Source organism: Dreissena polymorpha, chromosome 6 (assembly GCF_020536995.1).
Source record: "Dreissena polymorpha isolate Duluth1 chromosome 6, UMN_Dpol_1.0, whole genome shotgun sequence".
NCBI classification, from domain to species: domain Eukaryota; kingdom Metazoa; phylum Mollusca; class Bivalvia; order Myida; family Dreissenidae; genus Dreissena; species Dreissena polymorpha.
Genome location: NC_068360.1, coordinates 7,589,645 through 7,733,823, shown reverse-complemented (window position 1 = coordinate 7,733,823; position 144,179 = coordinate 7,589,645). Strand labels below are relative to the sequence as shown.

General features: G+C 36.0%; 4 protein-coding genes and 2 pseudogenes across 12 annotated transcripts in view; 4 read left to right on the top strand and 2 right to left on the bottom strand.

Moving 5' to 3' along the window:
• Positions 1 to 24,510, bottom strand: part of LOC127834819 (myosin-VIIa-like) — a 46,124-nt gene extending 21,614 nt beyond the window's left edge. For 2 of the 5 annotated variants that reach the window (XM_052360877.1, XM_052360880.1), the window contains exons 1-8: positions 24,138 to 24,510; positions 16,257 to 16,629; positions 10,067 to 10,276; positions 9,466 to 9,714; positions 8,605 to 8,691; positions 7,994 to 8,038; positions 1,117 to 1,212; positions 313 to 431 (exon numbers count right to left, since the gene is read on the bottom strand). In XM_052360877.1, the coding sequence (XP_052216837.1) occupies positions 313 to 431; positions 1,117 to 1,212; positions 7,994 to 8,038; positions 8,605 to 8,691; positions 9,466 to 9,714; positions 10,067 to 10,276; positions 16,257 to 16,280 (830 nt within the window). In that variant the 5' untranslated portion in view covers positions 16,281 to 16,629; positions 24,138 to 24,510. Of the gene's footprint in view, positions 1 to 312; positions 432 to 1,116; positions 1,213 to 7,993; positions 8,039 to 8,604; positions 8,692 to 9,465; positions 9,715 to 10,066; positions 10,277 to 16,256; positions 16,630 to 21,451; positions 21,580 to 24,137 lie in introns of those variants that run through there. The other 3 variants (XM_052360879.1, XM_052360878.1, XM_052360881.1) reach the window with 3 other exon arrangements.
• A 4,689-nt stretch (positions 24,511 to 29,199) lies between these two features.
• Positions 29,200 to 53,541, bottom strand: LOC127835087 (spidroin-1-like). The gene is made up of 9 exons (XM_052361334.1): positions 53,391 to 53,541; positions 40,725 to 40,808; positions 40,247 to 40,473; positions 37,245 to 37,601; positions 36,532 to 36,767; positions 35,358 to 35,429; positions 34,613 to 34,685; positions 32,996 to 33,055; positions 29,200 to 32,251 (listed from the first exon to the last, which is right to left on the bottom strand). The coding sequence occupies exons 1-9, from the start codon at positions 53,419 to 53,421 to the stop codon at positions 32,159 to 32,161; spliced, it is 1,233 nt and encodes a 410-aa protein (XP_052217294.1). The 5' UTR covers positions 53,422 to 53,541; the 3' UTR covers positions 29,200 to 32,158.
• Positions 53,542 to 65,011: 11,470 nt separating this feature from the next.
• LOC127833274 (mitochondrial fission 1 protein-like) lies at positions 65,012 to 140,750 on the top strand. 5 transcript variants are annotated; one of them, XR_008027294.1, is made up of 6 exons: positions 65,012 to 65,122; positions 71,627 to 71,759; positions 72,977 to 73,056; positions 74,391 to 74,496; positions 107,602 to 107,777; positions 140,586 to 140,750. XR_008027294.1 is itself a non-coding variant. In XM_052358439.1 (5 exons), the coding sequence occupies exons 1-5, from the start codon at positions 65,078 to 65,080 to the stop codon at positions 140,459 to 140,461; spliced, it is 423 nt and encodes a 140-aa protein (XP_052214399.1). In that variant the 5' UTR covers positions 65,012 to 65,077; the 3' UTR covers positions 140,462 to 140,505. The 5 variants fall into 5 exon arrangements, 2 of the variants coding, with proteins under 2 accessions (XP_052214399.1, XP_052214398.1); XR_008027293.1 differs by lacking the exon at positions 107,602 to 107,777 and adding an exon at positions 74,884 to 75,059 and having other exon boundaries at positions 140,586 to 140,745; XR_008027292.1 differs by lacking the exons at positions 107,602 to 107,777; positions 140,586 to 140,750 and adding exons at positions 74,884 to 75,373; positions 75,664 to 77,179.
• LOC127833273 (uncharacterized) lies at positions 88,338 to 125,621 on the top strand. The gene is made up of 3 exons (XM_052358437.1): positions 88,338 to 89,319; positions 91,239 to 91,880; positions 123,874 to 125,621. The coding sequence occupies exons 1-3, from the start codon at positions 88,425 to 88,427 to the stop codon at positions 124,101 to 124,103; spliced, it is 1,767 nt and encodes a 588-aa protein (XP_052214397.1). The 5' UTR covers positions 88,338 to 88,424; the 3' UTR covers positions 124,104 to 125,621.
• On the top strand, positions 95,602 to 104,738 carry LOC127833276 (tubulin beta chain-like; annotated as a pseudogene).
• Positions 128,386 to 137,395, top strand: LOC127833275 (tubulin beta chain-like; annotated as a pseudogene).
• Positions 140,751 to 144,179: the final 3,429 nt, after the last annotated feature.

The following is a 144,179-nucleotide window of genomic DNA, read 5'->3' as shown; positions in this document are numbered from 1 at the left end:
ATGTATGTATTGTAGGATGGAATGTATGATTATGTTATATATTTGAGTCGCGTTGTGAAAAAAACTGGGCATAATGCATGTACGTGAAATGTCGTCCCAGATTAGCCTCTGCAGTCCGCACAGGCTAATCAGGGACGTCACTTTCCGCCTTAACAAGATTTTCGGTAAGAAGGGACTTCCTTTCAACGAAAAATACCATAAAAGCGGAAAGTGTCGTCCCTGATTAGCCTGTGCGAACTGCACCGGCTAATCTTGAACGACACTTTACGCACATGCATAAAGCCCAATTTTCTCAGAACACATTTCCCTTACCTGAGGTCGGCCTTGTAGATACCCATAGATGTGATATATTGGACCTTCTCCAGCATGGACTCCCTGTTGTCCTGCAGGAAAGGTGCGCTGGTCACCTCGCTCGCCACAGGGTCCCGGAACTGTGCAACCATACACGGGTGGATTGTAAGAGACACGAGATATACCCGAGTAAATGTTTTAACGTAGCTTGTTAATAAATTGTGTGGAATTGCATTTCAAGTAGATGTATGTTGCTGATATAGCTAATATGTAGATTTACGTTCAAAATTACATTAGTTTTTATTGCGGCAGGCAATTACCGGGATATAAGGATCATATCAGTAAACAACCTCCGCGCAGAGATTTGACAGAAACCAGCATAGCTGGATAAAATCCCTGCCTTCATAACCAACCACCTGATGATAGCTTAGCCACGTGGTGCAATAATATTACCGTTGTTATTTTTACTTTTTTAATTAAGGTAACTATTTTGTATGAACCCTTAACTTATACACTTTTTTAATGTAAAAGAAAATAATACTTTTGTTAAAATAACACTTAAACCAATAAAATAAAGTCCTACCATATCTGGTTGGATTTTCTTGGATGACAGAGATTGTATGTGAGAGCAAAGAACGACAAATCGGCGTGAATATTGATCATTAAATTGTAGGCGGAACCTAGAATACCATCTTTCATTTTCATAAATACAGCGAGCAGAATTATTCAATTAAGTTGTTACGTGTACCCATGTTACCGATGCACTGGCTCAAATTTTGAATGTATCCTGACTGATACAAAAGCATCTAAACTGATGCACATTACCAGATCGGAGTATTTTTTGTATGCATCGTCTATGTCTTTCTTCGTGTACTTCCGGAGGAAGTTGTCTCGCACGCGCTGAACAACGTTGATAGTTTGCTGAAGACGAAAGTAAAAGCACATGTCATTGTAAATTGAACAGCAATAAAACAATGCGTGGATTCGATTTTTAAAATTCGCATTAAAGAGGTGTTGAAATCCTATTAAATATTTTTTTAATTATAATAAACTATTGGGGAAAAATGGAAAATTAAACTCAACAGACATCACGACGAGAGACACACAATTTTAAGGCAATGACCAAATGCCTAACCAGGGTGCAGGATCACGTGACTTTGAGGTGTTTAAACGTTAATTGATGTAAACACGCCGGTGAGTGGTGCTTTTTTCAAAATACGTTTTAACCCAATTTCTCATAAGAATTTCAACTAGGGCAGAAAAGACAGATTTTATGCTCCTTATGGCATTGTGAGATACATCAAAATTACTTTAATTTAGGGATGGGAACGAATACTGGAAACGATTTTCGAATATTCGATTGTCATTATTCGAATATATTCGAATATTCGATTTTTAAACCGTATATTAAAATGTCGGAATATATTACCGTCCGAAGCAAATTACTATTCCTGATTGCCACAAATTCCACTATAATGCGTATCTTATGTGCAGTTTTGAAAAACAGGATAGAGTTGGGGTTTTTTAAAGATCATTGATTATTATGCTCTTTTTTAAATAAATACTGTTTAGTTTCATTAGATGTAAGATATTTCAGGAAAACACATAGAGGATATTTGTTGGATTCGGTGGATTATCGATTTTAATTCACAAGTGATCATAGAAAATAATATTTTCACGAGTGGCGCAGCCACGAGTGAAAATATACATTTTATATGATCACGAGTGAATTAAAATCGATAATCCACCGAACCCAACAAATTTTCTTTTTATTTTATGCTTTATTTCACAGTTTATATACATTGTTAAAGAGTTTAACTAAAGAATTACGTTGGGAAAATGACGTCATTTCGTCCAAAAAATGACGTCATTTAACATAAACAGTGAAAATTATCGATAATTTTCACTGATAATTTTCATTGTTTGAAACAGTGAAATTATCAGTTTTAATTCACTGATATTTCTCTATAAACCACCGGAAAGTATAAAATAAATTACAGTAATTCTAATTTATTTCAATACTTATAATTGATCTGGATTACTTTCTATACTTTCTATCGATACTATTTATGCTTTTGGTTTCGCTATTTCTTCTGGACCATTTTAGAACGATTTAATTGGTTTAGATTTGAGAAACTAAATTCTGATTAGATAATCATTGATTTGATATATGGATAACGGAATTAAATCATACATGCCAGATCTCGACGGGACAGTCCCGCCAGTTTGGTGATTGTTCCGGCGTCCCGATATGAGACGATTTGTCCAGTTATTCGTTAAAACGTTCTATAAATTCACAATAAAATTCGCTATTCAAGCCCTGTCTGGCTAAAAGTTACCATCACTAATCCCTGTATTGCCCCCTATTGACAACCAACTTCTTCTTCTCGAGTGCAACATTACCGGAATGTTAGGGGTAGACAGCTCTTTTAAACTGCATTTAAGATTTAAGGCTAACCAATCGCGAGAAAAATCAGCCTTTTCATAGCTTAATCAATGTTCTGTTTTCTGTACTCTTCAATATGCATAAGGCACAGTAAGCTAAGTGAACAAAGCAATAAGTAGACTTATCAACTATGTAAGAATTAAATTAAATAAAGCTTAATTGAAACATAATTTTAGTGATGTTACGTTTATTAATTCGGTAACTTGAAACGAATAATTTTAAGTCCCCAATATGTAATGCTTAATGGCATGAACATTGAATACATATGAGCTATTTAAACGTTCCAAAGAATTATTTTATGTCTATTTTACTCATTTCATATTTCAAATATAGATTTTATCTTGCAAATGCAGTGTTGCAAAACGCACACTTTAATTGCTTCAAAACTTATTCAGCCGGGATTAGATCATAAAGTACGTGAAATTATGTACAAAAGCATGAAACTGTATTCACCCGGGATTCGAAAATAAATCTTGTGACAACATATTTTAAAAATTATGTGTTCGTTTCGTTGTATTGCTTCGTTGCAATCTACTTCGGTCCATGTGAATTACCGTGTCGCTAATGTAGACTAACCACAATCGTTATATCATCCCGATAAATTAATGTGTTTTGCGATTCAATGCGTAAACATCATAATCAGACAGATCCTTCTAAAGCCCCATTAACACTCAAAATCAACGAATATTTCGTTAATTATTTCTTAAAATAAAGTTAACCAATACAAAATAGGTGTTCCGTATATAAAAGCCATAATTTCAACGCTAGATGTGGTCTGGTAACAATGTATCTTGTTAAATCTATGTTACCAGACCACATCTAGCGTTCACATTTTGGACATTGCTTTAAGGAACAATGATTTTGTATGAGTCAACTTTATTTTACGAAATATTTTACGAAATATTCTTTGATTTTGAGTGTTAATGGGGTTTTAAATAATGTTTTGTACCAAGTTTCTGACTACAACGAGTATGGTGTCCATTCCTTATTATGTAACGAGTGGTCGCTTTGATTGCTTTGAGTTTATGAAGGATTTCTCTCATTAAGTTCTTAAAAACGTTCACCTCTCGGTCACTAAAGGGTTTAGTCCGTTTTTCTCTTATTTCTTTTGTGACAGAGGCAGAGGCCATATTGGACAATGTTCGTCTGACAAATTGCGCGAAAACGACGTCATTTTCAGGGTTGCATTATTGGTAATTTTACTGTGGTAAGTTAACAAATTTCAATGGTTAGGTGACAACGAAGTAACCATCGTTTATATAAATACACTTATCTTGCGGTAGCATACCCATGTAAATAACTGCGTTAATTAAGTTACTATTAACCACTGTGTATACAATTGACCGCTGAGGTTAAAAAACCTGTCAAAACACAATATTTTTAATGTTTGTCATATACGTAAATGTTTTACATAAATTTACTGTCATTTTCGACTGATTGTCAGAAAATAGTTTGTACATTTTATAACTATGAATTGATAGTAAATCGACGATTGGTCCCACTCCTTATACCATCCCGTCTGCCAATTATCATCTCGTTCATTGGTGGACGCTGTAATCAAAGCATTGACTTATAATGGAAACCCACACTGCGACTTTGTACATGTACTTATAACTTTTTTGGAAGTATCTTTGCATAAAAATAGAATATTCGAATATTAATTTTGGATTCGAATATTCGGCCGATTTTCGAATATTCGAATATTCGGATATTCGGTCCCATCCCTACTTTATTTAATAAGACTGTGTTCTTGTACAAAAGTTCGGTATCTACTGCATTCATTATACACGGTTATGCTTCACGCAACGTGAAATTTTGATATCGATTTCAGACGTATTCAATGATTTATTCATATACCTTAAGATATCGGTACAAACTGCAAGAAAAACTGTCTTTTATGCACTAAGTTTTTTTGCAAATGTATTTCAATAACTTAAGATATTTGCAAAATTAAAGTTCTAAACGGTGTGTTTATATTATGTCCAGCATGTGTGTAAAACCCGGGAAACCCCGTTGATTATGCACCCTGTAACATGACACTACAGACAGCAAAATAATTCAATATACCGTTGGTAATAATGAGACGCCGGTAACATAATCAGGAAAGTAATTTCTCTAACCGTCACTTTAAATGAAATGCATTGAGCAAAACAAACACAGTAGTTTCATATCATTTAAGTGGTGCGTAGCTGAGAACTTAAAAACCGGCTTTAAGCTTTCAAATGTAATTATTGTTTTTAATTCATTATATATCACCAAACTTCTTGATAAAAAAATCCGTTTTTATGTAACTGAGGGTAAATGAATTTATAAATGTAGAAGAAAACTTTATTTCTAAGGTTTAAAAATTGTATAATAATACAACAATTATACAATTGAACAATTACACACAAAACACAATGTGATCATCAATGAGATCAAATATTACGAATGCCTTTTTCTGCGCAGTTTAGGTTGCTTCACATCAATTACGGGATATTGCGCCAGATTTCGTGGCTTATTTCGTATGATTTGATATTGTTTATCATATATTAAAATATGCAAAACAAAAATACCGAAGAAGAATGTAAATTAAATAAAAACAGGTAAGTCGCCAGGCCACACGCGAATCAAACCTACATATTTAACCCTTTGAGCGCTGGAACCGAATTTTGAAGGCCTTTGCAAACAGTTTGGATCCAGATGAGACGCCACAAAACGTGGCGTCTCATCTGGATCCAAACTGTTTGCTATTCTGATAGTGGTCTTTGACAAAAATGGAAGAAAATGATGATTTTAGAAATTCAGCAGACGACATTTTAGCAGACGACAAATATCCCAGCATGCAAAGGGTTAAAATATGTTTAGGCGCGTTCGTAGAACAGACCTGTTTTGTGGTTTGCCGGACATTGTTATTTGATTCAATTATTAATATTATCGGGATTCATTGCGATCATGCTTAACAAATTGGTCAATATGGTGGAATAATTCTCATTAAATTAACAAAAATAGTATTTATCATAGAATTGTCGAACAGACGTTAATAATCTATTATTGCCATTCCATATTAATATGGACGAATATCTTCAGTTAAAATATTTACCGTAAAAATAAAATCACAGTTCACGTAGTTAACGCGATAGCGATATATAACAATATTTTTACTGACCGCGAACTGACCTTGATATCTTGCGGGATGGAATGCAGCGCAGTAAAAGTGGGGTAACTATTTCACGGCTGGAACTACGGCTTGTTTAAAACATGTTTAAAGGCCAATTTAGAAAACAAAATATGTTCGTCAAAACGAATATCAGGATACGGAACACCAATTCTTACATGGTTTTAATATACTAGTGCTCACAATTCAATATGGTACGTATTAATATGTATGAGATCATAACCTTTAAGTTCAAAGGCCCGGCGCTAACAATCCGCTAAATATAAACTGTGTTATCCATTGAGCCTTTTTATTAGTGATAAAATCGTTTGACGCTGAACACGCATTAAACATCGTTGTAAAACGCACTGCTGTAACACTTTTCATAAAAGCCCAAGCTGAATTGGAATTGTGCTAACCCAATCATTCACAAAATAGAAAGTTAATTGAATTACCTGCTTATGTACATGTAAATGGGGTAACTTTGTTTATATTGCACGTGTTCTATTTAGAGAAGTTTTGAATTTTTAACAAATGCGATAAGCGCACGCATTTACTCGGAACTACTGGCGGTAACGTTTATGGTTACAATATACTAAATACTCGTTTCATGTAGGCGCTGTACTCTCTAAAAAAATATCATAGTTGACCCGAAGGCATGTTTTACATCTTAAACTATTGTTCGGGTTTTATCTTTCGGAGATAATGGTAGGGCATAAATAGGTGTTCACGACCGAATCCCTGGAATATGAATAACTTGGAGACTTAAGTAAAGCATTGCACTGAAAAAGGTTACATTCTACTAAGAAACGGCCGAAAAAAAGTTGCAAAAACAGTCGATTTTGATTAGCGTCAAGTTCTTTTTTTGGTTTGAACATGACATATCTTTTTTATTGCATAAATCGATTCCGCTTAGAATGACCTTTAAGAAAAGGTATGGTTATGGGGGTCTCTATGTGCAAAATGTTGCATTTATTTTCGCTCACAGTTGTCGCTTTTACATTGAATTATATAGGGAAACTATTTAGTATATTGTGATCTTATTCAAATTTTATTGGACGCTTACCAAGGTCATCTAAGGTGAAAAGCTGGGTTAAACAGCTAAAACTTATGTATAAAAAAGTCTTTCGTGGTAGCAAACAAGTTAAATAGACATTTTGAGACATAATGTGTACATCATTTTTGACAATTAGATACATGTATATACGGAAAGTTCACATACAATGAAATTAAAATATCAGTAGAGTGTAACACACTGTTATGATAATAAATAGTTGAATTAAACGAAATCAGAGATGTTTAATTTCTATAATTGGTAGAATTTTCAGGAAAAAAAAGGTAAAGTTTCATATTTAAGATATAAAAAATTGAGATCATGCAGTGTTAGAATACAGTTGCACCAAAAGGAAAGTTCAACGTTTATGAATACAAAACAAGATATGCTGTGGAATATGGGGCACTTTACCACGTTGCAAAGCCTTTTTATATTTTTTATTAAATAACTGTAATACCAATCGGTAAATTGTGACCATGCACGTTACGACGGGTTCCAAATAAGATTTTCGTAACCCGAACATATTTCAGGAGGACATCAATACAATTGAATCAACGCTTTGTGGAAGTGTTAAAGGAACTCTTTTTGCTAGATATGCAGACATGCTCTGCAAGCATATGTAAGCTCTTATAAGCGGTTGTCTACCGAGTTTAGAACAAATAACAAATTGAAGAATGGAAAAGAAGAAGTAAGGAATTTGCTATTCAAATTCTGTAATTGTCGTGTTGCATTTATTTCACTATCCCGATAAAATAATTAATGGTGTTTCGATATAAGCCATAAGCCTACACGCCTTAAGAAAATAAAAAGAAAGAAAATACCCATTTTGATAACAAAATGTTAATCCGCAAATTGTGGTAACAATATGGATTAACCTATCAAAAATGCGAAAGTTACACAAACATGCCTTTGAATTAGTTGGTTTTATTAATAACTGAAGTACATAAATATGAACTATAAGTAGTTCGTTGTGAGCAATAGGTCTTTACAAGCAAATTTGACCTCCTTTATATGCTCTGTTTTATTAATAGTGAGAAATCGCACAAATTGTAAGCACGAATAATACCTGAGTGAATTCTATTGGAATTTCCTGTAACACTACTGGATCGTCCTAAAACGTTTCAATAATGGACATGAGTGGAACAAGTACAAAAATTAGGTATGGATATGCTCGATAATATGGTCCAATTAAGCGACTTATGATACTTAAAAATATAAACATCTCTACAGATGTATATAAGGTATTACCACAAAAGTTATACAATGTACTAGTATATTGTATTCAAAGAGGCAGAACGGTACAAGTTGTGATTGTATAGGTGATGGCATTGACAGTAATCAAGGACAAGAGATCACCCGGACATTCGCACACTCATCACATTAAATGGGAGAGGACTGAAGCTTGCCCATAACTTTAATATCCCGGACAAACGCTCTCCGGTGATCTTACAACCCCAGGTATACGTTTGTACGTATGACCGTGTTTTACTCAAAAATTTGTATATTGAAAAGTTATAAAAAAAATTGACTGATTATATGTAGAACGCCTACCGATCAACTCTAAATCCGAGGCCAAAAAAGCAGTGCAACACAATGCCTAATTTTAAGATTTGTCAATTATAAAACCAACGCAACGTTTAATAAACACAGACGACCAATCGTCGCTCATGTACTCACCCCAGCTATAGTGAACGACTCCCCATATTCGGTTTCTGGCAGGTCGCCCATGATTCGCAGCAGGGTCACCCATGACGCTAGGGCGGCCTGTGGTAGGGAAAAACATGGTCTTGTCATAAACTAGCGCGTATAGTTTGTTTGATGCAGTTTAACGCCTAATGTACACTTTGTCGCAAATATCTGAGCAAACGTTTGTATGTTATGAGGCGGTTTTCAAAAATGAGTATGTCCTTATTTATGCAGCAGGCACAAGCCATATCGCCACAAAATCCATGAAACTTGAACGTGTATAGGTACTTAAAATGCTTCTCATTTGATGAATCCTTTTCGATGTTCCTAGTCTGTAAAAGATATTATAAATCAAAGAAATGTATAGCGGATACTCAAGGTTATATTTCATCTATGTGATATTGTATTGGTCTCTTTTGAATTCCTTTTTTCATACCAGACGAAACTAAATATGAGCCTCACTCTAGGCAAACGTGACTTAATTCATATGCGTAAAGTATCGCCGCTGATAAGCCTGTGCAGTCCGCAAATGCTAATCATGGACGACACATTCCGTCTGAATTGGATTTACGCTAAATAGCGTCTTTCTTTAAACTAAAATACCATAGCAGCGGATTGCACATGCTAATCTGGGACGACATTATACGCACATGCATGAGGTCCCGTTTTCACAGAACACGGTTCACATAGTGATCACAGCAAAAGCTTTTGTAAATGTGTTCAGGTATTGTTTACAGATTTGAGAAATCATGGGAACAATGATTATACAGAGTTTTCATGGAACTGACACATACTGTTGATGCCAGTATTTTCCTTTCAGTAAAGTGCAATTTGTTACGACTTGAATTTTACCAAATGATCAGCCCGGTCGCGTTTTGGCAGCAACGGGTGTTGAAGAGGTGCGCAGCAATAGCTGTGTGAAGTCTTGCCATGGAATTTCGTTTGCGCAAATGTTTTCCAACTTCCGTTCGACGAGTACGCAGACTCATCAGAGTCGCCCGTTGATTGGTCAGCGGAGTTCTCCGAAGAACCATCGCCGCCATTTTGTTCATCGTCGGGATTGAGAATAGAGCTTTTGCGCTCCATTTCCAGAACGGCTTGCTACCAACATACAGAGTGTCAGTGTATTTCATTTGGTCACAAACGTTCATTTTATATCTAAATGACTGAAAAAAGTGTGAATTCGTTAACGTTATTCGCTGATAGATGTACTGGTATTAAAGTTTTCATAAGTTACTTTTTTTTCATTTAAAGTTTCGGAAACTGGATGAAGACAAATTCAGTCAGGAATCTTTGTTCTGGGCTGAATCATTATTTATAGTTATAGAAAAATTCATGTTTAAAGCCCAATCGCGATAAAGTCTTCAATATTTTAATGTCTTACACTGATTTCTGTCTAGGTATTTATACAAACAAACCCGTTTATTCAATAACTAGAGAATATTTTAAATACCATTTCTTCAAATCCCTTTGATGCCTTTGAGAGAGTGGCAGTGCCAAACTTTGTCCCCGACTCGCGTTTTCCCGGCTTTTCTCGCGCCACTTCGGCGTCATGTTGTTGCTTGGTAACGCGTCTATAGTCCTCGTCGTCATCGCCAAACGCCGACGCCGGCGGGGCGGGAATCAACGTTGATTGTCGGGATCCGCCGACCTCTATTGAGCTCTGTAATAGAACATTAAACCGCCATTTAAAACTGATATAATATATGTGCACACTGTCGAGTTTTTCACATCAAATTTAATGATACCGTTTTATTAGTGTTTTCTTGTACGAGTTATGTCACAATCAGATGTCCCCGAAGACGCTGTCAGGTGGGACTATGGTGGCTGTTTTTTTTTCCGTATCGTTCTGGCCTGTTGGCGGGTTTGAAGAAGGTCGCCAACACGAAAAAACATTAAAACGATAAATATATCCGCCGCGGGAAAAAAAGGCGCCAATGTGACTATCCTTACATTGTTTCCCTTTTTATCATTCTGACGGTTATATGACATGGGTCGCCTTTTTATCGTTATGACGTATTCTCGTGTTAGCGACCTTCAAAGCAGCCATGATAATGTGTATGCCAATAATGAAGACTTAATCACACTAGTTAGTTTAAGAGAGGAAAGCAGAAAAACGTCTTCAAAATATTTACTTCAGCTAAATCAAATTTCTTAATACAGATATAACAGAAGAATAGCTCTACACTTACACAAACTTATCATAAATTCATTTAACTTTTATGTTTAAGATACGTCTTCTCTATAGAATCTAGTCGTGTATCTTTATTCCGCCATTCTACTGCCTGCTGTTCCTCTTTATTCCGCCATTCTACTGTCTGCTGTTCATCTTTATTCCGCCATTCTACTGCCTGCTGTTCATCTTTATCCCGCCATTCTACTGCCTGCTGTTCATCATTATTTCGACATTCTACTGCCTGCTGTTCATCTTTATTCCGCCATTATACTGCCTGCTGTTCATCTTTATTCCGCCATTTTACTGCCTGCTGTTCATCTTTATTCCGCCATTCTACTGCCTGCTGTTCATCTTTATTCCGCCATTCTACTGCCTGCTGTTCATCTTTATTCCGCCATTCTACTGCCTGCTGTTCATCTTTATTCCGCCATTCTACTGCCTGCTGTTCATCTTTATTCCGCCATTCTACTGCCTGCTGTTCATCTTTATTCCGCCATTCTACTGCCTGCTGTTTATCTTTATTCCGCCATTCTACTGCCTGCTGTTCATCTTTATTCTGCCATTCTACTGCCTGCTGTTCATCTTTATTCCGCCATTCTACTGCCTGCTGTTCATCTTTATTCTGCCATTCTACTGCCTGCTGTTCATCTTTATTCCGCCATTCTACTGCCTGCTGTTCATCTTTATTCCACCATTCTACTGCCTGCTGTTCATCTTTATTCCGTCATTCTACTGCCTGCTGTTCTAAACAGCTTACTCTTGGGATTTGTATACTTTCGTTTTTTCTGCCGAATTTATTCTTTTTAAAGAATTGAATTAACACGGAGTTTTGGGTATATTAAAATTTTACTTCCCCTTCCTTTTAGTGAGGTCTAAGGCGAACTGTGTATGTAGCGGTAATCTCGTGTTTCATTCCAATACTTAATATATTTACATAAAAATGTAAAAATGCACGGACTATAAATTATGTGTATCGCTCAATAATCGTCCGCCTTGTACATTGCATACACTTTCAGGCGCTTTATCTGACATAACTCTATCAATAGTAAAAAATGTTGAGCATACTATGTTGACAAGCAAATTCGTTGAATTGATATCCCCCGCCAAAATGCTTCTGAACACAAAAGTTTTCTGGACGGATGAACAACGCCCTCTAACCTCAAAATGTGACCTTGACCTTAGCCCCTAGGATTATGGGTGTTGAATGTGAAGCATCCCTAGATTATTGAGAAGAACTGTGCCAAGTTTCATGGCTCATGCTCATGTGTTAATGGAGATAAAGCTCTAAGCTTATATTAAAAAGCTTTTTTCTTTCAAGATACAAAGGGTCATAAATCCGTTAATAACAGATGGTGTACAGTGCCATTTGGCGTGCATTATCCTCTTATCCATATATATACTCCTTCTTAGTTTCAATGAAATCCGCCAAAGCACTTCCAAGATATTGTTCCGGACGGACGGACGGAAAGACGGACGGACGGACAACGCAAAAACAATATCACTCGGCTTATGGCGGGGATAATAACTAACCACCTTGCCTTCACTGAAAAAGTAATGAACAGCAATATGCAAGTGGGTCTTATGAAATATGCGGCCAACGCGCAGCTTCTCAACAAGCCTGTTCATACGCAAATGACCAGGATGATTTGGAGTTACAATGGCCGCATATGTCATAAGACCCATTTTCGCATGATGCTGTACAAACTCGACAATAATGACATTTGTCGCCTTACTTGTCGTCTTACTGTTCTATACTAAACGATAAATCATGGTAATCGATCAATAATCTTCCGCCTTGTAAATGAGTTGCAGGAACTTTCAGGCGCCTTTGCTGGCATAACTCTCAATCAATCTTAAAAACTGTGAACCATATACTATGTAAATAACTAACCACCATACCTTCACTGAAGAAAAAAAATGAGCCGAATTATGCGAAGTGGTCTTAAGCCTATATGCGGCAAGCGCGCAGCTCCTCGACCAGCATGTTCATACGCAAATGGTCAGTACGATTTGGAGTTACACTGGCCGCATAAAGACGATTTTCGTGTGACGCTACACAAAGTGTGTCAACTTTTCAGATGGAGGTATTCTCTGTAATGATGAGGTATAAAATGAATCCAGAGCAGTCATCATCCTTAAGATTTCGTATGTTGTTGAAAATGTTCTGCTTATCGGCACTGTATTTTTTATTTGTCTTTAGCGCTGCTCTTAAATGAAATTCATCTGATTTAGTCATGCTATAATTTCATTAAATTGCTGTGTTATTCTGAATAGCATCATAGTTAAAGACTACTGCATTGCAAGTGGTTAAAACTTCCGTCGTTGGGGAACATTTAAGTACTGCGCATAAAGTCTGCTTCACTCGTTTCTCCACTACCACGCCAACACTACCCGCTTCCTACCTCAATACAAATCCACCCGCCCGACGTACAGCACAGACATCAGTGTTCATATTATGGGCCTTCATGCCATTGATCTTTGACTGGTTGACCTCGAAAGAAAACTTTTTTCTTAGAGTAAAAATATATTAACTTGTAGGGCAGAGCTTTCATTAAATATATCCCGCCGAAACACAATGAGCCGTGGAGAAGACTAAACAGTTGCCACGTGTTCAGCTAATGTGACCTTGACATTTCACCTGTTTTTGATTCCATAGATGGTATCTTCTTTTCCACTCTAATAATCACTTACTCAATTTAAATGCCCATTGGCCAAAGCTTTTTCTAGTTAGTGTGTGAAAATGAATTTCATGTTACCTACCCAGGTAGACTTGACCTTGACATGTTTCTCTCATGGTCAACAAGCGTCTTCCTTTCGATCAAAGCAAAGTAAAATGATCGCTTGCGGAAGCGTTGTTTAGAAACCGTTTAGATACCGTGCAGAAACGAATGGTCTACTTACTGACGGATAGAACATCAGAACGACTTACGAACACTGCAAAGCGATATAGAAAACAAGTTGTTCAATAATATTTGTGTCATACAACGTAAATAAACACGTCGTTAGTTGAATAATAACTGCAGTGTCAATAAATTCAGCTTCTGCAATATGAAGCGATTTCCGGCTATGTTTTTAACCCATTTATGCCTAGCGTCTAGAAAAAAGGCCTCTGCAAACAGCGTAGACCCAGATGAGACGACGCATGAAGCGGCGTCTCATCAGGGTCTGCGCCGTTTGCTGAAAGGAATTTCTGTAAGAAATATTCTAAATATCAAAATAAATAAACTAGAAATCCCTAATTTTGGAAATACATTTATACAATTTAGAAGGATGGAAGAATCCACTAGGCATAAATGGGTTAATGTGTATCTGTATATTGGCTTTATTTGGCTCAAAAACATATCGTATCATATAAAAGAAACAAATGAGAATAATGTAAGCCGTATTCAAAAGTCAGACGTATGTTGCGGGCGTTTCCACTTAAGAAAAAAGAAGTTGTTATCGCTTGCGTTGCAAAATAACATGAATATACTGTAAAATAAATTATTCATCTATTATAGCTTTAAGCCTCACTGATTTAAAATTCGTAAAAACGCATTCGAAATAGTAATTCGACATGTTGGGTAACCGTGGAAAACGATATATCTTAACCGTGGTTTTATACACCACGATCAAAGAAATACTTAAATAGACATGCTTTGTTTTTTATTCAATTATCTTTCGTTTTATGGTGATTTTACGTTTAATATAAAAAGTTCGAATTTCCAAATGTGTTTTAATCGCCAGATGAATGTTAAAGAATTGTAAATGAATTTAAATTAGTAAATGCAGGATACGTAACCGCATTTAAATAATATACATGTTCATTTATGCATGCTTAAATACCAGGCTAGTAGGGTTTTCTATGTATGCAAAATGAGAGTATATTTGACTGAGTTAATGTTACCCAATATAAATGTTTGACTGAGTGAATGTTGTCCAGTATAAATGTTTGACTGAGTGAATGTTACCCAATATAAATGTTTGGCAATGAAATATTGGCCTGATTGTTTTTATTGCAAGCATGTGTCCGTATCATAAATTTGTAATATCGGGTTTAACCCTATGTGTTCTTTTTAATTCCATGATATCGGTTACAAGTGCAATCACTTAATTACGAATGTTTAAACCAACCTGCTATTTATGTATTAACAAACACTAACGTGTGAGTTCCATATATTCTTTCCTATGAGAAGCTTTTCACTAACATATTTGGACCGTGCTCTGTTAAAATGGGGTTTAATGCATGGGCGTTATGTGTCGTCCCAGATTAGCCTGTGCAGTCCACACAGGCTCATCAGAGACGACACTTTCCGCTTTTATAATAGTTTTCGTTTCAAAAAAAGTATCTTCTTATCAAAAATCAAGTTTCGGCGGAAAGTGTCGTCCCTGATTAGCCTGTGTGGACTGCGCAGGCTTATCTGGGACGACACTTTACGCACATGCATTAAACCTACTTTTCACAGTGCATGGCTCATATATATAATAAGTTTAAACAAGTAGATAAATAAAAAACAACGTTAAAAATAGTATGTGGTACAACTTTATGAATAACAGGCGCTAAAACATCGTATATCACCCACGTAAACTATGTCTCGAGGTTGATGTTTATGTGATAACATACCGACAACTATGGTATAAAGTACTAACCAGAGGTACAGGAAATGGCGCGTCGCTTACATTACTTTTTTAAATAATATTAAGGACATCAGTTACAGGTTCTCATCAGTATATTGTCGATCCGTAATTGTCAAAATTTTACCTTGAACATTACGGAAGGGACGCAAGTTCACGCGCGACATGCCGTCTCCACAAGGTGACGGCAAATTACGCATTTTCAACTTCCGGTAAGCGAATACGATTACAATTCGTTTCCTCTGCGTTAAAGCCATATTTGACATTCGACATTAAATTTTGACATGGGGCAGAAACAGCTGTTGCGCGACTCACGCCGCTCCTTATGGTATTTTCTGAAAATATGATAATGAGACACGTCGGATAAGATTTCGGGACTTATGAACGGACTACGATGATGTCTTAATGTCTACAACTTTGTAGACCGCAGCATACTTTTGTGTATTCGAGCCGCGTTCTTGGAAAAGTGGGCCTAATGTAGGTGCATAAAGTGTCTTCTCAAATTAGCCTGGCATTCACACACACAGGCTTATCAAAAACGACACTTTCCGCCTTAACTAGAAGTTCGTTAAGAAGAGACTTTCTTTCAACCCGAAAAACCATAAAAGCGGAAAGAAAAACCATAAAAGCGGAAAGAAAAACCATAAAAGCGGAAAGAAAAAACATAAAAGCGAAAAAAAAAAACATAAAAGCGGAAAGAAAACCATAAAAGCGGAAAGTATCGTCACTGATGAACCTGTGCGAACTGTGGTGACCCTTTAAGCATATGTCTTAAGCCCAGTTCTCGCAGAACGCGTCTCATTTATTAAGACTCCTAGACAAACTGCGTCGACGCAGATAAGGGTGGACTTACTTGCTCAACCTCTATGCTGGCCATGGCTTTCCGTCTGTTGTCAGTTCCTGCGTAATCCAATTGGTTTCTAGTCCGGCGGTTAACGCATCACCGGATGTTCGTCACATCAACATTGGTTTGCCACGCTTTTGTCCATTTCATGTGTATAACTTAATATTGCCTGTGATCAATAACGCTGCTTATTGCGAAACAAAGAAGCCTTACCGGTTATTATCCTATATTTGTTAGTTGATATGCCTCGCTATTTCAATATTTTAGTACATGAACTTAAACCATGTAAGGAAAATATCGAACACAAAATTTATGTTTCATGTGTCGTTTTCTGTTTAAACTTCCTTCTTTCGGTACAGGGGTGGCAGCAGTATATCAGGTTCTGTAAAGATAATAAATAATATGACCATGCGTTACAGTGTTCTAAGTTTCAATTTTATTGCCTGAATATTTAATTAGATGTTTTATTAAAATATTGTTTTACCTGTGTACTACATTTTTTATAAGGTGAACCGAGATTCACAAACATGGTCATCGTCCAAAAGATGTGTAAATTTGGTAACGGGGGATAATACTGGAGACATTTAAAAATGACAATTAAGCTGTTGATGTAAATAATCTTCTGTGCTGAAAATCGAGTTAACGTCGCGTGGGAATATTGAGATAATACGATACGATTGAGCGGGTAAACGAACCTGCGACCGATGGGTGCGGTTTCGTGCATGTTATAATGATACCCCGAGTCCACTACGATTAACCCTTTGCATGCTGGGAAATTTGTCGTCTGCTAAAATGTCGTCTGCAGAATTGATAAAATTAGCATTTTCTTCATTTTTTTTTAAGAATACTGTCAGAATAGCAAACAGTTTGGATCCTGATGAGACGCCACGTTCTGTGGCGTCTCATCTGGATCCAAACTGTTTGCAAAGGCCTTCAAAATTCGATTCCAGCACTGAAAGGGTTAAGGGATGTTGATACGCTTACCTTTATAAGGAGCCCATTATTCGATTATTAAAGGATAGTGCGGTGTAGGTTGGCCCTGGTTCTGACTGCATGTAACTTAAGGTTTCAAATATATATTTAGTGACACCTTACGTGTAACTAGTGTTTCGCAAAGAAGTGACGAGTACCCAACACTGCAGAATGTGATATTGTACAGCAAGTTGTTATTATCATAAAACGTGTAAAAGGTGCATAATTTTAGAAATTGTGTGAAACAAGCGAACAAACAAACAAAGATGACATAGATTAAACATGCACATTTTCTTATCATAAAGAACAATACACTCGCGTTCGAATGATCTACGTAGGAAAGTTTAGATGTACTTACTTTGTCGGACAATACTAATGTTCCAAACACCATGTTATGAAAGTGGCATATGGTAAGCAAGGATGATGAACAACGTACGGATATTTTATAAGATGTAATACGTGAAAGTGCAATGTCAGACAAAGTTTGAAAAACGTTGATAAAGGTTTTTTCTGCGTCGGATTTATTCATTTTCTCGGGCAAACCGACGGACAGATGCCAATGGTATTTCCAATATACTTCTCTCCTTCGTAGCATGGGAGGTATACAACCGCATTAATGACACAATAAATCTAGTCCTTATAGATAACCATTTGTAAATGTATTTCGGTGTCATGTTAGCGGATATTGTGCATTCAAATCATTTTGGGGTGTTTTGAAACGCTGTCAATAGGTTACAAATCTAACAGTTAAATACAAACTGCAATGCTAAGCAATTGTGTCATATATAATATAATGATGAAACATAAACTTAGGTGAGGCTATGATCTATTGTAACTTAAACTGAAAATCGAACACAACGCGTGCAGTAAAGGTAATTGTATTTGCGCACACGTGGCGCCAGAACTCGAGGTTGCAGATTCGATACCCTGAGTAAACATAATATACTTACTTGTCTTTCGCACGAGGCTTTTAACGGATGTGCATTGTACTATGTTTTGCATCGGGCTCTTATATCAGTTTCGATTCCCGGACCAAACGTAATATGCTAACTGCCCTTACCTCCCTCTTTTGCCTATATAGAAAACAAACAAAAACTCTGTTTTGTGGTACTAGCCGTTGGGACTCGCATACCGGCTGAATATTGTCTTTCGCACGAGGCTTTTAACCGATGTGCATTGTACTATGTTTTGCATAGGGCTCTTTATGACCCAGGGTCGTCTCTTATATCGCGCACCATCCACTGTAACGTAATGAGCAAGTCTTCCGGTGCGATTGCCATATGGGAGTAAACCCGGTGCACTCGACAAACCTTTGTCTACGTCTACTTAACAAATAAACGCTACTTGTATATCGTTACATCCGTCTGCAAAGTATCTTACACGTTAGGGGTGTCTATTGCATATGCATTTATCACTGTGTCAAACATTAATTTCAAACCCGAGTTTCGAGTAAATATACGGAAATGTCCCTCATACAGAAAGCGGAAGCATGACACTCTAGACAACCCAGTACTAAATGGACCTTTTAACATATTTGTGCAAATATTGAAGTTTGTCATTAAATTCTCTTTATTGGTAAATGTAAACATTGGATCTAAAAAGCTCCATTAAAAAATCAAGAATAAAATTAACGAAAGACAAACAAGTAACCCTCAACAGGGCTTGAACCACTGACTGATGGAGTCTCCCGCTTAAAACACTCGGCCATCCGTGCTCATACAATGAGGGAATGTTTTTTTTTATAATTTATATAAGCAATCCTCGTAGTACCACAAAATATAAAGACAACAAGAGAACCCTCGAAATTATTCAATCGTTTCGCGTTGCAACGATTTATAATTTTCAGGTTTTTAAATCGTCAAAAGATGCATATAATATATATTTTAGAGAGTGGTAAATGTTCAGTATTACTGTTTCCTCACAAATATAATAACTATATGTAATGAAAATGTGCGAATCTGAAACAATGTTTTTTACTTTTGTTAATTTACAAAAACGTAAAAGGGCAACCTTTAAGGATAGATTTACACAGGTGGGATAGGCGTCTGTTTGAACTGCTCGAAATGAACTTGAAAAGCTTGAAAAGATTAAGTACGGTCAGATGCAACTCAAATGACCAAACTGTGTTGAGTAAATAAGTTACCGCAGTGAGAGTATAGGTGGTGTGTGTGAAAATGTTCTACAAACTTGTTTTAAATGAATGTTTGTGTCAAAATTTGAGTCAAATACTCTTATTTTAATATAATAAGCAAAAAAAACACTAAGTTTATGAAGATATAACATATAAACATATAAACCAGAAGGTCACACTTATAAAGAAGTAGTAGCATTAGTTGCAGCAAGAGTAGTAATACCGCTAGTATATAAGCGACAACCAAACAGGCGTATAAATTAAAATGTATTGTAACAGTATTAAGTTAAACGCAATAAAATTGCCTTAGATGAAATCGGCCTTTTATGTGCAATAACTATGCCTTTGACAAGAGGTTCTACCCAAGGATGCCATTCACCCATGTATGCCTAGCGTCTAGAAAAAAAGGCCTTGATAAACAGCGTAGACCCAGATGAGACGCCGCCTGATGCTTAAAGGAATTTCCGTAAGTAATTTTCTAAAAATACAAATAAATATACTAGACATCCGTAATTTTGGAAATCAATTGATCCATTTTAGAAGGATGGGAGAGTCCACTAGGCATAAATGGGTTAACCTAACGTTATGGCAGACGACCTGCTCAAATTCGTACAAAGGATTTAGTTAAAATTCGCCATCATCTTACAACAATCTACTAAATATAACCACATTTAAGACACCAACACCTAATAACCTGTTGAATGGTATAAAACACGAATGTGAATCATCGCCCTATATACATTTACAACTGTGAGAAACTGTTGCTGTTTTGATATTCAAACGATGTGTGGGCTGTAAAAAAAAACTTGAGCATTATGAATAATACTGATAAAACCAATGGAATACGATATGTATTATTCGTATGTTAGTAATGTTCTACCCGGGAAGCCGGGTTCTGAGCAATACATAAAAATTGAATTTGATACGGCTATTTTGTTTTAAAATTTGTCGCTTGGCTAGCAATTTAAACATTATATGAGGTTTTCTATCATGTGGTCATTCCGCAGATGTGGCTCAGACATTTTTATCTGACTCGTTTCCGAATCGCTTTATCATAACGGTTGTGTAAAGGGACCTTTTTTACTGGAGCTTTTTAGATCCAATGTTAACATTTATCAATATAAAGCATTCAATGACATACTTCAATATCTGCCCAAATCTGTAAAATTATTTAAATACGCAAATGTCGTCGTAAACAAACCCCTTCCAACAAGTTCGGCGAACTATGGCGTAATTTGTATAGTGTCGATTTGCTTGACAGGGACTGAATGGGGCTCTAAAGGGCCTCGAACCTGTACGTAATTGTGCTTTACTCCACCTTAACCGAACTGACAAGATTCCTTTGGGCGACGATCAAATGGTTAGATAATAGCAGATCATTTTGGGGAAAATTCAATTCAACTTTCTTTTGCACTTTATAATTGTAATGTGTTATAATGACGCTAAGAAACGGTCCATCGATCAAAGTAATTACTGTATTTACTTTACTATATTGACAATTCGCGATTTCAGACAGTAAGTAATGGGTTAGTTTTCGCCTATCGGTACAGAATATCTTTCGATTAACAGTAACCGTTTGGATTCAATGGGTAGCAAAGTGATGCTAATGGTCGTCTAAATTGCTTCTTTTGGTTCACTTGGACGTATATTAAAGAAAAACAAACACACAATCTAAGTGGTTTACTTTAAAATGAATGATATTGCATAGCCTTTCAGTTGTTTAAAATGATATTATGTTAAAATGACAATGTTTATTCCAGAGAATCTACCAGTGAATAACTACTTGTTATATAAACTTCTTATATAATTTTGCTTACTAATAGTCAATTCGATACAATTGATACACATTAACGTGTGCGTTCATGCTGCGGGCAGGTATTCCACAACAAAAAGTAGAATGAACCCAATTCCTGCTTTTGAATCTGGGGTATCCCCATACTTTGCAAAAAATTATGCAAAGGAACATTTATCTTTTCTTTACTATAATGGCGACATAAAAAGGCAAATTTTAGTAGTCGAATGGGATTGCAATATGGGAGTTAACCCGATGCACTCGACAAAACTTTGATACATGTACTTTACTCAAAATAGGTAACCTTACATCGTTATGTCCATCTTGAAAAGTAGCCAACATGTTAGGGTGTGTTTGATTTATCACTGTGTCAACAAATACACTTCAAACCCGAGTATCGAGTAAACGCCACTGCCCATGATACAGAAAGTGAAAGCACGACCTACTTGATAACAGAATTATTTACGACCGATTCATACTCGTGGGATAAGCCACTGTAAACTACTTCAATCTTCAAATTTGGACGGCTTGAAAAGAACAAGATAAAGTAATGTCTGATGTCACTCAAACGGTAAAAATCTGTTCACTTAATTAGTAATCGCGGCGAAAGTTTAAGAAGTCTATCTTAAAATGTTTTACTAACTTATTTTAAATGAAAGCCTGTGTTAAAATTGTAGTAAAGTATCACACTCGCCCTACTATCAAAGTAGAAGTAATATCAGTATTTGCAGCAACAACAGTAATATCGGTAGTAGAAAAGCGACAACTACACCGATGCATCTATTGAAATGTATTATCACAATATTAACTCACACGCTTAAGGGTTGGCGAAGAAATGTGCAAAAGGTAAATCAAACATTGTATGATAAAATAATCGTTAATACAAATGAAATCGGCATATAAAGTACAATTACTAGTTTGTTAAAAAGGGGTCATGACTAAGCGGTGCCCTTAAAATATTGGTAGCGCAAACAAACTTCTCAAATAAATGAATGGGCCTTTGATAAAATTCGCTAGACCTTAGCACGATCGTTATCTCATAACAACAATGAATGAAATTCAACCACATTTTAGACAGCGGCACCTAATAACCTGTCTCTTCTAAGCAAAAATCAAGTTGATGCGGAAGGTGTCGTCGCTGATTAGCCTGTGCGAACTGCACATGCTAATCTGGTACGACACTTTACGCAATTGCATTAAACCCCATTTTAACATAGCACGGCCAATATATATTTGATTGAATATCCTGTGGTTATTCCGTCCATCTGGCAAATACTTAATTATATGACTCGCTTTGGGGCCGTCCATAGAGTACGTCAATCTCCAGCCTGAAAGAGGGGGTGTAAGAAATTGAGACCGTTTGTAACTGAAGATGGGGTCAGGCCATGTGTGACGTCCAGAGGGCCAGATAAGATGCGTATTTGCGTAAAATACGCATGACAAAAAAGAAAATACGCATGACTTAAAATTTTGTTGAGTAAAAAAAACTCCTGACTAAATTCGGATTACGCATCGTGTGTAATTTTAATGCGTATTAACCGTTTATACATGCATATAAATTCATGTAAACATGACTGGTTTCCGATACTGTGTCCACACCGGTAAAAACGTAGTGATATCACCATCTATGTATAGAATGTGGTTCCTGACCTAATTTACTCCTCAGTCAGAACGATATCATTTCATGTTGGCCCACGATAGAGGCCGATGTTCATACAACGGGCTCCCCGCTGCATTAGTGAGCATCGATATACGCTCATGGTGTAAAAATTTGACATTACATTGTATAAAACCCGAATCACCCAACTTCAAGCATATAATTTTTGCTATCAGTTGATCTCTTGTGTGGCACTATGGAAAAAACTTTTACCTTCAAGCACCTTTTTAAATGGCGCCAAAATACACATATAATGAACAAGTTTTGTGGGCCAAGCTTAGAAGATTTTGATCGTGGCTGTACAGTGTGTGCTAAACAGTGGCTGGCCAAATCAAGACTGAAAAAAGAGATTAATGGCTGCTTATAAGCCAAGGGCAAAAAAAATCAGAAAAACTGTTAAATAAAACAAAAGTGATTGCTTTATTGTGTACAAACTGCTTGTTATAGCGAGTTAGCATTACATGTACAGTGTATTATTAATTCTGATCCTTTGAACATAAATACTCCTTAAAATTATCGGATATTGATTTTTACTCATCAATTAAAAATTTCATGAGTGAAATACCCCTCGGCTGAAAAAAATATCTGGAGCTCTGGTGACGTCACAATTTCTTTTAATGTTTTTGTTTCTAAATTATCTTAATTTTTTGTAGAATTTAATAGCTTTAAAAATAATACAAATAGCTATTCTACTATAGTATTCATTTATTATACTTATTAATTGTAATAAGTTGTTTTACATGGGAATTTTAATACAGCGCAATAGTGGAGTCTGTTTAAGGTTAAATACTAATTCGGTGGAAATTAAAAAAGAATCTTTTCGAAAGTGTGGGTCCGAGATGTGTGGCAGTTTGTGACAGGCTGAGGGGGTTTAAATGGTAAAACATAGCGTGGCATGCTTTATTGTCGGCCCCTTTATAATAAGGTTTGTTTACATATGTATACTTGGTGAAAATTGTATTAGATCAGTAGGTACCCTGATTTCGGATGAGCGCAAGTAGTTTGGTTTGATAGTATTTCATGTGTTACAGGTATTTCACCAAGTAAATAGTAAAACGCGCAATACCTATTATATGTTTACACTACAAACGAAGTTTAAGCTTTTCAAAATGCATCATTAATTTTCACATAAATTCACTACAATTTCCATTTAAGTTTACCCATGCATAAACTGAGAGTCAATGTAAACTTGTTAATGTGAATTAACCGGTTATATGCTTTCAAGTAAAATTATTTAATAGTCGAGTATACGTTTAGTTTGTTTATGAATTCAATTTGCAAAATTGTCACGCATTACGTATTTTACATATTTAACGCCCTATATTAAGGTGAACATACCTGTGAAAGGAGTTAATCCATGATTTTAGGCGTACCTTTATGAAGATATATCCAACGAGTGAACAAAACAATGTTTTACACATACCATCCGTATTTATAAACGCAGATGTTTAAAATAACCCGAGTTTCGAATTCAATACGAAATAAGCATTCTTTGCAAAATCCCTTTTGTTAACATGTAAACATGATCCAATTCAATCCTTCTTTCATTCCGAATTATTGATCGAGCTTCCTATTTAACAATCGATTGGAATGTACAAACTTAAAGTCCTCTTATTCGTGCTTATTTACAAAACTACATTGTTCGGACGTTTGTTCTCGTCACACTTTTGAATTAAGGTGACATAAAGGTGACAAATTTTCACGTCCCTACTTAACAAAAAAGACCTCTTATCAGCCAAATGATAAATTAGAAAAATAAAGAATGTCTCACACAGTTTGTTAAGTTTAAGCGTATAGGGTCAGTATTACGGTTTCCAACCATTTAATAAACAAGAACGTGTGTTATTCCTATAGTATATTAAATTTATAATTATTTCGTGGCGTTGCATTTAAATTAGGTTCATGTGATTTTATTATAATTCTGCGGCATTACTCGCAATTATGCAATTTTAACGTGTAAAACACGAACCTATTTCAGTTTAGCACTGAACCATCGAAATGATAAAGGTACGCCTTTACAGTTTCAAATTGAAAAGAACACATTCGCTAAACATATTATTTAAAAATGAAATCAGAATACCGGGTAGTTTGTTTAAGATGATGCTTGAATGTAAAAACATTGTTAATTTTATCTTTTGCTTGCCTTTTTATACAACAAATGTAAAAATATAACAACGACATATGTATGTCTCCCAGGTAAAATAATATTGTTGTTTTTAAAAAATTTGCCTTTGTTAAAACTTTATACAATGATAAACAATCTGTCATAACATTAGTTGACATAACTTGTATTTTATAATAAAACATTACAAAATATTTATCACGTTCACCGATAGGTATGTATGAACACCATATAAAGTAATTAGATGTATAATGCATACCTTATTTTCCAGTCCATATAAATATATCCGGTTTCGATGGCATGTATTTACAAATCGCACCTACTTATTTTAATTTTCAACCTCTTAAACCCATCATTAAATAGGTTTAAGGCGAAAACCGAAGAAACCCTTCAACCATAACACCTATTGATACCATGATTGTTAAAACTCACCGATGCGTTAAACAAATATGTATGTACGCATACTAGTCAAGTTTGACCAGACGCACGGGTCATGGCATGGAACAGTCGGTAGGTATTGGTCAGTTTAATTCTTAACGCTTACTCTGGTTAATAATTGCCAATAATTTATTTTAATATTTAAGCTTAACTATCTATTTTTATCGGTAGATATAAATATCATTACGTTTCGCGCAACTGCTTTTGTTATTTCACTATGACTAAGTCATTAAACGTGTGCTTATTCAATGACGTGTTTTTTAATGTTACGTTATTTATAAGTTTTATTAAAATATGTGATATTCCGGTAAGGAGTTATTATATAATAACTTTCACCTATAGTATGTTAGTTTTGGTAACATTCGTATAGAAATAACCCGGTAGTTATACAAAATGTTTTGCTTTAACGCAAGGAATGTGAAAATTAACTTACAGTTTGTTTGTCTATATTAGTCGTTTCAATGTGCGTTATAAGCCTTTACAGTTTAATCCCAAAATGACCAGATATGTGATGCTAGAATGTAATATTATCCCTATTTATCTAATCATGAACATCCGTAAGTATTTTGTATTATTTAGATGTGCAACCCAGATGCAAGGATGTCCGTGTCAAGTGAACATTCTTGCACGAACTATAGATAATAGGCAACACAACTGTTTATAAATATCATTTTAGATAATATCATATAACACCAGACCAAACCGCTATTCGTCATAGAATAAGGATAAACGAATATTTATCCCCACGCTTTTTGAAAAGCGTGGGGATATTGTTGTTATCTCCGCCGTCTGTCCGTCCGTCCGTCTGTCCGTCCTGGCCACTATCTTCTCCTACACTATAAGCATTATAACCTTGAAACTTGAACACATGGTAGCTATGAGCATATGTGCGACCCTGCACTATTTGGAATTTTGATCTGACCCCTTGGTCAAAAGTTATGGGGTTTGGGTCGGGGCCGGGTCAGATTTTCACTCATTTTTTTAGGTTATGTACTTTAACATTGGTCATAACTTTTGCAATATTGAAGATAGCAATTTCATATTTGGCATGCATTTTGAGTGGTGAAAGGTCAAGGTCATCTTTCAAGGTCAAAGGTAAAAAAACCGAATCCAATGGAAGTAATAAGCTTTAAAGTGCGGTAATTAATGAACCTGCCAAATGATTTTTTTAATAAATCAAAGCGGCGTAGTAGTATACATGTAGGGGGCATTGTGTTTCTGACAAACACATCTCTTGTTTTATGTTATTTTACATTAACTTCTTCATTTCTACACCGATTTACTTCCAATTAATACTGAACATCTCTGATGACAAAACGAACGGTCAAGCTCAACTATGCTTGGCCCCATTACCAACCCTGGGGCGCCCCCTGGGTCAAACATGCGGCGTGGGGATACGCGTCGGTCTCTGCCGCGCCATTTCTAGTTAATAATATATCACTGTAATTGTTACCGGTGGCCAATATACTAGAATATATTTGACAATTCAGATTATATCGTAACCTTTGTCAATATTTAATTTTTAAAATACTCGAGGGCAATCATTACATAATAATCACTCAGATTGACACAAGTATATTTTACGCTAAGTGCGGTGTCAAAAAGATCTTATACGTTAAATATCATGATGTGTAGTTGATTAGACTGTTTTTTAATTGAAAATATCGGAATTTGATTCAAATGCATTCGGTAGCTTCAAAAATATGTACCGTACCATTTATTAAAGAAACGATTGGTAATATTTTTGTATCAGTATTTTATATATTAGGCCACTCTTTCGCATTTCATTCTTGTGGCCGTGTTAGCAAATGGTAGCAATACGAATGTTTAGTACTTTTACTTGTATCATATGACATAATCAGCCTGAAAATAATATCATTTAAGTATCCATTTGAAAACACACGTGTTGTGCTATTCGTTTCACAAATATTTGGGCATTTTAAGTTTGTCATCATGGTATCGAATACATTGCACAATCTTAATCAGTCACGCGTATTTATCTCTAAAGAGCAGAAAGCAGTATAGCTACTGTTTAGCTCGTCCGTCGCCAGGGTTCCCAGCTTTTTGTATAAACAAAATTCCCTGATTTTTCCCTGCTGGAAAATAAAAACTCCAGAATCATAATTTCGACCCATTTCTTGTTTTATACATCCTTAATAAATAGCACTTGCAGACATAACTAAGCTACATGTATACAACAAAGCCACCATAGGCATGCAGAGGAATCGATTTGCTTTTAATCGTGTGGACTTCTCGACACAAGTCGGGAAAGTCTGGCCAAACAAAATTCCCTGATTTGTCCCTGATTTCAGGAACTTTTCCCAAATTCCCTTACTGGAAAAAGTGAGTCTTTTTCCAGGTTTTCCCTGATTTCCAGGTTGGCGGGGAACCCTGGTCGCCCTTTCAGGTTAAATTGAATAGTTGGTTCTTATTTCTGCTTCTTACAGAATTCTTTAGAGCTGGTAAAATGTCAGATATGCAAAAAAACTTCCATCCATTAATGCAACCTCCGGAATAGTATTTGTTCTAATTGTAATGCAACTAGAAAAAAGTTGGCACTAAAGAGCGCATATCGTAATTATCATGTTTTAACCCACATTGAAAATGGAGTCAAAATTTGCATTAATTTGCATTAAAGATTTTCACAAATTGATACTTAATTATCAAAATCAAAGTGTATTTCATTGATTATAGGCAACAAGATGCTTGTCATCATCATTCATTTCACCGGTTTTGCCGTTTGGGGGCTGAAGAATTAGGGACGACGATACAGAAATCCTCCACCAGTCAGGTCTGTTGTGTGCTGCTGGGAGGAATTCGTCCATGGGAAGGTTTTTACATTGTCAATCCAGCTTTTTTCTGACGGCCTCGACGTGGACCTCCCTTCAGCAAGCCCTTGAGAACAGTCTTGCTCTGAGAGTCGTGATTGGTGACTGGTGAGATGCGGTACATTCTTCTGAGACATTTATGTCCAAATGCCTGCCTGAAAGCGTCCAGGTCTCGCAGCCGTAGAGTAGGATGGAGACTACAAGGGACTTGTAGATTCTGTACTTGGTTTGGAAGCTGATGGAACTGCTTGTCTACAACCTACTCAGTGTGACCATCGCTGTGGTCGCCTTATCTATTCTTATTCGGCCTCAGAGGTACTGGTAAGATCCTTGGACGAGTTTGCTCCAGGTACTTGGGGCTGGTCATGTCTTCCAGTTTCTCAGGATTCCTGGTGATGCCTGCACTAGCGTTGGTCTGGCTGTTCACCATGATCTTCGACTTCTCGGTGCTGACCAACATTCTGTATGCTCCTGCTCTTTCATAAAGTTCATTGGTGTGATCTTAAAGATCACTGCTGGTGCCACCCATGAGGTCATTGTCATCAGCAAACCTCAAGTTGATGATGGGTCTTCCACCAATGGAGATAGAGGTGTGGTGGTCATGGAGAGTCTCCTGCATTATCTTTTCAAGCAAAATGTTAAACAGGACGGGAGAGGGCAGACATCCCTGAAAACGCCCAGTGATATCCTGAAGAAGTCCCCCTGCTGTCCACTGAAAAGTACTGCGCTGCTGGCGTTTCTGTCGAGTTCTTGGATGACTTGCACCAGCCATTCGTCAATGTCGAATCGTCTCATAACATTCCACAGGCCGTCATGATGTACAAGATGCTTGTACAGTAGTTTAAGTAATTATATTCGAGATCCACCTTTCTGGCGAAAAAAAATGCGAAAAATTACATACAAATTAACATGGACATTTATACGACTAGATTCATAATAGGGCTTGTCATGTTGGATTTTTACATTTAAAGATATACTCCGAAGTTGTTTAACAAATAATAAACACTATCAGTTAGACAATTTATCACAAAGTTTATTTCATATACCCATATTTTAATTATTTAAATTTTAATCCAAATGTTTAATTTTCATAAAGTGATCACATCTTATATAATGATTTGAACACAAACTATGGTTATACTTCTACAAATTTAACCCAGTGCATGCTGCAAAAGCGATTCTACAGTTATATCATGCAATGCAGTGGTGTTGTACAAGTGCCTATAGTGACATTTTGTATATTTGAAAGTGGACAGTCCCGCAAACATTTAAGGCATGATGCAATAAATGGCTGCACAAATGAGACAGGCAACATTAATGTTGTGTTAATTGACCCCAGTCGGTCTGTATATACGCAAATGGCATCTCAGGCTAACTATTTGTAAATCTTTCAAGATTCGCATTATCTTACTGATTTTGTAAGATCAACAACTTTTTTATAGTTAAAATAAATAAACACATGCTTTATCAAGCAGTTAAAAAAATACGCAACTGCTGAATGGTAAAATTGGAAATAAAATAAACTTATTTTCTAACAAATATACCATTGATACAATTGTACATGCTTATTCTGGTAATCTACCTTAAAATTTAAATCTTCAAATAAATTATGCCATTGTGTCACATGATAAATAGTGGATTTCAGACCATTTTTTATAAGTGAAAAACAGGCAAAATTTTGACAACTTACTTTGAACATAATAAAACACCATAAATAATGCCATTTACATTGCTGAAAAACTTTTTAGCATGTCAGAAACCTCTGAGAAAGTCGCCTAACAGGCCCTAATCAGTCAACATATGTCTTATGGAAAAAAACAGCTTAAACCATACTAAAAATGTATTACATTTTGTGAAGACATTTTAAGCTCATGTTTATGACACAATACATGAAATGTCTCTAAAAAGGCTATTTGCTTTACTTATAGTAACCATGTTTCAAATATTCACCATGAAATTAAAATAAGTAAATCTTTAGAAAATTTTCCTCATGGCTACTCTTTTATTGAATACAGAAAAAAAGCATGATATTAAACGAAGGAACATCTACCATATCAAAATGGACGTGCAAAGAATACATCACTTTAATGACAATAATGTGTTAAGCCTCAATATGGATGACAATATTATACAAAATCTTAAAAAGTGAAAATAATGTACTGATTTTTTTTCTTTCACAATTATTTGAATGAACTGATATGATACATGTATCATGGCTATGAAAATGGCAAAGTTATATACAGGAAGTGGTTTATGTCAAATGCATTTGGTTCATGACTCAAAATTAAAATGGGATTATGTTTGTCAGTAGAACCAACTAACATAAAACTCTGTGTAAATGATCATTTAATGATAGACTCATTGTAAATATAAATTAATTAAACTGTAAGACAAAGTATAAAGCCTGAACATTTCAATATTCATACCAACTTTATTCTGAACAAAAGTTAAAAAACATTACTTGTTTCAATTCAGAAGATTGAGCAGAAAATGTAATATAACTCACATTTATCTAATGTAATGATATTTCATCACAAACATGGAAATGTATTATTGAAAAGGACCATAAGATAAAGTAATGTTTTTTAATTGTACATCAACACGTTTTAACCAATTTAACAAACACTTTTATATGATGGAAAAATCTTTTAAATAGTGATTTTTTTTAATTTGTATAAATCATATTTTCTTTGGTCAAACTTCAAAGAAAAATTGTAACACAAACACTGGGACACACATTCTTGTAAAGGAGAAATTAGAATAGAAAAGTGTGTGGAAATATATCAACTGTTGTACATTGTACATTATATTGTACATATTTGTTAACACAGCAAGAAAAAACATACTTAGTTCAATCAGCCACCGAATTTAAGTAAGACATAGTATACAATTATGCAAATCTGAACAACACAAAATATAAAATAAAAGATAATACAACTAAAATTGATTGTGATTTTAGGTTAAAACATAAAATACTACAGAAGTACCGGTATGTTCTGTTCAGCAGAACACCTAAAATTGCATAAATTGCAAAATTTCTTCAAAATGTAAATTTCTTTCTAAATCAATTCGGAAAATTCTCAATAAATGTTACTGTACTGTAAACACCTACACTTGGTAAAACAAACACATAATGGTGAACATAAAGAAAATGTTGTTGTCTTGAATAATTCTTTTTTCCTTATGACTTGTCCTTTTTAAAAGTTGATTATTTTCCTTTAACATGAATGGAATGCCTTTCATTCTTTTGGCATTTAACTGACACTTTATCTCTATAACTTCAAACCTCACAATTCCAACTCACTACAAATCATTTAGTTTCTGTTTCCATCCTTTAGTTCCACATCCATCATTTTGTTTCCATAGCTATCATTTAGTTTATGTATTTATCCTATCCTTTCAATACCCATCATTTAGTGCCTACATCTATCATTTAGTTTCCATATCCATCATAAAGTTTCTATATCCATCCTTTCCTTTCAATATCTATCATTTAGTGCCTACATCTATCATTTAGTTTCCATATCCATCATAAAGTTTCTATATCCATCCTTTACTTTCAATATCTATCATTTAGTGCCTATATCTATCATTTAGTTTCAATATCCATCATTTAGTTTCTATGTCCATAATTTATTTTCAATATCTATCATATATCCATAATTTAATTTCACTATCTACAATTTAGTTTCCATACCTATCATTAAATTTCCATATCCATCAATTAGATCCCATATAAATTTGAAACACCGGCTACTCACTACATCCCAACAATCTATTACCAGTTTTACTTAATCCCAAACCTAAAACTTTCAAACAAACTATGGTCACCTAATGTTAAAAAAATAAAACACACGCGGACCAATACACTGCCCAGTGACATCCAACTTATAATATATATATATATATATATATATATATATAGAAGGAGATGAAGTCTAAAGTGTCCTTTGTCATGACTTGCTGATTGGCTAAATGAACACTTTCCTTCCCTTGGCATCGATGTTTGATGATGGGGGATTGCTTGTAGTAGCTGAAAATCTCTCACTAAGTGATGTGGAAGTCTGCAAAATAGAAAATGGCTCTTCGTATATCAGCAAGTTGCCTTATTCACCAGGTAGTTCAACGAATTATGAATAAAGAAGTTATATTGACTCTAAATAAAATACTGCGGACAGATTTTCAAGTGTCTTTTGAAATACATGTAAAATTAATATTAAATTTCAAATTGTTGGCAGGTAATATGTCTGTGCAACTAGTTAATTGTTCATGGTGTGAAAATCATGTGGATAACTACTGCTAATGATTACCAATATCATTCATTTAAATATGACAAATATTTTAGGTTTTATAAACAGTATTAAACAAGAAACCGTCGGATACGGGTGATGCTCCCCATAGTTTTTTTTGTCACAATATTGCACTATATATTCAGATAAAAAGGAAACGTCTAGAAGTTGGGGGGACAAGAATTGCACTGAATGTACAGTTAATAGAATATTTCAAAGGGCCATAACTCTGTGAAAAATCATCCGACCAGAACCGGCTGATAATATGCACATCTCCTCTTGGTAGTGAAGCTGCCCATAATGTTTAATTGAATTTAGGTCATTCATTTCTGAGAAATCGCCCGGACAAAAATTGTGCACGGACGGACACACACACACACGGACAGACGAAGTGGCGACTATATGCTCCCCCCAAAAATTTTGGGGGAGCATAAACAAATCTTATCCATAGCAACAGTTTAAAACTAATCTCAGTATCTGACAATCTTACAACAAGAATCACTACAGTATACTACTTACTGCCTGAGAAAACATGGACTTTTTGAAGATATACTTTGTGGATGTGGCTGGCTTTAAACTCTGAAACAGACATGTCAGGTAATATATATAGAGCAATTATGGCAAGAATATTTTCAAATCAAAACTTCTACATTATAAATGTTCAAAGTTTAAGGATTCCTTCACATTAAAATGCAGCACATCTTTGTGTCATGTTTAAATGTTAAGATGAAGTGTTGTAATTGCCATTTTCATCACATTTCAAATGTCAATGATTAAGGGCAAAACTATTGTAATTTACAAATAAATATTAGAGAACCCAGTTCTATACACTGAACATTAAATATAAAGTATGTTGTTCAAAAAATTCAAATCAACACAATTGAAGTCATAATACACAGGAAGAAATTAACTGTTTTTTTATGTTTAGATCTTGCATAGACATGTAAACGCGCGGAAGATATAGGATATCAAATAAACCGCGTCATGTAAAAATGGGTCTTATGACATATGCAGCAAAAGCTCCATTAAGCATACCCTGGCCAGGAGCTACCATGTCTGCTCATGACATTACAAAGCCTTGGGTGACTGCAGCTTAGAGGGCAGCTCCTTGCTATATTAATGCTGCATATGGCAAGAGACATATTTTTGCATGATGCGGCTAAAATGTGTCTGCTTAAATGCTCTTCAAAAGACAATTTTAAATTTTGATGCTAGCTCAGATTTGTAAATGTTTAACAAAGGAATTTGAAGAATTTCCTTTTTTAGAATAATCACAATTTGTTGGTACCATAACATCAATACTCATATGTTCTTTTAAGAATTACTTTATTAAATCTACCATGATTATCTTTAAAGAAAAACCAACAACAGATAACTGCCTTATATTTTGAAACTTTTACATTATAACCGTCGTAAATTAACGATAAAATGCAACTATTCCTATTTTTCCACACTATACCATACTTTTAACAAGGGAAATAAATCCAAAAGTTCAATTCACAAAACTGTAGCAGTTGGGTCCCTTACATTTTATTTAGTAGTCATTTGTTGCTTGCTGTTTATTTGGGTCAGATTTGGTAAAACAAATACTAGTAGTTCACAGTTTACACTCAATCCAAAGTTTTTATCAGCTTTGTTAGTTCATAAATGAATTAAGTCATAATAATAAACTTACTGAAAACTTTCATAGTCTTAGTCTCGAACTTTGTCTCAAATCAGAATATTGACAAATGAGAAAACCTGTTACATATGAGCTTTTATCTCTGTTGGTTAGATATATGAGATGAAGTATAAGCTGTAGGTAGTTGTAAGGCAGGATGTCTTTGAAATGTCTCACTAATATTGAACTGTCTTGTTGAAGGGGACAGATGAGTAAACCCTTTCCCACTCAGAGGCTATGCCTAAAAATAGCTTTGTGCAAACAGCATAAAACCAGAACAGTCTGCGATGAACTCGCAGTCTGTTCAGATTGTATGCTGTTTGCTGCTCATCAGTATCTAAGGGTTGAAAATGAAGCCTTAAAAACTTGAATCTAGAAAGATAGGTCTTTAATTAAATTTAACTTTCTAAGGGACTTCAAATGCGTCAAAATACGCATCTAAGTGGTAAACGGTTGTCAAAATGATGTGAGCTTACCCTGATTTGTTCCTGAAGGGAGGGGTCTGAGTCATCGAGATCATATCTGGGCAGCTTGGTCCTCTGTTGTGGTCTGAAATAGGAACACATGGGTCTTGCTCTGAGAAAATTAGGCATAATCCATATCCGTAAAGTATAATTTCAGATAAGCCTTTGCAGTCTGCACAGGCTTATCAGGGACCACACTTTCTGCCTGAAATGGATTTTCGTATTAAAGAGATTTCCTTAAAAGGAAAAATTTCATAACAGCGGAGAGTGTCATCACTGATTAGCCTATGTGGACTGCACTGGCTAATCTAGGATGACACTTTACGCACAGGCATTACGCCCAGTTTTTCCTGAACAAAGAACACATTGATTTTCATAAAGGTTTCCACATTAAATACTGTGGATGGGCATACTGTATAGAATAGGGTTAAAGATAAATGTATGCCCCACCCTTTCAAAATATATCCTACAATTTTTCTTTCTCTTTTATTTATGTCAGTGTTCTTGTAAACCATACAAGTGGTTTCACAAAAGAAAATGCAAAGCCTATTTTATGCCCCACCCCATCCTACTGCCATCGCTTAGACTTGCTAGATCTCTTATGTTGACTGAACAAAAATTACCAATACCCAAGTGACAATAATAGTACTTTTGCACTCACATTATACAATTATTTTGTTCACTAACATCAAGTTTTCTTTAACCAAGTTAAATCTATATTTCCATTCAAATCATATAAGAAATTGGGCTATCTTACTGTGGTGAATTGGCCACGGTCATTGTGAGCAGTTGAGCTGGAGCAGAGACCGAGTTCTTTGGAGATCTCCATCTGTAAATAAATCCGTATAAATAGTATGGGAAATACAAGATATGGTAAATGGCTAAGTTTGAGCCTCACTCTGGGATAACGGGGATTAATGAATATGCGTAAAGTGTCGTACACGATAAGCCTGTGCAAATTTGAAAATAAAATTAACCTGGCTTGCTCATATTCTATGTTTCAAAAAGGCTGGCTTGAAACATTTTCTGGGTCTTAAGTAATAATAATATAAGAATTTGGTCTCGCTACATTGAATTAAGGTGCTCACCAAAAAGATACAATATATCAAATTAAAATGGATGCTTTTTCTTTCTATCTTTCTACAAAACTCAGCTTAAAATGTCAGCTTTGACTAACATTAATGCAAATCGCCAAATTGATGCAAAAAGGTATCATATGATATAACAATCCAGTTCCACAGCACATAGTACCTTTTGCACAATTGGAGCAAAATATTTGTGAGGAAATAAGTAAGCCTGTCAACTTTGTTGTAAGAGCCACATGGACTATCATCCGCAATGATCCTCATTGTTAAAATACTTGTTGAAACAATCTGTTGATGCAGATTGCATGTGGGTTTGTAAAATTTTCATTGTATTAAGCCATAGTAAAGGAGTTTGAGCTTTCTTTGTTGAACTGATAAATTTCCATACATCATGGAGTTTTCATATGAAGACTTTTGGGCCCGTATTCACCAAACAATTCTTAGACTTAAGTCCAAAAATAAAGAAAATTCTTTAAATTAGAATAATCAATAATTTCTTTAATTTTGAGTCAAACACTGCAGTAAACATTTCTATCTATATTATTCTTCATAAAGAACATTTTGTTAATGACATAATTACCAGTGGAGGCCTGTATATATTCAAACACTGAACACATTTTTCTTGGTTGTAAGTCTATTCTTTATTCTTAAGTCTAAGAATCGGTTGGTGAATACGGGCCCTGATCCTTGCTGTACAAATGATATACTACTACACTTCTGTCCGTGCTTCCGTATTGTATTAACAGATGTTTTCACCTCCTAATAACTGTGAAAAAGAACAATTCTTGACCACTTCTAAATTAAAGAAGTGTGAAGAAAAGGCGCATAATAATTTTGTAAACTCACCTTCGTCGCTGACCTCCCCGTGGACTGTTGTTTGCACCAGTAAATGAACTGTTGGTGATAACACGCCCGACTACAACCGCCCCTTGACCACGACCTCTGCCTCTCCTCCCTGACCCTGGTGAGGTCAATGTTACGGTACTGCCAAATCTGTTTGAACTAAGACCTCGACCCCGACCACGACCCCTACTGACTACTGATGCGTTACTGTTCAGACTGTTCAGACTAAGAGTGGATGACTGAAAATGGTACCAATTTTAATATCAATTCCAAATTTTGGAAACAATTGTATAGTTTTGCTTTTGAGTTTTATGTCCCTCTTACAACAACAAACAATGCCAACACAAATTCAACTCATTCAATATTTTGAAATAAAGTTTTATAAAATGTAAAGTCTATGAGATATGAGATCCTACGTTCAAATCATATTACTTTTATGTATACTGCTTTATGGTGGCAATGCTGTTTAAATGTACTCTGAATGTGTCCAATAAAAATTATGATTTACAAACAGTTGGGTCATTTTTTTTAAAGTGACAATACATTATTGCAACTTTAACACCAAATATCTTAAAACCAGAAAGTGTTGTCCCTGATAAGACTGTTCCCACCTTGTAGGCTAATCTGGGACAACACTTTACACACATGCATTAAGCCCAGTTTTCCCAGGCAAAGGGCTCAATTAGATCACTGCCTAAGTGTACACAAGCCAGTACCTGGAGGCCGCGTCTTTGGTTCACCAGCAGTGATCTGCTCTGTTTCTGCTGCTGCGTGGACTCGATCAGAGCCAGAGTCTGCTTGGCCTTCATGAGCGAGTCCAACGCAAGTTGACGTCGTCGATTGAGACTCGTGAACCCCAACTGACCCCCCCTTAGGGCTCCCCCTCGGCCGAAACCACGACCCCTGGCCCCGCTGCCCCTGAGGCCTCCTTGACCCCTCAAACCCAGACCTTGACCTCTGATGCCTTGACCTCTGATGCCTCGACCTCTGACCCTGAACCCACCCCTTGGTGATCTAGTGCCGAGACCACGACCTCTGCCTCTAGTTTGTGATTTTGCTGCTTGTTGCTGGTTCTGTAAATTTTATTTTAATAATCATTTTATGTTCTTTGAAGGAAAAAACAACCTAACATAAAAATTAACATTTAAATAACAATCTTAACATAACTTATTTTATTCTTCATTATCAATCAGACTAATGTACATGTATCTGAAACTAATAATAATGTATTTCCTATTGCCTTTTCAATTTACGGAACGGATGCATAACTTGTGTGTATTTATACTGTTAATCAACTGAATTTAAGATTTGATATCTATTGTCAATCTGAACGTAATTCCAGTAATAAAATGAAAACATTATTTGTATCTCTAATACAATCGTGGACATCTGTTAAGGTTTTTCAGTGTATCTTTAATACATTTATATCTTAAGCTTATTTTTAAGCATCCAAGATATATTTCCAGACCAGTAATGCATGAATGTTAGGAATAAAGTAATTTGGCTCCAGCTCTTGCAGTTTTCACATGTAGCAATAAATACATAAAAGAAGTTTTTCTAGACATATGTCTTATTACAGATTATAACCAAAACATTAAAAGAAAATAAAAGCTGTAAGTTTTTTAAACCTTACTCCACAACTAAAAACAGCCATATGTTCAAACTTATGCTTCAACTCATACATCTAACCAATGATAATAAAAGTTACAGACATTTTGATTGGTCCATATTGTTCAGGGATTTCAATAGATTTAAAAAACCAGGAGTCAATGACCCCTGGACTGAAATTTTGAGGAGTCAAATTGAACAAGGGCTGTTTGTAAAACATGCATGCACCTCCATATGGGCTGTCAGTTGTAGTGGAAGCCATAGTGTGAATACGTTTTTTGTTACATTGACCTTGACCTTTGACCTAGTGACCTGAAAATCAATAGGGGTCATCTGCAAGTCATGATCAATGTACCTATGAAGTTTCATGATCTAAGGCATAAGCATTCTTGAGTTATCATTCAGAAACCATTTTACTATTTCGAGTCACTGTGACCTTGACCTTTGACCTAGTGACCTGAAAATCTATAGGTGTCATCTGCCAGTCATGATCAATGTACCTATGAAGTTTCATGATCATAGGCATAAGCATTCTTGAGTTATCATCTGGAAACCATTTTACTATTTCGAGTGACTGTGCTGTGACCTTGACCTTTGACCTAGTGACCTGAAATTCAATAGGGGTCATCTGCCAGTCATGATCAATGTACCTATGAAGTTTCATGATTCTAGGCCTAAGCGTTCTTGAGTTATCATCTGGAAACCATCTGGTTGACGGACCGACCGACCGACGGACCGACATGTGCAAAACAATATACCCCCTCTTCTTTGAAGGGGGGCATAAAAATGCTGGGGTGAAGCGGGTTAATTGTGTTTTTGTCTGTATTATTCATTTTTTTAGATAAAAATATGCTCTAAGAGTAACACAATATCTTAAAAAGTTATACTGCTTTATTAAATAACAATACCATGATACATAACACAACATACTTAATGAATTGGTACATTAAAATCTACTTCCTTATAACACATTTAAGTCTTTTAACACATTTAAGTAATTAAAGATATGTACCGGTTGCACCTTTTCATCACATATGTATCGTCATTATATTATCATCATCCCTATGATAGCTTTTCTAACAAAACACAATCTAAATGCATGGAACATCTAGTTTATCTATTGCTGTTCATCCGAATACTATACATGTCCGAAATATGTACAATTAAGAATGCCTTACCTGTAGAAGTTAAACTTTAATAATCCAATTTTTTCTTGTTGTTATCTGGTTTAACAAACCTTATCAAATGTTTGTTAAATCTAGTTAATGCTTCTTCCATTATTGAATCACCATTACTTGCAATTTGAATCGCCAGCTTGCTGCTTTGAATTGAACGCGGGTTGAATGTTAATTTACATTATGTCCGTCATTTACAATGTCGAAGGTCATGACGTAGCAATTTAATTCTGCTCGGATAATTAATATCTAATCAAGGAAATGTGTTTTCTCTCAATGTTTATGTGTAGTATTATGACTTGTTGGTATAAAAAATGAACTGTGATTCCAGTTTATTAAAGATAGGTGTTACTCGTAATTATCGGTGGATTAACAAACTGACAAAACTCGCTGGACTTACTAGTGGATCTACGTAATTAATAGACCAATCAATTTTGTTTTTCCTTAATTACTTTTGCCGACTTTTTTTAACCATGCCTTCTGCAAAGTCTGAAAAAATCTGCAATTATCGGATGGTCAATCAATTATCACGTTATCACTGCTGCTAATTACCCAGTTAGTGCGCACGCACTATTTAGACGGTGACATGTGTATTGGAAGAGATGAGATAAGATAAACAGCGCCCGGGGTATTCCCTCGATTATAGACCGAGTTTCAAATACTAAAACATTAATTTCAAATAGGAGCACAGCGGGATTAATTACCATGGAACTCGAGAGACTGACGCACGGGTCAAATTTTCGATGCGTCAAAAAAACGGTTGCATCAAAAACGAGTCATTTTTAATTTGCTCAAGTCAAAACGCAGGATTCTGCATCTATTGAAATCCCTGTTGTTCAATAACAATATATATCAATATTGTTCAATATCTTGAGATGAGACCAGGTTTGAGACCAACACATTTCATGGTTGTGGGTTCTAACTACAAGTCTGACCTTAAGTCTGTTGATAGGACTGCCTCCAAGCTGCTGTTGCTGTTGTTTATATGGCAGTCCCCCCTGCTGTTGCTGCTGTTTGTATCTGTTTGGTCCCCGCCCCCTGGTCACTGCTGCGCCCCTCAGTGCTCCCCTGCCCCTACCAGCACCCTGACCTCGCCTGAATTGATTGCCACGGAAACCGCGTCTAGCCACGCCACCTTGACCTCTGTTTGATGATGGCTGACCTAAATTTTGCAAAGTGGAGCATTAAAAGTTGTATTTGTATCTCGTTAAATCTATGTGATCATACCACATCTAGCGTGGAAATTTTATCTGTTGCTATAAGGAACACCTATTGTTATGGATTTACTTTATTTTACAAAATATTTTAGGAGATATTTGTTGATTTTGAGTGCTTATGGGGCTTAAAATTCATCAGGTTAATCTACAATGATTCATCAATTTAAATAATTAATTCCTTGAACTTAACACATACCTAAACCCTGGCCCCTTGCTCCCCGTCCTCTGCCACGACCCCTAGAAGACCTTTGCTCTTTTCTGTTCAGCTTGATGATGTCATCTGAACAATAAATATTAGATTTAGTTCATAATTTTAGAATTGATAACTATCACAAGATACAAGTCTGTAACTTTAAGCTGAAATAATTCCATGTCTTCACAAATTATCTTAATGATGAAAGTGATTTTTTTCCTAAATGGTTAATATAATAACTAGTCTTTCCTAACAGTATAATTTATTGCGGGCCAGGAGGTCCTATAATCATGCAGCCTTTTCAGGCTAAGATTGATCATTTCAGGCCCAAAAAGAAAATGTTGTAGAAAAATAAAATGAGATTTTTCAACAATATTTTAATATTTTGCAATATATATTATTTAATATCAATATTCATTTAATAAATGAATTACTGAGTGACTTGCAGCTTGTTCAAGTTTTTGGAAAGCACTCATATAGTGGGATAAGTGATGATCAAGAGTGTTATTTGCTTTGACGACCAGGCAAAAATCTTCGGATACTTACAGTATCAGAAAATACAACCAATGAGAAGCGGTTTACATCATTTGGTAAATTAAGTTAATTTTAACTTAGCCTTGAAATTTTTTGAAAATAGCTGATGGAATTAAACAAGAGCTGTCAGAGGACAGCGCGCTCGACTATTCCAAGTGCTTGACACAGACAGTATACCTTTAGCCATCACGGGGAAATTGTTCATATTCAATAATTTATTAGACGAAAAGTCGATCTTTCAAAAATAAAAAGGAAAAACTTTTTGTTTATGGGGGGGGGGGGGGGGTTGAGAGGGGGTATAATGTGGGGTGTGGTCGTTTATTAGACAATCTTTCAAAAATAAAAATAGAAAAAAAATATTGGGGGGGGGGGGTAGGGGGGGTGAGAGGGGGGTATAATGTGGGGTGTGGTAATTTATCAGCTGATGTTTTAAAAAGAACAAGCTAAAATCGTAGAATTGATATCCCCCGCAACATATGCTTTATTTGAGGATGGGTGCAAATCGGACGGATGAACATACTGACAGATGGACGGACGGAGGACAATAACTCAAAACTAAGACAGAGGAAGGTTCTTGAGCCTTCAAAATTTATTTAGGTGAATTAATAAGTCGTGCGTTTTCCACAAAAACATTCAATGTATATATACACTCAATTTTCAGAGTGTTGCAGAGTGAACACACAAAAAATCATTTTTTCAAGATACAAAGGGCCACAACTCCGTTATTATCCGATGGTATACAATGCCATTTGGCCTGCATTATCTTCTTATGCATATATATACTCATACCAAGTTTCAATGAAATCCGCCAAAGCGATTTCAAGATATGGCTCCAGACACAAAAGTGCCTATAGTAAAAAGCATTTTTTCAAGATACAAAGGGCCATAACTCTGTTTTTAACAGATGGTGTACAATGCTATTTGGCGTGCATCATCCTCTTATGCATATATATACTCATACCAAGTTTGAATGAAATCCGCCAAAGCACTTCCAAGATATGGCTCCGGACACAAAAGTGCCTATAGTAAAAAGCATTTTTTCAAGATACAAAGGGCCATAACTCTGTTTTTTACAGATGATGTACAATGCCATTTGGCGTGCATCATCCTCTTATGCATATATATACTCATACCAAATATCAATGAAATCCGCCAAAGCACTTCCAAGATATGGCTCCGGACACAAAAAGTGCCTATAGTCAGTGCCCCAGATACACTACGCGGCCCGCGATTTTTGCCTAAATCACCGATCACCGCGTTTGGGCCAACGTGGCAAATCGTGGTGATTCGCCGCAAATCGCGATGATTCAACGTGATAACACTCTACGGTACTCCTATAAATATGAGGTCGATTTACATCGACCTCATATCGTTTAACGTTATTTTGCAATAGCATCGTTCCGACATGAATTCATGTCGGAAGCTTTAACGGCATCAGATTCATATAACAGCACAAAATAATCATGCAATAAATTATTAAACATTAAATATAAACATTATTTTACTAATTGCATTAGAAAAATGTTTATACAAACTTACAAGTAATGATAGTCCAGACCTTAAAACACTACCACTGTTCAAATTCCATATTGTTGCCATATAGCACTGTGTAAATTGAAAGTTGCATAATGTTACCTCATTGGTCGGTTATAAATACATTGTTTCTCTATATATAGTATTCGATTTAGACGAAAATAATAATTTACGTGGAATGTCATATTAGTTTTCCATTAAAACTTTGATCTTGCCGTGTGTGTTTATGGACGTTATTAATTATGTTATACTTATTTTTGTATTTAATTAAGAATTAGAACGTGTAGCCCTTTTTGTTAACTGTTTTAGCAAACGATTCGCGGCTTAATAAGACACGGAAAATAGTTAAAGCGACACTTTCATTTAAAGGTTTAATGTGAACAATATTAAATGAAACCTTTTTTGGTATTAATATATTTTATTGACAGGTTAAATTCGATACTTGAAAAGGTGTTTAGTCTTTAAAGAGATGTCGCTGATATTGTTAATTTCAATAACTGTTAATATGCTTAATGTTGTATAAGAAATTGAATAGTTTCACTGAGTTGTATTCCCGCCTAAAATCCGATATCGTAAAACGCGCAACGGTTAAGAATAAGGTCTGAATAAGTTTAAGTATTCAGATCCGAATATCAGCAGCTGTGCCAGCTGGGAAGCCCCGTTTTGGCTTTAACAACCGCAAGCGAAACAACATACTTTTTAAGTCTTGCACTTAGACTCCATGATCACAAGTATAGGTCCCTGCTGTGGCGTATGACACCATAGTGTTATTTAGTATTGGTCGGCACAGTATCTGATCATAACGAGATAATTGGTTTGTGCTGAACACAGGGGCAATAAAACCACAGATCTATCAATAAACAAGATTATTGAGATATCTTTTATTGAACACCGCGATAAAAATGCTCAAACCACGGACTCTAGATTACCGGTACACGGATAAGAAACATGGCAACATTCTCAGAATCATCACTGCTATAAGTGTAATCACCTAACAATTCGTCTAAAAATACTTTATATATTTGAGTTGCAGACGATGTACTGTTGTATAAGTCTGAATAAACTATCTGTCTGCCTGTCTAAATCTAAGCCGTCATCGTCCCAGTGAAAAAAATCTGATTTTGAATAGTTGGACATGATGCCCTGATGTCAAAATACGAAATGACCCGCGTAACACCGACCGTGATTTTCAAGAATCTTTAATAAATTGATAATTTAAGGTAAATAACATTTCATATAATTATACATAATTCCGTCGTTGATAATTAACAGCAAACGATGAATGTTTTTGACACCCATTTTATTTCAAGTATGCATGCAAAGCCGAATCAAATCGTGAGGGTCCGCTATATACGCTGTTTCATCATAAAAACACCCTTTCTGTGTTATAAACAAGAGCTGAAATCGTTAATTTATTAAGATTTATTTATAATAAGCTTTATTGATATGTTTCGTGAACAAAATATTACAATATATTCCATAAACATATAATAATCATGGCAAAGGAAATTCAATGGCCGGTTTCTAAACAAAAGCATAATCGCCAAGACCGTAGCATCAGTTCAGTGCGTTAGGAACGCGCGCTACTTTCTTCCGCATTCATTCCTTAATTACTTTCGTTTTTAAACAATGTTTTTCTATCGTATACAGAATTCTATTCTCCTAAGCAAGATGTACTTTTTAAAACTGAACTCCAAATATCAACGCTACAAATTGGTATTAAGTACGAAAATGTCAACCGTAAATCTAGATTCTAAAACTCCAAAACGGTATGATATTTGCAAAAGTTAAAGTTATAACTCGCCGGGCTGTCGAAATCAGAAGAACGCTACAAATTGGTATTAAGTACGAACATGTCAACCGTAAATCTAGATTCTAAAATCCAAAACGGTATGATATTTGCAACTTATTATTTAAGTTAAATTAATAAATCGCCGGGCTGTCGAAATCAGAAGAAAAACTTAATATATATTCATATATCTGTTTACTACGTAACGTAAGCTTTCTAATGATATATAATTTGTCAAAATCGGCCGAGAAATGAAACTATAATTCAACAAAAGACGTGAGTGGGTACATCAAAATGTATAACCTCGGCGCTTCGCTGTACGCTAATTGTACAAGATCGATAGCCACAACACGATAAAACGCGCGTTGGTTAAACATAAAATGTGTATTTCTTGTTTTTATCTCGCTATAAATCCATTAATAACAACTGGAATATACTAAAACGTATATTTTTTTAAAGAGGAATTAATAAGCAACAAGATAACGTATAAACCAATAAAATCGGATGAATAGTTTTTGCATAAGATTGAATTTACTACAGTAAGGGTCAAATACTCGATTCATCTCCTATCAATATGCACTCCGTGATACAACTGGTAGTTTTAACACACACATATAGGTTTCATTTAATTAAAGAGTACAGAAAGCTAAAAAGTGATGTGGTTTGTTGTACAACAACAATTGGTTATGTGTAACCTATTCAAAAATAATTTCGTTCAAAATAATTCAATGTAATTCTATAAACGACAAACACACTTCGTGTGTTGTGTATGTTTATTTTTAAAAATGTACATAAGTGGTTTAAAAGCACAATTTTTACACATTTAAGAGGTAATCGCTTACATTTATGTCTAATTAATGATAATTTATGCATTAGCAAAGATTTAACGAGAAAACCTGAAGTTTAAGTTACACTCAATTTGCTATAGGAAAACGACGGTAGCCGTTTAGACGTAAGCGGGGTAGCTTACGTCTTATTATTTGGACTACACTCTACGGGTGATTCGCGGTGATTCCGCCGTGATTTCACTGCGACCATCTCGCGATAAAGATCAGCTGTTGAATCATCGCAAAACACCGCGAATCGCCGTGATTGGCGTTGATTACTATATTTAAATTTCAACTTATTAACTAATGTCATTATTATTGACGATCACATTATATCGCGAAAATGTATTCCAATATGAAAGTAAACACCGTACTTGCTGAATGTCGAATCCTGATTCCAAACAATATCTTTATTTGTTGAAATAACAATTGGTCAGTACGGCTCACGCAAAACCAACGAAGTTCGCGGCTACAGATTCTTTTGGTCTCGAAGTTTCTCCGCAGCCACAATGAGTAGATCTCTATTCACTCCGAATCATGCCGAGGCACTCGGCGATAATTCGCGGATATAAGAAACGGGTACAGATAATAACCTGATATTTTTACTTCTACGCGATTGTTTTAACATTTCGTCAGCTTCTCTGCATACTTCATACAATTACCATCGGATGTCATCTGTCAATGATTGGGTAGGTCAGTAACCATCTCGGAAACGAGAATTGCTTTAAACGTTGAAATAAATGATATATATTTGCATAAAAGTTGCTTAAATACACAGACGACAAAAATATAAAAAATGTCGACCATTTGAATAAAATCAAATGGATTATTTGTAAAATGAATACTTTCACTTCGTCCGGATTTTCAGAAAATGACTTTAACATGTGCATCTAAATTTATATTTACACATTGCTTCAGATGATGTACGCGTCTCCAATCCCGATTGGGCTGCTAAATCTATTTAACAAAATAGTAGCGTGTAAAATTCATTTGATGGAACAATAGTAAACGTTTGTCTTTACTGTTTCTCGAGCAATGTTGAACGGCAAATACTTTTGAAAATGGAAGCCGTGATCATTCGGAATTATCGTCATTTTAAATGTTTCAAACATAGTTTGTTACACTTAAAATTAGGTGGTGAATCGTTTGATTTGGTGGCATTCTGTTTTATTTCGGACCTCGTGCAATTTTTCAGATCATAATCTCTGTGCTTTTTTACTCGAACTTGTTAGTTTCTGACCACGTGTGCTACTGAAAGTAACCATCGGGCTGTGTATTATGGTCCGTGGAAGTTGCTAGGACCCGTGTTGATGACCCCAAATGTTAGATAAGCATGTGCACTATCGATTAAGTTGGTAAGTACAAAAGTTCTACTGAAAACCGCCGACTGCGTCTTTGTTTTATTATCCAATCAAGCCCCGAACATCCAATATCCGGTGTATTACCAGAAACAAACTTTAGATAAGCATGTGTCGTCTGTCAAAACAATGATTGTATAGCTGTTAACATATTGAAGTAGCTCACACAGTTAATTCCCATATATGCTCTCGGAAACAGACTTGCATAAAACATTTAAAATAACGAAATTTATTTTCATAAGAATTGCTATATATATATATAAACAGATATTTGTTTATTTTCACAGTATTAACTCACTTTCTCGATTCCCAGAAAATGACATGTACATGTTGCATTAAATCTAGACTTTAATTAATTCGTTTATTGGTCGTTGAAGAATATTATGAACTGTACACAACATTTGTGTAGTCAGTATACAATGCGTTAACGGTTTCAATAACGAAGGAACTGAAACAACGTAACGGTTACAATACAGTGTGTTTTAATTATATTTTATTTAGAGGAAATGTCAATGCCAAGTATTTCGCGAGGTACCCCAGTAATTAAGTTGAAATTCACAACGAAACTTTTAATGGAAATTAAAATTAATGATATCAATGTTTTACCCACTATGAAATGTTTATTTACAAATAAATACACATCCGCCAATTTTCGCGCGCTTTTTATCAGAACAAAGAAATTAATTTAATTCATTTGCACTATGTATTTGTGGCTAGAATTTGTAACCGAAAATAGCTGTACACGACGCGTGCAAACCGTGTCAGGTGATTTACGCATGTACAATACAACTGATCTGATTGGGCGCTTATTTCATCAAATCTTTTAATAGAAACATATGCCGAAATTCATTTGATAATTTAGAACGTTTGTGTATGACATTCTTTGGGACTCTTATTGTCAATATTAACCAGAATTCGCTTTTAAAATGGAAATCGGGCATATGCGGGATTATCGAGTAATGGATAAAGACGGAAGAAGTTGCATGTATGTGATTGAGACAGTTGAAACATATGTATCGGGGAATCGAGAGACTCGGAAAAATACGACGATTACATAACAATCAGTTATGAGTTCTCCTTGGCTGTAAACTGTTAATTGCATAATCAAAAACACAATTATCACTCCTCCAGGTGCGGAATCATACAGCTAGGTGCGAACACTTTTTGTTTTATACTCAGCATTTAAAAAGACAAAAAAAAACCTGTCAGGGACATGGGTGTGAAATACATGTTGACATTTTAAAAAGGATACTCGATTATATCTGCAAACAATGCTAATAATCCCATATTGCAATAATCTCTGTGAAGATTATAATGTACATGTAACGTAGGAAAATCGCTCTTCACCACGTTGACCGGGAACGCGGTGAATCGCGGTGAATCACCGCGGAGATTATATTTATCGCATTCGCGGTGATCATGCTCGACCTAGCGTGATGAAACGCGCGAGATTGCGGTGATTTTTCACCCAAAATAAATAATGACCACCGCGTGTCGGTGATTTAGGCAAAAATCGCGGGCCGCGTAGTGTAAGCTGCGTATCTGCGTCTTTCACCCTATTAAAATGTTTAAAAACGCAAAGAAATACAATATCATGCGTATTGAAAACGCACCTGATTTGCCTTTTACGCACATTCGTCTTATTTGATGCGTACGATACAACAGCTTTGATCGAAAATACTTTGCTCATTTTCGGTATTTTTTGTGATTATTTTCGTTACGCGGCGACGCTTTTATTCAGCAAGCGCCTGGATGACAGAGCAATAAAACAGTCAAAGCTATTCAAACGCTCTGCGGTATAGATTTCATAGTTACGACGACATACATGCGTTTTCAATCTGACTTTATCCGTCGCTCATTGTGCATGTATTTGTTAAGTGTCTGTACTTTCAGTTTCTAATACGATGCGTAATAAAAATGTCTAAGAGAAAGACGTCCGCAATTGTTGCGACAAAATATCAGTCGATCGCTAACTTTTTCGAACCAAGAAAGCAAGAGCCAATAAGTGCCGAATCATTCGTGTTATCCACTTTTTTTTAGTTTAAAGTTTATATCATTGACAGTTTTAAGGATTAAAGATGTTATGAAACATCAGTTTATTAAAGTTAATTATATTAGTTTACAGTTTTATTGTAAAATTGTGTGCAGCTTCAACAGAAGTAAAGCAGCAATGGTTTTACTGTATGCATCTTATAACTCATTTCACCCTATTCCAAGAATGAAATCACCCTATTTTTCAAAATCAGTGGGTGAAAACCCTATTTCCGAAATAATTATCTGGGGCACTGCTATAGTAAAACATTTTTTCAAGATACAAAGGGCCATAACTCTGTTTTTAACAGATGGTGCACAATGCCATTTGGCGTGCATCATCCTCTTATGCATATATATACTCATACGAAGTTTCAATGCAATCCGCCAAAGCACTTCCAAGATATGGCTCTGGACACAAAAGTGCCACACGGACGGATGGAAGGACGGACAGCCGGACAGACAACGCCAAAACAATATCCCTCCGTCTCTGGCGGGGGGATAAAAAATATTTTTTGGGGGGGGGGGGGGGGGGGGGGGTAGGGGGTGAGAGGGGGTTATAATGTGGGGTGTGGTAATTTATTAGATGATGTTTAAAAAAAAATAAAAATTGGGGGGGGGGGAGGGATTCTGGGTAGGGGCGTGGGGTATTGTTTGGGTGGAATCCATTGTGGTATTCAGGTAAGTGTTGTTTTGTCAAAGTAATAATAAAATGTGATCATAAATAAAGAAGTTATGGCAATTTAAGCAAAATGTTCAATAATCTAAGTGTAAAAGGGGCCATAATTATGTAAAATGCAAGATACAGTGGTCTGCTCTTGTTGGGCTGGGGTCATGTTGGTAAACAAGTATGCAACATATAAAAGCAATATGTCAAAGATATAGGAAATATTTGGGGTAGTACGCAAACTTTAACATAGATTTATCAATAATATGCATATTCTAGGTATAAAAGGGGCAATAATTATGACAAAATGCTTGATAGAGTTGTCTGCTCTTGTTTATAGGTTGGGGTGATGTTGGTAAACAAGTATGCAAAATATATAAGCAATATGTCAAGGGACAATGAAAATAAATGGGGTAGTATGAAAACTTTAACATTTGCTGCATATTATAAGTGGAAAAGGGGCCATAATTATGACAAAATGCTTGATAGAGTTGTCTGCTCTTGTTTATAGGTTGGGGTCATGTTTGGTAAACAAGTATGCAAAATATGAAAGCAATATGTCAAGGGACAATGAAAATAATTGGGGTAGTACAAAAAAACTTTAACATTTGCACGCTAAAGGAACGGAATGCCGACGCCGGGGTGAGTAGGATAGCTCCACTATATATATTTCTATATAATAGTCGAGCTAAAAATGTTGTCACAATTTTAGGGCCCGACAATTTTATTACTGGAAACAAGGTCCTGCGAGATACCAGAATCATTTCCGTATTTTCCAAATTATTATCGTAAAAATCTGAGGACCGACAGGTATTTCAGAAAGACTGGTCTAAACTGACAGAATTCACTCAAAAGAAAACTGATAACTTTGCATTTGAAGTTTATGAATACGAGGAAAAGAAGGTTAGAAATGACTTGTCCTCAATTACACTACTTGCAAGTTGCAACAGGTGGCCAGAATACTTGCCTAAAACTTTGGCTTCATGTTTCTAAATTTTGCAACACAAAATTCACAAAACAAGAGGGCCTGAAAGGCCCAAATTCGCTCACCTGAGATAACAAGATATTATTGGGACAAATCTTCTGACCAAGTTTCACGAAGATCGTAAAATAAATGTGGCCTCTAGAGTGTTAACAAGGTTTTACTAAAGCCATATAAGGAAAAATGCCCCGCCCCCTGGCAGCCATGTTTTAACCAACCGGCATCATTTTTGAATTCTTCCAAGATATTATCGGGATGAATCTTCTGACCAAGCTACATGAAGATCGGACAGTAAATGTGGCCTCTAGCAGGGCTCAGCCTAGGTTCAAACTTAAGGGAGAAGTGACTTCTCCCTGAGCTGAAATTAGGGAGAAGTGAGGCCACTAGAAGGAGAAGTGATTTCTGTTCGGCGTTTAATAAAATTTTCGCTTGTTTTATACCCCTCATTACACCAAGGCTTAGTATCATCATCAATGACAAACAAATACTATTTTCAAATTCAATGAATTCTTGCAGATTAAGTCACATAAATCAATTCATACAAATAAAACTTGTGATTTCCATGTGCATCATAAAAATAAACAGTACTTTAATCATGCAATGACAATCCAAACCCTATTTACATCATAATGTACATGATAATTAGTCAGTGATTTTTTCACCCAATTGGGAACAGGTCCGGTACCAATGCCATTGGAAATTCTTACCATCATGAAATCACCAAATTGTGGTAAAAACGAGTATTAACAAAACACAATCTTAATGCATGGGACATACATATCTATTACTGTTTATCCGAATTGTATACATATCCGAAATATGTACACTTGAGAATGCCTTACCTGTTTCATTTAATAATCGAAATTTTCCTTGTTGTTATCTGGTTTAACAAACCTTATTACAAGTACATGTTTGTTAAATCCAGTTAATGCTTTCTCCATTATTGAAACACCATTACTTGTAATTTGAATCGCCAGCTTTTAATTGAACGCGGGTTTAATGTTACAATACATCTGCCATTTGCAATGTCGAAGGTCATGAGTCATGACGTAGCAATTTTATTCTACTCGGATAATTTATATCTTATCGAGGAAATGTGTTTCTTCAATGTCTATTGTGTAGTATGAGGACTTGTTAGTATAAAAATGAACTGTGATTCCAGTTTATATAAGATGGGTGTTACTCGTAACCATCGGTGGATTAACCCACTGACAAAACTCGCTGGACTTTTACAGTAGTGGATCTACGTAATTAATAGACCTTTGATCAATTTTGTTTTTCTTTAATAAGTTTTCCGACTTTCTTGAACCGCGCCGTCTGTCAAAAACCTGTAATTATCGAATGGTCAATCAATTATCACGTAATCATTAGACAACTTACAGCACGCGCAAAGAGGTTGCGGGATATAAAATAAAGTCGTTTACGTATGGCTACGGTAGATAAAATTATGGAATTTAGCACTACAGTTTGCACGGGAGGGTTGTTAGTTTTCGTTTATGTAGTTATGAATTAATGTCTGACAAAATAAATTGCACATCGACTGGATAATTAGTGTTTATGAGTTTTGAAACACGAAACAAGTAAACAGTAGAACATACTAGAATAAATCGTATTCATATTTACTGTTGGGAATGTGTTGCGCGTGTAAACTTTTTTGAGCGTAAATACATATCTATAGCGACGTCATTTCATCGCTCAGGTAAACTACTGCATATGTATATACAATGCGCGCGTTCTCATTGGTAACTATCGATGTTAATATACCGCTTAACTCCGCCTGCAAGGCGTGTACTAATTGGGCTTGCAGAACAGAGAACTATCCAAACTGTCGGCGAAATGACACACGCTATGATCTTTTGATCTAAATCGTTATTGTTTGGAGTGAATGCCCATGTATGCAAGTTGCCTGGATAAGCTTTCACAGCAGTCGATCTTTTGCTGTGATAATAAACTGATAACATAACAAGCGTCATCGGTGACTTTATGACATGTGAAAATAGAGAATTTTTAGATGAAAAAATTGAGAGAAAAAAACGTCGATGTTGTAAAAAAGAAGGCGAAGTCAACTTCTCCTTCATGTAATTTAAGGGCGACATTATTATGTCCCGGGCGAAGATGTCGCCCACGTCGCCCTCAGGGCCGAGCTCTGCTCTAGTGTTAACAAGATTTTACTATAGCCATATTAGGAAAAATGCCCCGACCCTTGGAAGCCATTTTTTTCAAGCAAACATAATTATTTTTGAACTCATCCAAGATATCATTGAGACCAAACTTCTGACCAAATGTCATGAAGATTGGACATTAAATGTGGCCTCTAGAGTGTTAACAACGTTTTACTATAGCCATATATAGCCCCTGGTGACCATGTTTTTAAAGCAACCAAAACCATTTTCGAACTCATCCAAGATATCATTGGGACAAATCTTCTGACAAAGTTTCATGATGATCGGAAAATAAATGTGCCTTTAGAGCAGCGTTTCCGTTAGTGGACGTCCGGGTGTAAATTACGCCCTTTATTTTGCAAAGAAATTTTGTAATTCTTATTGATAATAAAATTGTATTTGAAAAAACATTTTTTGTGAATAAAAATCTATTAATATATGTTAGACATTGTGCATTGTTTTCTTCTATATACTGGATGTGATACTTTACTGGCGACCAAACTGTACTTCTGTTTTTAGCCTCAGTTTTCATGTAGATCTTTTATCTTTTGAACTTAATCAACCAATTCTTTGCACATAATTTAAAAAAACTAACACTGTTTTCCAGGCAAGCGCCTGTCAGTAATAATCGAGAAACGATTGTTGACAGTACGAAGTTGAAGTTGAATTTTTTGTCTAGAAAAATGTGAGCCTTGTGAAGCTGTGACATTTAAAACGTGTAAACAAAACTACAGTGTTTGTATGTTTATACAAGAATACAAAACTTGCAAATTAGTATCTACATACCTAAGCTCATGTTAACTTTATCAACTTCCATTTCTGAAAAATGTTATTCAAATTGTGGAATGAAATTTCTAAAAAGTTGTTTGCGTCCCTCTATATTATTTCAATGCACACAAACTAACTTGCATATACACTTAACCAAACAAACTTTACAAACTGAACATTTTTATAGCAAATGTATTAATTAAGATTAAATAATTCGTGGGGTTATAAAATTAATATTGCATATACATAAAAGTAAAATGTATCTTGACAAAGTGTGCATCAGAGCTTAGCTTCAAAGTTCTATCCGAAATGCATTGTCGTTATCGACTTAGGTTACAAAACACAATAACGAGCAAACTTTGATATACATTTTTCTAGGAATAAATCGTGCCAATGTTACCCAACTTTGAAGCAAAAGTAATTTATCGTTGTTTACAAAAGAAATTCAAAATACGGATAAACCTAAATACCGATGCTCTTCGTCATTTTCATTAACGACATCACTGAAAACATAGAAAATGATAGCCAGCTGTATTTATATGCAGATGACACAAAATATTCAGGGATATTGCCTCGGAAAAAGACAAAGAAATGCTACAACAAGACATATTTAGCATGAGTAAGTGGTCTGACAAGTGGCTGCTCCGATTCCATCCAGACAAGTGTAAAACAATGACCATAAGCAATAAGAAATTGGCGGAAAGAACATACAAACTAAGACCAGAATTGAAACCGATCGAAATAAGCAATGCAGAGAAAGATATCGGGGTTACCATAGATGATTAGCTGACTTTTGAACAACATTTGACTCAAAAAGTGAATAAGGCAAATTCAGTTTTAGGTGCAATGCGAAGATCCTTTGAATACCTTGACATTCCGACATTCAAAAAGTTATATACTGCACTGATCAGACCTCACGTTGAATATGCTCATCCCATCTGGTGTCCCTACAAGAAAAAAGACATTATAACCGTTGAAAACGTGCAGATAAGAGCTACTAGAATGATTCCTGGACTGAACAACCTATCGTTTGAAGAACGATTAAAGAAACTGAATATACCAACACTGAGTTACAGAAGAGTGAGAGGGGATATGATAGAAGTGTATAAACTACTAAATGGAAAATATTATTATGATGAAAAGGTATTGTTAAAACTCAATTAAGAAAGTGTAACTAGGGGAAACAATAAGAAATTATACAAGACAAGACCTCATTTGGACATCAGAAAGTACTCATTCAGCCATCGAGTCGTTGACATCTGGAACTCGTTACCAAACAGCGTCATTACAGCTAGATCGATAAAGTCATTTGAGGCAAGACTTGATAAATACTGGAAAAACCAAGAAATTGTTTACAACTTTGAAGCAAAAAATCTCGACCGGAAGAGATAAAGAAAATGAAGAAAATGAAGAGCTTGAGTCAGAGGCTCAGGGCCTTCTTCAAGAATTCATCTAAGGTAATCTTAGGTAAAATACACTTAAATATCACAGATAGATGTGGATACTACCGTTGCAAAAACAGGCGAAATGTGTCAGGTAATGAATACCCTCAGCGCTACCGATCGAGTTGCTGCAACCAATCCGACTCGTTACCAACAATTCAAAAAAGTAACTATTTTATTATTTTGTTTATTGGTGAAATGGCGTTTGCATTTTTCCAGATAAAATTGTCTCGCTTAACTGAGCAGCTTACATTAAAAAACCGCCAATGCTGATTTTGATCATGATGATGATGATGCTTATTCTGCTGCTACTGATGATGTTGATGCTGTTGCTGCTGCTTCTGATGATGACGACGACGTCGACGACGACGAGATGATGATGATGATGACGATGGTGGTGGTGGTAATGATGTTGATGATGATGATGATGATGATGATAATGATGATTTTGATGATGATGATGATGATGATGATGATGATGATGATGATGATGATGATGATGATGATGATGATGATGATGATGATGATAATGATGACGACGACGACGATGATGATGATGATGATGATTATGTTTTTTTTTATGTTGTTTTTGATTTTTTCGTTCTTACATAACATTCACAATTGGTAAGGTTTGTATTATTTTCATATTTCCATATCAAAGACGACATGGCGTTGTTTAGTCAGACGCACATGTGTAACACGTCATGCTGGATTTAATGAAAATGCATAATGTGACATTTACCAGGAGTGACAAAGCCCGCATATAGTTCTCCTGTACCCAAACGCAGCTTTAAAGCAAAATCGTGGTAAACGACTGGTGAGGGCGCAAAATAATTTGATGCCATTCTGTATGCATGTGACACATTTAGCTAGCTAATAAATCCATGTAATATCCCTTTAAATTATTGGAATAACTATTAAAAAGAAACATCGTAAAAAAAGATATACGGCGTTGATTGTTGTCGGTGTTTATGAGCGATCAAAAATAATATCTATGAGATCAAAAATAGCGAATTTTTCTGCGCAGTTCTTAGCTGCATCACATGCAAATCAATTGCGGGGTGTTAAGCCAGATTTCGTGGCTTATTTTACCTTATTAGATATTATTACTCAGATATCTATATTAACAGAATAGAAAAACATAAGAAGCAGAAACATAAATGACAGCATATAGGTCAGCCGGCAACACTCGATTCTTATTTGATTCCATTATTTATAGTACATCGTGCTCATGCTTAAATAAATTGGTCTAAATTGAAAAATATTTCTATTTATATTAATCAAAATTGGTATTATCATGCAATTGTGGAAAACACAATAAAAATCTATGATTGACACACCCGGTAATATCGCCGAAAATTTTCATTTAGTATCTTTCTGATCAAAATAAACTTCAAGCGCACATATTTTACGCGATAGTGTTTGATAACGATTTCTGTAACTGACCGCAAACTGACCTTGATACCTTGCGGGTTGGAATGCAATGCATTAAAGTGAGGTAACATTTCTACTGCTGAAACGACGGCTTGTTTAAAGGGATCTTTTCACGCTTTGGTAAATTGACAAAATTGAAAAAAATTGTTTCAGATTCGTAAGTTTTCGTTTCAGTTATGATATTTGTGAGGAAACAGTAATACTGAACATTAACCATGCTCTAATATAGCCATTATATGCATCTTTTGACGATTTTAAAACCTAAAAATTATAAAGCGTTGCAACGCGAAACGATTGAATAATTTGGAGAGTTCTGTTTTTGTCGTTAAATTTTGTGAAACTACGAAGATTGCTTATATAAGGTATAAAATACGTCAAGAATGTGTACTCGGCGGAATAGCTCAGTAGGCTAAAGCGTTTTTACTTCAGGACTCTGGCAGGACTCCAGGGGTCACTGGTTCGAAACCTGCTCCGGGCAATGTTCTTTTCCTTTTTTTATTTTTTTTCTTGATTTTTTACTGGAGCTTTTAGGATCCAATGTTTACATTTATCAATATAAAGCATTTAATGAATAAGTTAAAAAAAATGCCAAAATCTGTGAAAAGGCCCCTTTAAAGCAAATTGTTAAGGTTTTTGTTTAAAGCTTTAAACATGTACGTATGTAACGGTCAATTTCGAAAACAATTTAAAATATTTTTGTCAAAGCGTATATCAGGTTCAATACTGAACGACAATACCTATATGATCTAATATTTATGAGTGCACATAATGCAATATCTTAGTAATTACCAAATATAAGAACACAGCCTTTAAGTACAAACGCTCTTGCGCTGAAATTCTTCTAAATATAAAGGGGAACACACTCTGTATTGATGTCGAGAATTGAGTGTGAAACTGCTCTATCTCTCAAACCTAATCATTAGAGATACAATTGTTTCATGCTGAATACACGGTTAACATCGTTGCTAAACAAACTGTAGTATCCCTTTTCATACTCTATACTTCCCAAAAAATAGAAAGTCGATGGAATAACTTATTAATGTTAATGTGAAATCTGTTTGTAGATTGCAAGTTTTCTACTGCGAATAGTTTCAGGCCTACCGGCGGGCAATTTAATATTCAAATTGATTGGTCGCTTACAAAGGTCAGGCTAAGGTGAAAAGCTGGCGTATACAGCTGCGCCGAAAAAATGCAAAAAGAGAAAATATTCACACAAACACAGATATGTATTTTGAGGTTACTGTAGACACACACACACGCACGCACCAACCCACCTTCCGCACACACACGTACTCAAGCACATTTATTTACTTTTTCGTTCGTTCGTTCGTTTGTTCGCTAGTGCAACCGTTTGTAAAAGAAATCGTTCGTTCGTGTGTTCGCTCATTTATTCCTTCGTTCGTTCGTCCGTTCGTTCATTCGTTCATTTATTAATTCATTAATTTATTTATTTGTGTTAATTAATTAATTTATAACTAATTAGTTAATGCATTAATTAATTAATTTATTAATATATCTTTATATACATATTTATTGATATGTTGATTTGTTGATTCATTCATTTATATATTAATTTATTCATTTATTTATTTATTCATTTATTCATAAATTCATTTATTTATAAATTCATTTATTCATTTATTTATTTAAGATACCATACTAATAATTACAAATTACACTAGTTTGTCTCCTTTGAAACATGATAATGACGCGAATTGAAAAAAAGTCGCAAATGGGCTATTGCCCCTTTTTGAGTTCAGTAACGGACTACGTTTAATGCATTTTGTGCATAAATATCAGAGTCGCGAATATTCATGTACCATAGAGCTAAAAATATAATCAAAATATGCAAATGTGTAATAGGTTTATGTATTTTCCGCTATTCAATCATTCAATAATTCAAACAAACCCCATTGTAAACAAAAGTATACCGGTCATTTTGATACTGAGTGAATATTAAATAGCATAAAGTGAAACAATGTCAAGTTGAGTAATTATAGCATCTATTAAACGGCCATTTATCTGTCACAAGTCATTAACGCATCACTTTGTGAAGACATATAGCCATAGACGTCGCTACTTTACGACTGATTAATGTCTTTTTTTCCCCCGTTTGTCCATGTTTGTGTCATGACCACGGGAGTGTGCAATGATCATAGACATTCAGTAGTAATTAAGATCGACAAACAATTAACGATTATGCTGCTGTTGTTGTTGTACTTTTTCCTCTGTAAATTCTACATCGGCTGTGCTTCAATAGGTATTGGCATAATTGGCGTTGCCGGCTCCATTGGAAGCGGAGGAAATGCGGTCGGCACGGGTTCCGTTGGCTGAAAGGGCTGCGTTGGTTGTGTTGGTTGGACCGGTTGTATCGGCACAAATGGTTTTACTGGTTCTATTGGTTGAAATGGTATTATAGGCTGTACAATCTCTTTCGGTTGCAATGGTATGATTGGTGTTACCGGCCCCATCGGTTCTATCGGTTTAATCGGTCCGTCGGGAAGATTCGGTTGTATCGGTCGCACCGGTTTTAAAAGCAAAATCCGTTGTTTGGGTGGTTCGGGCTGCAGAGGTTGCTTTGGTTGCAATGGTTGTTGCGGTAACGGTTGAAAGTTTTGTCTAGGCATTGACGGAATCGGCCACACCAGGGTCGGGAGAGTTATCGGCTTCACAGGAGGGCACGCAACGTTGGAACAATAACGTGGCTGAAAAAAAAAATTGTAAAGCAAACGAATAAAAACGCAACATGCAGGTATGTTCTTTCAAGAGCAGCACAAATAACATAGTATTATTTTACAGTCAATACGAAATTATTTCAGCACAGGAGGTATGCCATTCCGAAAAAAATACATGACACAAACACGCATCTTGCATAATCTGTAAATTTAATTTGTATTTTTAAGGATTTTTGTTAATACTTGTTCTATTAAAGAGCGAGTGTTTTATTGTGAGGTATATTACATGTACATAATGACCCGCCGTATGTTTGAATTTAATATCTCTAAAAAATACGTGTTTCTATTATGATAAATGTATATTCATTTACCGATCTGTGAAACGTATTGCGTGTATGTTATCATATTGTGTTAATAATATCAATCTGTACATGTAATAAATATATGAGCCACGCTCTGTGAAACGAGGCTTTATCCATGTGCGTAAACTGTCGTCCCAGATTAGCCTTTGTAGTTCAAACAGGTTAATCATATGCAACACTCTCCGCCTTGACTTGAATTCCGTTTAGAAGAGACTTCATTCAAATGACACATTCTGATAAAGCGGAAAATGTCGTCCCTGGTAAGCCTGTGTGGACTGCACAGGCTAATCTATACAACACTTTACGCACATGCATTACGCCCCATTCACCATAGCCCGGCTCAACTATAGATTACATTTACAGATTGTTTCCCCACAGCAGCTCGTTTATAACATAAAGGATTTCTTGTATGTTTACACATCTGAGTTCCGCCCCTACCTCGCCATAGCGACCACATGTGCACATGCTACAGCTATCCAGCCAGTAAACCTCGCCGTAACACGCCGGTCTCCCTGCATAGTCGTAGCAGTACGCTGAAAAAAAGCCACATATAGAGTCGTATTATTGAATACACTAGATTATATAGTTTGTTTGAAACATTTTAATTACCACCAATTATGCTGTGTTTGTCATACGAGAAAACGCCGTTTTCGTTACGAGCGTGTTTTTTTATAATTATTTTCGAATGATATTACGGACTTATATTTCAGAACTAAGGTTCTGCAATAGTCGTTATTCGACGAAATAAATTGTTCATTTGCTACTAAGGTTTAATAAATTGGTTTATAAATAATCTGCTTAACAGACGTATAATAAATCAAACACATGTACTAGACTAGTAGTGTTCGGAGACCTAAAATCAGCCTCATGTTGTGTCAAGTTGCATCGCAATCGAGGCCCCGCCTTTCGTGCGAGATTGATACCTGATTCTCAGATCACCATGTCTAGCAAAGCCTATATACTATATTATATCACACCGTGGTATACATGTAACAGTATTACCACATTTTGAACATCGGCATTTATGTTTTCTGGAATTCGCTCAATAATTATTTTAAAGCTTAGAATGTGGTGAACTTAAACATAAACTATATGTTATGTAAAACAAAATAATATTGGTAAATATGTTCTTCATACATGTATAAAAAAGGAAAATGGAACTATTGAAAAGAAATCAATAAAATATTGATAGTGATGCTAGGCGCAAACATTTTTTTTCACAAAATCATCGTAAGTTAAATTTGTCTCAATATTTAAAAAAACGGATTTCTTGACCAATGCGTATTACATGTTTTTGAATCGAACAGCGTTTGTGACTCTAAGTTATAATTTGCGATCCTCATAATTGTGTATGAAAAGTTCATATTTATGTCGCTTATTTATTTACCGTTTGGCTCCCAAATTTTCATGTGGTAAGCTATGTAAAAATCGCCATGCATTCTTCCGCCATGGTAGGGGTTGTGTTTGACTACAAATACATATTTCAGAATTAAAATTCATGTTATGACTGTGCTATATGTGAATTAATTGATTTATGATGTTAATTAATTTATATGATACTAATATACTAGTATTTGATATCTTTTGGTAGTTGAGTCTACATTGAGGACGTATTGTACATGCGTGTGGAAGGATTTTTAAACTGGTTATTTACTTAAGAAACACAGGATCATTAACAGCGACTAAAATATATGAACTTTAAGAAGTAATATCGTTTAAGCCCTGTCTGACTGTGGCGAATTATGTACGAGTTCGGATGTATTATATCTCCGTGTAAAGCCGACGAGTTGTTCACGGAATTGTTTCAATAAAAGAAAGAGAAGTGTTTGAGTTCTATTCAACGTTGTCACCCCAATAAAATTCATATGTTCGATAATCTCATTGATCAAGAGTTCAGCTAAGAAATATACGATATTAGTACGACATGCATACGATATTATACAGTCGGAAAGTTGTCTAAGGGAATATTCGAATGAGCAAGAGTCTGAGCGACTTGTGACGAAACGAGAATTTTATGCGAAGGTGTCGTAGACATGTCTCTCAAATTCGCAGAAATCTCGAGTTATGTCGTAGAACGATAGTATGCAGCGATACCGCAATGAAAGAAAACACACATGTACGTAATGTGTTCGCGAGATTACTTAGACATATCTTTCAAGAGAATAAAAAGTCGTAATGATAAAAGGCTTTTGAATTCCTTCCATTACCAGATGAGTTCGGGCAACATATGAAGACATCACTGCGTCATATAACGGCATGTGTACAAGATTTAGGCGACACCAAACGAGTTGGTGAGTAACATCTCGTAGCTCAAATTCGCCACAGTGTGACATGGCCTTAAGTTAAACCTTGGTGTCGATGATATTATTAATATACATTGTATGTGTGAGACTAAGAAGACACATGAGCAATTCAGTGCCAATTAATACGTTTAGTTTAAACCTTTTTTATTTTAGCTCGATTGCATAGAAAGCCTCATGCGTATTGAAACGCTCTCGAGTCCGTTTCGCGGGTTTAGAACCAGTATTTGGTGTCTTGTGGGATCTAAAGAAAGCTCCCACAGTGGGGATCGAACCCGCGACCTTCTGGCCAATTAATTCAATAGTCTGTCATACTCTGATATTGGCACGTTGCTAAAGCTATTCAAACCAAATCTAATGGCAGTAAAACACATAGTTTTATCATTATCTTGGCTTTTCATCTGTACAAACCTACTAAACACTAAAAGTATATCATCTCGATACGAGTACACGTCATTGTTTTCAAATGCGAAGATAAACAGGTTTATTATCTGTGAAAATATTTTAAATGGACACAACAAGTCAAAACGTGTATGTATATATTATCAAAATAAGTTTGTTTTTGTAGTGTATCGTTTTTCTCCGTGCACAAAGATATAAAATTCCCGATTCGACTGAAAACAGCGCTACTTATACCAATTTGACTGATACCAGTACCGTTCTAGAAGAAAACGCGGGTATTCTACATGTATGATGCACGGAGCATGCCAACAATACTAAACGTCAGTTAAATGAAAATTCTTAGAAATGTGCGTACTATTTAAGGCTTAAAATGGGTTACCAGCGTGAGTAGAAAGGGATTCACTATCAGTAGAATCAATAAACCCTTCATCCCATAGATTACATTCAATACAATTTTAGATGTTACCAGTGATATAAAATGTCCTCAAAACGTTACCCTCTCAGAGCCAAAGGTATTCCATAAAATCGAGCTAAGTAAATAGGATTTACCTAACTTTCGTGCAAGACAAAATTCTTTGGTTTTATTATAGTATATACTATTTTAAGGATGCCAGCGCAATGTCCACGCATTCAACGTGAGTTGAATCTAGCGTTTAAACGTTTATACCTTTATATTATGTACACGAGATCGTTACTACTTCCAACAGAAAATTCAACACCATCTTAATACATCGTTAATACAAACGATTAATAAAATCGTTATTTATATCAAAACTTATAAATACAAGACATACTATTTAGTACTTACATGTTGCCAGAGATATCCCCAAACAATTCAATACCAGTACAATCCCCAGGTTCTTCATATTCTGAGACTTTTGCTTGCTTATATTATCTTTCTTCCTTGAAATAATAAATAGTTTTGTTGTTTTTTTTCCTTTGAATTATTTATTTTTAATTTGAAGTTAAACAATCAAGTACTCGTGTTCCATCAAATGTACCTTAATCTGATTTCAAAACACCTAACAGCCAGGTAATAATTAGTCATTTACACATATAATTTATAGGATAGTAACAAATTCATAACCGTAAACAGAATCTGACGACGTAACAACGTTTAACCAACTTCATCCTCGAATCAACAAAACGTTCATATGTTCATTTTACTTAGGCGAAATAAGCACGCAATATTTTTAGTCGTGAATCACGTGACGAGGCTTGGATGAAACACTAGTGTATCTAATGAACATATATTTATGAGATACAGTAGTTCCGCGAACGAACATCAAGTGTTCGGTGTCTGTTTTATACTGAAATTAATGGTTCTCTTGACCTGCTGATCAGCGTCAAACGTCGCTAAATATATACGCCTACATCAGCGTTAGAAGCGTTAGAAGTCGCTGTTGCTTGCTCGACTGAGAATGAAACGGGCGCACGTGAGCCATCAATAAAAACTAAGTTTGTTTTTGATTACGATTTCTTATTGACCATTGGGGAACAATTATCGAATTATAAATATTTTAACGTATAGTTGACCAAACAACAGTGTTGTTGCTGAACGCATGGGCGATTTCATGTAACAGTATTTTGGTATTGACAGTCACATCGAATTTCCTCTTGACCATGCAAGGTCTACACGCGAAACTCGATATTGACCATCTGCAGACGTCATTAGAACATCTGGTTGACGCATTTTGATCAATCTAAAGCGCATAAGCGTGACACACGAAAATGACAAACGACGCACGACAGTAAAAAGAAATCGTGTCTTTAATTTAAACTTTTCACGTGTGTTGCTTTTGGATATCTTGTGTTGCGTTGCAATACCTCTTGTCGCCTTGCAATATCAGTTGTCGCATTGCAATATCGTAAGCGACGATGTAAGGCCATTTGTCATGTTTCAATATAATGTTTCGCATTGAAATATCGTGTGTCACGTCGCAACGGCATGTGTAGTGTTGCAAAAGTGTGTAGCATTGCAATAGCATGTATTGCGCTACAATAAAATGCATGTCTTTGCAATATCATGTGTCGCGTTGCAATATTAAGTGTCGCGTTGCAATAGCATGTGTCGTGTAACAATATCCTTTGTCATGTAACACTATCATGTACCACTTTGCAATTGTATGTGTCACGTTGCAATATCAAGTGTCTTGTTGCGATATCGTGTGTCGCGTTACAATGACATGTTTCGCGCGGCAATATCGAGTGTCGTGTTTCCTTTTTAATATTTATGCATCGCGTTGCGTTACTATGTGTCGCGTTGCAATATAGTGTGTTGTGTTTCAATATCATGTGTCGCATTTCATTATCATAAAAATTATGTTGTGTTTCAATATTGTTTGTCGCGTTACAATATAATGCTTCGCGTTTCAATCCAATATGTCGCGCTATAATATTGTGTGTCGCGGTGCAATATCGTGTTTCGTGTTGCAATATCATGTCTCGCGTTGAAATATAATGTATCGCGGAACGATATGTGTCGCGTTTTAATCTCTTTTGTTGCGCTTCATAATGATGTGCCGCGTTGTAATATCACGTGTTGTGATGCAATATCGTGTGTCGCGTTGCAAGATAGTGCGCCCGTTAAATGACTGCGTCTCGCTTGTACGATATAGGTTCACCAATGCCACGATACTTGCTTGATATATACTGGTATGCGTCATTGGTCATTGTCGGTTGTTAAGTTGAATAACAACCAAGTCGCCAATAACAACGATTCTAGAAATATTCTCTCTTTAATAGTATTATAATTTTATACTTATTCAACTGTCTTTTGTTTTTGCCGTTTTATGAATCGAATGGGCCTTTCAGCTGATAGATTTTGTGAACTATTAAAAACATTTTAACAACTAGGTCATATTCATTTACAAGTATTATATGCGTTATTAAACGTTGTTTTATATTTCCATGGGGTATTTCGTCCGTTTTTATACTAGGAAGTACCTGAATATAGGGGGAACATCTCGCAAGATGGTATGTAACCTAAAGCCCCACGCTTACAAAATTATTCGATAAAACGCCTAGATTAACCGGAAATAGGTTTATTGTGATTTTGTAGTTGACAGTTTTTTTCATTTTACAGCCAACATGGACGTAATACTCAATGACATAGTTGACGCAAATGATCTCAGGGTATATTAGGAGATTTTTTAATATTGTTGGCCTTTAATAACAGGCTGTGTTATTTCTTGTATCTAACAGATAGGACTTGATAAGCACACGGATACAATATTCGGACACATAGTTCTTCTTGAATGCTCTGAGCTTTTATAAGTACATACGTACAGCAGGGCTCACGCAACTGGGCGACTCGGGCGATTATATCGCCGCGGCTTCCCTGTAATCGCCCTAATCAAAAGCACCACTTCGCCCTAAGATCTGGCAATTATCATATCCGCAGCGCTATCAAAGTTGCTTCTGTTTATTACCGAATACACGCTGACGTCAACCAACTGACCGAATCGACGAAACTCCGCCCCCTGGCGTAGTAAATTACCTATTGAAAATTGATAAGCAACCATTCACAGCGCTCGTCATACAGGTATTTGGCAGGGTTCTCTCCTGACTAATCAGAGCTTGGGTTACAAACTCCATTTCGGCTAATAGAAAACATGCCGACACCGGGCGAGACACTTTGTTAATTGATGACAATTATTGCATTCAATGTCCCCAAAACAATGTGGATTAAAAGAATGTGGGTCTCTATGTATTAATTGGTATCTGCTATGTTTATAGGTGTCTATAGCAACCGGTGTTTATTTTTGGTGTTATCACTTTAATACATTTATATTTGTTAACGCAGCATCAACATACTAAAACAATATTCCGGAAAGAGAAAAATAATGCATTTAATATCAAGCGAACTTTCGTTTGACAACTGATCATGTACGATGTAAATTTAGTTTTAGTGCAGATTCGTTCATACGACACACGAACACTTTTACTCCGATCCTTATAAAAAAAGACAGTTCCTCTCGGCTTAGAGGGCTGGGGCAGTAATGTGAAATATCGAATATAATACTTTAAGATACGCTGGCCGAAACGCTTGGAGTGATATTATGCGCATATTACAGTATATGCTATGTTTATAGGTGTCTATGGCAACCGTAAATTTAGTTTTAGTGCAGATTCGTTCATACGACACACGAACACATATGATATCGAATATAATACTTTAAAGCGGGTATATACGATTTCGTCAAATTTGTATGAATTTATATAAACTGTGTAAAAAACTATATATATATATATATTTATATATTTCAATATAAATTAAAAATAAAAGTTAAGAAGAACATGTGTCGAAAAATGCGGAATAAGCCAGATATTTAATTCTGAAATTGAAAACGGCTGTACAGCCGAATTCGCCAGCATGTATACCATACATGTACGATGTGCGTTTAAACTTAGTTTAACGGTTTATTTGAATTCCTGCAACAACATCTATTCATACGACACAGGAACACTATCTCCGATCCTAATACAAAGACGAATGCTTCGGTTATTGTAGGAAAATATGTACGTCATTATCGGCTCGGGGCGCTAATTTGTCTTTGCTTCATTTTATGAAATTAGGCTTTAATGTATAATTTTTCTTGCCTATTTTGTGTTATTGTAACATATTTTATCAATATATTACAATTAAACACATATACAAAATCGTATATACCCGCTTTAAGATACTGGCCTAAACGCATAAAACCTATTTTCGCATGACGCTGCTATGAAAGAGTTATTTAAATGTGTCGAAAAAAAATCTAGGTAGATCAATTCCCACGTCGTTGCGGTAATGTTTGTTAAAGTTGTTATTTCATGCAAACTCGTTGATTTAATCCAATGTTTAATGTTAGCAAGTGTTTGTTTTTTAATTGAATTGGAAACAAAGAGTCGGTTAAAGTCTTCGGAAAATTTGCACTCCGTGTGATTTGACAGTTTGACGTCATCAAAGGATAGCCGCTTCCTGTCTGAAGCAATAATGCGACAAAGTTCTCGCCGACAAAATTGGCTTCCTTTGTCTAACAATTAACAGTCCGAACTAATCGTGTTCCTCATTGGTAATCGTCCAATTAAATAATAGCACGTGCATAGCTCCGCCTTCGAATCTTTTGCAGAGAACAAAGGTGGAGTTTAACTGTTAATTGAGCAAGTGTTTTACGCAAGTTGAGTTCCGATGTGCCGACATTATTATGGCGGACGCCTGTGTTTACAAAATTCCTAAACACATATATCGTAAATAACGGCAGTGATTTAATTAGATTATTTATACTATTTTATCTACTTTAATATCGGGTTTGTTTAATATAATTAACATGTTAAACAATATCAATGCGTCACAGACTCGGAAATAAATTTGATGGGGTCGCAATTTTACTGACGCTGATTTTCCTATTGTGTGTAATTTTTACCCGAAATAAATCTTGAGAAGTCCTTGAAAGTCCGCAAGCTGTACTATAAGTAAAAAAGTGCTTTTGTACTGAGCTGAAGTGCTCAAATTCAAACATACATGTATATATTGAGTTTTATGCTTTGCTCTTGTGTCATATGTATGAATTGATAAATTAGTGCTTATAAAACTTATTTTTCAACATTATTTTATAATGTTTTTATGCTTATATTTTTGTCAGTAATAAATTTATTAAAAGGAATGATTTTATTACTTTAGTTCATACACATTAACAGGTCATGGTTCACAATGGTCCATCGGTGATCGCAAAAGATCCACTTCTCCCTAAAACTGCCCCACTTCTCCCTCTCTAGAGCTTAGGGAGTGACTTCTCCCAAAAATTGGAGTCTAGCTTGAGCCCTGGTACAGCTCAGAGTTCTTCCTTGTAACACATTTTTTAATGTAAAAAATTATGTCTCACGTATGTCTATAAAATCGAGTTTAATAAACCTAATACATCGTTACAAACACAATACCTGTTATTACCGATATCAATTTGCGAGTGAATTGTGGAGAAATACTCAAAACAAAAACTTTATACAAAAGTTAACACCCGCAACTCATTCCCAACAGTTAATATGAATACTATTTACTCTAGTGTGTTTTACTGTTAACTTGTTTAGTGTATCAAAACTCTTAAACAATAATTATCCAGTTGATGCGCAATTTATTTTGAATTCATAACCATATAAACAGAAACTAACTCACCAATGCATAGTGCCAATTTCCATTATTTGATATATCCATATGTAAACAACTTTATTTTATATACCTTTTAGTGTATTTTGTAAGTAAATGCATAAAAATCAAAAATAGTTTAAAAAATATAATGATCAATTGAATCAAAACACTTGAACTCAGAAAACAAAATTTTAACATTCTAGCTTATTTGTGCACATTGGTTTTATTAAACAAGACCTGTGGGTCTGTAAGACTGTAACGAATGTGAATAAAAGTGTCGGTATCGACGTAGTGCACACAAATCAATACACCTTCCCTTTCCATGCGGATAACATGACGTTTGTACATGTCCTGCATAATTTTCGCGCACTTCTAAATCGGGACCGTGGTTCAACACAATTTACATGAACACGGTTTATTTGAAGCACAAATGTTTTTTTTACGTCGCGTTAACAATAAAATTCAGATGAGTGTTTTGATAGAAAATTTAATTTATGCATGAAATGCTCCACAGGGCTCTGGGAAACGCTTAATTAAGCGTATTTGTACGCATAAAATTGACAAATTTATGACGCTTATCTGAAACCAATTGAGAGTCCCCAGGACGCACCTTTTTGCATAAGTTAACTGGGTATTACGCAATCAAACATTGCTTTGTATCCAGTTGCAAGATTTCAAAGTTTTCAATTAGATGTTTAGAATGGCTGGTCAATAGAGGTTCTGTGACATTAGTTGCCCCATTTACAGGTCATGCAAAGTTAAACATTGAAATGGGCAGTCAGGAGCCATTAGACTTCTTCAAATTGTTCATAGATGAATAACATGATGCCTTGGTTAATTGCTTAGTGCCTAGTGATATTTAACTATGCTTCTGCAAGTTTAGATGGCCCATTAAAACAACACTCAAGAATGAGAAAATGGGAAGAGGTAATCTTATCTCTGCTGAAATAAATATTTTCCTGGCACTGGCAATGAATATGGGGCTCAGTTACTGGTTAATTTTGGAATCACTGCTGTTAAATGAGATTCTAATTATTTTTTTTATTAATAAAACAGATAATTGTCACAAAATATACATTTGATTAAATTGTAAATTGCTTAAAATGTACAAAAAGTAAAGTTAACAGATACTGAACATTAATGGTTTAATCACAATTTTAAGTTTATAACCTGTTCAGGTAAAACAATCAAAATTTTAAAAGTACCATCATAATCTACAATAAATGATTAATAAGAAAAATATAGGTTTTATTTACTTATGTCTTATAATAATTTAAATGGAGCGCGTTAAACTCGACTACCCATTTCAGCCTCTATTATAGAAATTATTTCACCAGTGTGATCAGTTATTACATACATGGAAGGTTAAACTCAGGCTTAAAAATATAAATTAAGCTCAGTTAAATAAACCAATAACACAACATTAACACTTAGGTGTGTTTGTATATATTTGTTTACGTTTCCCCCAAACAGCCAAATGTTAGTTGTTTCTGATTAATTATGATAGGCAAGGTGTAACAGTGCTCCAGCTAGGATTTGAAAAGGGCAGGGGGGGGGCTTTTTTGTCAAAAAGGCACTTTGGACGCGCAGTATTTGGTCAAAAGGGCACTTTCGAGCGTGCGGGCGTTTCTGGAATGCTTCCTCTTGCATGTTAATTTATATGTTATTAATAATTGTTAGAATATAGTATTCCCATTATTATTAAACAATTCAAATATAATGTCTACAATGAGGAATAAATCAATTACAAATGTATTGTGATAAGAGATTAATTAATCATCATTTGTAAAAAAAAAAAAAAATTGGGGGGGGGGGGGCAGGGGGGCCCTAGGAAGGGCAGGACGGAGGTTCAGGAGGGCAGGGGCACCCTTCAATTTAGGCCTAGCTGGAGCATTGTGTAATGAGGGGAATTATACAAGTGAAGAGTTAAAACTGGACATTCAAGTTAGGAATAGTGTAATATAGGTTTTTATGCCCCCGGATTGAATTATCAGGGGAAAACTGTTTTGGGACTGTCTGTCTGTCATTCTGTCCCAAAACTTTAACATCGCTCATAAAATGAAAACTCTTGGGTCTATGGTCTTTAAACTTCACATGACGTGCATGCATCTCATTGAGATCTACAATCAAATATGGTTTGAAGTCACTAGGTCAAAGGTCATTCAAAATATAACCTTGTTTCTAAAATACTAGTAGCTGCAGTGCGGCTTCAATGCGCAGTAGGGGGCATTGTGTTTCACAAACACAGCTCTTGTTAATAATGAAACAAACTTTTATATAACTATAACGTTTTAATTGCATATTCATTCTTTGTTCAATTTGATTTTTTGTTGAAAATTTGAAGACTTGTGCAATATTCAATGGGACTCCTTTTGATCTCCTACTTTTTCCTTTTGGACTCCTACTTTTTTCCAAGCAAGGAGTCCTGGGACTCCTGTTTTAAAATCCTCGTGAAACCCCTGCTCCATATCCATGAAGATTAGACCTGATTTTCATCATCAGTCTTTTCAAAGTAACTGGCCATGATTTTTTCGTGGATGAATATACTCATTAGTGTGGTAGATTTATTAAAGCCTGTATGTGACAGAAGGCATGAGTACGGCAGGCATTTTTCCTGCTAATTAAAATAACAGTAGTAAAATTAGATTTTTAATTGACACAAGCTCTACAATATGCAATAATAATATGTACATGATCATTAACCAGGTTTTCCGAAGGAAAAAACTGGTTATTAGATTGGCTCGTGCGGGCGGGCTGGCTGGCTGGCTGGCTGGCGGGCGGGCTGGCGGGCGGGCGGAACAAGCTTGTCCGGGCCATAACTTTGTCGTTCATTGTGAGATTTTAAAATCATTTGTCGCGCGAAAAAATTACGTCAATATCTCCAAGTTCAAGGTCACACTTTGAGTTCAAAAGTAAAAAATAGCCATAAATGAGCTTGTCTGGGCTATAACTATGTCATTCATTATGAGATTTTAAAATCATTTGGCACATTTGTTCACCATCATGGGACGGTGTGTCGCACGAAAGAATCACGTCAATATCTCCAATGTCAAGGTCGCCACGACTAAAAATAGATTTATTTTAAAACAAACTTACAAAGGGGGTTAATTTTGTTTGTTCATTTCAAAAGTTCAGTTTGAGTTGTCTCCCTTTATCAGATTTTTTTTCACAATGAAAACCTGGTTTTGTGACAATTTTGTCCCTTGTTTTAATACATGTTGTAGGGTGTTCGATTGTCATGACAATATTAAAGGACTGTTGATTTTTATGATGCACATGGAAATCACAGGTTTTATTTGTATGAATTGATTTATGCGACTTAATATGTAAGGATTTATTGAATTTGAAAATATTATTTGTTTGTCATTGATGATGGTAGGCTTGGTGTAATGAGGGGTATAAAACAAGTGAAGATTTTATTAAACACCGAAGCGGCCGAACAGAAATTGGTCATGCTGATTTGATCTCATATTAAGGAAGTTTTACTGTATCATGCAAATATTTTTTTGCAGAAATTCCGTCATCAGTATGAAGAACAGTGTGGTAGAGGTGTTCCAAGTGAAAAGGCTCAGTTTGAGTACTCCATCTGTCTGGTGAGAAGTCGTGGAGAACAAGAAATTAAACATGGTATTGCTCTCCTAGAAGGTATGTGATTGTTTTAGCACTTTCTTTTCATGTTAAGTTTTTAACATAGTAAATATCATGGCACAAATAATTGAACTTGTGTGCTGATCCTGATGAGTGAGTTTTAAAGCCTATGTAACAATGAATTATAAGGGGTTGTACTGGAATAATAATGGATGTCAGTTGGTGAGTCTGTCTGTCAGTAGGCAATTCTTCTGTACGAGTTTTCCTACATTTGTCAATGTACAGTACGCAAACTTGCAGGCAATAATCCTCTTGATATGAAATTGTTCAGTTACAAAAGTTATACCCCTTTGTCAACTTAGTAGATCTATAACAAGTTAATTTTATAACATATTGAGCAATTGCTGTAAACATATTTTTTAAAAGGTGCAAAAGGTTAAATCTAAATGCATGTCTGTTTTTATTTTTACACAAAAACAGCAACACGAAAAGTGCTGTTTTATTAATCAAAAGAAACATGATAAATATACAGTGCGTGCTGAACAAAAGAAACTTTGACAAAAATGAGTACCGTACACTTTGACAAGAGGGAAATCACTCGACCATGTCTTAATGGATTATTTCCTTAAAATTACATTTTAATTCCATCATTTTAAAGCCTCCAATATAATTAATGTACATGTATAATGCAAAACTCTTTTTTTTTACAATGTAAAACTATGTGGCAATTTTTATTACAAAACTCAAAAGAGATCTTGTTTTGTATGTGAACATCTAATTGGGCCTTGCATTGTGAAAATGATGTTTAATTAATGTGCTTAAAGTGTTGTCCCAGATTAGCCTGTGCAGTCCACACAGGCTAATCAGGGACGACACTTTCCGCTTCTATGGTATTTTTCGTTAACAGAAAGTCTCTTCTTTGCAAAAATCGTGTTTAGGCGGAAAGTGTTGTCCCTGATTAGCCTGTGCTGTCTGCACAGGCTATCTGGGACGACACTTTACGCACATGCATTAAATCCCTTTTTCACAAAGCTAGGCTTAATTACATTGGGATTTCCATTGAGAATATTTTTTTTAACTTCATAACAAAGTCAGTGGCTGTGGGCTGTCCCTTTTTACAATAACGGATTCAAAGGTTGTTTCAATGTTTCTTGTTTTTGGTATTCTAAGGAAACATTGGGCCACTTAAGTTTGGTTTGTAATTGTTCCATGTGAAAAAATTAGGCTGTTTTATTTGACAAGGAGCGTCCTTAATGTTGTTCCAATGTTTTCAGACCTGTTCAAAAGGACTCATGATCCAGGCACAAGAAGGGATTGTCTATACTATCTTACCTTGGCAAACACAAGAATAAAGGTACAACAGGCAGTATTTTTTCAATGTTTTGGGATGACATATTATATTCATGTACATCTATCATTTAGAATCAGGTCATCTACTTTCCCAGAAGAATTTTTTGGTAGTTTTTAATCAGGTTTTCCGAAGTAAAAAACTGGTTATTAGATTGGCAAATGTCGGTGGGTGGGCGGACTGGTGGGCTGGCGGAACAAGCTTGTCCGGACCATAACTTTGTCGTTCATTGTGAGATATTAAAATTATATGGCACATTTGTTCACCATCATTAGACGGTGTGTCCGGCGAAAGAAAGACGTCGATATCTCCAAGGTCAAGGTCACACTTTGAGTTCAAAGGTCAAAAATGGCCATAAATGAGCTTGTCCGGGCCATAACTATGTCATTCATTGTGAGATTTTAAAATCATTTGGCACATTTGTTCACCATCATTGGAAGTGTGTCGTGCGAAAGAATTACGTCAATATCTCCAAGGTCAAGGTCGCCATTACTTAATATAGATTGATTTTGAAACAAGTGGGGTAACTTTGAACAATCAGTAACAATGCACATTTTTAGTTGGTCTCCCTTTATCAGACTTTTTTGTTTCAAATTGAAATCAAGGTCGCCACAAGTAAAAATAGATTGAATCTTACACAAGGGGGGTAACAATGCACATTTTGAATTGTCTCCCTTTATCAGACTTTTTTTTCAAATTGAAAACCTGGTTTTGTGACAATTTTGTCCCTTGTGTTGAATTAGATCAAATTATATTTGTGAGCATTGTTTGGAAAGTCATTTTATCATTAATGAATATTTCATGTACATGTAAATACTATGGCAAAAGAAAGGTCCTAAATATCCTGGTCTCTTTGTGTCTTTGGCCAAATCCCATCTCTAGCTTACATGCAGATTTAGCATGATGCTGCAATTGGCGTTAGTTGGGTGAAGGCCAATATCAAGGTACCTGCTGAAAAAAATAGATACTGGTAAACAATTTTGGTACTTTAATATCAGTCAGAGAGGAGATATTGTGTTGAAATTGTTTGTGCAGGTGTGTCATGGCCCTATCCATTAGAAAACATGGCCACCAATAGGCTGGCAGTTTTTTATGTGGTTATAGTAGAACCATTTGAATGCTCTTTAAGTCACTGTTTTGAACAACTCATGGTGAAGCTTGCTCAGCATGTTGTTACAATAATTAGGTTAGCGCTTTTAGACCTTTGAACCTCTTGTGTGCTTGTTTGGCAGTAATAACTTTGCTAGTTCCTATCCTAATTGATAACAGGGACATACTAGCTTTCTAATGTATGTTTACAGTTTGAATATTATTATTTATAAAATGCTCTTTTATTACAGAATTATGAGCAGGCGTTGACATTTTCAGACGCTTTTCTCAAGATTGAACCAATGAATCGCCAAGTGAAAGATTTGCAACACTATGCCAAAATCCAGTTAAGAAAAGGTATTATAACATAATCTGTTTTCAGCCCTCTATATTGGTTTTGTAATGAACAGAAATAGGGCGGTCATGTACAAATATAATTTTTTTAAAGTTGAGGTTCATTCTTTTGCCTTATTCCATTACAGTTTTATATATGTATTGGACTGGTAAAACCCAAAACTATGAATCTGTCCCTTTATTGTGTCCAAAGCTATTAAAATTTGCAAAATCTGCTTTGTACTTAATTTGATACTTTCATTGCAGGTATTTTTACCAAAACTATTTCCATCTTGGCAATAAATTAAAGTAATTATTTTGTAATTTATGTCAGTTTTTATGTTTTCCATTCATTCTCTAGGACTAAATAGGCTCATTTACTCTATATTATGCTTTATGCTTGTTTTACAGAGGGGTTGACAGGAATGGCAATAGTGGGCGGGGCAGCACTCGCCCTGGGGGGCTTGATTGGACTTGGGGTCCATCTGGCGAGGAAATAGACCAGTAGTGGACTGTTAAACGTGGACAAGAATTAAGTGGAACAAGACGCAACTGATTCAGAGATTATTATTTAAGCCATTGTGTCATTTAACTTCTGACAATTATTATGCCCCCCTTCGAAGAAGAGGGGGTATATTGCTTTGCCCAACGTCGGTCGGTCTGTTGGTCGGTCGGTCGGTCTGTCGGTCCGTCCACCAGGTGGTTGTCAGACGATAACTCAAGAACGCTTGGGCCTAGGATCATGAAACTTCATAGGTACATTTATTATGACTCGCAGATGACCCCTATTGATTTTGAGGTCACTAGGTCAAAGGTCAAGGTCACGGTGACTAGAAATAGTAAAATGGTTTTTGAATGATAACTCAAGAACGCATAGGCCTAGGATCATGAAACTTCATGGGTAGATTGATCATAACTTGCAGATGACCCCTATTGATTTTGAGGTCACTAGGTCAAAGGTCAAGGTCACGGTGACCCGGAATAGTAAAATGGTTTCCGGATGATAACTCAAGAACGCATACGCCTAGGATCATGAAACTTCATGGGTAGATTGATCATGACTCGCAGATGACCCCTATTGATTTTGAGGTCACTAGGTCAAAGGTCAAGGTCACGGTGACCCTAAATAGTAAAATGGTTTTCGGATGATAACTCAAGAACGCATACGCCTAGGATCATGAAACTTCATAGGTAGATTGATCATGACTTGCAGATGACCCCTATTGATTTTGAGGTCACAAGGTCAAAGGTCAAGGTCACGGTGACCCGAAATAGTAAAATGATTTTCGGATGATAACTCAAGAACGCTTTTGCCTAGGATCATGACACTTCATAGGTACATTGATCGTGACCCGCAGATGACCCCTATTGATTTTCAGGTCACTAGTTTTACAACTTTGTTTAAAACAACAACAAAATATGCTGTAAAAGTTTAGCCTTTGAAGGTTAAAGCACACTAGGTGTACTAAGTTTAGAAATGCATTTGTTTTTAGAATTAATGTCTATTGGTTTTTAAACTATCAAAAACAATGTTAACTACCTATTGTTCATTTGATCCGTTTAAGCTTGTGTAAAATGTGGTATAAAGTGTTTGGACAAAATTCATACCTGTATGCAAAGTTATATGTTAAATTCGAACCTGTTACATACTGAATATATTTGGCATTAAGAGATATATGGTAACAAAACCTATAAGTGTATATTTGTTTTCATGTACTTGTTTTTGTTTTTCATGTGTAATTCTTTGATTTTTCATTAGATTTTTTAACACCTCATCAACCAAATTTTAAATGTTTTCATGGACAACATGGAAATCTGACCCATATAAGGTAATACAATTAAAACATTTTTATTGCACTCAGATTTCTTCGAGCATCTCCTATAGTATATGGCAATACCACATCATTATTTTTGCATTAAAAAAACATAATTTCATAGCTTAAAGTTTAATTACATCTGGTTATTGAAATTTCACCCCATAAATTTGTGGGAATCACTTGAACATTAATCTTTTAAACAGAAATTATTCTTCTTATCCCGACCGGCTAGCTCATTTGGTAGAGCGCAGCACTACAAAGCTTAAGATCACAGGGTTAATCCCCGTCCTGGCCACATTACTTATTTTTTGTGGAACAATATATTTAACACATGTTCATGTACCAAGTTAGTGTTTGTGTGTCGTATGAATAGATATCGTTGGGGGAAATTAAAATGGAATAAAAAGATCCACACATCAATAAAAACAAGCATTTTGTATCCCTTTAAATCTATGTTACCATGCCACATCTGGCGTTGCAGTTTTGGCTATTGCTATAAGGAACATAGATTTGTAATGTGTTAACTTATTTATTTTTTAAATATTATACAAAATATTTGTTGATTTTGAGTTTTTATGTTACTTTAATAAGTGAAATAAATCGAAAATGTTCTCATAAGTAAATAGTGATTTGTATATTACCTTAATTTTGCATTTAATGATATTTGTGTTTTCATCTACAATGTGGGATTTTTAACTTTAAAAGATTATTTATTATATGTTGATGTTGTTGTTATATATGCATGTGTGTTATTGTATTATTCATTTATAAATATGTATATAGGTGTAAAAAAGATAGGACATATAATTCAAAGAGTTCTGTACATTATAATAATTAATGTATGTATGTGTAAAAAATTAAAGAAATATAAGTTTGAAGTGATTTATGCATATGTAAGTCTATGAGTGTTTTAAATGATTGCAGCCCTCCTTGATATGGCGTTAATACTTGTAGTATCTCAATAATTTTGCATTAATACTATTCCTCCAAACTTGCCGCTGTAATGTCAGAAACACACATCCAGAACATAAATCAAGGTCCTCCTTGATAAGGCCCATAAGCTTGGATTTTTGTAGATTCACTTTTCACCGAATTGTCTGAACAATGCTTTTCACCAGAATGTTGACGTCGCCATCTTGGTATAATCTGCATAACACTGTGGTAAAGTTAAATGTGCTTCATCTCCATATCACTGATTCTGCTACAGGTATTTGATTGACACTTCACAAGGTGTTTAGGGTTATTGTGTAAGTTTACTGACCAAGTTCCTGAACGCTGACCTGTAATTTAGTGTAATTTCGTACCTATTTATACCTAAAACTTGGTTAAGGTAAATATTCAACATCTATGTTTAAATTTTTCTACTACTTAGAAAATTGGTTGAGGTAAGCTTGCAGTACCTATATCACTGTTTCTACTGTCATGTTTTCAACTAAAACTTTACACATATATTTGGCGGCATTGTGTGAGGTGGCTGACAAAGTTCTTTAACTCTGACTTGCAATTTTATAGAATTACGCCCCTTTTTGTTCAAGGTAAATGTGCAACATCTCTATATCACTGTGCCTATGTAAGGTATACACCTGAAACTTCACATATGTCCAGGGTCATTGGAGATCAATTACCGAGTTCCATAACTTTGACCTTCAAAAGAGCAGAATCATGAACCTTTTTGTACTTTGAAAATTGGTAAAGGTAAAAGTGTACCAAAAAGTGACATCTCGATGTCACTTCCAACTACAAGTATTCGATTGAAACTAAACACATGTTCAGGGTCATTGTGTGCGGTCTTTGACCAAGTTCCTGAAAGCTGACCTTCAATTTAGCAGACTTATGCATTTTTTTGTACTCAGAAAATTATGGTAATTGTTTACATGCAACAACTCCATATATCTGTTTTCTACAGATATTGTAAAAACAATTTGCATATGCGTTCAGGATGTTTATCAACAGCTACATACAGAATGCATCGAATGCATCTGGGTTTGGAAAAGATCTCAGCTTTGTCCTTCAACTGATGTTTAACCATCAACAATGAGAAACCCTCAGCAACCCTTTTTACACCCAAGTAAAGTCTGGCAAACAGACCCTTGACAACACTCCTCCCCAGTTCAGCATACATGTGGGTAACATTCAACGAGCGAATTATATGGAGGCAACATGTAAAGTACGCAGATGCAAAAACCAGATGGAAACTAAACATTGTGAAGAAGCCGGCAGCAACACATTGACAAGAAAACGTAAATATCATCCGAACAATGCATCGAGGTTAAGTTAGACCTCACATAAAATATAAAATACGGCTCCAACTCTTTGATGACGGCTCTCGAGTCTTACTAGCGGACTCAGAACCAGGATTCGAGCATTATTACCGCTGCAGTGCGATCCACGCCAACAACGGAGATGGAACAGACAAAAGCAGATTCTTAGAGGATCACCTGATACACGGCAGCGTGAATAGCATTGGGACAGGAGGACTGAAAAGATCTAGCTTTGTCTGAGGTTGCTCTGCCTAGCAACCATCAGAGCTCATGAACCGCAGTAACGATATGCACCCACCCGATAGAACATCCACATCTATGCAACAATGCCCCGTCTGACAAAAAAGAAGAGCACATTTACGCTGGCAACAAAGCCATGAATTTGACCATGGAAGAAAGGTACCCAATGAAGCATGGATCAAGTCCTGAACAGATGGGTCAGAGGAAGCGGCTGTAAACATTGCCGTAGCCCAGACGGCTAGTGGCTGTAAGAGGTAATACCAAAAGGCCCCCACTGCACAAACTAGACAGCTTAGGTCAAAGCATTGATCCATGCTGCAAACACGGTCAGCCACAAATGAGATTAAGATTCATGTATGGTCTAAATAAAAGATGCTTGGGTCGGTCCTTGAGAAGAACAAACCATCCAACTTCCGCGCATCATAACAGCACTACTAAACAGGTGCTTCATAATTGTTCCCCAGTGGATCCTTTATCACGGTGAAATACATGGAAACGTTTCAATGATAAACCGAAAGAGAATGGGAGCTGTTAGCGGAAGAAGACCAATAGGAGAATAGAGCTTGTCTAGAAAAAATTAACACTAATAAAATATGTGACAATCAAGACGGCTTTAGATCCAAGCGTAGTACAACTGATCATTTATCAGCGCTAAGCGGCAAACTGGAGTGCAGAAAACGTAAACGACTATCAACATACGTCGCTTGCGTGGACTTTTCCAAAGCCTATGACCGAATACACCATGGGCTACTTTTTAATAAACTATCGAGTTTAGGCATAGAAGGTAAATTTCTAAACCCAATCAAGTCACTATATGATTCCGTTAGGTGCGCAATATTATAAAACTGAATAATTATCTAACGGACTGGTTCGACGTGAACATCGGCTTAAAGGGGCCTTTTCACAGATTTTTCCATTTTTTGAAGTTTGTCATTAAATGCTTTATATTGATAATTGTAAACATTCGAAATTAAAGCCTCCTGTAAAAAATCGAGAATAAAATTTAAAAGAAAAAAAGTAACCCTCAACAGGGCTCGAAACACTGACCCCTGACCCCCTTAGACCACTCGGCCATCCTTCCTCATGCAGTAATAGATGTATTTTATACTAAATATTAGCAATCCTCGTAGTTTTACAAAATTTAACGACAACAACAGAACTCTCCAAATTATTTAATCGTTTCGCGTTGCAACGCTTTATAATTTTCAGGTTTTTAAATCGTCAAAAGATGCATATAATAGCTATTTTAAAGCAAGGTAAATGCTCAGTATTACTGTTTCCTCACAAATATCATAACTAAAACGAAAATTTGCGAATCTGAAACAACTTTTTTTCAATTTTGTCAATTTACCAAAACGTTAAAAGGCAGCTTTAAAACAAGGATGTTTGTTATCAAACCTTTACTTAATCTGTACATTAATGATTTGAGTGAACACTTAAACAATAGTGATATAGGCATTGACTTGGATGGAAAATTGGTGAATCACCTATTTTACGTGGATGACCTTATATTGTTAGCAAAAAACGAAGAACACCTACAGCTACTGATCGATATACTATCTCAATGGTGCACGATTAACAACATGACAAATACCAATAAAACGAAATTCTACATATTAGAACAGCTATTAAAACATAGCCGACGGAGTTTGTGTTCAAGTGCAACCAAGAAATTATAATCTAGGCCTCGTTTTAACAGATACATTGGACTATTCTGTAACCGCAAAACACGTAGCACAGTCAGCGTCTAGATCGCTAGGATTACCGATCTCGAAGTATAAAGCGCTATGTGGAATGGACTATGAAGTCTTTACTAAGCTATACGACACAATGGTGTGGTCAACAATAACCTACGAGCTGCAATATGGAGAATACAGGAATTCCCATGTATAAATGCCGTCGATCACAAAGCTTTTCGCTCTTTCTAGGTGTAGGGAGATATACACCGAACGCACCAGTTACAAGAGACATGGGATGGACCCAACCGCACATTCGACAGTGGAAATCAGTGCTAGGGCAATGATTTTTCACTTAAACAGGATGGACGATAACAGACATAATAAACAGTGATTTGAATACTTAACTAGACAGGGCGCACGACGAAACAAGTGGAGCAAAACGATAATTTCATCAGTCAATAAAAAACTGCAAAATGCCGCTCTTAGCCATTGTCACATGTACAGCAAAGATCAACAAAAGTCGATAATTAATAGCTATCAACAAAACCATGTAGAACGAATTTAAGCGTAAGACACCGTTAATAGAGAACATGGTCAAATACGCCCAAATGGGAGTAATAAACTTCGGAACTAAAGGCAGTTTAAGACAGAATTCACTGTAGAGCCATACGTCAAGTGTAATACGATAAGTCGAGCACAACGTAGTGCCTTGGCAAAATTCCGCTGTGGGGTTGCACTTCTTCGTATAGCAACAGGACGGTATGAAGGTGTACCGAAAATTGAACGACATTGTTTTATCTACGGAATACCGTTAGGGTCATCGTGGTTACACATTAAAATCCAGAGGGCGACAATGCGAAAGTGCGATAGTACGATGGCGACAATGCGATAGTACGATGGCGACAATGCAATGCAACAACGCGATAGTAACATGGCGACAATGAAATAGTACGATGGCGACAACGCAATAGCACGATGGCGTCATCGTATTATATATATATATATATATATATATATATATATATATATATATATATATATATATATATATATATATATATATATATATATATATATATATATATATATATATGTGTGTGTGTGTGTGTGTATTATATATTTCCCGACACATAAATTGCATTCGCGTTGGAGGTGATTATGTGGAAAAGATTTGACAGTTGTTAACTTCATAACGTCATTGACGTTGAACAGAAACGTTACACGTGCGTCGGTGTGCGCATTGTGCACACGTTTTAATCTCTGATATATATTTATTGTTTTATGTATTTCCATGATATTTGGAGAGTATATTTGGAAAGGACGAAATATTCTTAACATGCTTTTTGTTTGTCCATTTATGTTACCAAATGAAAGTTATAGCGAAAATCCACGAACTTCTGGAACACCCCTCGTATATATATTTTACCCAACATAGAGCCGATATATAACGAAGGAGAACACGCTCTGCTGACAACCCAAAAGTAATGGTACACACGGTTGTTATCAAACCGCAGACGTTTTATTACATACTAAAGTAAATGAAATTATTCTCGGTTTGAGAAATACGGTATAGTATGGTTTAATACGTGTTATTTAGAAGAGAGATTATGGTAATGGTTTAGCGCGTATAATGCACGGGTTTTGTGTGCATGTTTTAGCGCGAAAGCGCACGAGTTTTTCGTTTTGGGGTATATATGATTTGCACATCTAGTGAGACGCCATTCGAGGGTTGTTTTTGACAGGCAAAGTTATGGAGCAAGAAAACGAAAGGGTGATAAAGTAGTTTATGCGTTCATTTGCGAAATACATAGTATTCGGAAGGAGATTTTCGATGAGAGGACTGATTCTCTGCTAGAAGCGGAATGGTGAGCTGGAACTTCGAACAAAGGTCAGACTTGTTGGTTCTGTTTATTGTAATAACACTGGCAACAACATTCCGATTGAAATTAACACAGGTTGTGTTCCTTGTTAACTTTAATGATAAGTATATTCAATAACATGCTCCATATCTTTATTTGTGCTGTTGTTTTTGTTTAGTTCCAACTATTCAGATACATCAATTGATTTGATTATTGGGTAAAAATGAAACTATTTAAGTTCAAAAAGATGTCGCAAATGTAATGGTCTGGTAGGATTATATATAGGTAAGGCCACATAGTGTGTCACTCCAGGTTGTTTTGATAGCAGAGTTAGATCACTCTCCCTCATGTTTTTACGAACACCTTGCTTTATTTTTATTGTTTTTAAGATATAAAACCTTATATGGTAATACATGTGTTACAAGTTTGTGTATAAGTTCCAAGCGTATAATTCAACAAACGATTAATAACAATTAACTGCCGTTTTCCTTATAATTCAGCTAGATGGTTGTGTGCGATATATGACGTGGTATGATAATGTGCGGATGAAAATTTATGCAAACATATCTTTAAACTATTCAGGTATTCCAATTGTGAATTAAGAATGAAACATAAAAAAAAAATCGATACATTACTTAAATATATATTATATTCATCTATGAAACAGCTATAGAGACTTGTCTTGTAAACTTTTTTCGAAACATGTTTGTGTTGTGCATATATTACATCTCGTTCACTGGATATTGAATAAACAGTTTATATGTTATTGTTGTATACAATTAAAAAAAAATAATTCTAAATTGAATTAAAACATTAAGAGTTATTATATTTTTCATAATAATTTAAGACTTTAAGTTTTCCCTGCAAGGTTGGTGTCAATAATGGTGCATGCATATGCGCTAATTAATTTACGATATTTTGGATAAACTGTGGTATAAATTTGGTTTGAAAAGAGCGTTGACAATAAGACTGTTGTTTTAAACTTAGATGAAAGGCATTTATCGGTTTTGTTAAATTTAGTTTCGTCGTAGTTAAATGCATTTTTAAAGATTAGGTACTGTAATGATAACAAAAGTAGACCGGATTTATTTGCAATATAAGTCATTTTGTTTTCGTGATAGTTTTTGTTTTTGTTTGGTGGCCTGTTGGCTTGATGTGTAAAGACATTTTGCTTTTATGGTGTTTGGCCGTTTTTTGAATGCCAGTTAACATGTGTAATTTGCTTATCGTTTTGGTGAAAGCCAGTTGACCAGATGTGGATAAACCCAGTTAGCGCGTGTAGTTTGTTAACCAAATTTGTTAAAACGTGCGTTTACATTTACATTTTTGTTTTTATTTAATGTTAAGATTGTACTGTTCGAAGGATATTATATATATTGGAGAACATTAAATGTATGTTATTAAGGGCCAGATTGGCTTATGTATGGTTATTGTTTAGCACGTAAAAATGAATGAGTTTCTAGGTTTTGCGTTTAATTGAACAAAAACAAGTAACGGTTCAGCAACAGGGATTATTCTCAGATGGTACATGTATTCCTTTTAGAGTCACAGAAATTCAACTTTGCATCAATACCGGTTTTCTTTGAGATTTGTTTGATGGGTTAAAATTCTAAAAATTTACGAGTTTTGCAGCCGACCAAGTACCTATAGCTTTGTATTTGAGTGTGTTAAGCATTTTGTTGTTTTCAAATTAGTAAATCAAAATTAATACGGTGTTCTAGTATATCAATTGAGCTTATGCTATTGCCATGGAAATTTGAGCCAGGGTTCGATCAGTAGCTTAAAGTATGTCTGTGTTGGTGAATTGAACCTAAAAACAAATGTCAAGTCGGTAGTTTTAAGTTTAAGAGCAGAACATACGTATTGATTGTGAGAACATTAGTAAAATGTGTTTGGTATTTGTGCATGTCTCTTGTGGTCATTGGACCAAGTTGTTTAAGGCCAATTGGCCTGATTTTGAAAGCCAGTTGGCTTGTATGGTCAGTTGACCGTTTTTAAAGCCATTCTATATGGTGTGTGAAAGCCTGTTGGCTTGTGTTGTCAGGTTACCGAACTTTCTTGGAACGAAAGTCTCATAGAATTTACAATATTTGCAAGATTATTGTTTGCAATGCAGTAACTGGACAGTTCGAATAGTATATTAAGTATTGAAGAACATAAAGGTATGGTTTATGTAGTATGTTATTATTATTACTAGGATTATTATGATGTATTTTATTTGGGTGCATTCGGAGAATTGCAAAGCCGGTAGTTAAAAAGAGCCTATTACATCAGATATATTAAAGAAATTTTATCACACTTTTGTTTCTGAGAGCGATTGTTCTTTGGGGTATTTAAGAGGCGTTACAATCTTTTTCTTATTTTATGCTGGTTTTTTAGGATAAGTGAAATTTTGTCTGTTAAAAGATCAGATGTTGTATTTTTAGATACGCATTGTGATATTAAAGTTGAAAAGTCAAAAACGGACATTTTAAGAGAGGGTAATACTGTTCTGATTGCAAAAACTAATACAGACACATGACCTGTGAAATTGTTTGGAAAGTATTTGTGTGTTGCAGATATTGCATGTTCATCTACTGATTATGTGTTTAGACCAGTTTATTTGTGTAATGTTAAACACTGTTTCAAATTGATTTCTAATAATAAGCATATAAGTTATTCTACTATAAATGATAGTTTTAAGAAGAAGTTAAGTCTATTGGGTTATGTTTCTTCTAAATATGGACTTCGTTCTTTTCGTGCTGGTGGAGCATCTATAAGTGCCAATAATAAGACTGTGGATAGACTTTGGCAAAGGCATGGTAGATGAAAAAGTTTTTCCACTAAGGACGGATATGTTAAAGATTCTTTGAAAGACAGATTATCGGTGTCGCTAAATTTAGATTTGTGAAAAGTCATTATTAATGTATGTATGATTTGAAATGTATGATGTGTTGTTCGTAGCACATTTAAAGACACTATAATATATTATTATATAAATGGTTTGGAAATGCTTTTGAGTATTATTAAGTTCTGTGTTTGTGTTGTGTGTATGTTCCTTGTGGTCATTGGACCAATTTGTTTACGGCCATTTGGCCTGATTTGGTAAGCCAGTGGGCTTGTATGGTCAGTTGACCGTTTTTTAAAGCAAGTTGATCTGATGTGTGAAAGCCGGTTGGCTTTTGTGAGTTGAACTTATTTTCTTAAAAAGCATGTTCACATGGAATTAACAATCTTTGCAAGTTTATTTTTTGCAGTGCAGTAACTGGACAGTACGAATGGTATATTAAGTATTGGAGAACATAAAGGTATGGTTTATGTAGTATGTTATTATGATTATAAGGATTATGATTATGATATTTTTTTTTCCGTTTTAATGTTTATCATTAATTTTGTAAATATTGTTTTATTATATCTGTTTAATTCTCTTGTGCATTATTCGATTGGTCATTTGACCGTTTGTGAAGGCCAGAGTGTGCCTGATGTTGATTAGCCGTTTGGCTTGTGTGGTCATTTGACCGTTTGTGAAGGCCAGAGTGTGCCTGATGTTGATTAGCCGTTTGGCTTGTGTGGTCATTTGACCGTTTGTGAAGGCCAGAGTGTGCCTGATGTTGATTAGCCGTTTGGCTTGTGTGGTCATTTGACCGTTTGTGAAGGCCAGAGTGTGCCTGATGTTGATAAGCCAGTTGGCTTGTGTGGTCAGTTGACCGTTGTTGAAGGCCATTGTGTGCCTATTTTGATTGAATTAATTTTATTGCTTTTACAAATGTTTGTAATTGTATCTTTTCAGTTAAAAAACAGTTCGAGAGGTATATAACGTGGTGGAGAATATTTAGGTATTCATTTTATGTTTTATATTATTTGTATTCTCTCTTTGTTTTATTCGAAAGTCCTGTCAAATACAAGCACTCACTCCTATTTTGTCATTGGTTTATTATTTGTTTGATAATGATAATGATGATGATATGGGTTATAAAGATGATGAGATTTTAATAGTATTTTGAGAATAGAGAATAATAAATTTACTCATAACTATGAGTAAATGAAATTATTCTCGGTTTGAGAAATACGGTATAGTATGGTTTAATACGTGTTATTTAGAAGAGAGATTATGGTAATGGTTTAGCGCGTATAATGCACGGGTTTTGTGTGCATGTTTTAGCGCGAAAGCGCACGAGTTTTTCGTTTTGGGGTATATATGATTTGCACATCTAGTGAGACGCCATTCGAGGGTTGTTTTTGACAGGCACAGTTATGGAGCAAGAAAACGAAAGGGTGATAACCCCGCCCGCCCGCCCTTAATGAACATATGTATGGTTAAATAATTGGTTACATTGCTTTTATGTTTATAATTTTGCTATTATAAAGTCTATATTTAGTATATTTTCAGTTCGGTTTTTAGTCCATGTGAGATGGGAGCTTAACACGAACCGATTTCTTTACTAGGAAAGACGATGGGTGTATTTTCATTTAAGTCTGAAGTTTTCTTGATTATTTTGACTCATTTGTTACTTAATATTGTGTCTGAATGAGGTCTTTTAAGTTATGGGTGTCATGTTTTTCGAGACTCTCACTTCCTGGAGATAGTACCTCCAGCATACTTATTGAAATATTGGTATGTTTAAATGTCAAGTGTTATTATTTTTTGTTGTCGTTCGTAATGAACGTTTAATTTTAAAGACATTTTTATTGTACGATTACTTAATATTTTCATTTTGGTGTGACTGGTTAGATGTTGAAGTCGGTTTAATATAGCTGTTAAATTCGTCATATGCATTTATATATTTCTCGGAATATTTATGATTTATCAACATTCTTTATAGATGCTTTATGGATTTTATGGTTTGAGTGATTTGTTTGTTTCTTGCTGATGTCCGGGGTGTGTGCAGGATGCTTTTGATGTTTGTTTGTTATGTTAACTTGCGCAATGAATTGATAATGTTTTAATTACATTTTTTACTATAAAATACTTAATGTTACAGTATCTTAATAGCTGCTTATTTGTAGATTTCTCTAAATTAGAGGTTTCGGGAGGTGATGAAGGCACCTAGACACCGGTCTCGAGCCATGGGTCCTCATACGTCCCCCTGCCATTAAAAGAAAAAATAAGAAAACAAAAATGGCAGTAGGGTTGCGTATCCCGCTCGCGGTTTTACCTGAATCGTTTATTACTACTGAGTATTGTATGGGGTGTACGTGAAGTCATGTACACTTCTCTTGATTGGTGGTGGTAGATGAATCTTGCAGATATTAGCAGCTTCTTTGAACAAATTAATGTTTCACATTTGTTAATTTATAATATTTAAGCAAGTTAGCGTGATTGATGGGCATTGGGGGCGTCCTGTGTGCACTGTGGGCATCGGCGGGGATCAGTTTATTCAAACAGTAACTCTTTTTTGAGATATATACTTGACGTCTAATTGTTATGAATACATTTGCACTTTTTCACATGACACACATGTGTATGTGAAGTATTCATAATTACATGCCCTACAGCATTTAAATAGTATCGTTTCAGTTCTTTATACACCTGAGCAAAGATGTTACACCGTTTCCAGTCGTCTCGAGATTCCTCAACTGAGCGGTGCCGTTGAGGTCTATATCCATTGCGCATACAATATATACGGGCTTCAGAAGAATTGTTTTTTGCATTTATTTGTTGAAAGTCCTGTCAAATACAAGCACTCACTCCTATTTTGTCATTGGTTTATTATTTGTTTGATAATGATAATGATGATGATATGGGTTATAAAGATGATGAGATTTTAATAGTATTTTGAGAATAGAGAATAATAAATTTACTCATAACTATGAGTAAATAATCTTACGAAGGTTACGGAGATAGTCGATATATCACGATTGGTATTTCCCTAACGATTTTTAGCGAAACAGAGATAAACTTTAGGGCGTAGAAGGAAGTAGGACATTTATAGTGTTTTATTGATTTATTTGGATATCAGTTAGTGTTCATATATATAATTTGGTAACGTAATAAAGCAAGAAAATAAAATTGTCTATAATTTCGTTTTTATGTAAAAGATATTGAAAGTATATATTAAACTTAACAACAGTGGTTTTCAAATCGAAAGTAGAAACAAGTTCAAACACAATTTCACAATGGCTTCTAAAAGATTTGTGGATTCAAACCGAGACAATGCAGGCGACTTTAATGGAGAAAGTGCTGTGACACAATCATGCGAGCCCTGTATGAAAACCAACATATCAAAAACTGCTACGGTTTTCTGCAAGGATTGTGATGAATACCTGTGCGATACGTGCAAAAATCCGCACACGGTCTATAAACCAGGTCAGCATAACATTGTCAATTCACAGGGCAGTAAATCTTCGTCCGTAATACTCGACATGAAAGGAATGGACAAGTGCCATGAACATGCACGAGAAATAGAGTTTTTCTGCCAGGATCATTCTAAGCTTTGCTGTCTTTCATGTGTTCTCATTCACCGGAAATGTGACCAATTGGATGAAATAGCCAAAGTATCCAGACAAACACGACCCGAGCTTCAAGCATTAAAACATTCATTGATAAAATTGCAATCCGAGGCTGACGATTTTTTAGCGGATTGTAAGCAGTCGGAGACTGGCTTAAATGAGTCTATTGCAAAGATTTCTTCAGAGGTGGATACGATGAAAGATCGTATCATAAAATTGTTTGAAGAAGCAAAGCAGAAATTAATAAGTGAGGCAAAACAATTTAAAATTGCGGACGTCAAACGAATTAGAAATAAACGTGACGCCTCGCTCAAAGTTAAGGAAGAACTAAATAAGGTATTGTCGATGTGCTGTGTCGTTTTAGACAGCGGGACGCCCAGTCAACAGTATATTTATTCAGAATTAATGAAGGAGAAACGGAAAACTATCGAATCAGCTATGGATGACCAAAGAAAGATTAAATTCTTATCAACAATGACAGTGTCTTTTCCAAAACAGGTTACTTCCCTTCTTGAGATGGGAAGCAATTCTATAAAACTGAATTGTGTAGGCAACAAGACAGGTATTTTATTTAACAGTTAGTTTACATTTGGTCTAATTCAAATAACAGTATTTGTCGATGAAGTCCAGAGAATAAGTTCAAAATTGTAATAACGATTTAAATAATTGGATACTGTTACAATAGAACAGTTATTTAAAAAATAAAATCATAAAATGTAGTCTATATGTAAATTTTTCAGAGTTGCCCGGTACAGTACGGTAAAAATAAACATAAGTAACTAGCAGTACTTGAGATGATAAAAAATATTTACATCCACAAAAAATAAATAAACTGATAATTTAAAATATTGTATTTTCATTTTTTTCACATATATGTAGTAAATTTCAAACTTTAAAAAATTAAAAAGGAATGAACAAAGAAACACAAAATTGTTGTAAGCGATAAGACGAGAGCTGCGCGGCCAATAACAAAAAATACATACGGAGCATGAACTGAATTTGATCATGATCGAGATGATGATGATGATGACGATGATGGTGGTGTTGGTAATGATAATGGTGGTGGTGATGATCAGATGATGGTGAATAGATGATGATGGTGGTGGTGGTGATGATGATGATTGTGATGATGATGATGATGATGATGATGATGATGATGATGATGATGATGATGATGATGATGATGATGATGATGATGATGATGATGATGATGATGATGATGATGATGATGATGATGGTGGTGGTGGTGATGATGATGAGGAGGATGATGATGGTTATGATGATGATGATGATGATGATGATGATGATGATGATGATGATGATGATGATGGTGATGATGATGGTGATGATGGTGATGATGATGATGATGATGATGATGATGATGATGATGATGATGATGATGATGATGATGATGATGATGATGGTGATGATGACCCGGTCATAGATTGACTTAAAAAATCAAAACGCAGAATGTATTATATCCAAACAAGCAAAGTGCCGTTTTGGTAATGGATACACCTTAATCAAAGAATCATAGGCAACTTTAGTTAAGTGAACATATTTGAAGGAAAATATTTGTTTTACATTATCGAATAAAACAATAACGAAGTTTTCCTATGTTTACAACATACATATTATTTACTACCACAACAATATCATTTGCAACTCCTTCATTACATGAGTTCATGTTAGAATCCTGGGATTCTTAGGGATTCTTAGGAAACTTGTGTTATGTTCTGAGTTTCTTATCTTCCTTACAGTCTTTTTTAGGCTGTCCGTGTTATGATGTAATTAATGTCAACTGGTCACCGAGATTCGAACATACAGTGCTGTAAACATAGTTGATATAATGATTTATTAATTCGTACGGTATAGGTATTCCAACGCTTGTTGATGATGTTGATTATGATTTATTTTATCATTATCTTAATAATCATATAATGATGATGAGGAGGAGGAGGACGATGATGATGATGATATTTCTATACTTTTAAGAAAACACATACATTTTCAAATAAAGCTTCAAAAATAAAGAATGTATTATATTCTAGCATGCAAAGTGCCGTTTTAGTATATTAATAAAAGAACCATAGACGAATTTATCATGTCTGTTTACCTCTCTCCATCGATTGATTCGGTATATTCAAAAAAGAGCATTAAAAATACCCACTTATATGCTTATCCCTGATTAGCCCAGTGCAACAGAATTTCCTCCAAAATAGTATATAAAACGTATCTCAAACGAAAGAAGTTTATCTTGACATGATAATTATGTAAGATCATATACATACATGTATAAGAGCTTTATTTGTTAAGTTTTTTCATGGCACTTTACAAATACAACGATATGTGAACAAGCTAACTGGACTCATTTTAATACAACAATGTGTAATTATATAACAATAATGCAAATTAATATTGATGATAATAATATTATTACTAGTTAATATCTTTATTTATTGTTTTTTATTATTATTTCAGTGGATACCAGTCCCATCAGCTTATCATCCCAATCAAAGCCAGTCACCCTGAAGCTGCTCGTGTCCGTGGATCTACCCAAGACTGGTGATGATAAGGAGAAGCCTTTCCTCAGTGGACTGGACTTCCTGCCGGACGGGAGACTGGTAGCCGTGGATAACTTTAACATGAAATGTATCATACTGAATGAGCGACTACAGAGACTTGGAACCCCGTACAAGTTCAAGAGTATCCCACAAAGCGTAGTATGTGTATCTCATGATACACTGTGTGTAACGGGTGGTGGTGGTTATAAAACAGTATGTCTCCTGTCTGTGAGTACAGACAATACCATCACACTGACCAGGAAGATCAATACAACATCACTGTTCATCTCTATATGCTGCATGTCTCCATCTCACATGGTCGTGAGTACGCACTATGATCCCCGTCCTGTTAGAATGATATCAGTGGACGGGGTTGAGACAGACTTTGATCACATCCTGACGTTTCCAAAGAAGACGTACCAAGGAGATGAGAGTGCGTGCACGTATGTCCAGTCTAAGAACACGTTAGTACTGACTGACCAACTCGCTCACACAGTGTTCATGTACGACACCGTGAATGGCACATCTAGAGCAGTCACTAATGAGAACATACAGGAACCTCGTGGTGCCTGTCCAGGGCCAGGTGACACAGTGCTGGTGTGCAGTAAGGATAAGCACTCCATCGTGCACCTGACCATCCACGGTACAATACTCGGTACATACCCATTGGATATGAAGTTTCCGTACATCATATGTGTGTCTAAGGATAGCACCAGGCTGGCGGTGTCCAACTGCGCTGAAGGCGTCAAGAAACTTCACTTGTATAAGATATCACCGGCAATGAGTTAGATGACTAATGAGATGTTGACCGTGCGATCATTTTACACACATATTTAGTATTAACAATAACCCATGTAGCATAGTATGTGTCTCATGATACACTGTGTGTAACACGTTGTACAGTAGTATGTGTGTCTCATGAAGCACTGTGTGTAACGCGTTATAAAGTAGTATGTGTGTCTCATGATTCACTGTGTGTAACGTGTTATAAAGTAGTATGTGTGTCTCATGATACACTGTGTGTAACGTGTTATAAAGTAGTATGTGTGTCTCATGATACACTGTGTGTAACGTGTTATAAAGTAGTATGTGTGTCTCATGATTCACTGTGTGTAACGTGTTATAAAGTAGTATGTGTGTCTCATGATACACTGTGTGTAACGGGTGGTGGTTATAAAGTAGTATGTGTGTCTCATGATACACTGTGTGTAACGGGTGGTGGTGATAAAGTAGTATGTCTCCTGTCCGTGAGTACAGACAATACCATCACACTGACCAAGGAGATCAAAACATCATCAACGTTTGGCTCTATGAAGTTCCCGTACAGCATATGTATGTCTAAGGATGGCACCAGACTGGTGGTGTCCAACAGCGCTAAAGGCGCCGGGAAAATTCAGTTGTATAAGATCTCAACGGCAATGAGTTAGATGACTAGTAAGATGTAAATATTATCCATGTGATCAGGCATTCTACACGATTATTAAGTATAATTACGTGTATTGGTGTTGTTAAATCAACTCGGAATGCTATCATGTTTAAAGAAAATCGAATAGTGTTGTTATAAGGTTTAATCGTCGAAGAATTTCGAACGATTTCGAACTACCTATACATTTTGCATTTGTTATAAAGTAAAATGTGTCTTTATACTGAACTTCAAGAATTTTTTAGTGTAAATTTGAAAATATTAAAATATACTGTTTATGTAATTCTATTTTAATTTGCATTTCATGCAACGTAACCGGTGTGTACGTTAGTTAGTCGCGTTGAATATTTCTAAATGTATGTTAATTTTGGAAAATAATAACTATAACTTCATTTACATTGCTATGCATATGTGTTTTAATGCCATGAAAGCAATTTTGCGTTCATTCAAAATAATGCTTGATTTTGCTTAGCCTAGATCATCTACAAATTATTTTATTATCAACAAAAGTCGACTAGAACTAGAATTCCCTAAGCATGTCGATCACCTCTGTCTGTAAATAGGCTTACAAGCCTTGTATCGTTCTAATGTTAAAGATGCTATATAAAGCCGTTGGTTGTAGTTGTGGTCGTTTGTTTTAAATAAATTAGCAAATCGATAATAACTAATTAATTCTAGCATATTTGCTTTATCTTAGGTTTGCTATAATTTTATTTAAAAAAACACACACTATTAATTGCACTTTGTAACAATTTAATGTATTCGTGAATTTCTGGGTCCGAGTAAACCGATCATATTCAATGATCAGAAAATGTGTTTACAAGTCATATAATTATATAATTTTCTTGAATCAATGATAAATTTTTAATGAATAACATGCAATTCAAATTGATGAAACCATATTAAACAAGGGCTGTTTGTAAAACATACATGCCCCCCCCATATGGGCTGTCAGTTGTAGTGGCAGCCATTGTGTGAATACGTTTTTTGTCACCGTGACCTTGGCCTTTGACCTAGTGACCTGAAGATCAATAGGGGTCATCTGCCAGTCATGATCAATGAACCTGTGAAGTTTCATGATCCTAAGCCTAATTATTCTTGAGTTAACATCAGGAAACCGTTTAACTGTTTTGGGTCACTGTGACCTTGACCTTTGACATCCTAGGCGTTAGCATTCTTGAGTTATCATCCGGAAACCATTTTACTGTTTCGAGTCACTGTGACCTTGACCTTTGACCTAGTGACCTGAAAATCAATAGGGGTCATCTGCAAGTCATGACCAATGTACCTATGCAGTTTCAAGGTCCTAGGCGTAAGCGTTCTTGAGTTATCATCCGGAAACCATTTTTTTGTGTCGAGTCACCGTGACCTTGAACTTTTACATAGTGACCTGAAAATCAATAGGGGTCATCTGCAAGCCATGATCAATGTACCTATGAAGTTTCATGATCCTAGGCGTAAGCGTTCTTGAGTTATCATCCGGAAACCATTTTACTGGTTCGAGTCACCTTGACCAAGTGACCTGAAAATCAATATGGGTCATCTGCGAGTCATGCTCAATGTACCTATGAAGTTTCATGATCCTAGGCGTAAGCGTTCTTGAGTTATCATCCGGAAACCATTCGGTGGACGGACGGACCGACCGACATGTGCAAAACAATATACCCCCTCTTCTTCGAAGGGGGGCATAAAAGTCTTTAATGGGTGCATATATCTGTAAAAATTCGGCAAAATAAAAACAAGATAGGGGTTCTTAAACACGATATTAAGGCCTTCGTGGTAGAGCGTTCGATGTTAACACAAGTGGTCTCGGATCGGAATCCTTCTGGATGCAACAATAGATTGCCATTGAGGTAGAGGCACGGGTGTTGCCAATCTCCACGCACAGTTGTTTTTCATGCTCTCACATACAATATCTGCAATCACAAGAAAATCCTACCAGATTTTGTAGATCAGTTTTATTATGTCCCCCACCACTATAGTGGTGGACATATTGTTTTTGTCCTGTCTTTTGGTTTGTTTGTTTGTTTGCGCTAACTGTAACATTTGTCATAACTTTTGCAAAATTGAAGATAGCAACTTCATATAAGGCATGCATGTGTATCTCATGAAGCTGCACATTTTGAGTGGTGAAAGGTCAAGGTCATCCTTCAAATATATTGGTAAAAATCGCTCATTTAATGTACATTTTTGCAATATTATAGATAGCAGCTTGATATTTGGTATGCATGTGTATCTCATGGAGCTGCACATTTTGAGTGGTGAAAGGTGAAGGTCATCCTTCAAGGTCAAAAGTCAAATATATGGGGACATAGTGTTTTACAAATACATCTTGTTTATGTTTTATTATCGTGTTATGAAAAGAAGTATCATTTCCTTTTATATTTCGGAAAAAAAGCGTACACGATTAGGTTTATAATAAAAAATTACCTGAATAAAAAAAAGTAAAAATAAATCTCTGCGCGGAGGTTGGAGTATTGCGCCCGACAAACCGCTTCCGCATTGTGATCATATGTGGCACCGATGAATCGTAAAATAACAGTACATACAAGATCGGACGGGCGCAGGGACTACACACATTTGAACTAGATGATCATATATATGAAGTGTGTATTAGTTTGCAATAACTATCAGCACAATCACTCGAACGATCGATTTTTTATTCACACGTTATTTTTTATTATACTACAAGGTCTAATTTAACTCAACGAAATGAAGCAATACTCAAAATCTCCTATCGGCCTTCTAGCCTCAATGAAATGCAATGTCCATAACATAAACCGTTAACACATTCAAATTTCGCGCCTAAATATTCACGCATGCGCAGTCGAGCCACATGACATCACCACGGAAATCGAGCGCGTGCGCCTGTGCAGACGATGGTTTCATTTTATCGTCTGCGAAGACTGCTGATTCATCGCCTCAGTAACTTTGTGTTCGTCGGAAAGAGCGCCCGACAGCGAAGAAAGAAAATAGTGTTTTAATAAACAAATAAAATAAACTGACAATATGAGAGAAATTGTACATGTCCAGGCTGGACAGTGTGGAAACCAAATTGGGGCCAAGGTAAACCATTTTTTTTGCGTTTGGTTTATTATGACTTCAATTGTCATTGAGCCGAGCAAGTATTATCAGTTGTTGTTATCATCAAGTTAATAGTCTCAACGTTTGATGGTGTAAATGTCTGGAATATTTTTACGGTCAAATGTCGTGCGGTATACTAGCTATGTAAATATGTGTACACACATAAAATTGTATACTGCAGCCTCGCCTTAACATCGGTGATGGAGTAATAATTGAACGTTATTTTATGTATGTATCATTTGCATGATTCATAGGCAAGCTGATATAGAAGGTGCATGTATTCGATGGATACCTTTATTTCAAAATAAAATATTCAACAGCAGATATTGAATCTTTTTATTTTTGTATGTGTATTATATTTATATGTTTATATATTATATCATTGAAATCAGTGATCAATTGCTTTACTATAAAATACATGTACTTTAAACGTAAGTCTAATTGCATATTATGTGTGTTAAACACTTAATAATTTATTACTTTTAAAAAAATGGGCTATTCATACGAATACCATTTTAATCAACGTATATCTTGAATATTTCATTTGAGTTCCAGAGAATGTTCTCAATAAACAACTAACCATTATTCATCAGGCCAACATTTCAATGGAAAATTCAATAGTCTGACTACCGCTCTCTTCTGTTACCATGGTTACAATGCACTGACTCATGCGCGGTTATGTTCCGTTTGGAACTAATTTGTCTTTTGTCGGCTGCTGCAAGTGTTTAATTAACGTCTGCTACGCAGTGGTATTATTAATTTTGTTCGACGTTTACTATAACTACTACCGTACATATTGTGCACTGCTTTTTATTCCAGACATGCGCAAAAGTATGTATTTCCTTCATAAATTACATATAATAATCGAGTGTTTATTTTCGAGATATTAACATTAAAAGGCTCCTGATAGGTTCCTGTTTAATGACATCATCGAAAGCAAAATAAAAATAAATATTTCCCCTTTTCAAGGAAGTGTAAACTCGAAAGCCGACAATTAAGTGTCTTACAGAAAAAACAAGTCAAAACCCTCCGCTCGGTACTTGCAATGTACATTAATCCTTTTAATGCATGGAGTTTCGCTTCTAAAATAATTGCTCTTTTGTATAAATGTAAAATGTGATGAAAGTTCTTTGAAATCGTCAGTTTTATAAATTAATGACGCGCTTTGAATAAAAATGACCCGAAGGGCATACATGGGGATGAAATAAATTAATAAACTAGTCATTTAGTTAGCATTAATTTACGGCGAAAATGTTTTTAAAAGAACACAATCTTTCGCTATTCAATACAGACGTGCAGTTACCTATCTGTTCAATTCTTGTGTACATGTGTTTATAAGCAGTGTGCGTGTAAATAATGTAGCATGAAGTACATGCTGGTAACATTATCATTGGAAAAACAACAATCAACAGTATACAGAGATTTGTTCGAAGGCCCGCTAGGCGTGTCTAACTTCAAAGTTAACCCAAAAATACCGAGGGAAAGGTTTGTTGTAATTAATTGCATTTCCAAATCGTGTTGAAAGCAATTACTGACTCAAATATGACCTACACAATATCATGATTATTCGCCAAGACTCATCACTACACGGGCTGCAAGGGGCGTCGTGCAATTAGTGAGACATGCGCTTTAAAACTGTTACATTTTAGAAGAACATGTGATTCCAACTCTCAATAACTTGTTCGTACTAAGTCATTCGCATCGAATTACAGTTTCATGATTGTATGCAGACGCAATCATTTTATTGATTGGATGTTGTCCCATGACCAAGATAAGCATATATATTAGCCACGCTCTGTGCAAAGGGGGTTTAATGAATGTCCGTAAAGTGTCGTCCCAGATTAGACTGTGCAGTCCGCACAGGCTAATCAGGGACGACACTTTCCGCTTAAACTTGATTTTTGCTAAGAAGAGAATTTCTGTAAACGAAAAATATAAAAGCGGCTTTATGCACATGCATTAAACCCCCTTTTAACAGAGCACGGCCCATATATAAGTGTCTGGATCTTGCAGACATTTGTGTCCACGCTTACGTTCGCTCTCTTACGTAGATTGTACAGAGTATATTTTATAGAGGTCATTAGATACAAAAGCAGTTATTGAGTCTTAACATCTGCTGCGCTTCTCGAAGACAGGTGCGCATTGTGCTGTTCGTTGAAATTCTACCATCTGTTCAGTCATTTGAAAGAATTGGATCATACCATCGTATTTCAAAGGCATTACGGTGAGAGGAAACTTACATTACTGTAGCAAATGAATCGATACGATGATCTATGAACATACTATTTTTTACGTTTCAAGCTCTATGGACTTTTTTCTGAATATATGATAATCAGTACATTTCAATTTCTAAAGAAAGCAATGCTCATGGAATTCTGATTTTTATTGAATAATCTGAGATCCATTGTGTACACACCAGTCTTACTGACGATAACGTAGTGAGGTCATCATCTATGTATAGAATGATCTGAGATCCATATTACTGTGCCAGTGAACAATGACGTCATGTCTTGCGAGAAAAGATTCGATTGTGCAACAGAGGATAATTTGTAATCGATTAATTGGCTAACTGTATTGTCCCAGACAAATACGGTTAGTCATACAAACCGGTAATAACCATTAACAAGAATCGTTTATTCTTATAAAAGACCCACAACATCATTCCGATTCAATGCGCTTAATTAATCGTTTACAATTAAGTCATTTTACAAATTTGTATAACACCAGAACGGGTTTTTCATTCCACGAATACGTAATTTGCAGTTTGTTAATACATACACCGTCAATATGGTTATGTCATGATCTCATTAAAACATTTGCATGGGAATTAATTTAAGTATTTTTTGATAACAGTTGAACCACGAGATATGCAAAGCATTTGCACCTGCACTCTTTGAATTTCTTTTTAACTGAACGCATAACTGCTTTGATTTGTACGGTGTAACTATGGCCTGATACGTTATAGAACATTTAAAAAGCGTTATACATCGGCTTTGTCCGGACTCCTCCGTAAGAATTTATGGAAAAAAATCGTCTGCTGATCCATATACTTTCCCCATATACGATCCATACTCCTACTCCCTTCGACTAATATATATACATGGAACTGCATCAGAAATATGCCAATATTCTCCAGACATCGATCGGGAGATCTCAGATCGTATTCCATATATCGGCAAAGTATGCGGACGCAACGCATCCGCGACCACGTGCGACCATTTCCGGTGTGCCTTCGGGAGGATTCGTTACCGGCTTCATTAGAACCCGTGTTATATTGATTTTGTTGAATATTTCATGAGCTGCGTGTAGCATGTCCGAAATATTGTTGCACATGTTTGTTCGTGACATCACTTTTATGACTTGACATTAGGAACAGCTTTTTCTAATGAATGTTACTCGGTTTTGAAAAGCAAAGTTATAGTTGGTATTCCTGGTGCATGTGAACGTAAACCTGATTGTGGAGTTGCGCTTGCACGTGAAAATATTTCCAACCAAGTGTGTGTATTGCGAAATTTATTACGTCCTTTCCGCGCCAGAGGGTACATCATGTGTGGACCCGGAGTGTCCCCATCACTCCTACCTAATTAGCTTGCTAGACCCTTGAAAGCTGGGGCAGATTTAGAATTATAGCTGCAATTCCAGCTATTTTATTGGTACTGATATTTCAATTTTGGTGTGGTCTTGTAATATGGGTGCGGGGGGGGGGTGGGCGGACAACCCGGAGGAAACCCCACCTGTCTGGTATAGTGACCACTTACCGAATCCACATGCTGCTAATAAAGAGACTTGAACTCGTGTTGAGAAGCGAGTGTAGCAACCTCTGCGCTAGCGTGACAGCAATCGCTAACCAAAGAGTGTGTTGACCATATTCCACGTATCCGTTACGTGGACATGGATTTTTTTCCGGGTACATACAAATTTACGTTTATGCTCGCATGCACGTGAAATACTACACTGAACCCGGTATTCTATGGACACGCGAATGTTAACATAAACGTGAACATTGTGTGATACCTGTACAAAAGAAGAGACGTCTACCAATTGAGCCGTTGGTTATATTCCACGTGTCCGGTGGTCAAATATGAACATCTTCCGTGAATATGAAACTTCGCTTAACGAGCGATTGTTACGTTTACGGTCGTTTTACGCATAACCAAATAGGCGACGATGTGTAGTGGGGAAGCTTATTTACGACAGAAAAAAACATGTTAATTAAATGATAAATATGAGAAAAAATCGAAATAGATTGCGCATATATTTCATAGATGTCATTAAATACAAACAATGTTTTCGGAGTCTTGAGATTTTCTGCGGTTCTGTGATCTTTCTCAAGATACCAAGTACTGGTTGTACCATAGACGCCAAGCACTGGTTGTATAATAGACACCAAGTACTGGTTATATCCATATACACAAAGTACTGGTTGTACCATCGACACCAAGCACTGGTTGTACCAAAGACAGCAAGTACTGGTTGTACCATAGACACCAAGTACTGGTTGTACCATAGACACCAAGTACTGGTTGTACCATGAACACAAAGTAACTGTTGTACCATAGCCACAAAGCACTGTTTGTACCTTAGATATTAAGTACTTGTTGTTCCATTGACACCAAGTTCGTTCTGGTTGTTCCATAAACACCAAGTACTGGTTGTACTATAGACATTTAGTACTGGTTGTACCATCGACACCATGAACTGGTTGTACCATACACACTAACCATCGACATCAAACACTGGTTGTACCATAGACACAAAGTACTGGTTGTACCATAGACACCAAGTACTGGTTGTGCCCTGGAAACGCACTCGATGGTGTCTCTTTAAGCATCAGTTTGCGACATAACTCACATTTTCATTATTGTAGACGTTCTTGAACTTTCGATGTTCATAAAATTAATGTGAAAAAGGTGAAACAATTGTGAATTAAATACGAAATACAAATGACATGCATCGGAATGGTATTGATTTTTATACAAGATTCTGTGTCACCCAAATGTTACACTCATATATAAGCTTGATTCAGTGTATCTAGTTTCATATACTAAAACGCGGAATATGTATTGATTGACACTTTAGTGGTGGAAATTTAATGCCACGTATGTAGATTGTATTACTCACAATCATGCCGATGTTTGGATCAGTATATTGTTTGCTATTTATTGGGTTCACGTTGTTTTCTCAATAGCCCTTGGTTCGACCAAATACAAATAAATATTTTAATTATATATTATAAATGTATACGTTGTTTATGAATAGGGTCGGTAAGATAATGGACCAATCCCTTAATGGGGAAATAGTTAATAGGAAGAGGTTTTCTTGATGCGAGTTTTTTGCATTAAAAGGTAAACCGTATTCATTTCAATAGTGTTTTGCGCGTGATTGACATGCTAAATCTGTTACTGCGTTTGCTATAAAAATAGTGCTGTATTTTATATACATTATTTAATTTTAAAAACATCAGTGAAACCCAAACTCATGATTTGACGTCACAAGCCGGAAAGTAGTCCCGACGTGATTATACGATGCAAAGAGTTTTAAACATTAAATAGTTACTCACTTTAGGTCAAGGCACCACTGGACAGTTACAAGCTTAATGTCAAGACTGCTGTTTTTACTCTGCCACTTCCTTTTATTTCCAGTTTTGGGAAGTTATTTCCGACGAACACGGAGTCGATCCCACCGGAAGTTACCACGGTGACTCGGATCTGCAATTAGAACGGATCAACGTCTATTTTAACGAAGCTTCCGGTTAGTATATTTGGCGCCATTTTTCTTCTTTCGGTTGTTGTGGATTTTCTGTTTATTCTGGAAGGTTTTCTCGGACAAGCATGGCATCAAGCCAACAGACTGATACCATGGTGATACCGACCTCGAGCTTAAGAGAATAAAAAGTAAAATAAAACGTGGTGTAAGGTAACGTGCCCGCATGCTCGCGCGCACTTGTTATCATTTCGGTTGGTAATTTACTACCTACATAGCAATTGCGTTGATTGACGCCCTGGAATAAGTGTTGTCGATCTAGAACAAAAGTTTGCTTTCTTGCAAACATATTGAGTCTATGTGTGTTATATGTTTCTTCTGTTGTCTATTTAAGTTTGGCTAGGACATCTTTTTTGGCAGTCGTGGACATGTGTTTATCTTCTTATGAATATGTACATTTACCATAATAAAGAGCAGAATTTTTATAAGCTCATGTAAATGCTGTGCATGATGATATAAATTATCCCGATATAAAAATCAGAGCATAAGGTAATACATAGTAAGCGAGTGAAACCCATTTCTGGAATAATTACATAAACGTTAACACATAACACGTGTATATATAATAAATTTCCGCTCAGTTTTGCGAACAGCTATGTCATAAAAAAGAGGATGTTAAAACAACAAAATGTGTACTGTGTTTGTTTCTGTCAAAATATTAACTACGTTTTGAGATTAATCAGTGAATGTCTCTATCAAAATATTAACTACGTTTTGAGATTAATCAGTGAATGTTTCTATCAAAATATCAACTACGTTTTGAGATTAATCAGTGAATGTTTCTATCAAAATATTAAGTACGTTTTGAGATTAATCAGTGAATTTTTAACCGAGGTTTTAGAATATTCTTAAATGTTTCAGATATTACTAATCAAATTTAGCATCAATATAAACTATATAAATAAGTTATCTTTCCCTTAGTGTACCACTAAAAACTACCATAGAACGCCTCTGCTCGTGTCTAGGTGGCAAGTATGTACCCAGGGTAATCCTGCTGGATCTTGAGCCTGGAACCATGGATTATGTGCGCTCGGGACCATTCGGGCAGCTCTTCCGGCCTGACAACTTCGTGTTTGGGCAGAGCGGCGCCGGCAACAACTGGGCCAAGGGTCACTACACAGAGGGCGCTGAGCTGTTCGACTCTGTACTCGACGTCGTCCGCAAAGAGTCTGAAAACTGTGACTGCCTCCAGGGATTCTAGATGACGCATTCCCTGGGAGGCGGTACCGGAAGTGGTATGGGGACGCTGCTTATTAGCAAGATCCGCGAGGAGTAACCCGACCGCATCATGAACACATTCTCTGTTGTGCCGTCTCCAAAGGAAATTATCAGCATATGTAACTGCGCGCATATATGTTTTAATATACGCAAAGTATTATATTACATATAGTTATATATTTGGCCATATCTCGAGCTTATCTGTTTTAGAATATTTAGCAAAATATTGTGACTTTTATGCGTTGACTGTTTTTCATTAAACAATTCATTTGTCGTATACCGCCATTTTACTTCGACTATTGGCACTCGTGCGCTATAACATTTCTTAGATTAAAAATACAGGTTAATGTATTATAAAATTTTATTAAACCTTTATTATTTAATCTCAGATTTTAAATACTATAAATAATACATGATGTCAATCGATAAAATTGTTAGGCCGGGCTGGCTAGCACAGTTTTATGCCGCGCTATGTGCTCTGTTTGTGCGCAATTAGCCAGTCCGGTCACACCACTTTTGTAGGAACTGGAAATTAAAATATCTTTAAGTTCTTAGAACATCTCTTCTACCCCTACTGCAGTTGTTTATTACTGACAGCATTAGTTGAAATTAGCGATGTTTGCCGATTATATCGACTAGCTACGCTTATCGGTGAAATGTTTTAGCAGATTAACTGGTCCCCTCCTATGTCTGGATAACTGTTTACAACCAAAATGCACACACATAAATACCAACTTAACCCATTTATGCCTAGCGTCTAGAAAAAAAGGCCTTTGCAAACAGCGTAGACCCAGATGAGACGCCGCATGATGCGGCGTCTCATTAGGGTCTTCGCTGTTTGCTTGAAGGGATTTTGTAGCAAATATTCTAAATATAGAAATAAATATACAAGACATCCCTAATTTTGGAAATAAATTGATCCAATTTAGAAGATGGGAGAGTCCAATAGGCATAAATTGGTTAATTAAATTGAATTCTTTTTCGTGCAGGTATCGGACACCGTTGTGGAGCCATATAATGCCACCCTCTCAGTTCACCAGCTCGTTGAGAACACGGATGAGACCTACTGCAACGAGGCTCTGTACGATATCTGCTTCCGGACCCTTAAACTGACCACATACGGGGACTTGAACCATCTTGTCTCTGCCACCATGCCCGGTATCACCACCTCGCTGCGATTCCCCGGTCAGCTGAACGCCGATCTTCGTAAACTTGCCGTCAACATGGTTCCATTCCCCCGTCTGCATTTCTTCATGCCTGGTTTCGCTCCTCTTACATCCCGTGATAGCCAGCAGTACCGGGCTCTCACGGTCCCTGAGCTCACACAGCAGATGTTCGACTCCAAGAACATGATGGCTGCCTGCGATCCACGTCACGGCAGGAACCTCACCGTTGCGGCCATGTTCCGTGGCAGAATGTCTATGAAGGAAGTCGACGAACAGATGTTGAACGTCCAGAACAAGAACAGCAGCTACTTCGTCGAATGGATCCCCAACAACTTGAAGACCGCTGTCTGCGACATCCCGCCACGTGGTCTCAAGATGTCCGCCACCTTCATTGGTAACAGCACCGCCATTCAGGAACTGTTTAAGCGCATCTCCGAGCAGTTCACAGCTATGTTCAGACGAAAAGCTTTCCTCCATTGGTACACCGGCGAGGGCATGGACGAGATGGAGTTTACTGAAGCCGAGTCGAACATGAACGACTTGGTGTCCGAGTATCAGCAGTACCAGGACGCCACCGCCGAGGAGGAGGGCGAGGTGGACGAAGGAGAGGATGCGGAGGAACCCGAGGCGAATTGAACTTCTTCGGCATTTTCCGTCAAACGTCGGAAGGCTTCGGCCGTGGACGACGTCCCAATGTAGCAAAGCTCTCGTAAATTAGAAAAAATGATGACAATAAACCAAAAATACAGTTATCGTAAACTTATGTGCAGTTGCGTACATGTGTTCAAAATTAGTTTAGATGTATTTGTTAAAATGATCTTTTATTACATTCTAAACTGCTAAGGTTATTTAATTTTCTATGTTGCATTTTTTGTATTCCGGCAAATTTTATTTTCTCTTGTGATATTTTGGACCATTTGTACAATGTGTTACGGGCCGTAATCTACATAATAAAAGTATGCTACTGCTTTGTGTAAATTACTTTATTTTATTTTTTTAAACGTAATTCCCACAAATGGAACTTGCACAAGTATCTTTTTGTACCTATATGCACAAGATGAGTAATTGAATTTGTTTTTGTTTTTTTCTTTGGTTAGCTGGTTAACCATTACTAAGTGCATATACTTATTCCAGTCACTGAAAAGAAAACTAGCAATAACGCTTATATTTGCATTTCTTCAACTTATTATGCATTAATAATGGCTATACAAATAATGTCTGCATACCTTTCCATTTTTAAATTTTTTAACTAGTATTTCTGTCTATTAATTCTAACACGTTCATACATTCTAGTGAATTTAATTCTCGGAAAGAGAAGTAAAATTAATCCAAGGACAGTGACTCTAGCAATGATGATGTCGAGTAAAAGTCGAATTCACTCTCTTGTCAAACCAATGAAGTAAAATTAATCCAAGGGCAGTGACTCTAGCAATGATGATGTCGAGTAAAAGTCGAATTCACTCCCTTGTCAAACCCGACGATATACTTTGAAAACTTTCTAAAACGACATGATTTTTACACATGCCCTTATATTTTTTTTCCATTGAAGTAAGACTTTAAAACCTCACACAATGGCAAATAGACTTCGTGGACAGTATATACATTTTATTTCCACTTGTACATTGTACATCGTCACTCCGACCGTCAGTCTTAATCAAATTATATTACAGACATCAAAATTTCACGTTAAACGGAAGCGATTCTACAGTACTAAGTAGTGTTTGTTAAATAATATCTAACAATACACACGACAGTGGTTGGAAACAATCGCATTACAACACAATATCTTGACAGGGTGGCTCTCGGTTATTACAGTGTTTACATTTATGGGAAAAAATGGAGAAGAAACAAAGATGGAAAGATTACCTTACGCACGCCATGTATAATAATATTATTAAAATAAAAAGCGCACAGTTTTGCTAAGTTTAAAGCTAGCAAAATAATTAACAATCAGACATATCTATTTTACAACAGTACAACACTAATATTTTTAAGTTGTATAGAATATGTGTGGGAATGGCACATATACCAAATACCACATGGATCATTATGCTATTAATAATAAATAACACACCTATAAACGAAATGTGGAAACACAATGGAGCCTTGTTCTGAGAAAAATGGGCTTAATGCATGTGCGTAAAGTGTCGTCCCAGATTAGCCTGTGCAGTCCGCTTTTATGGTATTTTTAATTTCAAGGAAGTCCATCCTTACCGAAAATCAAGTTAAGGCGGAAAGTGTCGTCCCTGATTAGCCTGTGCGGACTGTACAGGCTAATCTGGGTTGACACTTTACGCACATGCATTAAGCCAAGTTTTCTCAGAACAAGGCTCAATGTATAACAATAAGGCTTGACCTGATATTTAGGCGGACCGGTTAGCGCAGTGGTTGGTACAATCGCATGTCGCCTAGGCGACCCGGATGCAATGCCTGTTCCCGGAAGCATATGAATTTGGTTGGATGCCATCCTGCGTGACAAGTGTGGTTTCATCCGGGTACTCCGATTCCCCTTCGGTACAAGTGAAGACCACACCAAAGTTAAAAATGTTTGTCTGTATAAACCCTAAACTGTATACCCCTAAAAATCTGTCGACATTTCCAATGGGTCATACGCTTGCCATTTCAAGTTATGTATTACTCAGCGCAAATAAAAAGGCGATGAATTACATTTATGCTAGTTTTTGTGTTTCAAAAATGGCGTCTACCAGAAAATTATCTTATCATCTGGGTAATTAGATAGGTGCGCATGGCGTCTTATATGTGTTTTCCGGTAAAAAAATGAAGATAATTTGGTGAAATTGTGTGTGTGCGTCTTTTTATGTATACCAGATTGGGATTCCATTTGAAACTAGTTGGTTTAAGATATAACTGTTTCTACTTGATAACTTGTGTCATGATGGAGTCGGTCGGTCGGTCTGTCGGTCGGTCCGTCCACCAGGTGGTTTCCGGATGATAACTCAAGAACGCTTGGGGTTAGGATCATGAAACTTCATAGGTACATTGATCATGACTCGCAGATGACCCCTATTGATTTTGAGGTCACTAGGTCAAAGGTCAAGGTCACGGAGACCCGAAATAGTAAAATGGTTTCCGGATGATAACTCAAGAACGCTTAGGCCTAGGATCATGAAATAGGTAGATTGATCATGACTCACAGATGTACCCTATTGATTTTCAGGTCACTAGGTCGAAGGTCAAGGTCACAGTGACCCGAAATAGTAAAATGGTTTCCGGTTGATAACTCAAGAACGCTTATGCCTAGGATCATGAAACTTGATAGGTACATTGATCATGACTGGCAGATGACCCCTATTGATTTTCATGTCACTAGTTTAAAGTTGAAGTTCATTCTTTTGCCTTATTCCATTACAGTTTTTTATATATGTATTGGACTGGTGTAACCCAAAACTATGAATCTGTCCCTTTATTGTGTCCAACGCTATTAAAATTTGCTTTGTACTTAATTTGATACTTTCGTTGCAGGTATTTTTACCAAAACCATTTCCATCTTGGCCCTTAATTGAGGTAATTATTTTGTAAATTATGTCAGTTTTACGTTTTCCATTCATTCTCTAGGACTTATTAGGCTCATTTACTCTATATTATGCTTTATGCTTGTTTTACAGAGGGGTTGACAGGAATGGCAATAGTGGGCGGGGCAGCACTCGCCCTGGGGGGCTTGATTGGCTTTGGGGTCCATCTGGCGAGGAAGTAGACCAGAAGTAGACTGTTAAACGTGGACAAGAATTTAGTGGAACAAGACGCAACTGATTCAGAGATTATTATTTAAGCCATTGTGTCATTTAACTTCTGACAATTATTTTACAACTTTGTTTAAAACAACAACAAAATATGCTGTAAATGTTAACGACCTAGCGTTCAATTGATACGTTTAAGCTTGTGTAACACACCTGTATGCAAAGTTATATGTTAAATTCGAACCTTCTACATTCTAAATATATTTGGCATAAAGAGATATATGGTAACAAAACCTATAAGTGTATATTTGTATGCATGTTCTTGTTTTTGTTTCTCAACTGTCATTCTTTGAATTTTCATTAAAAGATTAAACACTTCCCTTACCAAACTTTCAATGTTTTCATGGAAAACATGGAAATCTGACCCATATATGGTAATACAAAAAAAATATTTTTTTCATTGTACTAAGAATTCTTGGAGCTATACCGCATCAATATTTTTGCATTAAAATAGTGTACTTTTGTAGCTTAAACCTTTACCTAGATCTGGTAATTGAAATTTCACCCCATACATTTGGGGATCAATTGAACATTATTCTGTTAAACAGAAATTATTCTTCTTATCCTGGCCGGCTAGCTCAGTTGGTAGAGCACAGCACTACAAAGCTTAAGATCGTTGGTTTGATCCGCGTCCCGGCCACATAACTTGGATATTGGTCATGAAATCCTTACATGGGCCATTCTTTCCCTACCACTGAATCGAGTAAGGGCAGTCGTCAGTTACTGGCATAAGTATGTGTACTTGGTATTGATAAACAAGCATACCCATGAAAGTGGGTATTGGTAAACTTATCGCAGTGGTATGCTTAAAAATGTAGAACTAAATCCAATCAAAGAAATGAAAGTCACAGTGTACAATATTCTAGAATACTAATATTCTGTTACAACTATATTCTGTCTAGACCTGCAATAAAAGTGTGTAATACTCTTTCAAAAGTCTTTGGTTTAGGTATAAACCTATATATGTAAGACGTGAATGCATGGATAGCCTCGGGATTATCGAGTCAGCTATTTCCTGGGGAGAACCAGTACTTAGTGTCTCGAGAGATATTGAGAGCTAGGGGGACACCATGTCATTCAAAGCCACAGAAACCTCTAAGTTTAGACAATGTTCATAAGGGTCCAAGGAATGTTACTGTGCTCTGAGAGCTAGGGGGACACGATGTTCTTCAATGCCACGGAGACCTCAAGGTTTAGACAATGTTCTTAAGGGTCCAAGTAATTTAAATATGCTGACAGTTGGAATTGTGTGCTCCTGTGTGTTGAATGCAGATGATTGATAACTTGCATTCGCTTACTTCAAATTTGTTTAAGGAAATCTAACAGACATTAGATTGGTTAGTCTTATTTGGACTTTGGTGCTTATAATAAAAACCTTAGAATTGTATTAATATATTTTCTACCAGAAAACTTAACTTTAAATCTTAAAAGTGTGTCATTTTGAGTACTGTAGACTTTTATATAAATATGCAGTGTATGTCTAAGTCTGGTAACAGATTTAACAAGATACACAATGCTTTTTATTATTTTTTGTGGAACAATATATTTAACACATGTTCATCTACTAAGTTAGTGTTTGTGTGTCGTATGAATAGATATCGTTGGGTGAAATTAAAATGGAATAAAAAGATCCACACATCAATAAAAACAAGCATTTTGTATCCCTTTAAATCTATGTTACCATGCCACATCTGGCGTTGCAGTTTTGGCTATTCCTATAAGGAACATAGATTTTTAATGTGTTAACTTTATTTTTATTTTTTAATATTATACAAAATATTTGTTGATTTTGAGTTTTTATGTAACTTTAATAAGTGAAGTAAAACGCAAATGTTCTCATAAGTAAATAGTGATTTGTATATTACCTTCATTTTGCATTTAATAATATTTGTGTTTTCATCTGCAATACAATGTGGGATTTTTAACTTTTAAAGATTATTTATTATATGTTGATGTTGTTGCTATATATGCATGTGTGTTATTGTATTATTCATTTATAAATATATAAGTTGGTGTAAAAAAGAAAGGACCTATAATTCAAAGAGTTCTACAAGTTTGAAGTGATTTATGCATATATTGGTCTATGAGTGTTTTAAATGATTGTAGCCCTCCTTTATATGGCGTTACTACTAGTAGTATCTCAATAATTTTGCATTTATACTATTCCTCCAAACTTGCCGGTGTAATGTCAGAAACACACATCTAGAACATAAATTAAGGTCCTTCTTGATAAGGCCCATAAGCTTGGATTTTTGTAGATTCGCTTTTTACCGAATTGTCCGAACAATGCTTTTCACAAAAATGTCGACGTCACCATCTTGGTATAATCTGCAAAATACTGTGGTAAAGTTAAATGTGCTACATCACTGATTCTGCTACAGGTATTTGATTGACACTTCACAAGGTGTTTAGGGTTATTGTGTAAGTTTACTGACCAAGTTCCTGAACGCTGACCTGTCATTAAGTGTAATTTCGTACCTATTTATACTTAAAACTTGGTTAAGGTAAATATTGAACATCTATGTTTAAATTTTTCTACTACTTAGAAAATTGGTTGAGGTAAGCTTGCAGTACCTATATCACTGCTTCTACTGTCATGTTTTCAACTAAAACTTTACACATATATTTGGCGGCATTGTGTGAGGTGGCTGACAAAGTTCTTTAACTCTGACTTGCAATTTTATAGAATTATGCCCCTTTTTGGTCAAGGTAAATGTGCAACATCTCTATATCACTGTTCCTATGTAAGGTATACACCTGAAACTTCACACATATGTTCAGGGTCATTGGAGATCAATTACCGAGTTCCATAACTTTGACCTTCAAAAGAGCAGAATCATGAACCTTTTTGTACTTTGAAAATTGGTAAAGGTAAAAGTGTACTAAAAAAGTGACATCTAGATGTCACATCCAACTACAAGTATTCAATTGAAACTAAACACATATGTTCCATATGTTCAGGGTCATTGTGTGCGGTCTTTGACCAAGTTCCTGAAAGCTGACCTTCAATTTAGCAGACTTATGCAATTTTTTGTACTCAGAAAATTATGGTAATTGTTTACATGCAACTACTCCATATATCTGTTTTCTACAGATATTGTAAAAACAATTTGCATATGCGTTTATCAACAGCTACATACAGAATGCATCTGGGTTTGGAAAAGATCTCAGCTTTGTCCTTCAATTGATATTTAACCATCAACAAGGAGAAACCCTCAGCAACCCTTTTTACACCCAAGTAAAGTCTGGCAAACAGACCCTGGACAACACTCCTCCCCAGTTCAGCATACATGTGGGTAACATTCAACGAGCGAATTATATAGAGGCAACATGTAAAATACGCAGATGCAAAAACCAGATGGAAACTAAACATTGTGAAGAAGCCGGCAGCAACACATCGACAAGAAAACGTAAATATCATCCGAACAATACATCAAGGTTCAGTTAGACCCCTCATAAAATATAAAATACGGCTCCAACTCTTTGATGACGGCTCTCGAGTCTTACTAGCGGACTCAGAACCAGGATTTGAGCGTTATTACCGCTGCAGTGCGATCAACGCCAACAACGGAGATGGAACAGACAAAAGCAGATTCTTAGAGGATCACCTGATACACAGCAGCGTGAATAGCCTTGGGACAGGAGGACTGAAAAGATCTAGCTTGTTCTGAGGTTGCTATGCCTAGCAACCATCAGAGCTCATGAACCGCAGTAACGATATGCACCCACCCGATAGAACATCCACATCTATGCCACAATGCCCCGCCTGACAAAAAAAGAAGAGCACATTTACGCTGGCAACAAAGCCATGCATTTGACCATGGAAGAAAGGTACCCAATGAAGCATGGATCAAGTCCTGAACAGATGGGTCAGAGGAAGCGGCTGCAATGTTTGCCGTAGCCCAGACGGCTAGTGGCTGTAAGAGGTAAATACTAAAAGGCCCCCACTGCACAAACTACACAGCTTAGGTCAAAGCCTTGATCCATGCTGCAAACACGGTCAGCCACAAATGAGATTAAGATTCATGTATGGTCTTCATACAAGATGCTTGGGTCGGTCCTTGAGAAGAACAAACCATCCAACTTCCGCGCATCATAATAGCACTACTAAACAGGTGCTTCATAATTGTTCCCCAGTGGATCCTTTATCACGGTGAAATACATGGAAACGTTTTGGTAAACCGAAATAGAATGGGAGCTGTAAGCGGATGAAGACCAAGAGGAGAATAGAGCTTGTCTAGAAAAAAATTACACTAATAAAATATGTGACAATCAAAACGGCTTTAGATCCAAGCGTAGTACAACTGATCATTTATTAGCGCTAAGCGGCATACTGGAGTGCAGAAAACGTAAACGACTATCAACATACGTCGCTTGCGTGGACTTTTCCAAAGCCTATGACCGAATACGCCATGGGCTACTTTTTAATAAACTATCGAGTTTAGGCTTAGAAGGTAAATGTCTAAACGCAATCAAGTCATTATATGATTCCGTTAGGTGCGCAATATTATAAAACGGACTGGTTCGACGTGAACATCAGCTTAAAGGGGCCTTTTCACAGATTTTTTCCATTTTTTTAAGTTTGTCATTAAATGCTTTATATTGATAATTGTAAACATTCGAAATAAAAGCCTCCAGTAAAAAATCGAGAATAAAATTTAAAAAAAGAAGAAAAAAGTAACCCTCAACAGGGCTCAAACCACTGACCCCTGGAGTAAAAGTATAATCCATTTAGACCACTCGGCCATCCTTCCTCATGCAGTAATAGATGTATTTTATACTTAATATAAGCAATCCTCGTAGTTTCACAAAATTTAACGACAACAACAGAACTCTCCAAATTATTTAATCGTTTCGCGTTGCAACGCTTTATAATTTTCAGGTTTTTAAATCGCCAAAAGATGCATATAATAGCTATTTTAGAGCAAGGTAAATGCTCAGTATTACTGTTTCCTCACGAATATCATAACTAAAACGAAAATTTGCGAATCTGAAACTACTTTGTTTCAATTTTGTCAATTTACCAAAACGTGAAAAGGCACCTTTAAAACAAGGATGTTTGTTATCAACGACTTTACTTAATCTGTACATAAATGATTTGAATGAACACTTAAACAATAGTGATATAGGCATTGAATTGGATGGAAAATTGGTGAATCACCTATTTTACGCGGATGACCTTATATTGTTAGCAAAAAACGAAGACACCTACAGCTACTGATCGATATACTATCTCAATGGTGCACGATTAACAACATGACAATAAATACGAATAAAACGCAATTCTACATATTAGAACAGCTAAAACATAGCCGACGGAGTTTGTGTTCAAGTGCAACCAAGAAATTATAATCTAGGCCTCGTTTTAACAGATACATTGGACTATTCTGTAACCGCAAAACACGTAGCACAGTCAGCGTCTAGATCGCTAGGATTACCGATCTCGAAGTATAAAGCGCTATGTGGAATAAACTATGAAGTCTTTACTAAGCTATACGACACAATGGTGTGGTCAACAATAAGCTACGAGCTGCAATATGGAGAATACAGGAACTCCCATGTATAAATGCAGTCGATGACAAATCCTTTAGCTTCTTCCTAGGTATAGGGAGATATACACCGAACGCACCAAATACAGGAGACATGGGATGGACCCAACCGCACATTCGACAGTGGAAATCAGTGCTATGGCAATGACTTTTCGCTTAAACAGGAGGGACGATAACAGACATAATAAACAGTGATTTGAATACTTAACTAGACAGGGCGCACGACGAAACAAGTGGAGCAAAACGATAATTTCATCAGTCAATACAAAACTGCAAAATGCCGCTCTTAGCCATGGTCATATGTACAGCAAAGATCAACAAAAGTTGATAATTAATAGCTATCAAAAAAACCATGTAGACCGAATTTAAGCGTAAGAAACCGTTAATAGAGAACATGGTCATATACGCGCAAATGGGAGTAATAAGCTTCGGAACTATAGGCAGTTTAAGACAGATATCATTGTAGAGCCATACGTCAAGTGTTATACAATAAGTCGAGCACAACGTAGTGCCTTCGCAAAATTCCGCTGCGGGGTTGCACTTCTTCGTATAGAAACAGGACGGTATGAAGGTGTACCGGAAAATGAACGACATTGTTTTATCTACGGAATACCGTTAGTGCCATCGTGGTTACACATTAAAATATAAAGGGCGATACTGCGATAGTGCGATAGTACGATGGCGACAATGCGATAGTACGATAGCGACAATGCGACAACGCGATAGTGCGATGGCGACAATGCGATAGTACGATGGCGACAACGCAATAGTACGATGTCGACAATGCGATAGTCATATCGTACTGTCGCCATCGTATTATTGCATTAGCGTCATCGTATTATATATATATATATATATATATATATATATATATATATATATATATATATATATATATATATATATATATATATATATATATATATGTATATTGAATATTGGCATTAAAGCGATTTTTAAGCAAACGTAAATCCAACTACAGTCTGCGAAATAAGCGCACGCCCGTTGGCCTGGGCGTGTAAATTATAGCTCGGGCCTATTAAAATTGCCATATTGTACGCCCGTCGGGCCAGTAGAAATTCCGTGTATCAATATTGTTTCATTTTTAAGTGTGATAAAAGTCATTATTTTGTGAGTACTTCGCGAAGATTTCCGACAGAACTTCGTTCAACTTCGCCTAAAATACGAGATTTAAACGCGTTCCAATTGGTCCATACATTCAACGGTCATTTTCGAGTCGTAACACAGGCCACGTGGTGAACAATTTAGACTGGTTATTTACTATTGGCACACGTCATGCTGATGTGTTTTCTGCTGAAGTAAACTTATCGACGTACGCGGCTTGCATTTCCGGAATAAACATCGTTTTACTTTGTAACCTTGTTTGTGTGTTTATTTCCAAAGTTGTAAGTCCCTACGCGCATAAGGCTGCATAATGCTTAAATACGTAGCTGGAGCGAAGCCTGGCAAGAAACTGCCCACTTCTGATCGTAAGTCAACAAATGACTATGAAAAATCACGGAAACGTGAATTTCTAGAAAAGTGGTAAAAAATCAGTGATGAAGGAGAAGCTACTTCTGTAAGACAGAGTTTAATAAGCTACGCTTAAAAACACAGCATAAGAAAAAAAGTCAACATGTATGATAAAAGTATGCCATCTATGCCTTCACTTGTCAAGTAAACTTCTGGAAAATAACTATCAGGTTGCTTGTTTTACAGGATATGGTTTCTGACTAAGAGGATCTCCAGAATTGCAGTGATGATTAGATGAACGAAGAAGTTGTTTATCACATGTTAAATACTTATAATTAATAAAGGACATAATTACATTGACTTGTTATATTGTGTTGCAATTGTTTTTGCAATAGACTTTACAGTTAACATACCCTGGATACAATTTTACTTTTAATAGATTAACTGCTATTGAAAGATGAAACCCTTTATCAGGGTGTATATTTTAACAAATTTACTTTGGGCTAGTAATTTTGCTGCTGGGCTACTTGTCTTTACCATTCCAGTAGCCCGAATGGCTAGTGGATAAAATGAACTATCGTGAAGACTGCAACTAGGTCATGGGTATTCGAACTATAGCGAATAACGAGCCATTGTTAAATACTATGCTGTGTATTGGGTAGTCGAACTATAGCAAATATTGAGCAAAGGTCAAATACCCGATTCAAAGAATGGTAAAAGTCTGGTATCACTATGCCAACCTTTGGTTATATTATACATTATGAATAGCATATCAATACTAAGGCTTTTAACATCCATCGCGAAAGCGAAATAATGTTTCTGTTACAGTTTTTTATGAAATCCCCACGTTCAGGAATTATAGATGGGTCTTATTGGATAAAAACTTGTAACTACTTTCCAAACCGAAGGCTCTTTCCATAATCATAATAACTAATACAGAAAGACCCACATTTGATGCTCTTTCTTTTCTATACGTGAGAGACTCATGGCATTTCAGCCCTTTTCTTATTCGGTATTGAAATAAAATACATGTAAACTATATTGTTGTGTTCTATTAGTTTGTTTAATTATTCCAAAATAACCTCCACTTGATTTCATTCTTTGTCGAAAGATAAACAATTGCGTGTCTTTTATTTATTTTCTAAATGACGTTGACCTCAGTGTTACAAATTCGACACGAAAATCAATCAAAACTCATGACATAACATGAATAGAAGCATATTGTGCAGGTGCAGATAAATGTGAAACTGCATAATGCATACAAGTGTGCAGCAATGCCCTGTATAAATGGATCAGATTTGTTCAGTTTGGATATTTATTGATATATACTGGCTGATATTTATTGATATATACTGGCTATATTGTACTTCAGAATATATAACTTACCATGTAAATCGCGTTGACGTTGATTTTCTAACCAACACTTCTGATATTAATTTAGTTTAAACCTTTTTATTTTTCGCTCGATTGCATCGAAAGACTAAGGCGAATATAAACGCTATCGAGTCCGTTTCCTGGGCCTAAAACCAGTACTTGGTGTCTTTGAGGGAGATCTAAATAACGTTCCCATGGTGGGGATCGAATCCGTGACCTCCCGGTCGCTAGGCGGACAACATTTTCATTACACCACGGCGACCTGAGATTAATCTACTTTTATAACTGTTTCCGACGCGTTGAGATTGATGAGGAGACGGGTGGCAACACAACTCGGGATTTCTTGCTCATAATCAGTTTGAGCAAAAGTTTAATTGTTTAATTATCTCAGATTTGCTGAGTTTAGCATCATCTTAACCAGGAGCTAAGATAGAGCTGAGGATTAAGATTGACCTCAAGCGCCGATTATACATTTGTCGTGATCGTAATGTTGGGACATAGAGAATAATAGGTTAGTTTTGGTTATAGATCAGCAAGGCTTAGAAAACAAAAAGCATGAGCCTTGGCGAGTGCTTTTTCGTTTTCGTGCCGAGCATGATTAACCTGATCTATAATCAACACTAATATATTATTCTATTTATCATACTTTTTATTCAGTAAACCTTTTTATTTTAACAAAATTAGTTTAACTGGATAATTTCGCTGGATTTATGACGTCATTTTGTCCAAAAAATGACGTCATTTCGTGCAGTGGATTTTAGCAAAAATTTAATAAACGGGGCTTTAATCAACCGAATTCGTTGTAAAAGTGGGATAAGAGTCCTTACTGGGGACTGACTTTTGGTAGTTTCGACATTACAATACGTACGTAGTGCATAACCGAATCATGTTCATGTGCATTTTACCTTAAAGAGAGAATAAATTTGAGGCCAGTTTATTTCATAAGCTGTTTATAAACCAATTCATGATAGTGACAGATGTATAAAGATAAATCAATTATTTTTATCTTCTAACGGGTTCATTATTATTGAAATTCCATAACCTCAATTTTGATAGTCGTGGAACTGTCAATTTAATCCAAGCTTGATCGCCACCGTCCTCTATGCGACATATGAGATGGTCTGGCCTAGTAACATTGATCGAGTGCGGCTATACGGGGCACAGGTGGTTAGCGTGTGGCTATGATATTAATTAGTGAAAACAGCATTTTGAATGATAAGTTATCATATTATAACGAAAAATCAACTTTTCTGAAAAAAAAAACACTATCAAATATACATATAACAAGGTATCCAACTCGAAAACACCCGAAAACGGGGTGCATCGTTTTGAACAGCCATTACTTCATCAATTTTGCACCGATTTTCATGAACCCGGTCTTATTCAACGCAGAAATGAATTTCCTTTCTGGAAATGTATATATATATATATCTTGTTATATTTCCACACATGCTGGGTCAAATTTTAAGAAATAACGCGATACACAATTCGCTTGACCCAGTTAACATCGATCAGACCGTATGTATAAATGAAATCTCCAGTTGTAAAGACACGCCTTCGCATTGGACCAATGAAATCACTCGTGTGTTTTAAATGTCAGTTAGTTGAAATGTATGTAAACAAAGGTTAAAAATGCGCTGGACAGTACGTTTTGATGCATAATGTAACGGCAAGCACGGTAAGAATTTTTTTCATACGTGTTAATTATGGTATCGAGGTCCGTGAACTTTGCAGGGAAAATGCCCTTTACTGCGTGAAGATTTCAGTCATGAATACGGTCTGATCGATATTAACTGAGTCACGCGAGTTTTGTATCGTGTTATTTCTTAATAGTTGACCCAATATTTGTAAAAATATTGCAAGACATATACATTTCCATAAAGGAAATTCATTTCTGCGTTGAATAAGACCAAGATCGTGAAAATCGCTGCAAAATTGACGAAGTAATGGCTGTTTAAAACGATGCACCCCGTTTTCGGGTGATTTCGAGTTGGATACCTTGCTATATATATATTTGATAGTGAATTTTTTCAGAAAAGTTGTTTGTTCGTTATAATATGATAATTTATCATTCAAAATGATGTTTTCACTAATTAATATCATAGCCACACGCTAACCACCTGTGATACGGGGGACATCCTCATTCCGTTTACGTGCGTGTATGGGGCTGCACTGCTACCTTGATATCATAACTGATAGCTGTATTTATCTCCCGAAAGTCAACGATATATATTTTACCAAACTAACTTACATATAGCCGATATATAACGAACTAGAACACGCTCTGCTGACAACTCAAAAATGAAATTATTCTCGGTTTGATAAATACGGTATAGTATGGTTTAATACGTTTTATTTAGAAGAGAGATTATGGTAATGGTTTAGCGCGAATAATGCACGGGTTTTGTGTGCATGTTTTAGCGCGAAAGAGCACGAGTTTTTCGTTTTGGGGTATATATGATTTGCACATCTATTGAGTCGCCATTCGAGGATGTATTTTACAGGCAAACGTTATGGAACAAGAAAACGAAAGGGTGGTAACCCCGCCCGCCCGCCCGCCCTTAATGAATATTTGTATGGTTAAATAATTGGTTACATTGCTTTTATGTTTATAATTTTGCAATTATAAAGTCTGTATTTAGTATATTTTCATTTCGTTTTTTTTAGTCCATGTGAGATGGGATCTTAACATGAACCGATTCCTTTACTGGGAAAGACGATGGGTGTATTTTCATTTAAGTCTGAAGCAGCTAAGTTTTCTTGATTATTTTGACTCATTTTTTACTTAATTTTGTGTTTGAATGAGGTTTTTTAAGTTATGGGTGTCATGTTTTTCGAGACTCTCACTTCCTGGAGATAGTACCTCCAGCATATTAATTGAAATATTGGTATGTTTAAATGTCAGTGTTATTATTTTTTGTTGTCTTTCGTAATGAACGTTTAATTTTAAAGACATACTTATTGTACGATTACTTAATATTTTCATTTTGGTGTGACTGGTTAGATGTTGAAGTCGGTTTAATATAGCTGTTAAAAATGCATTTATATATTTCTCGGAATACTTATGATTTATCAACATTCTTTTTAGGTGCTTTATGGATTTTATGGTTTGAGTGATTTGTTTGTTTCTTGTTGATGTCCGGGATGTGTGCGGGATGCTTTTGATGTTTGTTTTTTATGTTAATTTGCGCAATGAAATTGATAGTGTTTTAATTACATTTTTTACTAATGAATACTTAATGTTTACAGTATAATAATAGCTGCTTATTAGTAGATTTCTCTTAAATTAGAGGTTTCGGGAGGTGATGAAGGCACCTTGACACCGGTCTCGAGCCATGGGTCCTCATACGTCCCCCTGCCATTAAAAGAAAAAATAAGAAAACAAAAATGGCAGTAGGGTTGCGTATCCCGCTCGCGGTTTTACCTGAATCGTTTATTACTACTGATTATTGTATGGGGTGTACGTGAAGTCATGTACACTTCTCTTGATTGGTGGTGGTGGATGAATCTTGCAGATATTAGCAGCTTCTTTGAACAAACTAATGTTTCCCATTTGTTAGTTTATAATATTTAAGCAAGTTAGCCTGATTGATGGGCATTGGGGGCGTCCTGTGTGCACTTTGGGCATCGGCGGGGATCAGTTTATTCAAACAGTAACTCTTAATTTGAGATATATACTTGACGTCTAATTGTTATGAATAAACTTGCACTTTTTCACATGACACACATGTGCATGTGAAGTATTCATGATTACATGCCCTACAGCATTTAAATAGTATCGTTTCAGTTCTTTATACACCTGAACAAAGATGTTACAACGTTTCCAGTCGTCTCGAGACTCATCAACTGAGCGGTGCCGTTGAGTTCTATATCCATTGCACATATAACCATACGGCGTCAGAAAAAATGTTTTTTGCATTTATATGTTGAAAGTCCTGCCAAATACAAGCACTCGCTCTTATTTTGTCTTTGGTTTATTATTTGTATGATAATGATAATGATGATGATATGGGTTATAAAGATGATGAGATTTTAATAGTATTTTGAGAATAGAGAATAACAAATTTACTCATAACTATGAGTAAGTCATGGTATACTCGGTTGTTATCGAACCGCAGACGTTTTATTACACACTGAAGTAAATCATCTTCCGAAGGTTCCGGAGATAGTCGATGTATCGCGATTGGTATTTCACTAACGACTTTTAGCGAAACAGAGATAAACTTAAGAGCGTAGAAGGAAGTAGGACAGTAGATCTAATAGTGTTTTATTGTTTTATTCGGATATCAGTTGGTGTTCATATTATAATTTGGCAACGTAATAAAGCAAGAAAATATAATTGTCTATAATTTCATTTTTATGTAAAAGATATTGAAAGTATATATTAAACGTACAAACAGTGTTTTTTCAAATCGAAAGTGGAAACAGGTTCAAACACAATTTCACAATGGCTTCTAAACGACTTGTGGATTCAAACCGAGACAATGCAGGCGACTTTATTGGAGAAAGTGCTGTGACACAATCATGCGAGCCCTGTATGAAAACCAACATATCAAAATCTGCCACGGTTTTCTGCAAGGATTGTGATGAATACCTGTGCGATACGTGCAAAAATCCGCACACTGTCTACAAACCAGGTCAGCATAAAATTGTCAATTTACAGGACGATAAATCTGCGCCCGTAATACTCGACATGAAAGGAATGGACAAGTGTCATGAGCATGCACGAGAAATAGTGTTTTTCTGCCATGATCATTCTAAGCTTTGTTGCCTTTCATGTGTTCTCATTCACCGGAAATGTGACCAATTGGATGATATAGCCAAAGTATACAGACGAGCACGACCCGACCTGCAAGCATTAAAACAATCATTGATAAAAATGCAATCCGAGGCCGACGCTATTATAGCGGATTGTAAGCAGTCGGAAACTGGCTTAAATGAGTCCATTGCAAAGATTTCTTCAGAGGTGGATACGATGAAAGATCGTATTATAAAACTGTTTGAAGAAGCAAAGCAGAAATTAATACGTGAGGCAAAACAATTTAAAACTGCAGAAGTCAAACGGATTGAGAATAAACGTGACGCCTCGCTCAAAGTTCAGAAGGAACTTAACAATGTATTTTCGATGTGTTGTGTCGTTTTAGACAGCGGGACGCCCAGTCAACAGTATATTTATTCAGAATTAATGAAGGAGAAACGGAAAACTATCGAATCAACCATGGATGACCAAAGAAAGATTAAATTCTTATCAACGACAGTGTCTTTTCCACAACAGGTTACTTCCCTTCTTGAGATGGGAAGCAATTCTATAAAACTGAATTATGAAGGCAACAAGACAGGTATTTTATTTAACAGTTAGTTTACATTTGGTCTAATTTAAATAACGGTATTTGTCGATCAAGTCCAGAGAATAAAGAGCGGCATGACAAAATTGTTATAACGATTTAAATAATTGGATACTGTTACAATCGAACAGTTATTTAAAAAATAAAATCATAAAATGTAGTCTATATGTAAATTTTTCAGAGTTGCGCGGTACAGTACGGTAAAAATAAACATGAGTAACTAGCAGTACGTGAGATCATAACAAATATCAACATCCATAAAAAATAAATATACTGATAATTTAAATTAATGTATTTTCATTTTTTCACATATATGTAGTAAATTTGAAACTTTAGAAAATTAAAAAGGAATGAACAAAGAAACACAAAATTGTTGTAAGCGATAAGACGAGAGCTGCGCGGTCAATAACAAAAAATACATACGGAGCATGAACTGAATATGATCATGATCGAGATGATGATGATGACGATGATGGTGGTGGTTGCAATGATAATGGTGGTGGTTATGATCAGATAATGGCGAATAGATGATGATGGTGGTGGTGGTGGTGGTGGTGGTGATGATGATGGTGATGATGATGATGATGATGATGATGATGATGATGATGATGATGATGATGATGATGATGATGATGATGATGATGATGATGATGATGATGATGATGATGATGATGATGATGGTGATCATGGTGATGGTGATGATGATGATGATGATAATTATGATGGCCCGGTCATAGATTTACTTAAAAAATCAAAACTCAGAATGTATAATATCCAAACAAGCAAAGTGCCGTTTTGGTAATGGATACACCTTAATCAAAGAATCATAGGCAACTTTAGTTAAGTGAACATATTTGAAGGAAAATATTTGTTTTACATTATTGAATAAAACAATAACGAAGTTTTCATATGTTTACAACATACATATTATTTACTACCACAACAATATCATTTGCAACCCCTTCATTACATGAGTTCATGTTAGAATCCTGGGATTCTTAGGAAACTTGTGTTATGTTCTGAGTTTCTTATCTTCCTTACAGTCATTTTTAGGCTGTCCGTGTTATGACAGTAATTAATGTCAACTGGTCACCGAGAATCGAACATACAGTGCTGTAAACATAGTTGATATAATGATTTATTAATTCGTTCGGTATAGGTATTCCAACGCTTGTTGATGATGTTGATTATGATTAATAGTATCATTATCTTAATAATCATATAGTGATGATGATGAGGAGGAGGACGATGATGATGATATTTATATACTTTTAAGAAAACACATACATTTTCAAATAAAGCTTCAAAAATAAAGAATGTATTATATTCCAGCATGCAAAGTGCCGTTTTTGTATATTAATAAAAGAATCATATACGAATTTATCATGCCTGTTTACCTCTCTCCATCGATTGATTTGGTATATTTAAAAAAAGAGCATAAAAAATACCCACTTATATGCTTATCCCTTATTAGCCCAGTGCAACAGAATTTCCTCCAAAATAGTATATAAAACGTATCTCAAACGAAAGAAGTTTATCTTGACATAATAATTATGTAAGATCATATACATACATGTATAAGAGTTTTATTTGTTAAGTTTTTTCATGGCACTTTACAAATACAACGATATGTGAACAAGTTAACTGGACTCATTTTAATACAACAATGTGTAATTATATAACAATAATACAAATTAATATTGATGATAATAATATAATTACTTGTTAATGTCTTTATTTGTTGTTTTTTATTATTATTTCAGTGGATACCAGTCCCATCAGCTTATCATCCCAACCAAGGCCACTCATCCTGGAGCAGCTCGTATCCGTGGATGTACCAAAGACTGGAGATGATAAGGAGGAACCTCTCCTCGCTGGACTGGACTTCCTGCCGGACGGGAGACTGGTAGCAGTGGATAACAAGAACATGAAATGTATCATACTGAATGAGCGACTAGAGAGACTTGGTACACCGTACACGTTCAAGCATAGTCCACTTGGCGTAGTATGTGTGTCTCATGATACACTGTGTGTAACGGGTGGTGTTAAACAAGTATTTCTCCTGTCTGTGAGTACAGACAATACCATCAGACTGACCAGGGAGATCACAACATCATCACAGTTCGACTCTATATGCTGCATGTCTCCATCTAACATGGTTGTGAGTACGTACGATGATCCCCGTCCTGCTAGAATGATATCAGTGGACGGGGTAGAGTCAGACTTTGATCACTTCCTGACGTTTCCAATAAAGACGTACAAAGGTAATGCGAGTTTCTGCACGTATGTCCAGTCTAAGAACACGTTAATACTGACTGACAGGTTCGCTCATACGGTATACATGCACGACACCATGAAAGGCACGTCTAGAGCAGTCACTAATGAGAACATACAGGAACCTCGTGGTGCCTGTGTAGGACCTGGTGACACGGTGCTGGTGTGCAGTATGCATAAATACTCCATCGTGCACATGACCAATGACGGCAACATACTGGGTACCTACCCTGTGGATATGAAGAACCCGAACACAATATGTGTGTCTAAAGATGGTACCAGGCTGGTGGTGTCTAACAGCGTTCTAGGCACGAAGAAACTTCACTTGTATAAGATATCACCGGCAATGAGTTAGTTGATTAATGAGATGTTGACCGTGCGATCATTTTACACACATATTAACAATAACTCATGTAGCGTATTATGTGTGTCTCATGAAGCACTGTGTGTAACGGGTTATAAAGTAGTATGTGTGTCTCATGATACACTGTGTGTAACGTGTTATAAAGTAGTATGTGTGTCTCATGATACACTGTGTGTAACGTGTTATAAAGGAGTATGTGTGTCTCATAATACACTGTGTGTAACGCGTTATAAAGTAGTATGTGTGTCTCATGAAGCACTGTGTGTAACGTGTTATAAAGTAGTATGTGTGTCTCATGAAGCACTGTGTATAACGTGTTATAAAGTAGTATGTGTGTCTCATGAAGCACTGTGTGTGACGTGTTATAAAGGAATGTGTGTGTCTCATGAAGCACTGTGTGTAACGCGTTATAAAGTAGTATGTGTGTCTCATGAAGCACTGTGTGTAACGTGTTATAAAGTGGTATGTGTGTCTCATGATACACTGTGTGTAACGGGTGGTGGTGATAAAGTAGTATGTGTGTCTCATGATACACTGTGTGTAACGCGTTATAAAGTAGTATGTGTGTCTCATGAAGCACTGTGGGTAACGCGTTGTACAGTAGTATGTGTGTCTCATGATACACTGTGTGTAACGTGTTATAAAGGAGAATGTGTGTCTCATGAAGCACTGTGTGTAACGCGTTATAAAGTAGTATGTGTGTCTTATGATACACTGTGTGTAACGGGTGATGGTTAAAGTAGTATGTGTGTCTCGTGATACACTGTGTGTAACGTGTTATAAAGTAGTATGTGTGTCTCATGATACACTGTGTGTAACGTGTTATAAAGTAGTATGTGTGTCTCATGATACACTGTGTGTAACGCGTTATAAAGTAGTATGTGTGTCTCATGAAGCACTGTGTGTAACGCGTTATAAAGTAGTATGTGTGTCTCATGAAGCACTGTGTGTAACGCGTTATAAAGTAGTATGTGTGTCTCATGATACACTGTGTGTAACGCGTTATAAAGTAGTATGTGTGTCTCATGATACACTGTTTGTAACGGGTTATAAAGTAGTATGTGTGTCTCATGAAGCACTATGTGTGACGTGTTATAAAGTAGTATGTGTGTTACATGATACACTGTGTGTAACGCGTTATAAAGTAGTATGTGTGTCTCATGAAGCACTGTGTGTAACGCCTTATAAAGTAGTATGTTTGTCTCATGATACACTGTGTGTGACGGGTGATGGTTATAAAGTTGTATGTTTCCTGTCTGTAAGGACAGACAATACCATCACACTGACCAGGGAGATCAAATAATCATCAAAGTTTGGCGCTATGCAGTTCCCGTACAGCACATGTATGTCTAAGGATGGCACTAGACTGGTGGTGTCCAACAGCACTAAATGCGCCGGGAAAATTCAATTGTATAGGATCTCAACGGCAATGTGTGAGATGACTAGTAAGATGTAAATATTATCCATGTGATCAGGCATTCTACACGATTATTAAATATAATGTACGTGTATTGGTGTTGTTAAATCAACTCGGAATGCTATCATGTTTGAAGAAAATTGAATAGTGTTGTTATAAGGTTTAATCGTCGAAGAATTTCGAACGATTTCGAACTACCTATACATTTTGCATTTGTCATAAAGTAAATGTGTCTTTACACTGAACTTCAAGAAATTTTTAGTGTAAATTTGAAAATATTTAAATATATTGTTTATGTAATCCTATTTTAATTTGCATTTCATGCAACGTAACCGGTGTGTACGTGAGTTAGTCGCGTTGAATATTTCTAGATGTATGTTAATTGTGGAAAATAATAACTATTACTTAATTTACATTGCTATGCATATGTGTTTTAATGCCATGGAAGCAATTTTGCGTTTATTCAAAATAATGCTTGTTTTTGCTTTGCCTAGATAATCTACAAATTATATAATTATCAACAAAAATCGACTAGAACTAGAATTCCCTGAATGTTAAGGATGCTATATAAAGCCGTTAGTTGTAGTTGTGGTCGTTTGTTTTAAATAAATTAGCAAAACGATAATAACTAATAAATTCTAGCATATTTGCTTTATCTAAGGTTTGCTATAATTTTATTTAAAAAAACACACTATTAATTGCACTTTGTAACAATTTAATGTATTCGTGAATTTCTGGGTCCGACAAAACACACGCTAGAATTGAAAACCTTATGATTCATAACACTCTGATCAGACATCCCCATATCAAGGTGTGGAGAATGATAAAACAGGGAATTCGTGTAAGGTAGTAAACCCATCATATTCAATGATCAGAAAATGTGTTTACAAGTCATATAATTATATAATTTTCTTGAATCAATGATAAATTTGAAATGAATAACATGCAATTCAAATTGATGAAACCATATTAAACATGGGCTGTTTGTAAAACATGCATGCCCCCATATGGGCTGTCAGTTGTAGTGGCAGCCATTGTGTGATTACGTTTTTTGTCACTGTGACCTTGACCTTTGACCTAGTGACCTGAAGATCAATAGGGGTCATCTGCCAGTCATGACCAATGTACCTATGAAGTTTCATGATCCTAGGCCTAATTATTCTTGAGTTATCATCAGGAAACTGTTTAACTGTTTTGAGTCACTGTGACCTTGACCTTTGACCTAGTTACCTGAAGATTGAGAGGGGTCATCTGCCCGTCATGATCAATGTACCTATGAAGTTTCATGATCCTAGGCGTAAGCATTCTTGAGTTTTCATCCGGAAACCATTTTACTATTTCAAGTCACTGTGACCTTGACCTAGTGACCTGAAAATCAATAGGGGTCATCTGCCAGTCAATATCAATGTACCTATGCAGTTTCATGATCCTAGGCGTAAGCATTCTTGAGTTATCCTGAAACCATTTTCCTGTGTCGGGTCACCGTGACCTTGAGCTTTGACATTGTGACCTAAAATCAATTGGGTTCATATGCAAGTCATGATCATTGTACCTATGAAGTTTCATGATCCTAGGCGTAAGCGTTCTTGAGTTATCATCCGGAAACCATTCGGTGGACGGACCGACCGACCAACCGACATGTGCAAAACAATATCCCCCTCTTCTTCGAAAGGGGTAAATCTTAAATGTATGCATATATCTGTAATAATTCGGCAAAATAAAAACAAGATAGGGGTTCTTAAACACGTCATTAAGGCTTCCTTGGTAGAGCGTTCGATGTTAACACAAGTGGTCTCGGATCGGAATTCTTTTGGATGCAACAATAGATTGCCATTGAGGTAGAGGCACGGGTATTGCCAATATCCACGCACAGTTGTTGTTCATGCTCTTACATACAATATCTGCAATCACAAGAAAATCCTACCAGATTTTGTAGGTCAGTTTTATTATGTCCCCCACCACTATATAGTGGGGGACATATTGTTTTTGCCCTGTCTTTGTTTGTTTGCGCCAACTGTAACATTTGTCATTACTTGTGCAATATTGAAGATAGCAACTTCATATTAGGCATGCATGTGTATCTCATGGAGCTGCACATTTTGAGTGGTGAAAGGTCAAGGTCATACTTCAAATATATGGGTAAAAATCGCCCATTTAATGTACACTTTTGCAATATTGAAGATAGCAGCTTGATATTTGGTATGCATGTGTATCTCATGGAGCTGCACATTATGAGTGGTGAAAGGTGAAGGTCATCCTTCAAGGTCAAACAAACACATCTTGTTTTTGTTTTATTATCGTATAATGAAAAGAAGTATCATTTTCTTTTATATTTCGGAAAAAAAGCGTACACGATTAGGTTCATAATAAAAATTACGTGAATAAAAAAAAAAATAAATAAATCTCTGCGCGGAGGTTGGGGTATTGCGCCTGACAAACCGCTTCCGCATTGTGATCATATGTGGCACCGTTGAATCGTAAAATAACAGTACATACAAGATCGGACGGGCGCAGGGACTACACACATATGAACTAGTTTATCATATGAAGTGTGTATTAGTTTGCAATAACTATCAGCACAATCACTCGAACGATCGATTTTTTATTCACACGTTTATTTTTTTTTATACGAGAAGGTCTAATTTAACTAAACGAAATGTAGCAATACTCAAAATCTCCTATCGGCCTTCTAGCCGCAATGAAATGCAATGTCCATAACATAAACCGTTAACACATTCAAATTTCGCGCCTAAATGTTCATGCATGCGCAGTCGAGCCACATGACATCACCACGGAAAATCGAGCGCGTGCGCCTGTGCAGACGATAGTTTCATTTTATCGTCTGCCAAGGCTGCTGATTCATCGCCTCAGTAGCTTTGTGTTCGTCGGAAGGAGCGCCCTACAGCGAAGAAAAAAATAGTGTTTTAATAAACAAATAAAATAAACTGACAATATGAGAGAAATTGTACATGTCCAGGCTGGACAGTGTGGAAACCAAATTGGGGCCAAGGTAAACCATTTTTTACGTTTGATTTATTATGACTTCAATTGTCATTGAGCTGAGCAAGTATTATCAGTTGTTGTCTTCATCAAGTTAATAGTCTCAACGTTTGATGGTGTAAATGTCTGGAATATTTTTACGGTCAAATGTCGTGCGGTATGTCAGCTATGTAAATGTGTACACACATATAATTGTATGAGTATACTGCAGCCTAGCCTTAACATCGGTTATGGAGTAATAATTGAACGTTATTTTATGTATGTATCATTTGCACGATTCATAGGCAAGCTGATATAGAAGGTGCATGTATTCGATGGATACCTTTATTTCAAAATCAAATATTAAACAGTAGATATTGAATCTTTTTATTTTTGTATGTGTATTATATTTATATGTTTATATTTTATATCATTGAAATCAGTGATCAATTGCTTTACTATAAAATACATGTACTTTAAACTTAAGTCTAATTGCATATTATGTGCGTTAAACACTAAATAATTTATTACTTTTTTTCAAAATGGGCTATTTATACGAATACCATTTTAATCAACGTATATCTTGAATATTTCATTTGGGTTCCAGAGAATTTTCTTAATAAACAACTAACCATTATTCATCAGACCAACAGGACAATGGAAAATTCAATAGTCTGACTACCGCTCTCTTCTGTTACCATGGTTACAATGCACTGACTCATGCGCGGTAATGTTCCGTTTTGGAACTAATTTGTCTTCTGTCGGCTGATGCAAGTTTTAAATTAACGTCTGCTACGCAGTGGTATTATTAATTTTGTTCGACGTTTACTATAACTACATATTGTGCACTGCTTTTTATTCGAGACAAGCGCAAATGTATGTATTTCATTCATTAATTACATATAATAATCGAGTGTTTATTTTCGAGATATTAACATTAAAAGGTTCCTGATAGGTTCCTGTTAAATGACATCATCGAAAGCGTAATAAAAATAAATATTTCCCCTTTTCAAGGAAGTGTAAACTCGAAAGCCGAGAATTAAGAGGGTTGCTTTTCAAAGTGTTGAATCTGTATACATGTACAAGTGTCTTACAGAAAAAACAGGTCAAAACCCTCCGCTCGGTACTTGCACTGTACATTATTCGTTTTAATGCATGGAGTTTCGCTTCTAAAATAATTGCTCCTTTGTATAAATGTAAAATGTGATGAAAGTTCTTTGAAATCGTCAGTTTTATAAATTAATGACGCGCTTTGAATAAAAATGGCCCGAAGGGCACACATGGGGATGAAATAAATTAATAAACTAGTCACTTAGTTAGCATTAATTTACGGCGAAAATGTTTTTAAAAGAACACAATCTTTCGCTATTGAATACAGACGTGCAGTTACCTATCTGTTCAATTCTTGAGCACATTTGTTTATAAGCAGTGTGCGTGAAAATAATGTAGCATGAAGTACATGCTGGTAACATTATCATTGGAATAACAACAATCAACAGTATACAAAGATTTGTTCGAAGGCCCGCTAGGCGTGTCTAACTTCAAAGTTAACCCCAAAATACTGAGGGAAAGGTTTGTTGTAATTAATTGCATTTTCAAATCCTGTTGAAAGCAATTACTGACTCAAATATGACCTACACAATATCATGATTATTCGCCAAGACTCATCGCTACACGGGCTGAAAGGGGCGTCGTGCAATTAGTGAAACAAGCGCTATAAAACTGATACATTTTAGAAGTACATGTGATTCCAACTTTCAATAACTTGTTCGTACTAAGTCATTCGCAACGAATTACAGTTTCATGATTGTATGCAGACGCAATCATTATATTAATTGGATGGTGTCCCATGACCAAGATTAACATATATATATATATTAGCCACGCTCTGTGCAAAGGGGGTTTAATGAATGTTCGTAAAGTGTCATCCCAGATTAGACTGTGCAGTCCGCACAGGCTAATCAGGGACGACACTTTCCGCTTAAACTTGATTTTTGCTAAGAAGAGAATATCTGTAAACGAAAAATATAAAAGCGGCTTTATGCACATGCATTAAACCCCCTTTTAACAGAGCACGGCCCATATATAAGTGTCTGGATCTTGCAGACATTTGTGTCCACGCTTACGTTCGCTCTTTTACGTAGATTGTACAGAGTATATTTTATAGAGGTCATTAGATACAAAAAGCAGTTATTGAGTCTTAACATCTGCTGCGCTTCTCGAAGACAGGTGCGCATTGTGCTGTTCGTTGAAATTCCACCATCTGTTCAGTCATTTAAAAGAATTGGATCATACCATCGTATTTCAAAGGCATCACGGTGAGAGGAAACTTACATAACTGTAGCAAATGAATCGATACGATGATCTAAGAACATACTCCTTTTTTTACGTTTCAAGCTCTATGGCTTTTTTTCTACGAAACAATATGGAACTCGGCCAAGTGAATATATGATAATCAGTACATTTCAATTTCTAAAGAAAGCAATGCTCATGGAACTCTGATTTTTATAGAATAATCTGAGATCCATTGTGTACACACCGGTCTTACTGACGATAACGTAGTGAGGTCACCATCTATGTTTAGAATGATCTGAGATCCATATTACTGTGCCAGTGAACAATGACGTCATGTCTTGCGATAAAAGATTCGATTGTGCAACAGAGGATAATTTGTAATCGATTAATTGGCTAATTGTATCGTCTCAGACAAATACGGTTAGTCATACAAACCGGTAATAACCATTAACAAGAATCGTTTATTCTTATAAAAGACCCACAACATTATTCCGATTCAATGCGCTTAATTAATCGCTTACAATTAAGTCATTTTACAAATTTGAATTACACCAGAACGGGTTTTTCATTCCACGAATACGTAATTTGCAGTTTGTTATTACATACACCGTAAATATGGTTACAACATAATTTTAAACAATGTCATGATCTCATTTAAACATTTGCATGGGAATTAATTTAAGTATTTTTGATAACAGTTGAACAACGAGATATGCAAAGCATTTGCACCTGCACTCTTTGAATTCCTTTGAACTGAACGCATAACTGCTTTGATTTGTGCGGTGTAACTATGGCCTGATACGTTATAGAAAAACATTTAAAACAGCAAGCGTTATACATCGGCTTTCTCCGGACTCCTCCGTAAGAATTTATGGAAAAAAAATCGTCTGCTGATCCATATACTTTCCCCATATACGATCCATACTCCTACTCCCTTCGACTAATATATATACATGGAACTGCATCAGAAATATGCCAATATTCTCCAGACATCGCTCGGGAGATCTCAGATCGTTTTCCATATAGCGGCAAATTATGCGGGAGCCACGCAGCCGCGACTACGTGCGACCATTTCGGGTGTGCCTTCGGGAGGATTCGTTACCGGCTTCATTAGAACCCGTGTTATATTGATTTTGTTGAATATTTCATGAGCTGCGTGTAGCATGTCCGAAATATTGTTGCACATGTTTGTTCGTGACATCACTTTTATGACTTGACATTAGGAACAGCTTTTTCTAATGAATGTTACTCGGTTTTGAAAAGCAAAGTTATAGTTGGTATTCCTGGTGCATGTGAACGTAAACCTGATTGTGGAGTTGCGCTTGCACGTGAAAATATTTCCAACCAAGTGTGTGTATTGCGAAATTTATTACGTCCTTTCCGCGCCAGAGGGTACATCATGTGTGGACCCGGAGTGTCCCCATCACTCCTACCTAATTAGCTTGCTAGACCCTTGAAAGCTGGGGCAGATTTAGAATTATAGCTGCAATTCCAGCTACTTTATTGGTACTGATATTTCAATTTTGGTGTGGTCTTGTAATATGGATGCGGGAGGGGGGGGGGGGGGTGGGCGGATAACACGGAGGAAACCCCACCTGACTGGTATAGTGACCACTTACCAAATCCACATGCTGCTAATAAAGAGACTTGAACTCGTGTCGCCTAGGTGAGAAGCGAGTGTAGCAACCTCTGCGCTAGCGTGACAGCAATCGCTAACCAAAGAGTGTGTTGACCATATTCCACGTATCCGTTACGTGGACATGGATTTTTTTCCGGGTACATACAAATTTACGTTTATGCTCGCATGCACGTGAAATACTACACTGAACCCGATATTCTATGGACACGCGAATGTTAACATAAACGTGAACATTGTGTGATACCTGTACAAAAGACGAGACGTCTACCAATTGAGCCGTTGGTTATATTCCACGTGTCCGGTGGTCAAATATGAACATCTTCCGTGAATATGAAACTTCGCTTAACGAGCGATTGTTCACGTTTACGGTCGTTTTACGCATAACCAAATAGGCGACGATGTGTAGTGGGGAAGCTTATTTACGACAGAAAAAAACATGTTAATTAAATGATAAATACGAGAACAAATCGAAATAGATTGCGCATATATTTCATAGATGTCATTAAATACAAACAATGTTTTCGGAGTCTTGAGATTTTCTGCGGTTCTGTGATCTTTCTCAAGATACCAAGTACTGGTTGTACCATAGACGCCAAGCACTGGTCGTATAATAGACATCAAATACTGGTTATATCCATATACACAAAGTACTGGTTGTACCATCGACACCAAGCACTGGTTGTACCAAAGACACCAAGTACTGGTTGTACCATAGACACCAAGTACTGGTTGTACCATAGACACCAAGTACTGGTTGTACCATGAACACAAAGAAACTGTTGTACCATAGCCACAAAGCACTGTTTGTACCTTAGATATTAAGTACTTGTTGTTCCATTGACACCAAGTTCGTTCTGGTTGTTCCATAAACACCAAGTACTGGTTGTACTATAGACATTTAGTACTGGTTGTACCATCGACACCATGAACTGGTTGTACCATACACACTAACCATCGACATCAAACACTGGTTGTACCATAGACACAAAGTACTGGTTGTGCCCTGGAAACGCACTCGATGGTGTCTCTTTAAGCATCAGTTTGCGACATAACTCACATTTTCATTATTGTAGACGTTCTTGAACTTTCGATGTTCATAAAATTAATGTGAAAAAGGTGAAACAATTGTGAATTAAATACGAAATACAAATGACATGCATCGGAATGGTATTGATTTTTATACAAGATTCTGTGTCACCCAAATGTTACACTCATATATAAGCTTGATTCAGTGTATCTAGTTTCATATACTAAAACGCGGAATGTGTATTGATTGACACTTTAGTGGTAGAAATTTAATGCCACGTATGTAGATTGTATTACTCACAATCATGCCGATGTTTGGATCAGTATATTGTTTGCTATTTATTGGGTTCACGTTGTTTAAAAGGTAAACCGTATTCATTTCAATAGTGTTTTGCGCGTGATTGACATGCTAAATCTGTTACTGCGTTTGCTATAAAAATAGTGCTGTATTTTATATACATTATTTAATTTTAAAAACATCAGTGAAACCCAAACTCATGATTTGACGTCACAAGCCGGAAAGTAGTCCCGACGTGATTATACGATGCAAAGAGTTTTAAACACTAAATAGTTACTCACTTTAGGTCAAGGCACCACTGGACAGTTACAAGCTTAATGTCAAGACTGCTGTTTTTACTCTGCCACTTCCTTTTATTTCCAGTTTTGGGAAGTTATTTCCGACGAACACGGAGTCGATCCCACCGGAAGTTACCACGGTGACTCGGATCTGCAATTAGAACGGATCAACGTCTATTTTAACGAAGCTTCCGGTTAGTATATTTGGCGCCATTTTTCTTCTTTCGGTTGTTGTGGATTTTCTGTTTATTCTGGAAGGTTTTCTCGGACAAGCATGGCATCAAGCCAACAGACTGATACCATGGTGATACCGACCTCGAGCTTAAGAGAATAAAAAGTAAAATAAAACGTGGTGTAAGGTAACGTGCCCGCATGCTCGCGCGCACTTGTTATCATTTTGGTTGGTAATTTACTACCTACATAGCAATTGCTTTGATTGACGCCCTGGAATAAGTGTTGTCGATCTAGAACAAAAGTTTGCTTTCTTGCAAACATATTGAGTCTATGGGTGTTATATGTTTCTTCTGTTGTCTATTTAAGTTTGGCTAGGACATCTTTTTTGGCAGTCGTGGACATGTGTTTATCTTCTTATGAATATGTACATTTCTATAATAAAGAGCAGAATTTTTATAAGCTCATGTAAATGCAGTGCATGATGATATAAATTATCCCGATATAAAAATCAGAGCATAAGGTAATACATAGTAAGCGAGTGAAACCCATTTCTGGAATAATTACATAAACGTTAACACATTACACGTGTATATATAATAAAATTCCGCTCAGTTTTGCGAACAGCAATGTCATAAAAAAAGAGGATGTTAAAACAACAAAATGTGTACTGTGTTTGTTTCTGTCAAAATATTAACTACGTTTTGAGATTAATCAGTGAATGTCTCTATCAAAATATTAACTACGTTTTGAGATTAATCAGTGAATGTTTCTATCAAAATATCAACTACGTTTTGAGATTAATCAGTGAATGTTTCTATCAAAATATTAAGTACGTTTTGAGATTATTCAGTGAATTTTTAACCGAGGTTTTAGAATATTCTTAAATGTTTCAGATATTACTAATCAAATTTAGCATCAATATAAACTATATAAGTAAGTTATCTTTCCCTTAGTGTACCACTAAAAACTACCATAGAACGCCTCTGCTCGTGTCTAGGTGGCAAGTATGTACCCAGGGTAATCCTGCTGGATCTTGAGCCTGGAACCATGGATTATGTGCGCTCGGGACCATTCGGGCAGCTCTTCCGGCCTGACAACTTCGTGTTTGGGCAGAGCGGCGCCGGCAACAACTGGGCCAAGGGTCACTACACAGAGGGCGCTGAGCTGTTCGACTCTGTACTCGACGTCGTCCGCAAAGAGTCTGAAAACTGTGACTGCCTCCAGGGATTCTAGATGACGCATTCCCTGGGAGGCGGTACCGGAAGTGGTATGGGGACGCTGCTTATTAGCAAGATCCGCGAGGAGTAACCCGACCGCATCATGAACACATTCTCTGTTGTGCCGTCTCCAAAGGAAATTATCAGCATATGTAACTGCGCGCATATATGTTTTAATATACGCAAAGTATTATATTACATATAGTTATATATTTGGCCATATCTCGAGCTTATCTGTTTTAGAATATTTAGCAAAATATTGTGACTTTTATGCGTTGACTGTTTTTCATTAAACAATTCATTTGTCGTATACCGCCATTTTACTTCGACTATTGGCACTCGTGCGCTATAACATTTCTTAGATTAATAATACAGGTTAATGTATTATAAAATTTTATATAACCTTTATTAAATCTCAGATTTTAAATACTATAAATAATACATGATGTCAATCGATAAAATTGTTAGGCCGGGCTGGCTAGCACAGTTTTATGCCGCGCTATGTGCTCTGTTTGTGCGCAATTAGCCAGTCCGGTCTCACCACTTTTGTAGGAACTGGAAATTAAAATATCTTAAAGTTCTTAGAACATCTCTTCTACCCCTACTGCAGTTGTTTATTACTGACAGCATTAGTTGAAATTAGCGATGTTTGCCGATTATATCGACTAGCTAGGCTTATCGGTGAAATGTTTTAGCAGATTAACTGGTCCCCTCCTATGACTGGATAACTGTTTACAATCAAAATGCACACACATAAATACCAACTTAACCCATTTATGCCTAGCGTCTAGAAAAAAAAGGCCTTTGCAAACAGCGTAGACCCAGATGAGACGCCGCATGATGCGGCGTCTCATTAGGGTCTTCGCTGTTTGCTTGAAGGGATTTTGTAGCAAATATTCTAAATATAGAAATAAATATACAAGACATCCCTAATTTTGGAAATAAATTGATCCAATTTAGAAGATGGGAGAGTCCAATAGGCATAAATTGGTTAATTAAATTGAATTCTTTTTCGTGCAGGTATCGGACACCGTTGTGGAGCCATATAATGCCACCCTCTCAGTTCACCAGCTCGTTGAGAACACGGATGAGACCTACTGCAACGAGGCTCTGTACGATATCTGCTTCCGGACCCTTAAACTGACCACATACGGGGACTTGAACCATCTTGTCTCTGCCACCATGCCCGGTATCACCACCTCGCTGCGATTCCCCGGTCAGCTGAACGCCGATCTTCGTAAACTTGCCGTCAACATGGTTCCATTCCCCCGTCTGCATTTCTTCATGCCCGGTTTCGCTCCTCTAACATCCCGTGATAGCCAGCAGTACCGGGCTCTCACGGTCCCTGAGCTCACACAGCAGATGTTCGACTCCAAGAACATGATGGCTGCCTGCGATCCACGTCGTGGCAGGTACCTCACCGTTGCGGCCATGTTCCGTGGCAGAATGTCTATGAAGGAAGTCGACGAACAGATGTTGAACGTCCAGAACAAGAACAGCAGCTTCTTCGTCGAATGGATCCCCAACAACGTGAAGACCGCTGTCTGCGACATCCCGCCACGTGGTCTCAAGATGTCCGCCACCTTCATTGGTAACAGCACCGCCATTCAGGAACTGTTTAAGCGCATCTCCGAGCAGTTCACAGCTATGTTCAGACGAAAAGCTTTCCTCCATTGGTACACCGGCGAGGGCATGGACGAGATGGAGTTTACTGAAGCCGAGTCGAACATGAACGACTTGGTGTCCGAGTATCAGCAGTACCAGGACGCCACCGCCGAGGAGGAGGGCGAGGTGGACGAAGGAGAGGATGCGGAGGAACCCGAGGCGAATTGAACTTCTTCGGCATTTTCCGTCAAACGTCGGAAGGCTTCGGCCGTGGACGACGTCCCAATGTAGCAAAGCTCTCGTAAATTAGAAAAAATGATGACAATAAACCAAAAATACAGTTATCGTAAACTTATGTGCAGTTGCGTACATGTGTTCAAAATAAGTTTAGATGTATTTGTTAAAATGATCTTTTATTACATTCTAAACTGCTAAGGTTATTTAGTTTTCTATGTTGCATTTTTTGTATTCCGGCAAATTTTATTTTCTCTTGTGATATTTTGGACCATTTGTACAATGTGTTACGGGCCGTAATCTACATAATAAAAGTATGCTACTGCTTTGTGTAAATTACTTTATTTTATTTTTTTAAACGTAATTCCCACAAATGGAACTTGCACAAGTATCTTTTTGTACCTATATGCACAAGATGAGTAAGTGAATTTGTTTTTGTTTTTTTCTTTGGTTAGCTGGTTAACCATTACTAAGTGCATATACTTATTCCAGTCACTGAAAAGAAAACTAGCAATAACGCTTATATTTGCATTTCTTCAACTTATTATGCATTAATAATGGCTATACAAATAATGTCTGCATACCTTTCCATTTTTAAATTTTTTAACTAGTATTTCTGTCTATTAATTCTAACACGTTCATATATTCTAGTGAATTTAATTCTCGGAAAGAGAAGTAAAATTAATCCAAGGACAGTGACTCTAGCAATGAAGATGTCGAGTAAAAGTCGAATTCACTCTCTTGTCAAACCGATGAAGTAAAATTAATCCAAGGGCAGTGACTCTAGCAATGATGATGTCGAGTAAAAGTCGAATTCACTCCCTTGTCAAACCCGACGATATACTTTGAAAACATTCTAAAACGACATGATTTTTACACATGCCCTTATATTTTTTTTCCATTGAAGTAAGACTTCAAAACCTCACACAATGGCAAATAGACTTCGTGGACAGTATATACATTTTATTACCACTTGTACATTGTACATCGTCACTCCGACCGTCAGTCTTAACCAAATTATATTACAGACATCAAAATTTCACGTTAAACAGAAGCGATTCTACAGTACTAAGTAGTGTTTGTTAAATAATATCTAACAATACACACGACAGTGGTTGGAAACAATCGCATTACAACACAATATCTTGACAGGGTGGCTCTCGGTTATTACAGTGTTTACATTTATGGGAAAAAATGGAGAAGAAACAAAGATGGAAAGAAGATTACCTTACGCACGCCATGTATAATAATATTATTAAAATAAATAGCGCACATTTTTGCTAAGTTTAAAGCTAGCAAAATAATTAACAATCAGACATATCTATTTTACAACAGTACAACACTAATATTTTTAAGTTGTATAGAATATGTGTGGGAATGGCACATATACCAAATACCACATGGATCATTATGCTATTAATAATAAATAACACACCTTTAAACGAAATGTGGAAACACAATGGAGCCTTGTTCTGAGAAAAATGGCTTAATGCATGTGCGTAAAGTGTCGTCCCAGATTAGCCTGTGCAGTCCGCTTTTATGGTATTTTTAATTTCAAGGAAGTCCATCCTTACCGAAAATCAAGTTAAGGCGGAAAGTGTCGTCCCTGATTAGCCTGTGCGGACTGTACAGGCTAATATGGGTTGACACTTTACGCACATGCATTAAGCCAAGTTTTCTCAGAACAGGCTCAATGTATAACAATAAGGCTTGACCTGATATTTAGGCGGACCGGTTAGCGCAGTGGTTGGTACAATCGCATGTCGCCTAGGCGACCCGGGCGCAATGCCTGTTCCCGGAAGCATTTGAATTTGGTTGGATGCCATCCTGCGTGACAAGTGTGGTTTCATCCGGGTACTCCGATTCCCCTTCGGTACAAGTGAAGACCACACCAAAGTTAAAATGTTTGTCTGTATAAACCCTAAACTGTATACCCCTAAAAATCTGTCGACATTTCCAATGGGTCATACGCTTGCCATTTCAAGTTATGTATTACTCAGCGCAAATAAAAGGCGATGAATTACATTTATGCTAGTCTTTGTGTTTCAAAAATGGCGTCTACCAGAAAATTTTCTTATCATCCGGGTAATTAGATAGGTGCGCATGGCGTCTTATATGTGTTTTCCGGTAAAAAAATGAAGATAATTTGGTGAAATTGTGTGTGTGCGTCTTTTTATGTATACCAGATTGGGATTCCATTTGAAACTAGTTGGTTTAAGATATAACTATTTCTACTTGATAACTTGTGTCATGATGGAGTCGGTCGGTCGGTCTGTCGGTCGGTCCGTCTACCAGGTGGTTTCCGGATGATAACTTAAGAACGCTTGGGGTTAGGATCATGAAACTTCGGTACATTGATCATGACTCGCAGATGACCCCTATTGATTTTGAGGTCACTAGGTCAAAGGTCAAGGTCACGGAGACCCGAAATAGTAAAATGGTTTCCGGATGATAACTCAAGAACGCTTAGGCCTAGGATCATGAAACTTGATAGGTAGATTGATCATGACTCGCAAATGACCCCTATTACTTTTCAGGTCACTAGGTCAAAGGTCAAGGTCACAGTAACCCGAAATAGTAAAATGGTTTCCGGATGATAACTCAAGAACGCTTAGGCCTAGGATCATGAAACTTGATAGGTAGATTGATCATGACTCGCAGATGTACCCTATTGATTTTCAGGTCACTAGGTCGAAGGTCAAGGTCACAGTGACCCGAAATAGTAAAATGGTTTCCGGTTGATAACTCAAGAACGCTTATGCCTAGGATCATGAAACTTGATAGGTACATTGATCATGACTGGCAGATGACCCCTATTGATTTTCATGTCACTAGTTTAAAGTTGAAGTTCATTCTTTTGCCTTATTCCATTACAGTTTTTTTATATGTATTGGACTGGTGTAACCCACAACTATGAATCTGTCCCTTTATTGTGTCCAACGCTATTAAAATTTGCTTTGTACTTAATTTGATACTTTCGTTGCAGGTATTTTTACCAAAACAATTTCCATCTTGGCCCTTAATTGAGGTAATTATTTTGTAAATTATGTCAGTTTACGTTTTCCATTCATTCTCTAGGACTTATTAGGCTCATTTACTCTATATTATGCTTTATGCTTGTTTTACAGAGGGGTTGACAGGAATGGCAATAGTGGGCGGGGCAGCACTCGCCCTGGGGGGGGCTTGATTGGACTTGGGGTCCATCTGGCGAGGAAGTAGACCAGAAGTAGACTGTTAAACGTGGACAAGAATTTAGTGGAACAAGACGCAACTGATTCAGAGATTATTATTTAAGCCATTGTGTCATTTAACTTCTGACAATTATTTTACAACTTTGTTTAAAACAACAACAAAATATGCTGTAAATGTTTAGCCTTTGAAGGTTAAAGCACACTAGGTCTAATAGTTTAGAAATGCATTTACTTTTGCTTTAGACTGGTACTATAATTATTAAAAGGATAGTGATAGATAAATACCATCTCTGTGAAATATTATGCCCTTACATTTGGTGGTACAAAATAATTTTGATGGGAAGTAATATAATTCAATAAGACTTTTTTAAAGTTGCAAAGTTTTTATTTTTTTATTAGTGTTTTCTTTTTTAATGAAAACTAATGTATTTGTGTTTAAAAATATCAAAAACAATGTTAACGACCTAGCGTTCAATTGATACGTTTAAGCTGTGTAACACACCTGTATGCAAAGTTATATGTTAAATTCGAACCTTCTACATTCTAAATATATTTGGCATAAAGAGATATATGGTAACAAAACCTATAAGTGTATATTTGTATGCATGTTCTTGTTTTTGTTTCTCAACTGTCATTCTTTGAATTTTCATTAAAGATTAAACACTTCCCTTACCAAACTTTCAATGTTTTCATGGAAACATGGAAATCTGGCCCATATATGGTAATACAAAAAAATATTTTTTTCATTGTACTAAGAATTCTTGGAGCTATACCGCATCAATATTTTTGCATTAAAATAATGAACTTTTGTAGCTTAAACGTTTACCTAGATCTGGTAATTGAAATTTCACCCCATACATTTGGGGATCAATTTAACATTATTCTGTTAAACAGAAATTATTCTTCTTATCCTGGCCGGCTAGCTCAGTTGGTAGAGAACAGCGCTACAAAGCTTAAGATTGTTGGTTTGATCCCTGTCCCGGCCACATAATTTGGGTATTGGTCATGAAATCCTTACATGGGCCATTCTTCCCTACCACTGAATCGAGTAACGGCGTTGTCAGTTACTGGCATAGTATGTGTACTTAGTATTGATAAACAAGCCACCCAGGAAAGTGGGCATTGGTAAACTTATCGCAGTGGTATGCTTAAAAATGCAGAACTAAATCCAATCAAGAAATGAAAGTCACAGTGTACAATATTCTAGAATACTAATATTCTGTTACAACTATATTATGTCTAGACCTGCAAGAAAAGTGTGTATACTCTTTCAAAGTATTTGGTTTAGGTATAAACCTATATATGTAAGGCGTGAATGCATGGAAAGCCTCGGGATTATCGAGTCAGCTATTTCCTGGGGAGAACCAGTACTTAGTGTCTCGAGAGATATTGAGAGCTAGGGGGACACCATGTCATTCAAGCCACAGAACCTCTAAGTTTAGACAATGTTCATAAGGGGCCAAGGAATGTTACTGTGCTCTGAGAGCTAGGGGGACACGATATCCTTCAATGCCACGGAGACCTTAAGGTTAGACAATGTTCTTAAGGGTCCAAGTAATTTAAATATGCTGACAGTTGGAATTGTGTGCTCCTGTGTGTTGAATGCAGATGATTGATAACTTGCATTACGTTACTTAAAATTTGTTTAAGGAAATCTAACAGACATTTAGATTGGTTAGTTTTTTTGGACTTTGGTGCTTATAATAAAAACCTTAGAATTGTATTAATATATTTTCTACCAGAAAACCTTAACTTTAAATCTTAAAAGTGTGTCATTTTGAGTACTGTAGACTTTATATAAATTTACAGTGTATGCCCAAGTCCGGTAACAGATTTAACAAGATACAAAATGCTCTATATTATTTTTTTGTGGAACAATATATTTAACACATGTTCATGTACCAAGTTAGTGTTTGTATGTCGTATGAATAGATATCGTTGGGGCAAATTAAAATGGAATAAAAAGATCCTCACATCAATAAAACAAGCATTTTGTATCCCTTTAAATCTATGTTACCATGCCACATCTGGCGTTGCAGTTTTGGCTAGTGCTATAAGGAACATAGATTTTTAATGTTTTAACTTATTTATTTTTTAAATATTATACAAAATATTTGTTGATTTTGAGTTTTTATGTTACTTAATAAGTGAATAAATCGAAAATGTTCTCATAAGTAAATAGTGATTTGTATATTACCTTAATTTGCATTTAATGATATTTGGTTTTCATCTACAATGTGGGATTTTTTAACTTTAAAAGATATTTATTATATGTTGATGTTGTTGTTATATGCATGTGTGTTATTGTATTATTCATTTATAAATATGTATATAGGTGTATAAAAGATAGGACATATAATTCAAAGAGTTCTGTACATTATAATAATTAATGTATGTATGTGTAAAAAATTAAAGAAATACAAGTTGAAGTGATTTATGCATATGTTAGTCTATGAGTGTTTTAAAATGATTGCAGCCCTCCTTGATATGGCGTAATACTAGTAGTATCTCAATAATTTTTGCATAATACTATTCCTCCAAACTTGCCGCTGTAATTCAGAAACACACATCTAGAACATAAATCAAGGTCCTTCTTGATAAGGCCCATAAGCTTGGATTTTTGTAGATTCACTTTTCACCGAATTGTCTGAACAATGCTTTCACCAGAATGTTGACGTCGCCAATCTTGGTATAATCTGCATAACCACTGTGGTAAAGTTAAATGTGGCTTCATCTCCATATCACTGATTCTGCTACAGGTATTTGATTGACACTTCACAAGGTGTTTAGGGTTATTGTGTAAGTTTACTGACCAAGTTCCTGAACGCTGACCTGTAATTTAGTGTAATTTCGTACCTATTTATACCTAAAACTTGGTTAAGGTAAATATTCAACATCTATGTTTAAATTTTTCTACTACTTAGAAAATTGGTTGAGGTAAGCTTGCAGTACCTATATCACTGTTTCTACTGTCATGTTTTCAACTAAAACTTTACACATATATTTGGCGGCATTGTGTGAGGTGGCTGACAAAGTTCTTTAACTCTGACTTGCAATTTTATAGAATTACGCCCCTTTTTGGTCAAGGTAAATGTGCAACATCTCTATATCACTGTGCCTATGTAAGGTATACACCTGAAACTTCACAATATGTCCAGGGTCATTGGAGATCAATTACCGAGTTCCATAACTTTGACCTTCAAAAGAGCAGAATCATGAACCTTGTTGTACTTTGAAATTGGTAAAGGTAAAAGTGTACCAAAAAGTGACATCTCGATGTCACTTCCAACTACAAGTATTCGATTGAAACTAAACACATGTTCAGGGTCATTGTGTGCGGTCTTTGACCAAGTTCCTGAACGCTGACCTTCAATTAGCAGACTTATGCAATGTTTGTACTCAGAAAATAATGGTAATTGTTTACTGCAACTTACTCCATATATCTGTTTTCTACAGATATTGTAAAAACAATTTGCATATGCGTTCAGGATGTTTATCAACAGCTACATACAGAATGCATCGAATGCATCTGGGTTTGGGAAAAGATCTCAGCTTTGTCCTTCAACTGATGTTTAACCATCAACAAGGAGAAACCCTCAGCAACCCTTTTTACACCCAAGTTAAGTCTGGCAAACAAACCCTGGACACACTCCTCCCGAACAATGCATCGAGGTTAAGTTAGACCCTCACATAAATATAAATACGGCTCCAACT

What these genes read in the sequence shown, in the direction of transcription:
- LOC127835087 (XM_052361334.1), bottom strand. Translation starts at nt 53,421, where the DNA reads ATGGAAGTTGATAAAGTTAACATGAGCTTAG. An exon ending in AGCAAGGGGCCAGGGTTTAG is followed by an intron (nt 40,474 to 40,724) that starts GTATGTGTTAAG and finishes TGCAAAATTTAG; the next exon opens with GTCAGCCATCATCAAACAGA. An exon ending in CCCTTCAGGAACAAATCAGG is followed by an intron (nt 33,056 to 34,612) that starts GTAAGCTCACAT and finishes TGTCTGTTTCAG; the next exon opens with AGTTTAAAGCCAGCCACATC.
- LOC127833274 (XM_052358438.1), top strand. Translation starts at nt 65,078, where the DNA reads ATGGACGTAATACTCAATGACATAGTTGACGCAAATGATCTCAGG. An exon ending in TTGACGCAAATGATCTCAGG is followed by an intron (nt 65,123 to 71,626) that starts GTATATTAGGAG and finishes ATTTTTTTGCAG; the next exon opens with AAATTCCGTCATCAGTATGA. An exon ending in TGGTATTGCTCTCCTAGAAG is followed by an intron (nt 71,760 to 72,976) that starts GTATGTGATTGT and finishes CAATGTTTTCAG; the next exon opens with ACCTGTTCAAAAGGACTCAT.
- LOC127833273 (XM_052358437.1), top strand. Translation starts at nt 88,425, where the DNA reads ATGGCTTCTAAAAGATTTGTGGATTCAAACCGAGACAATGCAGGCGAC. An exon ending in TTGTGTAGGCAACAAGACAG is followed by an intron (nt 89,320 to 91,238) that starts GTATTTTATTTA and finishes TTATTATTTCAG; the next exon opens with TGGATACCAGTCCCATCAGC. An exon ending in TAATGAGAACATACAGGAAC is followed by an intron (nt 91,881 to 123,873) that starts CTCGTGGTGCCT and finishes ACATACAGGAAC; the next exon opens with CTCGTGGTGCCTGTGTAGGA.